General features: G+C 34.9%; 6 protein-coding genes across 10 annotated transcripts; 3 read left to right on the top strand and 3 right to left on the bottom strand.

Moving 5' to 3' along the window:
* Nucleotides 1-913: 913 nt before the first annotated feature.
* Nucleotides 914-2144, bottom strand: LOC115975756 (cytochrome c-type biogenesis protein CcmE homolog, mitochondrial). The gene has a single exon (XM_031096710.1). The coding sequence runs from the start codon at nt 2026-2028 to the stop codon at nt 1267-1269; it is 762 nt and encodes a 253-aa protein (XP_030952570.1). The 5' UTR covers nt 2029-2144; the 3' UTR covers nt 914-1266.
* A 7913-nt stretch (nt 2145-10057) lies between these two features.
* Nucleotides 10058-19213, top strand: LOC115975741 (zinc transporter ZTP29). Of its 5 annotated transcripts, none has more exons than XM_031096656.1 (13): nt 10058-10148; nt 10468-10551; nt 12172-12230; nt 12510-12602; nt 12708-12791; nt 12916-12997; nt 14274-14329; nt 15134-15190; nt 16427-16467; nt 17420-17487; nt 17723-17779; nt 17872-17989; nt 18791-19213. In XM_031096656.1, exons 1-13 carry the CDS (start codon nt 10142-10144, stop codon nt 18834-18836), a joined length of 852 nt encoding a protein of 283 aa, XP_030952516.1. In that variant the 5' UTR covers nt 10058-10141; the 3' UTR covers nt 18837-19213. The 5 variants fall into 5 exon arrangements, with proteins under 5 accessions (XP_030952516.1, XP_030952545.1, XP_030952524.1 ...); XM_031096685.1 differs by having other exon boundaries at nt 10064-10153; XM_031096664.1 differs by having other exon boundaries at nt 10064-10153; nt 10399-10551.
* An 18287-nt stretch (nt 19214-37500) lies between these two features.
* On the bottom strand, nt 37501-40456 carry LOC115975733 (zinc finger protein WIP2-like). Its single transcript, XM_031096643.1, has 2 exons — nt 39661-40456; nt 37501-38127 (listed from the first exon to the last, which is right to left on the bottom strand). The coding sequence occupies exons 1-2, from the start codon at nt 40243-40245 to the stop codon at nt 37690-37692; spliced, it is 1023 nt and encodes a 340-aa protein (XP_030952503.1). The 5' UTR covers nt 40246-40456; the 3' UTR covers nt 37501-37689.
* Nucleotides 40457-58094: 17638 nt separating this feature from the next.
* Nucleotides 58095-70977, bottom strand: LOC115975725 (outer envelope protein 80, chloroplastic). Its single transcript, XM_031096633.1, has 16 exons — nt 70129-70977; nt 68840-68933; nt 68610-68692; nt 68337-68434; nt 68105-68174; nt 67602-67695; nt 65071-65152; nt 64902-64937; nt 62873-63026; nt 62563-62703; nt 62076-62146; nt 61868-61946; nt 61680-61795; nt 61372-61519; nt 59089-59158; nt 58095-58501 (listed from the first exon to the last, which is right to left on the bottom strand). The coding sequence occupies exons 1-16, from the start codon at nt 70816-70818 to the stop codon at nt 58347-58349; spliced, it is 2181 nt and encodes a 726-aa protein (XP_030952493.1). The 5' UTR covers nt 70819-70977; the 3' UTR covers nt 58095-58346.
* A 17136-nt stretch (nt 70978-88113) lies between these two features.
* On the top strand, nt 88114-96780 carry LOC115975718 (copper-transporting ATPase HMA4-like). The gene is made up of 9 exons (XM_031096620.1): nt 88114-88192; nt 89100-89382; nt 90138-90883; nt 91009-91480; nt 91552-91719; nt 92765-93019; nt 93632-93754; nt 93934-94419; nt 95880-96780. The coding sequence occupies exons 2-9, from the start codon at nt 89125-89127 to the stop codon at nt 96270-96272; spliced, it is 2901 nt and encodes a 966-aa protein (XP_030952480.1). The 5' UTR covers nt 88114-88192; nt 89100-89124; the 3' UTR covers nt 96273-96780.
* An 8003-nt stretch (nt 96781-104783) lies between these two features.
* Nucleotides 104784-107230, top strand: LOC115975709. The gene has a single exon (XM_031096610.1). The coding sequence runs from the start codon at nt 105590-105592 to the stop codon at nt 106946-106948; it is 1359 nt and encodes a 452-aa protein (XP_030952470.1). The 5' UTR covers nt 104784-105589; the 3' UTR covers nt 106949-107230.
* The last annotated feature ends 14666 nt before the right edge of the window (nt 107231-121896 follow it).

Here is a 121896-nt window from a genome sequence, read left to right as displayed (position 1 = left end):
CTTGGCCAAGCCAAAAACCAAATCAATATCCAACACTACCACACAGCCGCCGTGAAGTATCTTAGGCCACCACACATGAGCTCAAGGACCATCCAAACCACCAGTCATCAAACCCTCAACCCAATTACGATAACAAATAAACAACTTCGTGCAAAATCCGTACCACCAACAAAATAAATCCCATTGGCCGAACCACAAGCAACCACCCATTACAAATGAAGTCCCTTTGGCTGAATCTCCATTTGCAATCACCCAACCTAATCACTCCAAAAATCCACCCAGTATAATCATCTTCCTCGTTAGGGTTTTCACAAAAAATTGCATGCCTCCATAAAGCCTCAGCACTAGGTGAAGGGTAGACTCCTGAATGTTGTAATCTACCAGGGTACAGCTGTCCTCCAAATGCCTTTCTTGTCCCGGATCTTGGCCTTGATGTTATCAATCTTATGAGTCATTATAGAAAAGTTATGTTCCTTTACTAGTCTAAAAGAATAGGGCAATGATTTCACCACAGCATATACAAAAGGTCATAACACTAGAGAACATTAACGGGGTTTCTCAAGGCAAAGGATAAAATGCTTACATTCATTCTTCTAGAGGTAGATAAACGTATTAGCCATCCACCACTTCAGGGTTATTGCGACTTATTAACCATCCACCACAAATGATGCCATATTAGAAGGCAGTTAGAAGGAGCATAGCAAAGTATTAAAGAACTTTAAACAAACAAACATGGGAATTACTAGCATAAAATGCAAGAAGATGACTTGAATCCAACAATGAATATCCCAATAATAGCTGCACCTGGGATCAAACAATGTCTCACAGGGATCTAAACATTGAAATTGAAATAAAGCAAACCAATTTAAGAATAAAAACAAAGAGTTATATCTGATAGATCTTAAACTGACAATAATAATTAACACTTGAATTTATTCATTAGTCACTGTGGACAGAATTCTTATTTCCTAATTGAATTTATTCATTAGTCAATCAAAGTGCTAATACCTTATCACCGCCAAAGAATGTGGTATTACAACAACAAAATTGAAGTCTTCAAAAGCCTCAATTGATCAAAACCCTCTCTTTTTCTCTCTCTCAACATAAATCAAGTACCCCTTCACCTAAAAATCAACCAAATACAACCTCCACCTATTGAATTAACCAAAACCCATTACCCCATTTCAACTATACTCTAAATATCCAAAACAAAAAAAATATCAAAGACCCATAAAAAAGATCAAATTTTGAACCATACCCATTTCTCTACGACCCTTTAGTTTCCACCTGAGCAGCCACCACAACTTCCTCCCCTCTCTCCAACTTCTTCTTGTTCTTCTCGATCTGCGCCGCCACTTCCTGAGGCATATACTTCTCATCATGCTTAGCCAAAACCTCAGTGGCCGAGAAATAACACTCCCCACTCCTCGCCTTCTTCGCCACACTCCTAACCGAAACGACCTCGTTCTTAATCTCATCCGTAAACGGCTTCACAAACCCTTCAACGACAACAGAGTGACCCTCGCGAAACAAGTCCGGCAAAGAACCTCTGTACTTGACGAGGATGTCGGTGACGAGGTCGGTGATGACGAATTCCATGTCGGGAGACGAAGGTGGGTGAGCCACCGAGCCTTCGAGGACCAAGCCACCGAGTCGGAACTTGGATTTCGATGGGTTCGAGGCGTACTTTTCGAGAGCATCGGTTGGGGTAACGTAGAAGACGAGCTGGTCTTGGAAGCCGTTGAGGACTATTACGATGAAACCGGCGATGCAGCTGAAGGTGAGAGCGTAGGTCCAGAGGCGGCGAGTTTGGAGCTGACGGGCTCGGGCTCCGATGTCGATGGGTTTGGGCTTTGTGGGGTGGCGGCGGGAGGTGGAGAGGAAGCGGAGGAGATTTGGGGTGAGGGGAATGGACGGTGGGGATGGGGATTTGATTGGAGAGAGGAGGAGGAGAGGGGTGGCGCTGCGGAGGAGGTGGTGGTGGTGAAGATGGGATCGGAGGCGGAGAGAGAGACGTGCGGTGGCCATTGTTTTTTTTTTTTGGGGTTTAGAGTTTTGAGGGGTTTTGGAGTTTTTGGGAATTTGGGAAATATTGTGGGACAAGCAATTGACTCGATTGAGATCGAGAGAGAGAGATTTGTCAAGTCAGCTTCGCCCACCGGGGGATAGTTGTCATTCGAGAAAAAACGTGTATTTTGTCATGGTTTGAATTATTTTTGAATTATCAGTGTGTATAAAATTAGCTTTAAAATATATATATATATATATATATAATTGAGATTAAAAAAAAAAAAAAAACAATAACTAGTTTGTGAATGAGATTAATTTTTAAAATTTAAAGTAATCATTTTTAGTCAAGTATATAATGTGGACACCATGAATATGATTAGGGGTTGCGCAGCCCAACAAACTTTGATACTTGAGGTAATATATTTAAATAGGGCATTTTGTTATTATTTAAGTAATATTTAGCTAGATTTTAATATCATCATTTTTTTATAATAAAAATTCATTTTTTTTAATCTTGTAATATGCTTCTATTTTTTGTTGAAGAAATGCTAAAGCTATAAAAAAAAATTTACTAGAAAAAACTTACAAAAGATGTAGCAATGAATGTGATTAGTGACATTTCAAGAAGATAAATAAATAAGTATTTGAATGAATGATGTTAATGATATTATAAATTTTATAACATGAGGCATATAAAAATGTATCACCAACCACAAAAAGTAATTTAAAAATGCATTTAGTAGATTGTTGACTTCCACAAATCATATTAATTGTCACATCAATATATAAAGATTTTAAAGTAAATTTTATAATATTTCTAACATTTTCTTATCTGAATTATTTCTTGTGATTAATGACATATATTTGTAAGCCCTATGTATTTAAAGTTGTATTTTTCTATCATTACTCAATTTTTTTAAAGATTTCTTAAAAATAGAAAAAAATATATAAAACTAATTCTTTTTCCAATATCTCAAAAAAAAAAAAATTCAATTTTTGTCCTAAAATTTGGGACCCTAGGCCTGGCCTAAGTGGCCTAGGCCTAGGGTCGACCCTGAATATAATCATGTTTGACGAGTTAAACATCACGAGAAAAGTGTGGGAATCGGAACCTATGAACTACATGCACAATAATTAATGGCCTAAAAGTGAGATTCTCGTTCACAAATAAAGTGAATCACCAAATCTTGTCCACAAGGATGGAGCTATGTTTGGACCGGGGGGCCTATTGCCCCCTTGGCCCAACAAGAAAAAAAGAGCAATTATATTATACATAAATTTGAATCTGGCCCATGAAAAATTAAATTTGGTCCCCAAAATGCCCTTTAAAACTATGAAAGAGCCCAAAGAACCACACAAATAAGCCCAAACAACATAAAATCAGCCCAAAGCCTGGATTTAAAAATAAAAAAATAAAAACTACTTTTGTATGTCAATCTCACACTCTCACTACTCTCACCGTAATTCCCAACAAAATTTCAAGGGAAAAAAAAAACACTCAAATAACCGTGAGAGGGTTTTAGATGAATAGAGACAAAAAGTCTATAAAAGGTCACACCACCACCATTAGAAGAGAGTGTTTGAGTAAATTGTCGCCACATGCCACCAGATCTACTAGAGAAAGTCAAGGTGGAACTTAACGCTAAGGTGAAAGATCCTTTAAAAGTAAGTTTGGTTTTTATTTTTATATTTTTTATGTTTTGGGGTTATTCAAATTTTGATTTGGGTTGGATTATGATTTTGAGCTCTCTTAGTGAACGTTTGGATAGGGTTGAAATGATTTTTCCGTTGCGTCCAGCATTTTTTAGTGAGTTCTGTGCACTGTTCACGAGACTCGTAAGTACTTTTTTTCAGTAAAAATAACTTTAAAACTAGGTCATACGACACTATTTACATATTTAAAAATTATTTTGTTACAGTATTTTTAATTTTCAGTTTTTAACAATAAATAATATTCAAATAGACTCTTAGTGTGCATGGTGATGATTTTGTTTGAATGTTTAAAGTTTGTGCCTTTTTTTGGAGGGTTGTGCCGAAAGAAGGGAAAAAACTGTATAAATTTTTCTTTGGTAGTTTTTTTTAGAAAACTATTGGTAGTAGTAGAGTAGGTCAGTGGCAGTGTTGTTTTTTATTGAGTCATTGACATGGTTGTGTTGTTTTGTCTTTTAGTTTGTCATTTTTTATTTTTTTATTTTTATAAATAGTTTGACATCTTTATAATTATATCAAAGAGACAACAAAGTATTATTAGGTAAATAATAAATCTTAGCAAAAATCTTACTAACTAATTAGTATTTTGATTAAAAAAAAAAAGTGTTTTAGTTATGAACTTTTTTAGCCCCCCCTCCCTTGATAGTCTGGCTCCGTCCCTGCTTGTCCACAATGGCCACATCAACGCCCATTTAGACCACAATCAAGGTAAGGGCTAGAAATAATGTATGTCGCCATTAAACCTATAAATTCATAGTTTACTATAACAAGGTTTGAGAAATCCATATACTGAAAAGATAATTCCTTTAATGAGGTCACTAATATAAGCATTAAAGAACTTTGGGTTGTTACCACATCAATGATGTCAAGGTTTCCTTTCTTGTGCATTATAGGTGCTCTATCATCCAATTTTTTATTGCCCAGTTAGCAGCGTGACAATTGATTTGTCATCAATTGGCACCATTATGTGGGAATGTGATAAGCTACCATCGCTTCCATAGACAAAAGGTTACATGATTTAGACCCGATTAAATATTTTCAAAGAGTTTCAAACAAGATAATATATCGAAACTTGCCGGGTCTTCCCTACCTAAGTATGGCTCAACAAGCTCATGTCAGACTCTTATCTATAATATGAAAGAGATGGTATACCCACCATATATATGTTGAACGTCAAACACTAGAAAGACAAATCGCTATAATCCTACTTACTACGTAAGATTCAACAAGAAAGTCTTACAAGTTACAAATTGATGATACAAAAAAAGGGAAAGGCCATGCTAGTAGGGACCTTTTACCTTCCAAAATTCTTATTTTCTTAGAGCCTCACCTGCCAATATGTAAGAGTGGTCCGTTTTGAGTATAATAATTCTCTTTCTTTTCTTTTTCTTTTTTTCCTATGAGAGAGTAAGGGGGGCTCTTAGGTCTTGATTAAGTCATTGGCTATCAACTAATGTCAACTCTCAGTTGTCATTATTTTTGCCCTCTTGCAAATTGCAATGAATTTGAAATCAAAATCTACCTATAACTTGGAAGAAAAAAATGAGAGTCACCTTCCCTTTTGTAAGTCATAGCTCACAAGTCTGTTAAACTTCAAATGTTAACGACTAGATTAAAAAATAGGAGAGAGATATTGGGAATTAAATAAATCAAAGTATTCATCGGATAAACATTAATAAATGAAATATAAATAAATCACTCATAGATGGAAGATTAGGTTTTATCTTGATTTTCTTTTATGGGTAGTGCACTGTAACAGCGTCCCATTGGACCGTCAATTTTAGGCCTAGCTCACGCCATGGGCCACGCTCTCTCAGTGCTCTAACCGTCAGCTCCAAATTAGATAACATTTACAATAATTCTTCTTCCAAAAAAAAAAAAAAAAACATTTACAATAAATTTAGTGCCACCAAATTTTTGTAACTTTTTTTTTCACAATTATTAATGTGTAATTTATTATATTTGGTGCATAATAAAAATTAAAAATTGTGTTTATAACTCATGTGAAAGTGATTTCTTTTTTAAACAATTTTTTTTTAATAATTCGATTATAAGAGAGAGAGATTTGAACTATGGAATAATTTGTTAGAAACACCAAAAAATAATAGTTCAGTTACAATACTCTTAGTATTTTATATTCTAAAAAAAAAAAGAATCTTAGTATTTTATATACATTTTTTAAGTGAGAATGAGAGACTTGAATTATGAATATCTCCATTTGAACTAAAAGTCATTGGCATGAAAAAATAATATTACTCCAATCACAATTCATCACCCTTAATAAATTGTGAAAAATGTTATATACAAAATTGTGAATTTTTTATTTTTATTTTTTATCAAAGGCTAACTTTAACCACGTTCAACTTGGTTTTCAAAAATAAAAAATGTTCAAGTTGAATTCTTTAGTCTTTAGTCTTTATCCACCTTTCAGCAAAACAGGTCTAACCATAATTCCAACGGTCCTATTAATATGTGGCATGCTATTTTCCTTTTCTATTGACTAATTGATGTACTAATTAAAATAAAGAGCTTTACGGTGGCCTTGTAGATTTTAGACGAAAAATATCGTCCTAAATTCCTAATAAGTCGTTTTTGGTAACCATATAGCTGGTACTTTTACTAATGGCGTTTGTGAAGACGACCTATGTTGTCAAGGCAATCATGGCTGCTACCATAGATGCCAACAGAAGCTCAAAAGACAACTTTTAGAAGGAAGTGTTGTCCCTCCCTTTTAGGCTTTAGCCAAGTTATTGGTAATCTTACAAACAATAATATGGTGGATAAAATTTGGGACTTACGGTTTTACTATTAGTCATTTAAGTCTATTGAGTCTACAACTCGAGTTTTCTCAAATAGGTAACTTTTTTAGATTGAGAAATCCCTAATTTAATCTAACTTAACCCCAATCACATGGATCGAGTTAGGTAATTTTGTAAGATCTAACATTTAAATTGAATTTTCAGTCAATTTTTTAAAGGAAACTATCCAATAAATACTTGCAATTCACACAATTGATCATAACATTCTAATTTTATCAAAATAGGTAATTTTAAATACCAAAACCAAATCAAATAAATACATCTAAACTTATTTTGCTGAATAAATAAATACATCTAGGGTTCGTTTGGATTGAACTTATTGTTGCTGAAACTGAAAACTGAAAACTGAAAACACTGTAGCAAAATAATTTTTAAATGTGTAAATAGTGTTTTGGGACCCATTTTTAATATTTTTTAATATATAAACAGTACTACTACATTGATGAACAGTGACAAAACAGTACATAAACAGTAAAATCTATCTCTAAACAGTAAAATCTGTCTCTCATGAAAGCCAAAAAAAAAAAAAAAGGAAAAATGTGGACGTGGATTCAACGTTTGCTGAATCCAAACCCATGCCTAAACTAAGTCTCAAAATTAGTATGTGTATATATATATAGACACACACATATACACATAGGCACAAATTTTTGTAAGTTATTTATGGATTGGTCGGATTAGAAAAATGTTTGACTCCAAACTAGTCGAAGAAACCATTAATGTGTAATTTTAGTCACATGATTTTGTTAATAAGTCATGTGACTTGTCTATATATAATATAATAGGTGAAGCAGAGAGATTGTGAAATTGAATTCCAAATTAGAACTCTAATTTTGTGCCATGTGTCTAGAATATGAAATTGAAGTTGAATTTTGCATTATGTGGCTAAATGTATGTGGGCTCATTCTTATTAAAACCACTTCTATATATCGGGTCAAGTGAGTTACTGTGCTAATTAAGTTTTTTCTTGATTTTGTAGTCAAATGTGAAAACCCAAGAGATTAATATCCGTGATAAGAACTTGGTTTGGGTACATTGCATAATTTCTAAAAAGATAGCAAAGCCAGAGTTTGCATTTTTGTTATAAATTGCTTACAAAGTTTGCATCTTTACATTTGCACTGAGTTTCGGATTAAAGTATTTTCTTCTTGGTTCTGACACCGAGTTTTGTTTACTATTCACTTACAAAGTTTGCATATTTACATTTGTTATAAATTACTAATATGTGATTAGATGCACATTATGCCTAAAATTCACTATCCTTATATTTGACTTTTTGTTTAGGTTTGGCACCTATAACAATGAAAAAAGCACTGCTGTGGACCGATAGATGATACTTTTTGTAAGCTGCAAAGGAACTTAGTGATCAATGGAATCTCACGCGAATTGGAGAGAACCTGACTGTAGATGTCTGGATGGCAGATGTGAGTCACTATATTTTTAAAATGTTTAGTGAAGGTAAAGGTTATGAACAATGTAAATTTTCCGAAGAGAGATTTATTATTCTATATTTATGCAAGTTTGGTTGCCTTCTTGGAGTGGATCACTCCACCCTGTCTTTCTACTGGAATTTTTTATTCAAATTGTTACAATTTAATTCAAAATTTTATTTAAATTTTCCTATTGTTGTTACTATCATATATTATCATTCCAATTGTTCAATTAGAATTTGAAATTGGAGTCCAATTTTACTATACACGTGTACAATCTAATTATTTTTAATTTTGCTGTCATGTGTAGAAGAATGAGATGAAATTAATAACACATTAAACACTCATGCTTTGGGAATCGGTAGTACCAATCTAAATCCATTGGACCTGCTTCGTGATAATACAACTATGAAGGATGTATAAAAACACGCACAAACCCCTCTCTCTATAAAAAGAGATTGGAGAGAATTTCTTTTATCAGTCATGGAACTTCAGAAGTTTTTTCTTCACACAAATACCCATCATGTTACAAAACGGCCCATCGTAAAACTACAAAATGAGTACAACTCTGAGGGATTTTTTTTTTTTTTAATTTAAAAATTTTTAAGCTGCGAAAATTTCAATCACCAATAGAGATTGAAGATTCAAAAGCGTGAATGGATCTTTTGGATAAATATTGTCACCAAGGTTCATCTTTCTGTGTAAAATATATATACTGCTAAATTTTGTTAATGAAATTTTCTGGTTAATAATATGAATTTAGACTTAACTAAGACTTTTAAACATGAATAAACTCATGATTAATAATATATCCATTCCCGTGCGGTAGCATGGGGTTACATACTAGTTTAAATAATATACATAGATAATCTAATAAATCAAAATCCGCCAACGGATAACCTCAATTTAACAACATGCTTGTTTGTCAACTTGTGATTAGCTTTTAGCACTTACACACGAGACCACCACAAGTACTTGTTGAAAAAAAAAAAAAAAAAATTAGGCACACCAATCACAAGGTGGCATTTAAGCATATTGTGGATTTGAGTGTTTTCTTAACATTTCTCTTCAAATAGTCACCTAATGAATTTGAAAAGATAGTTGGAAACATGTTTGAAACTAAACTTGATCATATTATAAATCTAAAGTTTTATTTAGTATTTTGTCACTTAAAATTAAATATACAAAGTAAAATATTAATCATTGGTCCAATGTAATCAATTCACAACCATATGAGATCCCCAAACTATTCCACAAACAACTTAGATGAACCCATCATTTTTTTTCACTATTCACACTCTGTCACATCACAGTTATGGCAAAGAAGTTGTGTAATAATTTATGGAACCAGAATTTTTTCATCCCCAAATTGGCAATCGTTAATAAATCATTTCCAAGAAAGTTTTGTCCCTATTTTTATGGAAAACATAAAAATTGTCAAAATAATTTTTGTTTTTTGGTAGAAAGGGGAATGCATTAAAAACTAAGTAGCAGAAACAAACGAGGGTACAAAGTGATCATAGGCCATCCCGGCAAAGTCCAAACTGATTAACAGAGAGACATCCGTTGGAGGGTCTAAGAAAACAACAAAGTCTTGGGGAAGCAACACTCCCCTTCTAACAAGGGCATCGACACATTTATTTGCCTCATGATGACAATGATGGATTTGAACCATAGGAATTTCTCTCAGACCGACTTTGCAGTCACTCATTAAGGCAACTATGCTATTTTGACTACCATCCTCCTTTTGAAGCAAAACCACAACAAGCTTTGCATCAAGTTCAAAAATCACAGCTGAGAGTTTATTCCATCTCTTAATGTCCAAAGTTCTGCAACAACACTGGTTGTGTGACCGACAGCTATGGCATAGCCTCTAATCCACTCCCAAACAAATTGACAATTGTTAATAAATCATTTTCAAAAAAGTTTTGACCCTATTTTTATAGAAAATATAAAAAATTATCTAAATAATTAATTACTTTATCATTTTCCCATAAAAATGTTTCTAAAAATAGTCCAAAAACCACATCCTAACATTTTCTTATATTATAAAGCCCTCATCGACATAATAGGGTTTAGTGGGCAGAATGGAGACGCAATTCTCACGCCTTCACATTGCTCTAACCGTCAGCTCCAGCCTCCAAAGGCACGCTTTCATTGTTTGAGAGAACCATGCAAAGTTAGGTATAGCTTATGGCAAAAGAAAAATACATAAAAATAGTACTATATAATTTTTTTTTGGATAAAAAAATACTATATAATCATACATTATAATACTGCAACTACATTTCTTGGACCGTTTCTCAAACCATCTCTTTCTTCCACAGTAAAAATTCCCTCTCTCCCTCCCAAAACTTCATTTATATAAACCTGCACTGCACACTTACTACTTCATAAACTCACAAAATTCTGTTTCTTGTTGAGTAAAGCTTTCGACTTTTCTGCGAATTCTCTCTGATTTGGTGTTAAAGTTTGAATCTTTTGGGCACCCAATACAGAAAGAAAGGAAAAGCTGCAAATGGGTTCTCAGGTATTGGTGGCTCTTGGGCTCTCACTAATTGGTGGACTGAGTACTTCTATAGGTGAGTGAAGCTTCTAATGTTTCAAATTCAAACTACCCCATTTGATAAATTTAGCATTTTGTGGATGTGATTTGAAGTTTTTGTACTTTTGCTTGCTTATTGTGTATGATTGTTGAAAGTGTTCAATTGGGTACTTGTTAAATTCGAAGTTTGTTTTTTGTTGTTTGACTCTTGTCTTGGACTTGAATGAAACAGACATAAAAAATATCTAATGTTAGCTGAATTCGTTTGATGTTTTTGTTTCTAATTAGCTGGTAATTTCAAAATCTGGGACAATCCCATTTTATTTGAATAGTTGAAAATTGATGTATTTACTTGTCTGTGATTAAGGCTTTGTTGGGTGGAGCTCAGTGGTTGTAATAAGTATTTATGCGCTTGTTTCAGCAGTATCAACAACACTGGCGTCAATTTTGTTTTTGTGGATAAATCAAATGGAATTTAAGAGAGAGAGAGAGAGAGAGAGGTGAATGAAAATTTGATGACAGTCTGATGGGTGCCGAGACATATTAGAGTTAGATATTTTGTGGTGACATGACAAAAGATGATTGGTAATGATTGTTCAGGAATGTAGAATGACTAGGGGGAGGCAGGAAGTAGTTTGAGCTAAGTTCGGATTTGGTGATGACTTTATAATGTCATGTAAATGGACTAGGGAGAGGCAAGAATGAGTCCAGTTTTAGAAGTTCTCTTCCTGTCATTTTGCTTCATTGGGAAGCCCAATATATACTCATGTTATTATTCATATCTTCACATGATTTTTCAAATTGCCTCAACATGGAAGTATGTTGGAATATCTTACTTTATGTGATGATTTGGTTATTGGGATATTGCTTATGGTGAAAGATTTAACTCTTTACTCACTAATCTGGTTACCTTTGTGAGGCGTAACTTGAATCATGAACTTAACAAGCCATTTGGTTCTTCCGTGGGCCAGTTTGCTTTCTGCCAAATATCATAAATAAACTTAATGCATAGACCAGTAGCCAATATAATCCAACTGAGTGACCGAAAACAATGTCTCTCTATGAATTGCCTCCATATGCAGAAAACTTCATATTTGAAGTTTCCAGTCTTATGTTCCAAAATCAACTTGCTGTTATGGTCATTGACACCTTAGTGTGGTAGAATATTTTTTCCTAATACAAGCATTATTCTTTTTGTATTTTATTACATGTTCTTCATCAAGATTTCATGGATCCTAAATGTTATCTAGAAGAGGATTTTTTTTCTTTCTTTTTTCTTCTTCTCTTCCACCCCCCCCCCCCCCCCCCCCACATTTTCTTCTTTAATTTTGTCACATTCATATGCTTACAATTTCATGTTCTGAAATAATGAGTATTAGAAATATTTATTATTTATTATTATCTTGGCATCTTATTACACACACACATACACTTGTATGTGTGTATATCTGAGTCATGCATGTTTTGGTGTTAATATAGGCCTCTTCCTTGATTTATAAAATTCTAGCAAGTTCAAACATCCTAAAAATGTTAGAAGCATTATCATTGGAAACCTTCTGATATGTTCTGGTTACTTTGTGGACTTAGTGAATAATATAAGTAATTCCATATTAGCTTTTGTTCCTAATCTAATTTTAATTTATGGAATGTTGAGCAGGTGCACTCTTTGTAGTTCTCAATCAGGCTCCCAATTTGAAGATGCTTGGGATTTTACAGGTTAGCGCAGTACTCAACCTCTTCATTTCTAATCCAAAAATCTGGATAGCCCTGGGACATGTGATACCACTCATTTCCTTATTGCTGTAATTTCTATTTTTCTAATCTAGTCAATGTTTAATCCAAGTATGTTACTTTTCCAGATAAGCTCCTAATTATATTAACTGATTGTATAATTGTGGAACAACGATCTCTACTTTGATCAAATTTCAACTTTCTTCCCCATTGATGCTTAATGTTGGGAGATTATTTTGCAATATGATCATCTCTTCCTTGCAGGGATTTGCAGCAGGTCTGATGCTGAGCATTTCATTCCTGGATTTGGCTCACAACGCTATTAACTCGATTGGCTTCTTAAAAGGAAACCTTTGGGTTAGCTATAAACTTCAATGTTCATCTAATTCATATGCTTCATTTTTGTGGCTTAATTTTTCATTTTTGTTATGATAATTTAATTCTCCATTTGTGGAAAGTCAGTTTTTTGCAGGTGTCTTATTTTTTGCTATTGTTGCCAATTTTATTCCAGAACCAACACTTGCCCCGGTTTCAGATAGTAAAAAGGTATGAATGATATATTCATCTACCTGATAAATATTTTCTTAATCTACTTGCATATGATTGAATACTTCTTTGATGGTTCAACATAATACAAGTAGTTGACAGTTTTCCACTGACTTGAGCGCAGAAAACTAGAGATGAAGGGGGCAAGGACATTATGAAAAAGCATCGCCGCCAAGTTTTATTCAGTGGGATTGTTACAGCTGTAGGTATGACAATCATATGGACATGGTTAATTCTCCTCCTAGATTCTGATTAAAACTATTCCAAAATTGATTGCATTTAATTTGTGGAACTTTGAAATATAGTTGGTTAATTTATTTAATCTTTAGGTGATATATCTTTGAGTAGAGGCATAGGCTGCTTGATTAATTGATTTATGGTACTCGATCTTAGTGTAAAAAGAGTTATATTTCTTATTTATGTTTTAGAGGAGTCTTCTTTGTGTTTTGATAATCGAAGACTTTACTTTAATTTCTCAAATAGAAAATAATGCCTGGGATAATGTTTGAGCTGAAATGCTGAATCCCATTGTCATGTACATTTTTCTGCCACCTATTAGGCTGACAAGGCCAAACAAAACTTCCCATTTGATTGGGAAACATCAATATTAGCTGCATGAGTAAGCTATTTCCCACTTCTTCTTTGACAAAGGAGCATCTTTTAGCCCATGTTGGGTGCTCTTTTGTATTGTAATTTGCCAATTGGAATTCTGAGTAGTTCATATCAGATGGACCCCATCATTATTGATGTTTCATGCTGCACTTGATGCAGGAAACACAAGGGAAAGTTTATTTTAATTATTCTTATTTGATTTTGGAGTCAGTTGTATTTTTATTTTTGGTCTTAGTAGTTAATTAGGTTTATTATTAGTTTTATTCAAAGTTATTTTTGCAATTCAATAATTGAGATTTCCCAAGTCAATTAGAATTAGTGTCTAGTATTCTATATAAGCCAAATAATGTACTCCTATGGATGGAGGGATTATTTTGATGATGAATGAAAGCTCTCTTGAAATTGTCCCAAAGGTCTGGTGCTAACTCCAGCTAACCATAGGTGCCAACTCCAAAGTCATCTATCTTTTACTTTTTCTTTCAATTTTATCATTCCGTTGTTTTATTTGAGTGATGTTAAAAGATCAAACTAATATATTTGTTTCTTTTGTCAATAATCTTTAGCTATTATATCATCAATTAAAAGTAGGAAATAGTTTCATATGGTCTCTTCTCCAGACCGTATCTCATAGTTTTTTCTTTTGCCTTAATAATATTTCTTTGAATGGCTGCTTCAACAAAGGTGCCAACTAATGCATATTAATCTGCCTGCAAAATTGTATAGCTGATGGTTAATCTAAACTTCTTTGCACTTGGAAGCTTTGCTGAGATTTCAAGAATTCATATTTCATGAATTATTGCTTATTTTCTATGTAAGCTGATGCTTTTATCAGTCCAGTTTAATGAAAAATTTGTCTCCTACGACATGCAGGCATAAGCTTGCATAATTTTCCTGAAGGAATGGCAGTTTTTCTTGGGTCAATGAAGGTACTTTATTATTGTGACTGTTAAGTTAAATATGAGAAGTGTACTAACTTCGAATTAGATGTTCCGGTTTTATTTCACATAGTCCAATTGTGAGTTACCTTCAGGAGAAAATGTTCTTAAACTATTATTATTCTTGAGAGAGAGAGAGAGAGAGAGAGAGAGAGAGAGAGAGAGAATTACTTATGATTCTTAATATTAATGTGTTAAAGATGAGATAACTATGTCTATCACCAATGAATTAATATATAGCACACCAGCTGTTTAGGAATTTATTATCTTATGTTTTATTGTGCATGACCTAAACAGCATTGTTTTCAGAATTACCATCAAGTTTGTGCGCTATAACTATGAATGTCTTTCTTTCATCCTTGTTTTACACTTTTAAACATTTTGGTCTTTCTTTAAACCTATAAGCATCCAATTAAAATGAAACTATGGGGCATTCTGTAGCTGATAAAATTCTGACTTCTGTGGCAATCTTTCTCTTGGTTCTTGATGCTCAATCCTTTGATATTTCTGCATGAGTTGAGTTTAGGTGACTGTTATAAAAACTATGCCCATTTTATGCTCTTAAAATAGTTTGAATTCATTCTACCTGATTTGTGTACAAGGTGAAACTGGTAATGTGTGCTCCTGGAACTCAAATAAATACTGCATTGTTTCACAAGAATTTAGTTTTTATTGGATCCATTCAATGCCATTTCTTAACATAACAAATATATTTTGAACGCTCATATCTTGAGAGAAATAGACACTGATACATGCCACTAAGATTTCTAGTTTGTATCTTTTTTTTAAACATAGGGTCTTCGTGTTGGTGTCAACTTGGCTTTGGCCATTGCTCTGCACAACATTCCAGAGGTATGTGTTCTCTGATTCTGTAATATATCTGATTTTCAAACAGACTTTTGGTTCTTTTGTATGCTTGCACTATGCCATGAATAACGGTAAAATCCAACCTTTTAACTGCCAAAAAATTCTGGACTGTTATATTTGATAATTTAAAGGACAAGTCCTTTACTTCCATTAGATTTATCAAGTCAAATCAAGACCTGCACAACGTTAAGGTAGAAAAACCTGGTAGTAATTAGATTTACTGTGATTGAGAAAAATATTTTTACTTATATTTGATTAAGAAAAATATTTTCTCCAACTTCTCAAACAATTTTACTTATATCAGGAAACTTGGGAACTAGAATTTTGGACAATACTAAGGTAGAAAACTTGAAAACAAAGACAATACAAAGTTAAGAATGTGTTAATGCCTGACACCAATCTAACTCTATCCAAGTTGCTTCGGCAAATCTATCTGCTGTTCAGATTTAGTTGTATGGCTAACTTATTGCAGAGAAACTTGGTAGAAATTAGATTTACTTTGGTTGATTGCGCCAGTTTCATTTAATGGTTCTTCACTGTAGTTGGTAGGAAACATTGTCCAAGACATTAGGTGAATACTGCCCTAATTCTTAAATTCTTCTCACCTGGATATCTCTACGAAAAAGCTGTAGTATTGTTGTATGTTCTGTTAGTACTCTCAATTATGTTATGATATTAGAATCATAATTAAATTGGTCCATGAAAGAATCATCCTTAAATTGTGTTGGACATCTCTATCAAAAAGCATGTATTATTGGTGTTTGGTCTGTTAGTGCTCTCAATTATGTTATGAAATTAGAATCATAATGGATTGGTCCCTGAAAGAAATATCATATTACCTAGTAATATTTTCTGCTGCATTAAATTTTGATTAAAAAAAGAAAAAAAAAAGTCTTTTTGAAAGCTTATCAGGATTATCCTAATATTATTTAAGAGGTTTAAACTATTTTCAATGTTTTAATCTCTTCCTATCTCTGGCAATTCAAAAAACTTCATTTGATCAAGATTTTAGAATTACAAAAAATATAAGGTTGCTATGTAGTTCCAGCTTGAACTAAAGACGTTTCAGGCAGGTAATATTTAGTAATAATAGCAATAACAACAATAATCATGTACTAAAACCTATATGGGATGAGCTAAAAGCAATCTTTCTGATTATGAATGACATTTATATGGTGAGATATGTCATTTTGCATTACTTCTTTCAGTTTTCTTTTACAGGGTGTTGCTGTTGCACTTCCTGTTTATTTTGCAACACAAAGGTGAGATTCTGTGAAGGCACCAATTAGTTAAGCCTTTTGAAAGTATTTATTTTTCGTCAGAAATACACTATATTTGCTTCTTTTTTGAATATCTATTTGTTTGCCTTCTGTTCCAATTCATAAAACAAATCATAGTTGGTCAGCCCATATGCAAATAAGAGAAGCCTTAGATTAATGATAATGGCTGTGGTGATAGTGTTAGGGGTGGTGGTGGTCATTGAAGTGCTGGCAGCTTGGTGTGAAAGAGGATTAAAGTGGTCATGAGCAAATCTCAAGGTGATCAATCTGATGGCTGTTGCTGTAGTGTCTGGTAGTGAAGATTGGGAAGACAGTGCTCAAGGCGTTGGAGGAGATGATGATCTTCATGGTTGTCCACTATTTGGTAGTGGTTTTGATGGAGTATTGCTATTGGCATTAATGTTCACAGTGACGGTGGTGATGGTAGTGTTGGACTTGGAATTTTGTTGCGTGCGCCGGGGGGGGGGGGGGGGGTGGTGGTGTGGGTGGGGGGGATGTGCTTTGGAATGAAAGTTTGTCCTTCAGGAGTAACCCTTGCTTGAAATTTTGAGCCTGGCTTCTGTTCTTTTCCATTAAAAAAGAAAAGGTGCCTCTGAAATCCGAATCCTATTCTGAACACCAGTTTCTTGTTTTTTTTTCTTTGAAAAGCAAAATACAAGCCCAAAATATGCAAACAAATAATCCAAGATATTGATATGGTATTAATGAAATCTTCTTTGGTTTAGAAGTCAGATTTGTGATAGAAAGTTCCCCATGGTCGCACAATGCTAAAAAGCAGCTGACATAGACATCGTATTGATTGATTAAATAATGTCCTAATTTCTTTTGTTTTTTGGGAGGGCATGAACTGTAGAATATATCATGAAAGCTATAATGAAGAAATAAGAATTAGCCATGTGATAAGTCATTAAATGGTTTCTACTACAAATTGCAGCAAATGGCAGGCATTCAAATTGGCTACCCTTTCTGGTTTGGCTGAGCCTCTGGGTGTTATAATTGTAGGTATGTGTCTATTACTGCATAAATGCCAAAGCAGGCTGTTTTTCTTTCTGAAAGAATAGAAATCTTAAATTTGACTGAAAGCCTTATCTTTAATTATCGGAGGTGATGTTTATGAGGTGTAAGCCTTGGTATTGAAGTAGGGTGGGTTGTGAGCCAGATACAATGAGTGTGCATTACAAATTTGCACATCAGGATTGTTTAATGGAAAAATAACCTTTTCGATATCTTATTTCAGCCTATTTATTCCCAAGCAGCTTGAGTCCTGAAATTCTTGAGGGCTTGCTCGGAGCAGGTTCGCAATATAATCATTTCCTCATCATCTCAGTTGATTTAGGAATGATACAGAGTTTTGTAACAAATATGTTTTCCTGAATTATGTTTCAGTTGGTGGAGTGATGGCTTTTCTAACCCTGCATGAAATGCTGCCGCTGGCATTTGATTATGCTGGACAGAAGCAAGCTGTCAAGGCTGTGTTCTTTGGAATGGCTTTCATGTCTGCAAGGTAATAAAATCAATGGCTAAGTAGTAACCCTGTCATTTATTTTTTACTTTTTTTAAAGGTAACCATTTCCGCAGGCAATTGAAAGCCTCTCTTTTGTCTTTACCCAAATGGAAATCACAAGTTTTGTGCTTTCCAATTTCTGCATTTATTTTAGAGGAAAAAAAGAAAAAGAAAAGAAAAAACCTGAGAATGCTAATGGCAGACCTACAGTAACGACTGTTGCTTGCCTCCAATGTAATCTTGCCACTTGTAAGACCAGGGACCCATCCTTTCTACATGTCATGAGGAACATGGAACTGGTGGACCAATGTTAATGTGCTTGATTTAAATGGAAGTGACTGCTAGCGCTAACTGGCTGTATGATGTAAAATATTAATTGGGCACACCCATATGGGGATGTTACATATTAATAGGGGTAGGTGCCAGTGTGTACTGGCTTGGTTGCACTTGGATTTATTATTAACAAGAATCATTAAATCATTCCTACGTTAAATTGTCATGGCAAGGGAAGAGAGATACAAAGTATCAAAACACTGCCTTAAATTGTCATGGCAAGGGTTTGTTGAAAGAGAATGCAAATACGCGTCTTCAACAAGAGTAAAGAAAAAACTATGGTACATTGCAGGAGTGTGTTGTTCTGTCTAAGTTGTTAGTATAGATTTTTGTATGAGGTGGTATCAGAATTAGTTATTAGCTAAGAAACTACCTATTAAAGAGTTTTTATTAGTTTGCTTCCTGCTTCTTTGTCCTAGACTTCTAGTTTTACTCATCTTAATAAGCATCTCTTTGCTTGTTTTGCAGCCTATATTTTCTTGAAATCAGTTTACCTGAGGAGATGAGCTTGTAGTAATGGAACAGTCTGTTGGTATTCCTCTATTGTACATTTCTGGACCGCTATGATGGGTTTTCAAATTGTGCCTGCTCTTGTCAACCGGCATTGAAGACCTATACTAATAGTCGGCTTCATTTGGTCTCAGGCAAAGGGCAGAGAAGTTATACCATTATGTACTGAGCAGTTCTTATCATCAATATAACAGAAATGTATGATGTATCACTATTTGTTTTTTTAATTAAAAATAAAATAAAAGAAGAGAAAGGGGGAAAAAAATCAAGATTTTATGGAACTTGTTTTCTCTTGATAACTTCATGTCATCTATCTTTTTGTGCTTGTTTGAGTATATACACTAAAGAGCAATACTAGGTACACAATTTTTTCCATCACAACTAGTTTGGGTGGTAAGTTGTAATTAGAACGTCACTTTTACATGGATGTACTACTAACACCACCTTTATTAAGCACTAATCATAACATACCATGTCAATAGTTATGAAAAATTTGTGTGTTCAATAGACTTATTGTAAAATCTCTTATCACTTCACTTGTAGCCTTGTAGTAAACCTTTACTTTTTATTTCCTTTGTTCCCCGGAGTTGAAGATTAAATTACTAGTCACCCAAGTTCTGACCTTGGATTATTAAAACACCATCATGGAAGCTGAAAATTATGGGCATTTATTCCAGTGTTGCAACAAAGCGAGATCAGTTTGGGATATATCGGGTTCAGATCTGGGCAGTCCCTCGTTTTCACTCTGCAAAGATTTTAGACCTGGTGTGATGTGTCAAATATGTGCTAAACTGAGATGATGACTTTATGGTGTTGTTGGTTATTGTTGCTTGGAGTTTATGGACTAATTGAATTGAAATTTGGAATGGGGGTTCCCGAAAACAAGCTTCTCATCTTGTCCAGTGGTCTAAGGACTATCTCTTCCCCCCTGAATGCTCCACTGCATCTGTTAGAGGTTGAGGCAAAAGCCATGGGGGAAGGTATCAGGTGTGCTTGGCAGATGGGCAATTGTGATTCAGTTTTTGAGGGTGATTCCCAGAAGATAGTAGTCCATTCCTTGCTGGGTTCATCAATCCCTCCCCTAAGTATTTCTAATAACATTTCAGGTGCCTTGCTTCAGCTTCAGCTCTTTCAAAGCGTGCAGATTTCTCATGTCGCTCGAGAAGGCAACAAAGCAGCTCATGCTCTAGCTCAATAAGTTAGAGGCATTTCATATTTTTTCACTTGGATAAGAGAATCCCCTTGCATCATTGAGCATATTCTTGCTCAAAATGTATTGTTTTTATCCTCGTCTGAATATGATTTCAATCTTTTCATTAAAAATAATAATAAATTAAAGAATTAAAAATAATTAAAAAAAAACCGATCATGGAGCTTTGAATAAGCTCTTCTTTTCATTCTTGGTTAGATATGTAGTGCCATGCAGTACGAGGTACAGCCATGGCTCACATTTTTCATCATGACAATGACTTCAATTGTGGACAAATTTCTGCCCCTAAGGTCCTGTGTGAGCGTGATGCACAATGAATCTCAGTCCTATCAAGTTAGGTTATAGATTGTCCTCAAAAACAAAAAAGGTTAGGTTATAGATCAGCGTAAGCAAAAGGATTCCAGGACCACCGGGTCCAAAAGAACATGTTCTTTGCAATACAGCTACAGAATCAAGTACAGGTTCCGTATCCATATTCTTTTTCTCAACCCAAGCTTCTCAGCAATTTCACACTTCAAGAGTTGAAAATTGTTCCTTTTGCCATCTGGCAATGACAAAGGAGACATGTTAAACAAAGAGAAAATTAAAAGTGGGGGAAAAAAAAAAGCAATGAGTGAAAAAAAATTCACGCTGAGATAAGGTAACGTATTATGATTGGTGCTATTGAAAGTGAAATGTGTGATGAGACTGAAATCGATATTATTCCAATCAAAATTTATCAATTAGTATTACTATTTACTCCACAAGAAAGAGAAAAGAAATGAAAAAAGAAAGAAAGAGCAGCATGGACAATAACTTTCTTGTCCAACATGCCATGGTATGCAATGTAACATTTTCTCATAAATGATTATAATCTTTATAACATGTTGAATTGTCAACTAATATGATGGGCTTCAATCTCATCGTGTACTTGATTTCCATGATTCCATCGATTGAAAGCATTGTGATTTCTGGGAAATGCAAATTTTACTAGCAAAGTCATAGGAGAGACAAAAATCTCACCAAAGAGATACATGGGTTTAAAGCTGTCTGGTGTCTAGTCCTATCTTTTATTCATATAGAAAAAAGTGATTTTGATTGGATTTGTCAAAGTTGAATGAGAGAGCATTGGATATGTAGAGGGGAGATGAAAAGAGACCTACACTAAAAGCAAAACCAAAAAAATAAAAAGAAAGAGAAGAAAAGCGTTTCACTTTCATCAACTATAAGGGATAAAACAAAAGGTAAAAGCCAAGTTTTCTCTTTTCTTTTTCTAGTTTTTTGCCTTGATGCTTTATTGGGAAGAGGTAAATCTTCTAAAAATCAAACCTAATTACAGTCCATAGAGTCATGGATTGCCAATTTCTTATATTTAAAATTGAATTTTGTTAAAACATTATTTTTTAAAGTTTTAAAATTTTTATATCATGTATATAGTTCGAACCCAACCTCTCATTCCCCATACCCCATTATCTTATTTATGATAAATATCTTTTATACACGGTTTCATTAGTTAGTGCCATTAAAAAAAAAAAAAAAAAACAAAACAAAACAAAAACGCATTTGATATATCAATGAAATATACTTGGGGAACTTAGAGGTAAATATAAGGGAGAGATAGGATTTATTTGAAATGAAAAAGTTTAGCTATAAAATTAATTATTGCCTAAGGCTATAACTCTATTCAATATCTTTTTATTAGAGGTGAATTTTGACAAATTCATCATTGGATTATATTTTCTTTTTACATCATCCATGCTTGCAAAATTTCTAGAAAATTAAAGAACAATAGCTATGTCATTAATAAATTGTTTCAATTGCAAGTTTTTATAATTTAAAATTATACATAAAATATAATCTTATAGATCATTATGGGAGGAGTGAGATCCGAGTACAAAATAGAGCTCTGTGGGCCTAGCTCGAGGAGGTGGAAGGGCCCATTCCCTCATTATTTTTGACCTAATACCAGGTGAGAGCTGAAGAATAGAGGCTGAAGAGGCCAATTGCCCAAGGAGTCCAAAGAGCAAGCACTCCTTGGGAGGCATTGAGCAGGCCAATTGCACAAAAAGACAAAATATCGAAAGAAGATGATAGAGATGTGCAAACAAAAAAGAAGGGAAATATCTAGGTAAAATACCAATCACCTCCGCATTCAATACTGATGGGAAATTTAGATCCCGATTGATAGAATTAACAAGTTTTAAATCCAAATTATTAATTAGATTTATTATTAATAAAACTTGTTAAAACAAACAAATATCAATATCATGTCAAAATCATGTAGTGGAAAAATAAATAAGATAAGATATGATGACCCAAAAAAACCAATGAAACAAACTAGTTTTACAGTAAAAACCTGGGGGGAAACCTTCCCGAAAAGCAATCCATTATAGAAAAGAGAAGTTTCAGATCTAGTACAAAATATTTGTCTCTAGACTCTATAATCCCCGTAGATGAACTCACAGCAAAAACCTTCTACCACAACAGAACCCTTCTACCGCTTCAGAACCTCTGAACTCTTCAATATATGAACGCCACCCTTTGATGCACAAATCCCAGTACATGACTAACAAATTGTGCAGATCCCAGTACGCGACTTAATCACCAACTAGAAAAAGATTGTTGGCTGCAAAGTTCTTCACTTCATTAACAATGAAGATCAAGAAGCACTTGGTTACAAAACCTTAAGGCGCAAAGACGCAATAACTTCTTTTAGAGAGAATAAGACATCGGTCACCTTTTTCATATGTTCTCCTTGTATTCTCTTATGTGACGGCCTTTAAAGTAAGTCTTATATAGGTCTAGGGTTGTGAGAAAGGAAACCCTAAACAAATACATAAGCATGGGTCGAAAATCAGATTTGAAAATCTGAAATTCGTAAAGCTCGACAGATAAGGTGTCGAGCAAGTGTCAAGGATTACAATATTAGACACAAGAGATAAGGCTCGATCGATCCACTAGGTGTTGAGAAGTTATGGAGGGGACAAGAACTTTCTCAATCGATCGACCAGCTATCGAGAAGATGTCGAGATTGCGATAAGAAACACCTTAAGAGGCTCGATAGATAGCTTAGCAGTCGAGAGGTGTCGAGCAGCTATCAAGCTTTAAAACTCAACACTTCTTCACTTGTTTTTTGGACAGACATAATGACTTCAACACTTGAACTTGAAACAAGGTTTTTTGAAGAACACATCCTAGAACTACCCAATTACAAGTAAAGTGCGTTTTGTCAAAGGATAAGCCAATTACATAAAACCATGACATATGTTCTTAACATGTGAAACACATATGTCCTAACAATCTCCCCCTTTGGCAATCCGTGACAAAACCACAACAAACAAATGAATATATGAGAAAAGTCATAAATCACTCAACTCATATTCACTTGTTGAATACAATAAAATCTATCCTAACACAAACTCTTAAAAAACTTTGCAAGAAGAAAGTTTATGGTAAGTAGACTTTGACAACCTGTATTTTTGAACCACTTTAAACAAAACTCATCAATGCATCTTTGTGTGAAACAGAAATAATAGATTGCATACAAATAGAAACATGTGTATAAAGATAGAAAATAAACAACATATGTAAGGATAGGTGAAGAAGACATACATCATCATATATAAAGAAGATGAGTACAATGTATGTAAAAAAATGGTCACAAGACTGGTGTACAAGAAAAAGGAGATAAGCACTCTCTCTAACAAGATGAAACACATCTCCCCCTTACAAAGGCATATATTTTTCCCCCTAACATGTAGAATCTTAGAAAGAAACCACATATTCTCCACAATTTCTCCCCCTTTTTGTCATGATTGACAAAGGGTACAAGAAACTATAAAACTTTACCCGAGAGACATAAAGATGATCAAGGATGATCAAGGGGGCACAAGAAATCCATATAAATGCATGAATGTAATGAAACAAGATGCTATGGATGACAAGATAATAGAAAGATGCAAATCATGTGAACAACAAATCTCTCAACAAGAAAAAAAATAAAGCACATAGATCCCAAAAACACACACACTAAACAAGTCTAACCAATTTTATATTTCAAAAATAAGTCAAGACAGTTTATTAAGCATACATTAACACATGTAAAACCTTGTGATGGCCAAATCACATTGTACCTGCACATGTATCAAGAGTAGCAAAGAATATTACGTGTTGTGTGTGAAAAACATCGCAAGATTACATAAGTGTATACATGTTATGACGATTTGAGATATGAGAAAATCACTTTAACTCACACACAATCATAACTACTTGATGGGGACTATCACCTTCGAGGTACATCTTATAACTCCCACATCTCTTAGAATACACGCTTGCAATAATTTTTTAAAGCATTTTTGATCTTTTTGCTTTTTATTTTATTTGCATATTTTTCTTTTTAAGCATATCATGCATGGACATATTAGAGAGAGAAAAGAAATACCCAATGATATTTGATATTCCAATTTTGCTATGCCTAAGCACACAAATGTCATTGACGCTGCACTTTTACTATGCCGAAGCATATAGGTGTTATATTATGATTGGTGGGTAACAGTAGTCAGATGGTTATTAATGCCTTTCTCTTAAGATTTTTTTAGTCCTTCCCATCAAAAAGAGTGATACGAGTGTTAAGTACAAGAGATAACTTAATCTTACTCATCACTAACAAGAGCCACAAATCTCACTTGTTTAGTTGTGCATAGAGATGCTCATCTAAGTTACAAAAGATACAAAGTTTAGAAAACTTTGTTTCAATGGCCATCCAAGGTACACAAGTACCAATGTACACAAACACACACTGTTTTCGTATTTTTCTGATTTTTCATTTTTATTTTTATTTTGAAAACAAAACAAAATAAAAACTAAACAACCAAACAAAAACAGACAAACAACATGAAAGCATGAAAGAAAGATGCAAATGCATGAAGGCATGATAGAAAGGTGCAGATGCATGAAAACATGATTCCAAAAGTAGATAAGAAATCAAGCAAAGAGAGTCCTACTTTAGATCGAAAGAATAAAAGCAGAGGACAAACAGAAAAGACAATTAAGTTTTAGGCTCCTTTCTCATCCATACAGCACGAGTCTTTGGCCGTGAAGATGAAAAGGCATGTGTCTTAGTATGTCTACCAAAGAACATAGAAGAATTAGAATTCTTCTGAAATTGAGTTAAAAAACTCAAAACTTTTAATAACTCTCCAAACAAAGGTGTAGGTACTTGAGAGGAAACTTATGACCGTTTGGATAATTACTTATGAGGATACAACTTAAAGCAATTAGGACGAATGTGTCCAGAAACACCACAATAGTGACAAACATGATGTCTAACAAAGGATTTAGAATTAGCCAAAATAGTTTTGGATTTCATACCTTTATCACCTATCTCAGATTGTGGCACAAAGACAGTCCTTGATCCAGAAGCCGTGGAAGAGGAAGGGCTGGAGGAAACAGCATATCCTAAGCCAGTCTTATCAGAACTAGGCTTTTGAGCACTCAATACCTCATCAAGCTTTGCACTTGACATCTTCTGTATTTGAGTTCTAGCTTGACTAAGCTCAACTTCAAGATTCTTGACATTCTCTTTTAATGAGGTGTTCTCTATAACAAGAGTCTCAACCTTGTAGTCTCATCTTGTTTGACTAACAGATCAGCTTTTTCAGTTTTTACCTCATTAAGCTCTTTTCTACAAAGATGAGAAGTCTTCTCAAATTTTATAAATTCAGTGCATAGCTTATCATAGGCTTCCTGAAGGGTTATCTTCTTGGGTACTTCATCATTAGAAGAATCCTCACTGTCACTAGCACTCTCCACAATCACCTTATCGGTTGAGGCAGCAAAGACCATAACATGACTACATTCACCCACATACTCATCAGAATTGTCATTCTCAGTATCACTCCAAGTAGCAACCAACCCTTTATCTTTTGACTTATTGGTCTTTTCCTTCATGAGGTAGTTTGGACACTCTATCCTCATATGACTAAAGCCTTTGCACTCATGGCATTGAATAAGGGGTTTCTCATTCTTGCCCTTCCTAGAGGATTTAGATTTCCTAGGAGGTTTGCCCTTATTCTTCTTCCTAAATTGAAAAAGCTTGAAAATCTCATCAGTTATGAAAGTTAGATCCTTATCCTCATCTTCATCTTCACTTTCATCTTCATCTTCAGAGTCCTCAATCTCTTCCTCTATATCCTTAAGAGCCAAGTTTTTACTCTTTCCACCTTTTCCAATTAAGCCTAATCCCATCTCATTGGTCTGAAGGTTCCCTACAAGCTCAGTTAAAGGAAGTTGATCAATGTCCTTGACTTCTTCAATGGCAGTGATCTTGGCATGGAATCTTTCAGGTAAGGACCTAAGGATTTTCCTAACAATTTTGGATTCCGCAATAGATTCTCCAAGATTGAAGGCAGAATTCACAACATCCATGAGTTTAGCATAGAACTCATCAAAGGTCTCATCCTTCTCCATCCTTATTTCTTCAAAACTACTAGTGAGTCTTTGAAACTTCACAGTCTTTACTGCCTTGGTACCTTCATAAGTGGTCTCAAGAATGGTCCATGCTTGTTTGGCAACTTCTGTGGATGATACTTTCTTGAATTCTTCATTGGTCACCCCACAAAACAAAGCATTCAAGGCCCTACTGTTGAAATTTGCCGCTATGATCGTTGCATCATCCCAATCCACCGACGCTTCTTTTGGCTTAATCCAGCCAACTTCAACAGCTTGCCATACCTATTCACTCAGAGCCTGTAAAAAAACTTTCATACGAACTTTCCAGTACGCATAATTAGTTCCATCAAATAAAGGAGGAATCAAAAGAGATTGTCCACGTCCATTACAATAGGGGTCAAGGATCATACTCAGGAAATTAATCCAATCAGAGTGTACCTGCTCTGATACCACTTGATGGGAAATTTAGACATCGATTGATAGAATTAACAAGTTTTAAATCTAAGTTGTTAATTAGATTTATTATTAACAAAACTTGTTAAAATAAACAAACATCAATATTATATCAAAATCATGCAGCGGAAAAATAAATAAGACAAGATATGATAACCAAAGAAAAACAATGACACAAACTAGTTTCACAATAAAAACCTAGGGGGAAACCTTCCCGAAAAGCAATCCACTATAGAAAAGAGAAGTTTCAGATCTAGTACAAAACTTTTGTCCCTAGACACTACAATCTCCGTAGATGAACTCACAACAGAAACCTTCTTTCGCTTTAGAACCTCTGAACTCTTCAATATATGAACGCCACCCTTTGATGCACGAATTCCAATACGTGACTAACAAATTGCGCGGATCCCAGTATGCGACTTAATCACCAACTAGAAGAAGATTGTTGGCTGCAAAGTTCTTCACTTCATCAACAATGAAGATCAAGAAGCACTTGGTTACAAAAGCCTAAGGCACAAAGATGCAGTAGTTTCTTTCAGAGAGAATAAGGCATCGGTCACCTTTTTCTTATGTTCTCTTTGTATTCTCTTATGTGACGGCCTCTAAAATAAACCTTATATAAGTCTAGGGTTGTGAGAAAAGAAACCGTAAACAAATACATAAGCATGGGCCGAAAATCATATTTGAAAATCTGAAATTCGTAAAGCTTGACAGATAAGGTTTCGAGCAGGTGTCGAGCTAGGTGTCAAGGATTAAAATATCAGACACAAGAGATAAGACTCGATCGATCCACCAGGTGTTGAGAAGCTATGGAGGGGACATGAACTTTCTCGATCGATCGACCAGCTATCGAGAAGATGTCGAGATTGCGATAAGAAACACCTTAAGAGGCTCGATAGATAGCCTAGCTGTTGAGAGGTGTCGAGCAGCTATCAAGTTTTAAAAACTCAGCACTTCTTCACTTGTTTCTTGGACAGACTTGATGACTTCAACACTTGAACTTGAAATAAGGTTTCTTGAAGTATTGAACACATCCTAGAACTACCCAATTACAAATAAAGTGCATTTTGTCAAAAGATAAACCAATTACATAAAATCATGACATATGTTCTTAACATGTGAAACACATATGTCCTAACAAATACATTGCACCAACTTAGCTGGCCGCATTAATGATAGAATGACCCCTGAACAGTACCCTCACAACTTGCAACATATTCTACTACCTCTAGCAAAACCCTGATGGGACAAGCATCCAAAGGAAGATCAATGGTTGTACAAGTAGAAGGTTAGGATGCAATTCAGTTAGCTATATAAAGAAAGGAAACTCCTCTAGATTGGGGGATGAAAAATTGAAAAGAGAAACATACTCTGCAACGCTATCCTGTAACTGAGATTTGAACATTATATGAAGTATTGCTCCTCGACCTAACTCGAGGAAGAGTTAATATCAAAATCTACTTCTTTCTTATGAGTTACTTTATGTTTTTCCATTAACTTAAAAGCTAAACCATATAGGCACACCAAGGGTGACCTCGGAAACCCATTCTCTACAAAATTAATTGTATTGGGCCATCATATATAAACTCTCTATCTAACTTGAGTTAATTCTGATTTCGCCCACTTACAATCATATAGTAAATAATACCTGATTGACACAAAATTTGACATGTGTATTAAGAGTGTAAAGAACATGCAATCTAATGATTAAAATTTTGAAATATATAGTAATGTTAATGATATTGAATAAGGTTGTAACCTTAAATTATAACCGATTTCGTAGCTAAATTTTGTCTTATTTAGAATAAGTTCAAATAATATTAATAAATATATTACAATAAAATTAAGTGAAGTACTTCAGGGCACCTTTCTTTAGCATCATCAAGACATCTCTTTATGCTTGAAATTAAATTTATTTTCTAAACATTTTGTAATACATTTTTTTTAAGCAATCGAAAACTAAAAACTTATAGTTTTTGAGCAAAGAATGAAAGAATGCATTCTTTCACTATTCACGATAGTCCAAACTTTACATACTAAGCTTAAAAAAGAAAAAGGAAAAGATGCTTGAATTTTCGGGCTGTGACTTGATGCAACCGATAATCTGTTCCTCGGTTCTTTTTTTTTCTTTTTCTTTTTTTTTTTTTTTAACCAAAGATTGTAGTGAGAAATTTTTTATTAATACTGCAGTTTCATTTATTTTTTGAACGTACAACTGTACAAGTAGCTTTTGATGTATTAATGCACCCTTATTTATGAATCTACCGTACAATTTTAGTTCTTGCAAGTTGCAGTATTATTGGTGAAAGTCTTCTCCAAAGCAAATTAAATGATACTCATCACAAATTGCACAATGCTAGGCCTCATAATAAATTACGCAACTTTTGACACAATTCATCACGAGTAGCAGGTTGTGAGTGATGGAGATGTGGACTTATATGAATTTACTATTTTTTCTCCACCACTCACATCTCGTTATTACCATGTGTCAAGTTGTGGGAAAAATTGTGTAATTTGTTATGTTTTTAACATTTTGTATACTCAATCCCTTACTTTCATTGTTGTTCTAAAATCATCTTGCATGTTTAATATGCAATGGATGTCCAAATTTTAATTGATTCCCATATGAATGGCAATTTGATGGGAGATCATGTCCATATGATGCATGGATTGATTATAATTTATATGTAAAAGAATTACCTCAATTCAATGACAAAAGCTTATTTGTGAAAGATCAAATTTTACTTTGTTAAAGCTAAAAAGCATGATAGATAACTAAAATAATTCATAATAATAAAATTTCTTTGAATTCATTTTAAAATTTTTTAAAAATATAATTTTAAACGAAATAATAATTTAAACTTTTTAAGACTTTTGAAATATAAATATTACTTGGATTTTTTTTGAAGTTAATATTACTTGTTAGTTGGATTAGAATAGGTTAATAGTAACTTTAATATACTGATATTTTGGTAAAGGTTCTTTTGTAAATTGGGGAAAAAAAAAGAAAAAAAAATAGAGTAAAAGGACTATCAATATTGTTGTCGGTGGTTGATTGATCAAGCTATTTGAGCAAGTCTTAATAATCCTAGAATCACCACCACGCACCCTTGGTGTGATGATCACTCCACAAGTATAAGCGTTTGTAGGGTGTGAGGGGTAAGGGCCGGAGTTCAAATATCCAGGAGGAAGTTTCACACACATATACACTTAGATTAGGCTAGAGTAGAAATTTTATCTTGTATAAAAAAAAAAAAAAAAAAAAAAAAAATCCTAGAATCTTAACTTAGGACTTTTGGCTATTCAATCGTGTAGAACAAGAACTTGCAAACGAAATTTTACTTGGTTTTGATTTTGTGCCCCATGGCAGCACAGATCTTGCACCATATATATATATATATATATATATGCATGCCACAACTTTGGCCCATAACACGATTAAAGGATTAGAAATTCTTGCGATATGCTCGTATTAGAGAGAGAAAGAACTCCTTGAATCAGGGACAGAGGGAAACCCCCCCCCCCCTTTAATTTTTTTCTTAAAAAATATTAATATATACATAAGTACCAATTTTAGCAATTTTGTTCTATAAAATTACACTTTGCTTCCCTTAACAATATCATTGTTTCTGTTAAGAGTATTACTATAGCTACAAACTTTTCTACAATTTTTTTACAAACTATTGAGGTAGTGAATTCTAATTGGTTTGTATCTGGACCCATCACGTACATTACATTTTTACTTACTAATAATTACCAATTATCACATTAACAATTTGCAAAAAAGTTTGTAGCTTTAGCATTTTCTTCCTTTTAAAGGCCAAATCTAAAATCTAAAACAAAATAAAAAAGCTAAAAAAATTACCCAACAACAAAAATTACCAATAGTAAAGTGAAAAACAATTAAGCCCAATCAACCAATTTTACCCAAAACAAACAACTTGACCCTTTAAAAAAAATTAAAAAAATAATTTTGTTCATACCTAGATGCACACATAAAAAACACAAAAAAATAAATAAATAAACCATTAGCTGTTAAGCAACAGAACCGGAGGCTAGAGTCGTCACACGCAACCAACAGCAAAGCCACCCCCTTAACCTCAAGTCCTGGCTTCGTCTCTGCTTTGAATGTATTTTCGGTACCGGTTTTGTAAGAGTAGCAATTTTGTTATGCCATTGCCATCTTTATAATTTTTCTACTTTCTTAGTGAAATTTCATCGTAAATGTCACCCATGTACATAAGCATACAACTGAATCATATAAATCTATGTGTTCCAATTATTTTGTATCTCAACAAACATATATTTTCGTTTTTTTTTGGAATTTAAAACCTTGTGCCCATAGAGCACAGCAGTGATGCTATATTGGTATTTTTTAGACCCTCAAACACCAAAAAGCATGCTCCAGCAGTAGAGCTAAATCTATTTTTTTTACCTCCACTACTACAATGCACATCTATAGATAGATGTGCACTGTTCATGAGAGCTAAAAAAAAAAAATTATTTTATTAAATTTCTCTCTCTTTCATTTAAAAAATATTTTCTCTTTCTTTCTTTTTCTCTCTCCGGCTTCTCTTCTTTCTTCCTTTTTCCTTCTCATTTTTTTTTTCTCTCCCTCATCTACTCTCTGCTTCACCGATCTGTTCTGGATCTTCATCTTCATCGTTGTCTCACGCCGCCGACCCATCTCGCCCAGTCCTCCATCTCACTGCCGACCCACTCGCTTGGCTTCTTCGGTATCCATCGTGCTTGGCTTCTCTGGTATCCCAGTCCACGCCGACCCACTCGTCAGCATGGCCCTCGATGGGCCCCACGTACTTCACCGTTCCGATTCTTCTTGGATCATTTGCTGAGTGGACTCGTTGGCCCACTTGGAACTCCGTGCTCAACTTGGCCAAGTCGTCCTGCATTTTCTTCTTCTTCTTTCTTCTTCGGTGAAAGCTCTTAACTGAACATTTATTTCATATTCGTTATATTATTTTTTTTTCCCTGCTGTGGACTGGTGGTGGTGGTGGTGAGTGTGGTTGTGATTGTGGCTGATGGTAGAGGTGGTTGTGGTTGGTGGTGTAGATGTTTTTTGGGTAGTGGGATATATTATTTTATTGTAAGGGATATATTATTTTATTGTGATATTTATATTATTTTATTGTGTTGAAAGTTAAAATAGATCCACTGCTGCAACATGTGTATATATAAAATAGATAAAATAACTTTTGGTGGAGTTAAAAAGTTAAATTTTTAACTCCACTACTGTGGATGCTGTAAAACTTTTGGATAGTTTCGAATTTCTCCTAGAAAAAAGAATCTTAGATGTGACTTGTGACGGTGTAAATTATGTAAGAATTTTGAAAAGGAGTAAGACACAAGCTGGGGCCAATTTGACATTTCCAATTGTACAGTACTAATTAATGGGATGGGAATTAATTACTGTACAATACTACATGCGTCCAGAATGGCTCGAAAGAGAGAAATACACACTTTTCATAAGATAAAATAAAAAAAGAGAGAGACAGAATACAAGGACCCTAACGAATGGGCTTTTTGGAATGCTTTTCAATAGTTTCTACCTTAAACTCTTCTGGTCAAAAAGCAAACAGGCAAATAGAATGCTTCAGAGTTTAAATCTCAATAGAGAGATGCAGTCAAATAAATGTACCGCCAGTACAACATCTACAAAAACCTATATATCTAATCATAATTATAAAAAAAAAATTGAAATAATTTCGAAAAACAATTATCACTGAATTTTAAAAATGCACCTTTCATAGCTAATTCCATGAAAATAAAGCAATTAACTGTTAAAAATTATCAGAATAGTTAAGAATTAATATTTTTGGTAATTACGCTCACTTTCTTTTGCTTTCTTTTTTTTATTTTTTGAAGTTATTTATTTATTTATTTCATTTTGAAAAAAAGGTGATTTATTACAATTTACTCCTTGTCAAGATTGGCTTTTCCATTCTGACTTTTCTCGAGTTCCTTAAAAATAAGGTTGCTTTTTTTTTTTTTTTCCTAATCACAAAGATAATTACATTCTTGGTCACCATTTCATTATCACCATCAACGATAAAAACAACAATGATAAATTGATAATAATGTAATAGACATAGCTTTATTGTCCATTCTAATTTTAGAAGTAAAGCTAAACATGGATGGTCAAAATTAGAGGCATGTCAACTTTAAATGTGAGTAGATATCTATGAAGTTTGAATGATCCTGACTTGATTTCTGTTTTTATTAAGTGGTGATTATTGGACATTGGTTTTCCCCCTCCCTTTTCTGCTTTTCATATTATCCTAAAATTAAGTCAAGAGGAGGGTCCAAACAATAAAAAAGGAATTTTGAGAAACAAAACAAATAAACTAGTCAGGGTCAAAAGCATCAACATCTAATTAATCTTTGCATTCAAATTTCAAAGCTAAATGCATTTGTGTGAGGGTAGGATAACACCATAAAATAAGTTTATGAAGACCAGTTAATACTTGCTTTTGTGATTATACTAGTTTATTCAAGAAAAGCCATCATATTATCATATTATGATGCACAAGTAATGTGTGCATATGTTTTCAAAAAGAAAATGGTAAATTGCAAATTGCACCCCTAAAGTTTAGGGGTATTTAGATTTTACACTTTGAAGTTTCAAACTTTAAATTTTACCCCCTGAAGTTTGGGGTGTTTGGATTTTAACGTTTCAAAATTTGGATTTTACCCCCTAAAATTAGTGTGTTTGGATTTTATACCACCAAATTTTGAAACTTTAGGGTGTAAAATCAAAACACTCTCAAACTTTGGGAAGTAAATTCCAATCACCCCTAAAATATAGGTGGTAAAATCCAAATTCTAAAACGCCAGGATGTAAAATCCAAACACGCCAAACGTTAGGGCGTAAAATTCAAATTCTAAAACTTCACGGTGTAAAATCCAATCACCCCTAAACTTTAGGGGTATAATTTGCAATTTACCCAAAAGAAAAAAAAAATTAATGTGTGCATATAGGTTTTAATGGCAGTTTAATTTTGCAATAAATTAAGTTATATAGCTTATTAGTAACGCGGGCAAATTTAATTTATTTTATAGCTTAGGTTTTGGGCCTTTTGGCTCCTAATCCAATTCTATCTATCCAAAATATTAATTTTTTTGGGTGTAAAACATATTGTAGACACTCAATTTTGCACCCATAATTTTTTTTTTTAGTAAACAACAATATTTATTAGAACACACACGAAAATAGTAATATTAGTGTTTTAAACCGGGTTTATAATACATTACACAACCAGAGTATAACTACAAAAGGGCCTAGTGTGTGTGTCTAGTGTTCGCTGTTTATAACCCCAGTTTACAATTACAAATGTTAGGCCATTTTGTAGTTGTACTTTGGTTGTGTAATGTATTATAAACCCGGTTTAAAATACTAATATTACTATTTTCGTATTTGTTCTAATAAGTAATATTGTTTACTAAAAAAAAATAGGGATGTTTATCCCACATTGGTTGTGTGTGTCTAGTGTTCACTATTTATAACTTTAGTCTACAACTACAAAAGTTAGGCCCTTTTGCAATTGTACTATGGTTGTGTAATGTATTATAAACTTGGTTTAAAACACTAGTATTATTATTTTCGTGTGTATTCTAATAAGTATTACTGTTTACACAAAAAAAAAAAAAAATTGCACCCATAATCTATATATTAAGTTTCTTAATTAATTTCAATCATTCAACTATTTTAAATTTAATTCTCATTGGAAAAAATAAAATTGTTGGTTTTGTATTTTTAATTCTCATTAGAAATTTTTTTTTTCCTAGATAAAAAAATCTCAAGTTTTGGTTGAATAAAAATAAAAATATTATTTTTATATGTGAAATTTGAAAAATATCTTAAGGACATTGACCATGTTCTGAGGCACTTAACAACATTATTTGAAAAAAAAAAAAAAAAAAAAAAAACCTAGATGGAATTAAGGACTAAATTAAAAAAAAAAAATTATAAAGAAAACTTTAATGATGAAATTAAGAATAGGCCAAATGCATAAATATCCCTTAAAATTTTTTCTTATAACTCTCTAAAGTTTCATATTTGTAAAATTGATCCACGGGACAAACTAGGGGTCAATTCACAAATATAAAAATTGAATATCTCGGGATACAATTACTAACCCAAACCTAGGGATTTTTATGCATTTTGGCCTTAAAAATAAGTCCAACTTAAAAGAACATAATTTGTAATATACCTTTTTAAGATTAAAGATGATATTTGTATATTGTGAATATATATATATATATATATCATTAGAAAATATTAAGAAAACAATAGTAGTCAACATCTTTACTACTATTATTTTCTTGCATGCGCAGAAGTCAAAAAGGAAAACTAACATATATTTTTCGTTATCCAATGTGGTAATAAACTCTATAGGTGCATGAAAAAAAAAAAGATAAAAGAAAAAAAAAAGGAGCTTTTGTTACATAGAACCACACAACAACACAAGGATCCACCGTGTCTCTATGTTTAGAAGACACCTTAGAGGATAGGGGTCATTAGTGCAGTGACATGACAGTACTGTGTATATAACAAAGATAACAAGAAAAGAATCACATAATTAATTATCGTAATCATCACCCAATTTTCACTGTTGTGTTAAATCTATACGTACTATCATGAAACCCCAAATAACTGTCAAAGGCTGTCACACTCTTACCTCATCATAAAGCGTAAGTCAGAGATAAAGATAGAGATAAAGATGGAGATGGAGAGAGATGGAGGGCTGAACACATCAAATCCGTGGAGCCCTAGTTCTGTTGGTTGGGTTCATCTGGGACACATAATACAGAAGCCTCCCTACAGTACATACTCTGAATGTGTTGTAGTTTGAAATGACGTTTCAAGAACCCCTTTGACTGCTCTCTGCTCTCTCTCTCTCTCTCAAAGCTGCCACCAAGATCCCATATTCTTTTCATTTCAACCTTCGTGGTTTCTAGGATGACAATATAATACCAAGAGTCAAGAGTATTGGAAAAAATTAGAAAAATATATATAAAAGACTTGTCGTGACCGGAACACCATCATATTTCTCTAAATACATTACGTGAAAATTTGTAAATATAATCTTTGTATCACAATTTTAATGTGTTTGATTGTGAGGGTTGTGAAAAAAAATTGATAGATTTATGTAAAAGTGATAATTAATTTACCACATTATAGTTATGACACCGAAATATCAATTATGAAAAAAATGGTAAAAAAATTGTCTCTATATTAATCAATAATAGGAAATATAGCAAGATAATAATTGTCCTCTCATATTTTCTCTCTTTCAAGCTAATCATTTGATTTGAATTTTCATAGTGAATATAGACATGGTATAAGTTCTGTCCATCAATGTCAAACCCTTATTATACATATCCACCACTAACGACCAAAGGGAAATGGCATCAAATGCACTCGAAAAGCTGATGCATTTTTTTTTTTACATGTAAAAAAAAACAAAAAGCCTTTCTCAATCTGCATTTCCACAATATTATGCTTTATCCTGTTTGTCTACATTGGATCCGGCTACTGACATCCTTCACTGACCATTAATATTTAATAATTGGTGTAGACTTTGCAAAAGGAACTATGTATCAAAGACAATTAAAAAGGTTAACATATGGATATTGAACATAAATTGCCTTGCATTAATTAACTATCCTCCCTAGCTAGAAGCTAAACTCATGAAGACATGAACTAAATTCAACTTGATTTCTCAAACTTCAACCTGCCTTTTGTGATAAAGATTCAATGCTTTCATATGTATTGTTGTGTTGCTTTATTAGCTAGCGTACATACTTTGAAATATAGACAGGCAAAAGAGGAAAAAGTTGAACAAACTTAAACCATATAGGTGTATTTTTTTTTTTTTAAACTAAACCATATAGGTATATGTAACGAGATTGGGTCACACATTCTCACCTTTTTCGCTCCCTCTTTCCTACTCTATTTAGCACGGTTAAATATATTCTCAGAAGCTAAATAATGAACTAAATTCAACTTGATATCCCAAACCTCGACCTGCTTTTGAAGCAACAAATTGGTAATTGACTATAAATATAGGAATGCAATGCCTATTTATCTGTATTTTTCTGCAACTTATTTGTTTACGTACTGATATATATATATATATATATATGTATATATATATTGCTACGTACGTTTACGGATGACCAAATTTACACCACATAGGAGCATGAGATTGAGCCACACATTCTCACTTTTTTTTTCTAGTTTATACTAAATTTATAGTGACTATATATGACATCATTTTTCTCTAATCTAATTTATTTAGCACTGTTTAATGGTACTAAACTCAAGGAACCTTTAACTTGCTTAGTGCATGTACAATAAATATATATATATATATATATATATAAAGTAGTGTTATACTAATCACAACTTGTTTGATTAACAAAGAAAGAAAAGATAGACAAAAAGGCAAGGTAAACAGAGAGAGAGAGTACAACTAGGTCTAATATTTAATCTATATATAATTAAGGATTTTGCACTACCAAGCAAGTTCTAGGAATGAAAAGAAAAACAAAAAGAAAGAGGGAAATCAATAATATATAGCAAGAGTTGGAATTAATTAAAGGAAAAAGGTAGCTATCAAATAATGCTAACGTTTAATATGTTCATACATAAGCCAAAGTCATGTGAAACATCGGCTCAAAATATGAGAAATTGATTTCGAAATCACTTTAGCTTGAGATCAATCCCTTAATTTCCAAAGTGTTCTCACTGGGAGGATTCATTATCTTGCTCAATTTCAGAAGCTGCCTCATCTTCCTCTTCAAAACAGTCAATTCCAAAAGCTGCATGGCCATGTCCAAACGCCTTGATGTGATCTTTGAGTGACCTTTTGTGCTTGAAATCAGAGCCACAAGTGCAATACCATAGCTTCCCACAGTTCTTCTCATGGGTTCTCCAATCCCCCCTAACAGCAAAGGCTTTGCCACATTTTCTACACATGAAGGGCTTGATCCCATGCTTTCTCTTGTAATGGGTTTGGAGGGTCCTAAAGTCTTTGAGTGGTTTTGACCTTGGGTGGTCAATGTTGTTCCTGCAACCTGGTGCACAACAATAGCATGGTAGCCTTAGCATGGCTGTTGGTTGTGTTCCCCTTAGAGACTCCGGGCCTTTTCTGTATTGAGATCCATGCCCCCACATATGCATCTATACAAATATACATATAATTAGCACCAATCAAGTATTTGAGAAAGAGAGATAGATAAATTTTTTTTTTATCCAAAAAAAAAAAAAATCAAGTATTTGAGGCCTGAGAGAGAGATAGAAAATTAGCGAAAGCACAACTAATTTGTTTATATATATTTTAATAACTAATTTATTGAAAATTTATAGCTGAGCTCAAAATTTTGAGATTAAAGTTCGTTATTTTTGTTATTTAATTTTTTAAAGCTTCACTTTTTAAATACAATTGTATTTTTGCTCAAATGAAAGAATTATTCACTTTTCTAAGGGTCAAGTCCTAACATTAACTTTAAAATTAATTATTCATAGAAAGTCCTAGAATTAAATTTTCCTTTAAAAAAATTACGACTTACTAGAGAGGGAGGAAGCAATATCTCATTGAATCAAAGAGGAATTTATGCTGCAAGATTCAGGTGTTTTTCCACTTAGTAAGATTCCGACCTATCCAGAAAACATCCATACATTTCTTTTTTCCTATGGATGAGAACATTCATATATGATGGCTTCCAAAAGTACTGAAAGTTCACAGGGTTAGGTAGGGTTTTTATTATATTGTTTTACTTTCCTGCATGTTTACTGCATGCTATTTTGCTGTCGAGTTTGAATTGTTTTTGCTTCACATTTCTCGAATCAAGTTCCAGTATACAATTTAATATCACTAGATTCTAGGAGAGAAAAAAGGTTTGCTTCAGAGAGGTAAATTACACATGGGTTTTCTTTGGTTCTTTCTAACTGGTTTCATCCTTCTTTGCATATTGTGTACACTAACAGAAAATGAACACAAACTGTTGCATGTTTAAGAAAAGGGATGCTTTAATTTATTGACAGATAAAGCAATACTATGTGTGGGGTTTCCATGTACTAGTATGTGAGGTGGTTTTACTCTTCTGTTTGAGTGTTCAGATTGAGAAAATTTTAAATTTTGGGCTTTGATAAAGATCATCTGAGCCCTGGACAACTGGGATATCTTCAGTTTTACACACCTGCAAATGTGCAATACACAAACTTCTAGGCACAAAAAGCATAAGACTGTGTGGTTCAATCACATAAAGAGGGGTAATGATCCCATTCTTATTTTTTTAAATCCCAAATATCATGTTAAAAGATTAAAAATAAAAAAAGGAAGTGCGGATGGAAGAAAATTTAAAGGAGAGGAAAAAAAAAATTATAAATTGTCAAACCAAATTGTGTGTGTGAGTGTGTCTATATATATATATAATTATATAATTATATATAAAATCTAAAGCAACGAGGAGGAAAGGACTCATTTACTCTTTTATCCCATCAGCCCCTTAAAATAAAAGTTAAAGGTTGAAATCAAGCTAGCTAGAAAAGAAGTGTACCAGCAAAGAAAGGAATGGGTTTTCTCTTTTTCATCCCACATTAAAAGGAAAAACAGAAAGGGATGGGAGAGGAAGGAAAAGGAAAAGGGAACCCTCAAATTTTTTCCTTTTTATTTTTATAAAAAAAATTTCAGGAGCATGAAAGTTCACAAACCTGCATGTTGTTGTATCTGTTGAAGGTTTTGAAGCAAAGAGGGCATGAGAACTGGGTTGGACCAATCAAAATCTGAGCAGGGGTAGGGATCCAATACTGTCCCTTGTTGAGCCTATCTGGAAGGTACCCAGAAGCCACAGTAACTTCATCTTTATCTGAGATCTCTGTGGAGGAGAGGGTTGAGATCAAATCAGCAGAACTAGGGCTTGGCAGCCCTAAATGAAGAGCTACTGTCACAGCTGGGTCATCATCATTAGAGGCAGCACTAGTAGAAGAGAATAATAATTCTTCTTTGTCTCTGTCCACCTTGTTCTTATCCACTTCCATGTAGGAGGAGGATGATTCTTGTTCTTCATGTCTTGTGGGGCTTAAACTGAGGAGAGGAAGAGCTTCTCTTAGAGGAGGAGAAGGAGGTGAGGGTTCAAAGTAAGTGAAAGAGTTTGTTGTGTTTACATTGATATTGTTGTTTGAGCAATATTCGTAAGGAGAATAGAAGGATGGGGTGGAGGATGTGGAGGAAGAGTAGTGGTAGAGAGAATTGAGGTTGAACCATCCACTGAAGTGATTGGAGTATGGATCAGTCATGATGGAAGGAGGTCGGAGAGAATGGATGGTAGATGGGCAGGTTAAAATAGAGAGAGAGAGAGAGAGAGATAAAAAGGTTATCAAAAGTTTATATGGTAGAGATTGAACAAAACCACCAAATTAAAAGAAGTGTAACTGTGTAAGGCCTAAGGGGTAGGCTAAAAGAAAAGAAAAAATGTACAAAATCAAGATAGATAAAGTGAACACAATTGAGTAAAAAAGGAGAGACAAGAAATCACTTGTGAGGTGTGACTAAACAATAGACAAATTATGCTAAAGCAGGAGAGAGAGAGAGAGAGAGATGGGAACTGTGGAAGGGGGCGAGTGTAAGATAATCTTGGAACTTGAAAGAACAAGTTATTGTTTGTCATAATGTGAAAAGAGGAAAATATATATATATATATATAAACAACTTTTATGTTATAACTTTTGTCACAATTTTCACAATCATGATATGTACTATCATAAATTATTAAAAAAAAAAATATATATATATATATAAGTAAATAAAAAAATAATGTTTTATCAGTTATAATTACACATGTCAATAAGTTATAATAAAAGTTGTAGTAAACTATTTGGTTGTAAAAGAATAAAACAGAAAATTACAAATTTATCTCACCAACCCAAGAATAGAGATTAAAGAACGCGAAAGTTAAGACCAAAGACAAAGTGGTAATTAGGGTTGGAGGTTGTCTCCTGTAACCATAATAATCACATAACATAAGAGAGAGAATAGCTGGTAGTTTGTACAACAAGAATTGAAGCATTTTACGTACAAAACAAAGCAGCATTACATGATCTAGTATTTTATCTTCATCTCTTGTGATTTTCTCTTCCTTGGGAAACAAATAGTTCCATTCCAACCCGGCATTGGCTTTGGTTGGTGGGCGCGCCCTGGTCGGCTTAGCTACTTACTGCCACAAAGACCGAGTGCTATAACTCTCCCCAACAGGTGATTCATATATATACACTTTGGCTTTCAATCAATTGTATGAGACTGCAGTTTGGCCACAGGTATTTTGGGACGAATGGAAGGAAGGGGAATCCACTTGTTTTAGAGGTTTTTTAAGATAAAGAAGTTGCCATTTTACTTGTGGAAGAATTAAAGAGCCCCTTCTTTAAATAATTGAAATGTTTTGTGTGTGTGTGTGTGTGTGTGTGTGTGTGTGTGTCTATGTGTGTGTTTACATGAGTTTATTTCATTAAGTTAAATAGTGCAAAAGTAAAATTAAGAATCCGTTTGAGAACAACTTATTTAGTTAAAATTAAAAATTTTTTTATTGAAAATACTGTAAATATGGCTAAAAAATAGCTGAAATAGTATAATGAGATCCATGAATAGTACTAAAAAGTATAATAAAACTCATAAATAGTACCAAAAATAAGTTAAATAGTAAAAAAAACTGACTTTTTAATCCAATACCAAAAGCACACTAAATATAGAAAAAAAAAAGAGTGAAAATTAAAATTTGTAAGAGGCCAAACAAACCAAATAAGTTTAGCAAATTGCATATTAAAAACTATAACTAATAAAATATTTTTAAATAAGAAGAAGAGGAAGGATATAATAGTTAAATTATATGATACCAAAAAAGAGGAAAAAAAAGAAGAAGAAGGATATAATAATTAAATGATATAATTTTCTTTTTCATTTCTTTATTTATTTTAAATAATTAAAATATTATGAAAGGGAAACTATCTATTCTTATACCATTCTATTCAATTCTTTTTTTATTGTCTGTATGCTACCCGGCCGTTTTTTCATTTATGTTTTAACTTATTTTGTTTAGCTTTTTCATTTAACTTTTAATTTATTTTATTTTAGTAAAATTTTTTAGAACTTTTCTTCTTCTTTTTTCCTCTTTTTTTAAAGTACAAATATATTTTAACCTACTAAACAAATAGTAAAAAGTCAAATAAATTGATGCCAAATTGATAATTAATAATTTTCTTTGTCTTCCATTCATCTGTCATTTATCAACCCGTAAAGTACACACATTGTAAGAGGGGAAAAATATCACAATCCTTTTTATGTTTTAGTTAATTGAATTATTATCTAAATAAAAAATTCATAATTTCATTAATTGTTAACAAGAAAAAAAAAAAAAAAATCTGAGATCAAATCTCCTCTTTATTTGTATATGGATATTAAGTATGGGAAATGAGAAGGGTAATTACTTGTGAGCTAAAATTTTCCTTTATCTTTTTTGTTTTAATTATCTAATTCAAGGCCTATTAGGTTCATGAATAACACAATGGAAAGTGCTATTATCCTTTCTCTTACTGTCTTCTCTAGTGCAGCAAGATTAATTTAATCCCAAATTTTATTTTTGGATAATAAAAAATTTATTCAATTGGACCAATGGCTTAATAAATGAACCAATAATATTCACTTAATAAGAGATTTTTTACTGTGCTTCTACCTCTTGAAACTAAATAGCAAATAATAATAATAATAATAAGACTTTCGTAATTAATGTGATAATTGCTTTCCCTTTAATGGGTCTTAAAGGATCTGGATCTGACTATCTTTAACGAAAATAATTATGAATGAATTTGGTTGCAGGTTGATTAGAAAGCGTAATTTCTTCCTGCAAGTTTTAGAGCTCAAGGCAGAAGCAAGTAAATGGGAAGAACTAATCGTGCTCAGTGTTCATGCATATATCATAAATGTCAGTATTTGAGTTCATAGAGTCAGTTTCTTTCTTTTGTACTAGTTGCAGCTATGAGGGGGAAACAAGCATACAGATGAGGACCTGGGACTGGAGTGAGAGGTATAGAAGGTACATATATAACAATGTCAATAATGGGAACCAGTCAACCTACTTGCTTTAAACACTAATATATATGTAGACAAAAATTTTTAAGTGTATTATTTTCATTAGCACCAATGATCATAAACCTATGTAAAAGTATTATTACTCTAATCATAATTCATAATTTGTCAGAGTTACTCCAATCATCAAGAAGTGAAATAAAATAATAGGACCATTAATTATATAAAAGGAGTAAAGAGACGAGATTATGGCAACGATAAAAATAATGATACAACAAATTTTACAATATTTTTTATGACGTGATAAGTTGTAAAACTTAATTTAATTGCAGAATTATAAGTATGAAATATGGGCTGTGGGTGTTCATTGATTTCAGGAGCATGGGCACAAGTAGACAATTTGGAAAAATAGCATATATCCTTTAATATATACATTTTGCTAGAGGGAAAATTATTCCATCAAATTAGGTTTTACTCAGCTCTATAAAGAAATTAAGTGAGACATCACCAACAAGAGTAGATAGATACATTCAATGGTATTTTATGGCATATGGATGTATATTAGTCTCTCTATGTGTCCGTCTAACCAAAAGAAAAAGACATCCACTGTTTCTTATCGAAACTGCCATAGTTCATAATTATCTATGCAGGTAATCTTTATTCTTTAGTACTATATGTCTGTTTTGGTAGACAACCCAACAGTGTCTGGTAAATTACGTAAGTACCTTGTAACTTTCTAGTGCATAATAATTCCATTAAACTAAGTGGTTGTTTACAAAGTCAGTCAATGTACATAGTTTCTCCACAAAAAAACAAAAATACAAGTCAGTCAATGTAAAATCACTCAAAACTAACAAAATAAAATCGTTTAAGCAATCACATATGAGAAAAAGTTTAACTTCGAGAGTCTGAGGACTAAGGTCAATGTGTTAAATGATGCTATTAAACATAATAGATTGATAATTCTATTGAATTAGACATCATGATTGTGAAATTTTGTCGATTCTATAGACTGAAGGAATAGTTGTAAAATATGATAATTACTGGTACTGACCATAGATTGTTAGGAATTAGATAGCGGCCTAATATATAGGCTGAACTCACAGTTTAGAGATATCATTAAAGGTTATGTTAAGCTTTTAGTGGGTATGATTTTAATTACATGAAATCACCCAAAATTGCAGGTGTTAGGACCCAAGAATTAATTTATTATAAAAACATGTGTCACGCTGGGGACAAACAATTTGGTTAGGAGAAAATTGCAGTGAAATCTAGTTGGAGTAAGCTAAAGCCAAGGTAAATGCTCACTAGGTATAGGTTGACAAGTGGTGTTAATCTAATGAAACACTCAAAAAGAGAGACACATGCCAAATTAATAGACACAAGCAACGAGTGAATTGTTGCGTCAAGTGGAAAATGTAGTTGGACATAACCACTGAAGCCTCAAGTATAAATAGAGGCATTATACAAGAAAAGACATGGTGAACACGCTAAAGAACTTCTTGAGATCAGTTTGAGTTCATTTGTACTTATATTCTTAGGAAATAAGTTAGTTCTTAGGATTGGCAATGATGTTATAGTAGTAAATGCTTGGATATTAGGACTTTTTTTTATTGTCTTGTTAAATACTTTAGTTTATACCGTTGAGTTGCTTGGTAAAAATTAGTTTGATTTGGTGTGATCTATTTAGTTGCAATTTTAAGTATAATTTTATATTATTCTAATATGTGCAGGGCCGGGTGGGTAGGGATGGAGAACCCATGGTCCAGCCTCGCTCCACTCTATTATCATCCCTACTAATAAAGGTGCAATGTATTTGGTTGGTGATTGTATACGTGAAGTGTGAAGAGGCAAGGTTAGATAGTGAGAACTATGGGGGTATACAAGGGTTTTGTAGGCTGTTAGCAGCCATATTATGTGTCCACTTTAAACATGGACCCAAGAATACGCCACTAACTCAAGTTTAAGACAGTGAAGTGAGTCGCTATTTGATTATAGGTCCACGAACCAACGTAGCCCCCACTAATCATGCATTTACGTGCTAACCCTAGCATCTAAGAAAAGAAACCATACATTAAAGTGATAAGGAAAGAAAGAAGAGTGAAAAAATAAACCATCCAAAAATTATGGTCAACCAATCATGTGAGAGTGATCAATACATTTATTTTAAACTTTAGAAACCAACATCATATTTCAAAAATAAAAATAATTTGAAAGTTGACATGTCATAGAGCTTTTATATCATGTTTTTTTTTTTTGGGTTCATTGTGTGTGTTGGCATGGGGTGGGGGGATTTTCATTGAACCAAACAATTTAAAGTATTTTCAAAGATCAAAAGCAGAATCTAGAATGATTACAAGGGACCTACAGTAATGAACTTCAAAGTAAAATTAATAACAGTGTCACATAACACGATATTCCAGCATAGAATTAATGCCCCAGATTGGCATGGCAGTTGTAATGTCAAATTATCCATAAATTGCTGGAACTATTATAATCCCCATAGGATCTTTAATGTTATTGATCATTATAACCGTATCAACTATCATCTATTAATAATACAATAATATAGCCGATATTCAAATTTACAATCAATATTGATTTTTTTTTTTTTTTGAGAGACTTTTAACCTATGGCATCCGCTCCTGATAGCTCTTTATCATTAAACCAAGACACCAATCGATTTTTAGTGTAGGCGGGAATCAAACCCCAGATATATTATTCAACCATTAAAGACTTTACTAGATTGATTTTTAAAACATCAATGAAAATGGAGTATGAACCCACTAAACAGTATTTGTTAGGTTCTAAGGAATTAGAAACTAATATATTAGAACTTCAATGTATAATGTTGGCAAACCATAATCAAAATATTTAGTCTAAATTTAGGCTGCTCAAAGTGTGTTTTTATGTAAAGTTGGAATCGAGTATACTGCAATATTTATTATGTAAATTTGCAAGGCTCGATCGATCGAAAATTAAACTCGATTAATCGAAGCTTGTGCAGATTATTTTTCTACAGAATTTTCCAACTCAACCCAAGCCCGTATGACGTGTATGGTTTTATATTTTGCCTTAAGTATAAAAGGAAAAACCCTAGCTACGTTTTATAGTTGTTGTTTATACTGTGTGTATGAATCTCTTGTGAGATCTAGAGGTGTTTGCCTTCATGCATACCTAAAGTTATCAAGATCAAGATTGATGTCGAGAACTTGATGATCATTTCAGTTGTTACATAAAGAACTTAAAGAAAAACACAAGTGGGAGAACTTGTGATTGCTGTGAATCTAAGAAAGAAGTAATCCGTGAACTCGGAGCTGTCACGTGGTCGTAATAGTAAGTTTTCTACTCGATGTAGCAATAGGATGTTAGTGGTCTAAGTCGCTATTGTAAAACTTCAATTCTTTCATAGTAGATCTGTTTTACCTTGAGGATAGCTAGGTTAAATCATTTCCAGGTTTTTTACCGGTTTGGTTTTCCTGGATTATCATATCGTTGTGTTCTTTATTTTCCGTATTGTTTCAATGATATGATTTATCTGTGTTAACCTAGATTTGCATAATTTACCTAAGTTAATCACTTAGCTAAATAATTAGGTTAATCTGTTTGCATTTAAGGGGTCTAAAAACGTATAGTATTGTTATTATGATATATTTAATTTCTAGGCCAAAATGGGCATTTGCTCTTTTTGTCCAAAACAAGTAGCAAAATGACTTTATTCTGAAACTATTTAGTCATATGCCTCTGTTTTAAACTCGATTTTCTAAAAATCGAGTTTCAATGAAAAACTCGATTTTTAGAAAATCGAGTTATATGCAAAAAAAAAAATTTTAAAAAGATTACATAGAACTCGAGTTCCATATAACATTTTCGAAGTAACTCAATTTTCATTAAATCGAGTTTCAAAACAGGAGTATTTTGCTACATTATTTCAGAACATTAGTATTTTAGTACTTGTTTTGGGCGAAAGAGATAAATACATTTGACCTTCATTTCTGAATTAGGATTTGAACATTTTTATGTTTTATATTGATTTAGTGCTTGTTTGAAAAGAATATATTTTCATTAACTTATTATATTTAAAAAGTAAATTGTAAGCAACTGAAATTGGTGATCATATGTCTTAAAAAATACACACAATGTCATCTCCAATAGTTTCAAAAACCCCACAATTTTTGGGAAACACCAAAGAATCTGTGCCCAAGGACACAAAACTATTGAGAAAGGTTCCTCATGTCTTTGTTACTGTCTCTTCATTATTGTGGACATGGAAAGGACGCCAACTAAATTTCTGAGAGTTAAAACTTCAATGCTTGGTGGGGCATTTTGTGAAGAAAAATAGAGGGGAGGAAAAAGCATATGTTTGAAAATTATTTTTTAATCCTAGAAAGATAGCACACATTTATTTTGAATTCTCCACTCATCATCTATCAAGAGGAACTTTCCTCTTTTTTTTATTTTTTATTTTTTGGTAATGATGAAACAAAATTAGAGTTCAGAACACTAACAACTTAGAGAATAATTTTTTTTCTAGAAAACTGGTCATAGTTGTGTATTAGTGTCTACATCTACGTGCATTTTTAATCATCATTTGTTTATAAAATTTTTGTCTCAAGAGCAATATTTAATTCAAGTAAGTTCGGTAATACCTTAATTAATCACTCATTTATTTTTCTGTGACAATTATTCAAGGTATGATCTCTGTAGTTAGTTTGTTCTCAAGCTCATGCCATTTGTATGATGTCACACCAAATAAATTTTTAGATTTATAATATTTAATCATAACCATAGAATGGATCCATATATATCAAATGAATTGAAGGGTATATTTTTCTTTACAAGATAGTCTTATAATTGTTAATTATATAGTTCCTATAATTAAGGACAATAATTATCGAGATACCTTCTAGACTACTACTTCATTCTCTACAATTCATCTCCTTAGGATAAAGGCTGGTTGATAATTCGATATTTCGAGAATAAGAAATATGAACCTTAAACATCATTGTTGAAAATATCAAAAAATGTCAATTAAATCATAAGGTTCTTGACAATATTGTAAACATCTGTATTATTCGTTACATATTATGATTTTGTTATGGCATCCCATGTACCATAATGAACCCAGTTCCATGTGAATATGCTTTCCCCTAAACCATGGCTAAGAAAACACCTTTGAGATATATACAAATCTTATAATGATTTTTTTGATAAATAAAAATTTTATAATGATAGCAGATTATGTGAAGCAGAGATTCACTCATTCACATTAGCATCCATATATATTTCTTTTTAAACACTAATTTAGTTTTTCTAAACAAGCATAATGGACAAAATCATTATGGATCCATTTTCCCTGTGATGCCAAATTGCTAATTCAATTATTAGAAAGTCCATATACATCTTCTTGAACGTAGTGAAAATCATTTACCTCTCCAAATTTGCGGCTCCACAGTCCACAGTCCACACCCTTCAAAGCAAGGTAATTCTGACATCTTTTAACCTCAAAATATTATCTCATCTAAACAACTATATATTCTTTTAAGAGTTGGCCAAACAATTGTAGTACCATTTTGGAACAACTGCATAAGTTTTAGCACCCTTGTGACACTTCTGCCTTTTTTCCATTCTAGACTTAGGAACAGTGTATAGTATTTTACTATCTCTCTTTGAGCAATTTTTTTTTAAAAGTTCGTGACCCAATTACATGTCAAACTGAAGACTAAATCTCTTCATTCACATTCAAAATCAGCATCGAAAACACCCTTGGTACGTAGTTATTAAGAAAAACACAACAGATGCAACTTAATTCATGGAAAAAGATTTAGGACATCTAGATTTTTAGTTGACCATATAACCACTAATATTTCATTATTAAGTAATCTTAATACTCAATTTTTCTGTAGGACCAACTTCGCTTGATGATAGGAATATAGTAATTGTAATTTTTTTTCTCCTGATAGAATAATTCCTAATAATTAATGCTCTTCAAAATAATTTCATACATATTATTAATCATAGTATATATGATTAAATCATAGTATTTTATATAATAATTATTATTACTAATATTTTGTTGCAATTATTTAACATGATCTAAAGCTTTGAACTTAGTTATACTTATATCTTCTTTTATTAAATATAGCATTTTACCAAGAACCTTGTAGTTTAACTGATTAACATCTCTTGGTTCAGGACTCAAATCTCTCATCTCCCATCGTAAAATCAAATTATCAAACAAAAAATGTGATTAATGCCACATCAATAACATAATTAATAAATTCTTATTTACTGTTCTGATTTGTGTTTAAAAGTTGACACAATTGTTTGTAAGTCCTATATGGTAAAATTTGTAGTAGTTTTAACTTCACTCTATTGTCATTCTCATTATCTCATATAGCATAGTGAATAAACTAAGTGTTCACTTAATATAACTTATTTTTATTTGTTTATTTTGCTTAAAAAATAAGATTGATAAATATATAATTGTGCCTAAAATAAAGTTGGAGCTTTAAAATAAAAGGCTATACATTCTCTCTTTATGTACGAAGACCTCAGAATTACTTTTGAGTAGAGTCTAACAAATTATTTTGATAAGAATTTGAAAGTAGAAAGGCCCTGAGGGCAAAGCTGCTAGTTATGACAAAAAAGTTGTCAATATACGAGGCCTACATTTATTAGCGTACTTTGATTTAATAAGGGGGGCTTCACCTAGCAGCAAAATGATTTACTCCTGAAACTGCAATGTTTCTTGAAAATGAATGTTTCATAGGTTGAGTTATAAGTTAGGTCCATCGACTGACTGAGATACTGAAATGTCTTTCTCTTTGAAGTACATGGGCTCGGAACCATGTCAAGAGTTTCAGGCTTGGAGTGGACCTATAATTTTACAAGCACATTTTAAATTAGAGTAAAGTCTAGGATACAAAAATTCCCTTGTTTTTGTTTTTTTTTTTTGTTTTTAAATCATAATTGCAAATGTAGTAAATTGTAATTGGAGGAATTACTTCCACATGGGTTTAACTTGAAAATCACTTTTAGCGGGCGCCCTTAGGGCATTTGATAATAGACTATTTTATGAAAGTTTTGATATTACTTTTATGAAAAATATTTTTTTTAAATGGCAACTTTTCCCTAGTTACTACTTTCAACCTTTTAATTTTTTTTTTCTCATAAAAAGTTTTTTTAAATATTTGCTAAATTAATAATTTTAGAGCATCCATTTACTTTTCCCTTTATTAATACCAATTGCATTTTATTTATTTATACAAAGATAGTTAGAGTTGGGAGATTCAAACCCTACAGGCTAGGAAACCAAAAAAAAAAAAAGGGTAACAGTTGAGCTATAATAATATTCTTTAACTATATATTAACGTCAATTACAACATATCCATGTTGAGAAAGATTATGACTTTTCTTTGGCCCTAGAATTATTGATTAAATCAATGCATATATATCCATGTTGCAAGATGATGATCAAGGAATATGAACCCAACAAAGTAACTTTAGGGGGAGTGCTTCGCAGAAATAACCAGAGCAATTGTTTGGATTGTGGAAATTGGGTTCAGTCCTTTATTATGATAATTATTCCTTCTGTTACTTAGTGGAAAGGACGCAAGTTTGGACGGTTCAATTAATGCGTTTTAGAATATCAATGACTGTATTGTGCAAAGGGTTTATTGAGATTTTTTATTTTTATTTTTGGGTAATGCTAATGGATGCCCTTAAGGCAATAATTAATAATTTATTTAAAGAAAGTTTTTATGAAGAAAAAAAAATTAATGTTTTGATAGCTTTTTTTTATTTTTCATAAAAGTAGTATCAAAATTTTCATAAAATAGATTATTAACCATTATCTTAAGGGTATCCGTTAGCATGAACCTTTATTATTTTTTGGATGTTGCTTATATTGATGATTTTGATGCCTATATTTTATACATATACGAGTCCAACTAGTGTGATAAAGGAAAAGTACTCTCCTTTATTATGCATCCGGAATATTGATAATAACAACTCAATTCTCAATATACAGTCAAAATACTTGTTTGTTTTGACATATGATTTTACTCTTCTTTTTTGTTTTTTTAGATGATATGAAAGGTTTACTGGTTGGGGATTCTGGATTGGAGCTAGACTTTAGCTATTATGTGGAAGTTCCTAGATAATGCACATCTTATTAGATGCATGGAGAACATGGACAGGGACCAGACAAGAAAAATTCACATGGATTTGAGAATATATAATGGGTGGGGGCCGTGGGGAACAATGAAATGCATGTATGTTCTTGCAAGGTGATTTATCCAAAACTAGTACAGTACCTTGACATTTTATCATGCAAAGAATACTAAAGACATGGTCACAAAATGAGTTTCTAAACTGTACCATGCATGTTTGGATGTGACTATACAACAGCTATTCACCAAACAAATCAATAATTGAGAGACCTAGGCAAGAGATGGGGGAATGCAACTATACGAGTGCTCCTTTAACAGCCCTTTTGGTTGGGGGTGATTTGGGGGACGATGGAAAATGGGAGAAGAAAATAAGAAGAACATGGGTTTTTTTTTTTATTTGGTTGGGGGAGATTTTAGTAGAGCCTGATTATTTTCTCCCCAGACCTACAAAAAATGAATGTCTTTCTGATTTGGAAAAAAATGGGGAGAAGAAAGATAGTTACAGTCAAATAATTAACTTAACTACCATTCTTCTCAAGTTTTGGTTGTTTGCCTCTATTTTTTTAATTGGGCGTGATTGCTTTTCTTTTTTGGTTGTTTGTTGATTTTCTCCTCAACTAAAAAATGAAGTTTTTCATCGTTCCATTTTTCCATTCTCTCAACCAAACACATATAAGGAAAAATTAAATCTATATTATTTCTCCATTTTTTTTTTAGATTCTCACAATTTTCTATCCCTCTACTTATCCATCTCCAACCAATCAATGCGTAAGTGAGTTCAACACAACTCAACATCAACTCATCACCAAGATCCCAATAGTGTCAATCTTTGAGCATCATGAGAATCAACTTCGTGTCTCTAAGAATTTAGCCTCATTTAGTACGCAAGTTCAAACACATGTTTTCAGTTTTTAAACAACATTACACATATTTTCACACATTTTTTTGCTCATACATATTTTCAAAAAAACTAAAAATTGTTGTTTAAATACCCGTACCAAATAGACTCTAGAACTCAGAACATTAACCTCAATCAAACTACATGGAAATAAGCCTCTGTCAATTGTCATTGTTGTGGGTCCAACTCGCATGTCATCATTTAATGAGCTTGTTGCAGTGTGGGCAGCAAGCTACCCAAGTCAAGTGTCCTAATAAGCTAATAATTCAGTTAGAATCAGGAATTCTAGTGTTCCTAGAGAAAAAAGTAATAGTCGGCAAGGTTATTTTACAAAGACAGTTTAGTGTGGTTTTGCAAGTAGAGCTAGCTTAAAACACAGCCAGGGAGAGCTAAGGGAAAAAGAAAGAGAAGAGAGATTCAGGGTTTGTTGCATATAGGAGAGATAATTTTTGTTTGTGTGAAAGAGAGCAAAGAAAAGCCATGATTTTTTCTTTTCGTAAAACATATATAAAAGAAAAATAAATTTAGAGTTTTCTATAGGAGAAAAGTTTTTAATTAAGTACGTACTACAATTGCCAAGAACTAGTTTATCTAAATTGAGTAAAGATCTCATGTGATATTAATTTCTAAAGAGAAGATATTATTGTATTTGGTAGTTAGGCATAAGTTTAAGAAATTATTGTAATTGATTTTATAAATTATAATTTATTTAGAGTTATAGAACACTAGATTGGGAGTTTGGGACCCTAACAATTGTAAAATGTAAAAAGTGTGTAAGTTGTGAATGCAAAGAGAGAGAGAGAGAGAGAGAGAGAGAGAGAGAGAGAGAGAATGTATCAATTATTGATCATTTTTTTCTTTTTTTTCTTTTTTTATTTCCTTTTCTACGTATAATTCCTTTTTCATGTGCACATCCATGCAATGACATGGTATTAGTGTGAAAATGTATCCAAAATTTAATTTGTACAAGAACTCGAAACAAGGAACTTCCTATTGTTAATCTTCATTCCAAATAAATAAATGAATAAAGAGCAAAAAGGTATAAGAATATAATATAGAATAACCTAGCAAAAAGTCTACATAGAATTTAAATTAAAAACCCATGTATGCTTCCTTAGATGTTTCCAAGAGGGCACGAGTGTGTCATCTGTGATATCTTCGAGCCTCCCTGTCCATGTTTTGTTCTGACATTTCCAAACATCTACCTCTATTTCCGTAAACACAGCATGAATTACTATAAACTCTTCTTATGTTCCACTTTTGTAGCTACATATGCTTTGTGATTGCTAACTGCAGATAAGATTATTTATGAGGATCATATATTGATTGCCACTCCCATTGAATTTCAATTTTCAACAATACAATCAAAGCAGCAGGAAAAAAAAGTTATGGAGCTAGCATGCATGCATGTCCATATTGAGTACTTCATGATAGTCACTTTGTACTCCAAATTAAAGTTTGTTGACCAATTTGAATATATATATATTTTTATATATATATATATTTATATATATATATATATATATTTATATATATATAAAAGCCTGACTTTAGTCAAGTAATCAAGTCTATTCTTTGGGAATGACTAACCTTTACTTTCTAGATTCATGTGATTCAATTTTTGGGTCAACATAAATCATATCAAAGATTTGAAATTCCAATATCGCAATTTGGGATTGAATGCTTCAAATTCATGGTCTTTTTATTTGAAAATTCATGGTCTTTTTCTGAAATTACAGGATTAGGTTTGGATATTTTAAGTTCATAGATTTTAAAATTCTACAGAAAGATCTCTACATTTGAAATTTGAAGATTTACCAATACATGGATACAAATTTGTGTAATATTGGAAAATGTATAATATTGTAGTTCACAGCTTGCGTCATGTTTCTGATCTGAATAGAACACAATGTAATGACAATATAGATTCATATAGCACTGTATACTACTTGTGTAAAGTTTGGATGTAAAGATTGGATCCAATTGAAACACATGTCAGTATGTCACCAGACTCACCACTACACATCACATCCTATTCTTAAAGGAATAAAGAGCTAGAAAAACCTAATTATTGAAATGAAATATCCTATGAAAAGTAAAAATACATTGTCACAATTCATTAGAATGGGGTCCTTTCTCCTTTTCCTATCAAGATTTTCTAAGAGAAAAATACTACAGTTCCTTCTAATAAATCTCCCTTAATATATTATATAAACAATAATAATAATAATAAGGGTGCTCTTTTATTAACACACGTGTAATATTTAATTTTATATTTGTCATCATACAGTTTTGGTCTTTCTAGAATCATTAAAACTATCCACAAAAAAAATCATTAAAATTATTATGTCCGTTTGAGAATATTCTATTTAGCTTTTTCTTAAAATACTATAGATAAAATATAAAAGTTGAATAAAATAAATAGGGAACTCACATAGAACTCACAAATAGTATTAAAAAAAAAAAAAAAAACAAATAATAAGCTAGCTTATAATTGAGACCCAAACGCACATTAAGTATACAATTTTTTTCAATATTTTTCAAAACATTTTTGGAATACCATGTTATGATTCATGCTTGTAAAAAAAATTTCAATAATGACTCAATGTTCCATAGTTTTACTCCAATTATAACTTATTCCCTTAATAGTTTTGAAAATTTTTGTACCTCTAACGTTACTCTTTTAAAAATTAGTGACCTAAAACTACTGGTGGGCTGTTTAAAGGTTTAGAAAGATCACAGGGTAGCAAATCTCTTTAGTAAGACAATGATGGAGCCTGCAAAGGAGAAAGAATCCACTAAGACAAAGAAACAAAAAAGAAAAGCAGGGAAAAAGGGTTAACAATGAGTGAACATCAGAAGATGGATAACGCACATTTACACCAATATCCTACGTTTCATTTGATTATTTTAATTAGTCAATTATCATTTTAAATATAAAAACAATTGGAAAGTATTGTTTAATACTTGTTGAAGTGCACTTTGTATATATAATGTTCATACTTTTACAGTAGGTATATTCAAAATTTTTTAAGAATGTATATATGAATCTGATTATATATGTAGAGAATGTAGTGTGAGATAATCAATGCCCAAATAAAAGTAGGGGACTAGGAGCTGAGGAAAGAAAACACGAAATATTTTTGAAATACTTCAAAAGGGGGAATCTATCTTGTAATGAATTTAGTGATTTTCCTTTTCTCACCCTCGTAATTCAGAAATCTAAAGCTAAAGCAAGAAAAAAGGATACGCAGACAAAGAAAACTGTTAAGAGCAACTTTTTTGGATTCCAAGACATATCTAATTAACTACTTTAACATGCAAGCTCTAAAAAGCAGCCCTACGTCTAAGATCCTCTACGCATCATCTAATTAAATCAAAGTGTGAATACCTCTTTTAGCTAGGTCAAAACAGCTACTATGTTTATGAGCTAGACTAATCAACGAATGGAAGACCAAGTCACCATTCATATCCATCTTTTTAACTTTTAAGAGTGCGTTTGGTTTGGACTTTGGACACTTTGTTAATTGCTTAAATTGTTGGGAAGTATTATAAATACTAAAAATGAAAAATGAATTTTTTTTTATGTGTACCAAAATAAGTTCGTAAAACCTAAAGAAAAAAACTGACCTTTTTTTTTAAAGGCCTGTCAAATGCAATTTTAAATTTTAATAGCTCAATTATAATATTATCCAACCTCAAAGATTTGAATAGTATTTTTTTTTTTACTTTTTATGAGACCCTAAATTTAATGTCTTTTAATTAATAAGTTGACCCTCAACAAAGATTCTTTTCTTTTTTCTTTTTTTTTTCTTTTTCATTTTATTACTTAGTATAAGCAACCAAGAGACTGCACATTCATAAATCATAAGGATATGAATCAACTGTTCAAAAAAGTAAAAACTGTTCTTTCAACCCACAAAAAAAAAAAGAAAAAAAAAGGTGATATATATCAATATGCATGAAAATGTGCACTCATTTACCATACCCAGGACATAAATATCTCCGAGACTCACGGAATACATGAACTAGGCAGTGCACCCATCTAATTGGGAAATCAAATGATGCTCACTCATAAAAAGTACAAGATATGTATGCCACCGGTGTGGTTGGTCTAGTAGTTATGAATTCACTTTTAAGAGTTTGAGAGGTGGAAGTCTCAGATTCAAATCCTATTAGTTCATATTTATTAGCATCCTCAACGAGGCTAGGTCTATAGATGCATAGCTATAACTCATCTAAATTTCCTGTTTCCACGTACCTGGACCCAGCAAATAAGATACCAGTATGATCACCTCTTTTACCCATTTTCGTTCATAAAAAAGAAAAAGTTATAAACAGTGATATTGCACATGCATGCATGACACACGTGGGAATAACAGTGGGGAAAAAAAGCAAGCTTGGTAAAAGCCAGAGAGGCACGAGTTGCAGCCTGTTAGTTCAGTTCAGTGCAATGATTGAATAAGCGTTCACTATTGACATAAAAGCAAAACATCACCCCCAAAAAACTTTCGTAGTCAGTACTACTACAGGATTTGTCGTTTTTTTATCACTGTTGTTTCTTCACAAAGATGTGAAGGTAGCTAGAGAGAGAAAAAAAGAGTACCAAAAACAACTGTATGTCTGCTGTGTTGCTTAAATACTTTTATAAATGAACAACCTGTCTGCTTGTTTATACGAAATCCATCACCTCTTGGCTCTGGGATTTACATGTCAGGCTTTAGGTACCAGCTGCATGAATCGAATGAATTTCCAGGAACTCACATGGCTAGTGCTGCTTCCTTGCTTCGTACATACATAGGAGCCATTTGGTTTTTAATTTTAATATTATAATTTACAAAATAGATAACAGTGTGAAAACATTTTGATAATCAAACAGTGTGAAAACATAATGGTGTACTTTTGTGCTTTTTTTTAATTAAAAAAAAAACAACCAAAAACAAAACTATTCTTAAAAATAGAAAAGAAATAGGCCTTGCGTGTTCTGAAGCTGTTTACTGTTTTCATTTTTGAGGAAAACAAAACACGTTTGTTAGTTTTCTTTATGACTCATTGAACCACGTGAGATGGGTATTTTGATAAAACAGGTTAGACAAAAGCCATGCGTTCTAGTAGCATTATCAAAATTTCCTTTATTGTAATTATCAAATTATAAATAAATAAATAAGCATATTTTATATACTTTGAAAATCTTGTCAAAAATATAAGAAAACCCTTCTTGTTTTCCAAACCGAATAATGGTACCTACCTCACATATGATTTGGATTTTTTTTTTTTCTTTTTTTTGGGGTTCCACTTTACATTTTCTCGAAATTTGTAGCTTCCTTCTTCACTCTTTATTTCTCAGAACTACCTCTACCGTCCTCCACCTTGCCTTAAAATTAATGCTAGCTATAGTTTCCCGGGTGTGATGAACGCCTTTGATTCAGAGGTTGCACACTCATGCTAAAACCCTTTTCAAGTCACTTTTAAAACATTTATGTTTCAAAGGGTTGATTGTACTCAATGAAGATTAGGTATTTGGGTTGTTTCACAACTCATAACGAATTGAATTCCCACATTCATTCCTTTAAGGCACACTCGTACTAAAAGATAAGCAATGTCACTTCAGTCCTATGTCCTTTGGTAAGTTGAAATAAACCATGTTAATAAAGTGGGTGGGGGCAACAATCTATCTTGATTTTCTAAAAGCTGAATCCTTCTTGATAAAGCTTGACAAAATATAGGAAAGCCACATTCTTCAAGTACAATCATACTCCAAGAAGCAGATGAAGCCGATGTTCAATTATATTTGGGTCACAGCTCACAAGTTAAGTGAGAAACCAACTACACATACGGCCACATGCATGCCCATAATTGCTGCTTATGCTTAGTAGTTCTTCAATTGCCTATCTAGGATATATTTTTACTTAAGGCGAAAAATGACTTCTTCAAATGGAAAAACAAAAATGCAAAACTTAAAACTTAGACCAAGTTTTCCAACATAAAAAAAAATGGATAAAATTCAACTTATACAAGAAGAAATGCATCCATGTGATTGCGGGAAAGATGGGAAGCAATCCAAGGAGGCATTCAATGTTGAAAATGATGAGATAACAAAACAAAACAAAAATATACTTGCAACTCTAGGCCTCTACAACAAAAGAATATTATAATTTAGTTATATATTAAAAAAAATTAATAAAAATAAGAGAGAAGAACAATTGCAGGTAGCATCCAACAGAGAATGTATTAGAATACAAAAAGGACCTCAGTTCCGATGACCAACCCCAAAGTGAAATCTCTTGGCATGTTTGTCATTGAATGCATATTCAAGACGTAGAGGGCCCAATGGCGAGTCAACTCGGATGCCAAACCCATATCCATATCCACTTCCAGGCTTCAGCCTTGCTCCAGCAGGATCACCTAACAAAAAAAGAAAAAAAATATTTTGAAATTGTAGCCCAAGCAACAAATTGAGGGGAAAGTATCCTGCAATGTGCAAAAAGGTCGGGGGGACACATTTAAACGATGAAAAATGTTCAAATGAGATGAGAGTTTTAAAATTTTAATTGATCCAGAAGAATATATTCAGCACCTGAAGCTGGTCTAAATTGCTTTGAACAAATATTCTTTTCAAGATAAAAAGGTGCGTGAAGGTCATAAAATTCTACTGCCAACATTATTGTTCAAAGTTTTCATTTCAAAAGACGACATTTGTGCTCTCCTGCTTGCCATTGAGAATTTATGATTATTCAACTCTGCAAACCAACATATCACAGGACATGGTTGATCTATTCAAGCAGACAGTAAAATTGGCAGACTTTGCATATGGTAAGAGGAGCAGAAAAGGCATTCAACTCTCAGAGTTACTGTCCCTTTTTCAAACTTCTCTGTTGGTCATCTCATAATAATTGAAATTATGTATAGCGAAAACAACTGCAATATTGACTTGGTAAATAAAACAAATAACCCAAAGAAGTGTAAATAAAACAAACAAAAAAGCCACTTACCCGGCACAGTTGGGCCTGATCCAAGATCTGTTCCATAGTCAGCAAAAAAAACTCCCTCTACTGGCCCCAACTGCAAAACAATTAGTATGGAAGTCAAAATTTTGAGGGTTTGCAAGTTACAAGTAAAGCTATAATGAGAAGGTGAATGATATAGCATAGCAGAGAGGTGCTGGACAAAGTGAAGAGGTGTTGACTAGGTGGTGATTTTTTTTTTATTCTTTAGATATCTTAACAAATGCAAAATGACATATGCATATAATTGAAACACTTTGAAGTATTCCCAACAACCAAGAAGCCAAGAAATACGAGGGTAATAATTATCGTTGTGTGCATCAAGAAACTCAACAATCATGCATAAAAACAATAACTCATATAAAATGACTAAATTTTACGCTAACCATCAACCTACTGCAATCCTCCTTTTTCTATGCTTGGGACAGATTGTGAACAAAATATATGAAACTAAGCAAAGAAGCAAGCGGGGAATCAAAGATACAAGGGAATTCTATGTGTAACCATTTTTTTATTGGTAAGTTACACAATGGGTATTGAAACCAAGACTTCACCCTCCACCTAGCAATTATAAAGAGAACATTCTAAACGCCAACCCACCCCCTTCCCCAAATTCCCCCCAACAAAACTTTTTTTTTTTTTTGGGATAAATCCCCCAACAGAAAAACTCTTCCAAAAAAATAAATGCTTAAATATTATTCCTTATTTTAGTATATGGGAAAGCTGGAATTAGGATGTTCACCTACTTATGGAAATCATGCAATTTTCTAAATTTTGCATTTTATTTGTTATTATCTTTTGAGATTAAAACAAGTACGATGACTAAGTCATCAATCTAGCTAAAAAATTTCCTGGTTTATTTAATCATTCATTTCAGAGAGTTCAGTAATTAGGCCACTTTCAAAATTTTGACCATTAAAAACCTTCCATACAGGAATGATCTAGTTCTTTGGTTGCTTCATTCTGATGGACTTTAGGATAATCTTCTATTATAAAATTTACATCATTTAAAATATTGCTCAAATTTAACTCAACTAACATAAACAAACAACTTGAGGTCAAGTGATCAAATACACAAATCCTTTTTCTATTATCAAGCTCTATCAAGGGCCATATCATTTACAATCATTGGCCTTCAATATAATACTCACTGCCAAGAGATATCCTTAATTAACTTCCACTGCAAAGCAAGTGCCTCTAATTTATAACAAATCACTACTAAACTGAAGAGTAATGATTTTACACAACCCTCAAATTCATAATTGTTGACCTCACCACACCTCAATCCACAAAGTATGGCTAGTCTTCAGGACAACTCATGAAAACATGATAGTTATGTGTGAAACTCTTGAAACCGTTTCTCCAGTTCATCCATTCCACTTTAATCTTTCCCTTCAATTTTTACATATAATCTGCAACACTTCAATATACACCATCCCTTCTTTGCTCCTAGCTTTACAAACAATTTATTCTTATACATATCTTGTCATATGTCTGCAAATCTAAAACTTTTCAGGGTTTGAAGAATCAATTGCACACAACCTAGTGGTTGGAGGATTAGGATGGGTTATAGACCCAAACATCCTTGGTTCTGTCCCCAATCGGAGTTCCCCTAGATTACTTGATACACAATTCTAGTGTGTGGGATTGTGTATCTGTGGTTTTCTCCTTACGAGTGGGTCCAAAGGGCCCTACCTTGGTGAGGTTCCACGTCATCAAAATAAAAAATAAAAAATTGCACATCTAAGATTTATTTTATTTGGTTGTTTACTATTCTGCTCTTTTCCTCAACTTGCTGCTCTTTGCTTTGAACCACTATTTGAAATCCATCAGGTAGTCTTGCATTTATTTAACTCTAATCAAGCAAATCTAACCAGAGTTATATGTTAAAAACAATATGACAATGTAGCTAAGCTGAAAGCTCTTGACTTGGAATGCCAATACTATTTTTTTTTTATTGGTAAATTACACAATAAGTAGCACAGACAACCATAATCCCCAACATGTCCATGTCAGACATGGACACTCCTGCATGCATGTCCTTAGAGTGTCAGGAGAAAAATTTTAAAAACAAAAAACTCCAGTTTTTTCATTTGAATGAAAAAACTCAGATTTTTTTATATGCTTTTATAAATTTTGAGAGTTATTATATATTTTGAAAACTTAAAGTAAACATAAATTATGCCTAAAATGCCAAAGACCAATACTAATATGCCAATGACAAGATGCTTAAAAGCCCAACCCCATGTGGGGGGAAATAGGACCACTTACCATGGGGAAAGACATTTCTCCAGAACCAACAGCATAGGATCGACCAGAGCCCACATCACCTTCTTCATAACCTCGAACACTGTTTGTTCCACCAATGGCAAAGGCTTCATGCGGAGGGAAATTACCCACCACATGACCACCAGACAAACTAGCAATGAAAAATGCAAGCAAATTAGCAAACTAACCAGATCATCATTTGCTTCACTTACAATGAATAACAAAAATAACAGGGAATTAAGATAAAGAAGATCCCCCAGCCTTATTTTTATAGGAAAAAAGCGTTTCAAATTATTCGTTAGTCACCATACCTTAAAAGAAGGCGAGCAGGACCGATTTCTACACCCTTCCTGGCACGAGCATTTACTCTATTGAAAGACAACCACTCGGACAAAACAGGAAGTCCCTGTTCCATGCTGACTGCAAACTACAAGACAAACGGACATGAGGGTCACAGATATAGTGAGAATTATAACTTTCAAAAGACTAAATGTCTAACCATTGAAGAACCATGATCACCAGATCCAGTGTAAACACTCTCAAATTTAGCAAGCAGCATATCATCATGGATTTTGCCACTGCAAAACCAAATAGGAAAATGAACCAACATCGGATCAGAAGTATATTGGAGCTCTTCTGTATAATTCCACTAACACTTGGCAATCAAATTTGTAAAAGTTCAGAGTATCAACATTTAAACTAAATACCTTGCAGTAAGTGGACTGCTGAGATGATCCTTGATAACAGGAAATCCATTTTCATCATAAACACCAGCATGCTGGAACAATGAAGATTTTAATTAGAAGTGATACAAATAACAAATATTTTTAGTGTATGTAATACAAAGAACATATAATTATACAGACAAAATTTGGGTAAGGATCTCGTCCAACGTCCGATGTGCACAGGACAGAAGCTGGGGGTCTGGTGCCACATGATCAACATAACCAAAGCCAATTTACTATAAACTACAATCTTTTCACTTTCTGATTTTCCAAATACACCATAAAAACTGCAATCCCAGTACAATATCAACATATATAATTTCTACATATGGCCCAGTGGAAATACATTCCACCTGAACTGTAGTTTGCTCTATAAAGGTATTCAACAACTTAGCAGTACTGCTCAGTTTAGAAATCATTCTATTTTCATCAAAACCAGTGATGGAAATGGTTATTTTTGTAAAAGTACCTGAAAAAAAAGTCCTGATGTTCCACTCCACTTTGGCCTGATTGGTTGACTGAACTCTATACCAGCTGTGACACGGCCAATGGTCAGGCTTCTACCAGCAGGTTGGTCACCATGAACAAGAGTTCCAGGGGTCCTTGAATTCTGGAAAGAAAAATATTGAAGTGAAAAAAAATAAAAGAAAATAAAATAAATATAAAGAGGAAAAAGAAGGTTGCGTGATATTCAGCTTCCTACCATAAAGAAATTCATAGTAATCAGACAATCCCCAACCCCCCCCCCCCCCCCAAAAAAAAAAAAAAAAAAAGATTACCTGAACCATTATTGTTCTGGATGTCCGCTTGTCATCTCCTTCAATCCATGGGTCTGTGTAGTTTATACGGAATATTGAGTCAATCTGGCCCCTCTCTAAAGAAATATTGAGTTTCTGGCTTCTTCCAAAAACATTTCTATGAGAGTATGCAAAACTGCAATTGAAATAGAAATTGAAATAAGCTAAACAGCTTAAATGCAAAGTCGCAAGAATCTAGACTATCTACTGTAACACTAGATGTTATGACCAGAAATTTTGTTTTTTTGTTTTTTTCTTTTTTCCAAATATGCATTATCATTGTTGATTGGATGTGGGAGACTATTAACAATTTTCTCCTACACTGCGCTCCAGCTAAAGGAACCTTTGGTCTATGGTTTTCTCATTATTTGGTGCTTTGGGGCCATGCTTTCCTGGTGAAAGATATTCTTACATTTCAGAGAGATGGTTGCAGGGGCCATCAAAGCCCAATTATGTGCATGGTAGTCAAAGGCAAGCCAAGCACTCACCTAGGCACCTGGGCATGTTAAGGCACCACTAAGGTGCCTCTAAGGCTCTAAGGTGAGAAAGCCATTAGTGAGGTGCTCATCTTTAGAGCCTAGGTGAGCAAGGCAACCACCTTAAGCAATGAAAATGGCACTAAGGCGAGAGACTCGGTGTGTGTGTGTGTGTGTGTTTTTTTTTTTAATTAAACCATTTTTTAAATTGTAATACCTATTATGAGATTATTAATTTACAGAAACTTGTTAAAAAACCTATTTTTAGATTAAATAACTTCTAGAAGCTTGTTGTAAAACTTATTGTTAGATTAATCAATTTATTATTAATTATTAGAGCCGAAATCATGTTAAGCCTATTTTGAAATGTAATAATAGACCTAAATTCTTCATGCAACACATTTAAAACACACTTGATTATGAGATTCCTATTTTTCGATACATTAGGTACATATGATTTAAGTTTTACATGTATAATAATTATATTTAGAATTTAATGCCTCTAATCAGGCTAGCACTTTTTTGTCACCTCATGCCTCAAGTAATACAAGGCCTTGGCGCCTTAAGGTGGCCTTTTGCCTTTGGCTACCTTGGTTATGTGGGACACCATTCCTTTACATTTAATGAGGTTTATTTGGCATGAACATAACATTGGATCGGCTGAAGGAATTGAAGCACCTTCAATTCAATTCAAGCTCATATTTCATTGGTAAAGGAACATGATGATTTTAATTGTTCTTCTTTGGAGTTTCTTGATTTTTGTAATTTTAATTTTTAAATTGTTGCTTGGCTCTTATATTCTACCAGTGATTTCAGGCTTCACCCTTTTTTCTTTCAAAAAAAATTATATTACTTATGAAAGAAAAAATATTAGGGAATATGGAACTAAACAACAATAGCAATATAAGTCCATATAGCAGTTAAAATGTGTAGCAGAAAGGCAAACAGAGCTCCCACAGAAGATTGAAACCAATCCTCTTATAAAAAATTGTAACAATCAGTATTAACACAAGTAGTGCAGTGGTGCTGGTAACCCTGACAAATCTGTGACGAAAAGCCAAACATGCTACAATTTGTATGATATGCAATATAACCAACCAAGACTAACAAATTGATGAGTTAGACCAAGGAGACATAACCCACCAAACTTCAACTTATGTTGGTTACTATTTAATATTAACTCACATACAGGTGTCACTGTGGGTACAAATTTAAGAATTGCATTCACCATGTAATGTTGCATTGAGATAAACACTTCAATGTGAGGCAAATGTGCAAGTAAGGTAACACACTTTTGCTCAGATCAATTTGTAAACCTATGGCTTACCTCTAGATTAAAAAATAGACCATTTAAACTGGTCATTTCTGTCGCGAGTTATAAGTGCATCAAAACAACTGCATTTATTCCTATAGATATAGAAGGTTCCTTTGAGATAAAATACACATAACAATGCACAAATGTCATGTAATGAAGCAGAAAGAAGATATAAAATTGGAAAAATGTACCAATCAGATAATATGGTCAGTAAGCTTACCTTCCAATGAGTCCTGATAGAGGGCCACTCGTAATCCTATAAATTGAAATATCACCAGGTAAATATTATACAGCACAAAAATTAAAAATTAAATTTAGAAATTTAGAAATAAAAGAAAGCTAGGTCAGATTATATGCATGAAAGTGCCCTTTAAACTAACATCACTTACCCACTTGATATTCCACCTCCAGCAGAAAAACCTCCATTTGGACGCTCAACAACATTCATTACCATATCAACCTTACCGGTATCTGTCATGTTGGGGAAAAAAATTTGACAATTAAAAATAAGACTAGAGTACATTTTTGGCTCCTTTACAATCAAAGTTTTCACTTTGGCCCTTCATGTTTGATTTCATTTTCATATTGGCCTTGCCACCCATTTCCATCAGTAATCTGGTCACCTAGCATTATATGGGTGACATTGCTTAATGGACACTACTTATCTGGCACTTAAAAATCAGATTACTAACAAGAGTCAACTACAGGACCAATATGAAAACAGAATCAAATATTAAGGGTCAAAAGTGCAGTTTAGTCAAAGTAAATAAATAAGATTCGAAAAGGCAAATAGTAAGAAAAAACAAATTGAAGCACATATTAACACATAGAAGCATCTCCACTTAAGAATGCACACATAAGATCATTATATTGGCATTTATCATGGTTTCAAAAACTGGGCAGAATAAAGAACCCGAAAAAGAAGTGGTTTTCAGTTTTATAGTCCAACTGGGGTTCTTTTGGTGGTAGTAGATGATGGCTTATTGTTGTTAATGTATTCACTATGACTAACAGATTTTTTTTTTTTTTTTCTCATCCTTTGACCTCAAAATTTTTTTTTTTTTTTTTTTGATAAGTATCCTCTAAAAAAAAAAAAAAAAAAAACGCATAAACATGAACAATCCAGGATGTTCCAAAAGACAAATGTTTCATATTACCAAATAGGTGGATTAACCATGAAATCCAGACTAGTCTTGAAATAGAGAGGACATAGGATTCCAGTATCACAAACACAAATTGACTCAAAAGCAGTATGTCTTAGTGATGAATGAGAATTTAAGACCAAAGAAAAAAAAGGAAGGGGGGGAATAGTCCATTGTCTTTTGTTTCACAATTTTATATTTTATTATTAAGTCGATAGAATTTCAACCTACAGTGTCCGCTCCATAATAATTGTTGCTCTTTATTATCAGGCCAAGATACCAATTGGTTTTTGGTATAGGCGGGGTTAAACCTCAAGTCTCTTTTATTAATATGCCTTAGTATTTTAAAAGGTCATGTCACTGGCATGTGACTTTTAATGAAGTTGGATGGTTACAATTTAATTGTTATATGTAAGATGAAGGGCTAAGATTCTAGAGTTACTAAGGGCTATTATTAATAGCCACATTTTAGTCATTGTAGGGCAGTTTACTCTTTTCTTATATATTTCACGAAATTTCAGGTTTGAAAATTTCTTGAGCTCTTTGAGCCTTGAAATTGATATTTGATTGTTCCAACTTCAATCCTATTATCTTTTTATTTGCCTTGATGTTGTTTGTTGTATGGAATTTCTTCTTAAATCCTTCTCAAACAGTAGATCTAAGTTCTCTTCACCACATCACCCAATTTCTCTCCACCATGGCTGAAAAGAACAACAACAACAACAAATGAAGCCTTAGTCCCAAAATTTGGGGTGAGCTATGGATCCTCAATATATTAGTTAGAGTCCGCCATATGTATTCTTTGCCCCCATTCCACGCTATCTAGAGTCATATTCTCTGTTAATCCCTTAATTGACATTGTCCTTTTTCATTACTTCTGCCATGGCTGAAAACTAAGATATATAATGGATAAAAATGGAAACAGGAATAAAATTAGGCAACTGTTCTTCTATAAATGAAATGAAGCAACTGTTTATAAACAATGGTTGGACAAACTATCACTTAAAATTTACTAAGCCTGTCTAGTAGAAATGAAACTTTATAGGGCATACTTGGTAAGATATTTTTCTGACCTTCAACCTGGCACCTAAGGATTTAACTATACAATTCAGACCAAGCAGGCTTAGCTAAACAATTCAAATCTAGGTCTGTGTATGCAATGAAGAATCTAGGTCCTCTAGATTTCTTTCTCATGGTTAAAGGCTTATCACATTAATTTTATTCTTACCATACCAAGCACACCCCATTTCATAGTGATACTCTTGCAAAGTTTGTCCAAATGCTGCTGCAACCATATGGCTCTCCTTGCTAGCAATCTTATTTTCCAAAGTTACTAATGTCAAGATATCATGTCTTCAGGAATCAGACCACACACAAATTTGGACATCACTCCTCTCCATCTAAATAACAAATTGTCAAGGCTTTCACCAAAGGGCTTCTCATTCCAAATCTCAGTTGAAAGTCACTGAAAACTCTCTAATCCACTTTAGGGACAGTGTATGTCATATAATAGATTTGCAATTAGAGTTTATTATAATGATCGTCATAATTTCAACAAAGTTGGATTGAAATGGTTTCCTCAGATTTGCATTATGCCTCTATGTTTCAGCTCAAATCAGATAAGTTTCTTTATAAAAATAATTTTTCAAGATTTAGAATTGTAATAGAACTATTTAATATATCAAAGAATAAGTTAGCTTACCATGCTGTATAGTATCTTAATTGCAAAACAAATATACCTCGACAGGGAATGATTAAGAAAGAAAGATTTAACTCACCACCTGCAGGCTGGGGAATAATGCTAACATCTTCCATGATTCCCATAGTTAATACAGTGTCTACATCTCTTTTTGCTTGAAGAATACTGTAGACCTGAAGAAGGATCATTCAAGATGCAAAACACATTATCAATCAGCGAGTACCAAATATATCTCATGCATTCCACAAGGAAGACCCATTCATCGCAAAAAAGGGAAAGCAATTTGCTTCAGATTATAATTTAGTCAAAGTTACAATTAACATAATAAAGTACAATATTGTGATCATGAATAACAAGCAAGAATATCTATTCCTTCAAAGAAATGATAATGATAAAAAAAAAATGAAAGAAAAGAGCTAGAAGCAAGAGAAACTCTTGAATGCACAAAAAAAGCAAAGCCTCTTTCCTTGGCAGATACTCATGTCATCGCAGGTTCTTCCCAAAGTAAGAACACCCATTCCTCAAGAATTACTCTAAGTAACATTATCTATATACGTACTGAAAACAAGACAGATGAAGTACCTGTCCCTTCTTGGTTGTAAGTTGCCGAAGTATTGTTTCGGGCTTTGTCTTCCCCGTAGTTGGCTCACCACTGAAGTCATAGCAATGACACAAATTAATCACAAATTCCTTCAACTACTGCTGTTGCTAGGTAATGTATGGTACCAATAGTGTGTAGGAATGAATGGATGCATGCATGTAAATTTTGTTTTGATAAATATGCATGCATGTAAATCAAATAGGCAACTCTTACGTCTTTCTATCAAGGAAACGTATGGAGATATTATTGACCTCAGCTTCAGAAACTTGCAACCTAAGAATACCTCCAGAGAAAATCTCAACATCTGAAACCTTTGAGAACGATAAAAAACAATTATCCATTAATATGAGCAGTTGTCTTCACAAACCAAGGTAAATATCATGTCTCCAGAAAATCAATTCATCATTCCTACCAGCACAAAGAAAAATTAACTCTACATTCCTAAAGAGAGTAAACATAATAAATTTTCACAAACCAAGCACTCACCAAGGCAAAAAAGCCCCGCTCTGAGTACCAATTATTAATGGAAGTTATTGCTTCATCCAAACGCCTGAGATTAATCACTTTTCCTGCACAACTTGACACCAAAATTCAAAAACAATAAAGGTCTCTGATGAGCACATTTCAAGACCAGCGGACCTAAGAAGCAAATATTATCATATACATGCACGCATATCCACACAGATACACATATAAGAAGATATAAGAAAACCTACCATATCCATCACGGAAAGCATCCTCTAGAAACTTGGCTGGAAGAACATTAGCTCCATCACATACCAACCCTTGGAACTCCTGGTTTGGTTCTACCTTATGCGACAATAAAACCAATATTAAATTTTATACCATGCTGAACCAAATTAAGAACATGTTTCTTAAAATGGTTAGGATACGTATGTACATTTTTCACAGAAGATTACTCACAAAATGTCACAATATTTTTTTTGATAGATACAAAATGTCACAATATAAACAAAAAGGCAGATATGGTGAAAAAATCAGGATGTGCATGAGAAACAGACGTCAATTCACAATCTTCAAAAGGAGGAGAAAGGGGAAACTCAAACTAGTGACCCCTGCTTCCTAAAGCGTTGTCTCCAATCGATTGGTCTAAACCCTTGGGGGTGACAATTCTATTAACAGAGGAATCACTTTGATACATTGGTGTTGAATGTGTAGAAGTAACAGTGAGATAATAGAACAATTATTGTTGCATTGGGACATTGCTTATGAAATTGAGAACTTTTATTTTCTTTGTGTTCGGGGTTCACTAGGTAATTGTACCTTCTTTTTATATTGTAATTTTCCTTCTTTGTAATTCATTAGGAGTCCCCTATATATATACTTCCTATATACATAAGGTAACTCCTCTTCAATAAAATTTATTACTTCAAAGAAAACATTCACTACACAATGTGGGATTTACTTTTCTTCTTTCATGAAACAAGGAGCCACGCTAGATTAAAAGAATGGCTCATAGCCTCATACTCCAGTGCAAAGTCGAGGTCCTACTCCTATCTCTTTGGTAGAAATGACTTCCCCGTACCATAAATTCTCTTTTAACATTCTCTATTATCTTTCCCATAAATGCTGCTCAAACTAACACCTTGTAACGCAAACTCATTCTCATCAATATCTTCGCCTTCTCTCCTATCAATTTGAACACAAACTCACAACCATTACACTCACATGTGACATAAAAACCCAAGTTTTAAATAAATAAATAACTCTTGCTAACAAAATCATTTCAAATTCTTCCACTTCTTCCCATAATCCAATTCCAACATGTCATCTAAATACAAATACCAAGGGCCAAATCATTATATGTCAATTCCTAGAGACAAACAAACTCTTTCTAACAAAACCATTTCAAATTCTTTCATTTCATCCCAAAATCAAACATACATATTGCCACAAACATCATTTAATATCAATTCCAAATAACAAAAACATTTCAAAATTCTATATTTCTCATGCTGATTGATGAAACCAATAGAAATGATACCTGAAACACCAATCTGATGCCATCACGCGTGTCCATCGCCACTGGAATACACGACTGGAAGTATCCACTGTATATGATCCTATGCACATCCTCTTGAACCTCGCGCACAGTGAGTGCCGAGTTGTCTCGGCTCGCCTTCAGCGCCTGCAATGCCTCCATTTCCAAGTCCTTCCTCTCGAGCTCCTCCCCATCCTTGTTCCTCACCAGCACTTCACTGATCAACACCCTCTCCTCATCGCCCCGGCTAGGATTCAGCCCCTTCTGAGAAGAAGAAGAAGACTCGTCGGCGGCTCGAGTCAGAGCCAACGAAGCCGAACAGAGAAGCGCCGACTTCGGTATAAACAACAATCTCTCATTCTTCTTGTCCTCGGACTGAGCCGACTCGGCGGACCGAGTTAAAGACAGCGACGCGGAGCAGAGGAGAGACGATCGCCCTATCGACGACGCCGTTCGCCGATCCCGAGACGGAAACGCGAAGTGAGTCGACTCGGCCAGGCGGTTCCAGAAACGAGAGAAATTGAATTGCTTGAACTCGGGGCGAGTCTTGACCGAATCGACGAGCTGAGCGACCGAGTTTCGGGTCTTCGCGATATGGGAGCCGAACGGGAAATTGAAAGGCGAGGGTTTTGGAGGATTGAGAGGGATTTTCAGAGACGACGATGTGAACCGAACGTCGTCGTTTCGAGGCATTTGTTGTTTGGGGATTTTGAGGGCTAGGGTTTTTCAGGGAGCTCCTGAAGAAGAAGAAGAATGAGATAAACCCTAGCTAGAGTGTCAGTCAGACTGTGAGAGTGATTGAATTTGATTTTGTCTGAAATAACGGTATCGACCCGAATTGGATCCGTATTCGGTGTGTGATCCGAAATGAAAGCGATTCGAGATGTATTCGGGTTTCGGATTCGGTTTTGTGAAAGTAGATGAATTGTTTGGAATCTTAGATGGTGGTGGGTGAACTTGAGCCCAAACAAAGCCCAATGCACAAATCACCTTTTTCTAATTGATGATGTCCAACACTCATTGTTGTCAACTTGTCATTAGTTACTCTCAATATGGTAGAATTTGAGATATGCCTATTCATGGGTTGGGTTTTTATTGGATCAAATGCAATTTTTTATCAATTTTTTTTGAAAATATCATTTTATATATATATATATATTTTTTTTTTTTGTATAGTTGTATTTTTGCTCCAAATAGATATCTTACTTAATTGACATTTTTCATTTTTAATAACAGCTTTCTATTAACTTTTTTTTATTAATAGTTGTTTAATGTATAGACTCTTTTGTTCTTATCATCTTTTTAATAACAATTTCTCTCTATTTGTCAAATAATATTTGTAATTATATTGTGTATCGCACAGCCATGATACTCATTAATTATAAAAAATGTGTTTAAAAAAATTATTCAATCTCCATTAACACGTTTAAAAATATAATGCAACACAATTAAAAAAAAAAAAAAAAAACAAGTAAGTCAATTGCATATTTGATTTGATTGGTAGGAAGAAGTATCAATTTGGAGACCAATAAAATAAGTTGATGAAGCAACGTCTTTGAAATCAATTGAATTACTGTGTTGGACAATAACTTGATTCTCTTTTAACATAGCATGGCTTATGCATCAAATAGGTAACAATTAAAGCCAATATAAGTCTGACATTATTAGACTTCATCACAAGACTAAATGTCAACTTGGAATGGAAGTATAAGATGCAGGAGATAGTGAGCACTGAGCAAGATTTATTATTTAGCTCAATCTTAAAGACTGATTATGCCAAATGTTATCCATTGATATTGTCAGATAGTTTCAAAACACATTACATAATTACAACAAAATAACAGCTCAACTAATTAATTTTCTTCCAATAAAATAAGTTGATGAAGCAACGTTTCTTAAATCAATTGAATTACTGAGTTGGGCAATAACTTGATTCTCTTTTAACATAGCATGGCTTATGCATCAAATAGGTAACAACTAAAGCCAATATAAATTTGACATTATTAGACTTCATCATAAGACTAAATGTCAACTTGGAATGGAAGTATAAGATGCAGGAGATAGTGAGCACTGAGCACTTGGGAGATTTATTATTTAGTTCAATCTTAAAGACTGTTTATGCCCAATGCTATCCATTGATATTGACAGATAGTTTCAAAACACATTACATAATCACCACAAGAGCAAAATAATAGCTCAACTAATTAATTTTCTTCCAATATCTTAAAACAATTAGGGCTTTTTTTTTTCATCAACTTCATAATCTAATACACAACGATATACATTTTTTTTTCCTATGGATAAATTATGAGGATGTATAAAGTATAGTAGAACTATTTGTATTCATTTATAGAGAAGAAGTATAGACATTAATTGAAGAAGACAACAAGAATCATATGATGTTATTGACAAGGTCAAAATATTATTTTAGTCATGAATTATGCATTAGATTACAATTTTGTCCATGAATTATTAATGTAGGGGTAAAGTCCCCAGATCAAATAATGGGCCTTGGGCCCTCTATAGAGTTCAACCCAGTCCGAGGAGAGAGTGTGGGCTCCAAAAAGGGCCCCCGACCCAATTCTTATGGGCCCAAACTTATTTAAAAGATGGTCCAAGGAGGAATGTCTCCTCGGACGTGCCAGATATGGCTCAGACATGCATCCTACCAACAATAAAGAATCGCTCCAACGAGTATTAGTAACAGGGACAAGTCCCACAAGCCCGGGGAAGAGAGGAGAGTCTTGAATGTCAAGGGAGAGACTACAGCTGCCACATTAAATGCAGGGCAGCTACTTTTCTGGCCACATTAATGTGGAGAAGATAGGCGAATAGTGTTACTTTGACCACTACAACTCACAGAAAAACAGGGGAGATGTCCGATTGGACGGGCACTCAAGTGAAGGCCCAGATAATCAACAAATGTAAGATCCTGATAAATTAACGGGGGCTATATAAGAGAAAGGAGTCCTCATGAAGAAGGAGGGAAGAAAAAGTGGAAGAAAGAACAGAAGAGAGAGAGAAAGACCATAGCCTTCGATCCGGAACAGAAGTGCATCACATTAAATGCAGGGCAGTTACTTTTCTGGCCACATTAATGTGGAGAAGACAGGCGAACAGTGTTACCTTGGCCACTACAACTCACAGAAAGACAGGGGAGATGTCCGATGGGACGGGCACTCAAGTGAAAGCCCAGATAATCAACAAGTGTAAGATCCTGATGACTTAACGGGGGCTATATAAGAGAAAGGAGTCCTCATGAAGAAGGAAGGAAGAAAAAGTGGAAGAAAGAACAGAAGAGAGAGAGAAAGACCATAGCCTTCGATCCGGAACAGAAGTGCATCCACACGTCTCCTCAGACCGGGTATCCAGTGGACATGAAGGAGATATTCTTACATTCAATCGTTGCATGGCCCAAAGTTAACTAACACTCTCTTCGTTAAGGCCTAGTTCTATAACCCGCTCTCTACAAATTCATTGTCTAGGGCTCCTTGGGCTAGAATCACCTACCTGTTGGGTCTGGGCCCCAAAGAGAGACCCTACAATTAATATCTTATATGTCAATGTTTTACCTAAAATTGAAGGACTTGAAATTATATTTACCTAAAAACCGTAAAACAAAAGATATGACTCAAATTCATTCAAATATTGGCCTTTGAGTAGTTGAGTTGCGATGTAGACCTAATTTGTGTTAGTACCTTAAAGCATTCCAATTTAATTAACTTTCTCTCAAAAAAAAAAAATTTGAATTAACTTAAATAACATTGCATACCAATATATCTACTAAATCCCAAAAAACACCTATATATTGGATTATCCATCAATTAACCAAAATTCTATTTAGCTACAATACTTATTAACAAGACTAGTATACACTAAAGAAATATGACTATAAATGGGCCAAAATGGGCATTTGCCCATTTTGCCAAAACTTTCAGCAAAATGTCACCTGTCTGAAACTATTTAGAAAAATGTTCATATTTTGAAACTTGATTTTCTAAAAATCGAGTTTCAATTTAAAACTCGATTTTTGGACAATTGAGTTATAGCGAACTGAAATTTAAAAAAAAAAAAAAATTGTGGAACTCAAGACGTTCCATGAATTATTATTATTTTTTTTTATAAGTCTCATTTCGCTATAACTTGATTGTCCAAAAATCGAGTTTACATTGAAACTCAATTTTTAGAAAATCGAGTTTCAAAATAAAGACATTTCCCTAAATAGTTTCAAACATTGGACATTTTGCTGGAAAATTTAGCTGAAATGGGTAAAACCTATTTTTGGCACTATAAATGTTGTTACATCTATATCCTTCTTTTTTGCTTTTGTTTTTTTAGTATCTATATCCATCTCTTCATTCATCCACGATTATCATTCAATTACTTTCTCAATCCATCATGATTAATTCAACATCATCATAGACTGCATGGTATAATGAGGATAACACTAGTGAAGAAGTGATAAATGACACTTGTTTGATTTTGTTGCAAAATTTATTTCACGTGCTTATTTGATTATATGTGATACGTCGTTTCAAGTAAATCCCATCCATAACAAATTGATTCCTTGTTTTGTTATCTTAAAAATTGATCAAGAAAATTTAAACTAGGGGTGTGCATGGGTCAGGTTGAGGGGATTTTTTGACCCAACCCACCATGGTGGGTCAAAAAAAATTCAACCCAACGCATCACATAAGTTCAACCCAACCCAACCCAATCCACATGGGTCGGGTTGAACCCATGAATTTGACAATTTTTATTTATTTATTATTATTAAATTGAGTAGAAAAAAATATAAATATTAATATTGTAAGGACACGATTTTGTAACGAACCGTAACAATATTGGGTTCGCACGTAAAAAGGCCCAGACAATATGATTTGTAGAGCGTGGGTTTGAAAGGCTAGGCCTTGGTCACCAGGCGGTGGGTTTTTCGTGGTGTTCACACATGGTTAAGTTGTCTTCACCCCTGGAGTCTTTCTCCTGGAGGCGGGCTGGGAGGCTCTGGTTTTTGGCCATTTTTCCCAGCCTCTTGCTTGGTGCACCTACTTTTTTATTATATAGTCCGTCTTGGTTGATCCTAGCCCTCCACTTGTTGGTCAGGCAGGTGCTTATTTCTGCATCCATCCCATCAACCGTCCCCTCTTACTTTCTACTAGTTGCGAAGATCGAAATTTACACCGTCCAAACGTCTTTTCTCATTAATCGGATCTGGACGTTGGCAGGTGCATTTAATGCGGAGGGGACGCATTTTCCTTGATCCAATTTTACACCCTGCTTCCCTGTAGGCCCCATTCCACTCACGTCCCCTTCAGGGGGCTGTTTGGGGATAGCCTTCACCAAGACGTTGGTTTTCCCATTAAAGTTCTGGAGTGCCGAGGACAGGGTAGTTTCTCAGCCGTTCCCCTTGACACCCCGACCATCGATTATTCGTCCTCGGCAAAAGACCTCCTCGGCACGGGCCCTGGGCCCAGATAGAGTTTGGGCCGGATTGTAGACTTCCCGGACCCACAGTATTTATTTATTTATTTATTTTTATTTTTTGTTTAGAAGTTTGATGAATTCTTTCAACGACAAAAAGAAAAAATGTTTGGTGATATTGCAATGGTTTTACGTGTTTAAATTAGGGGTGTGTAGGAAACCTACCGACCCGTCAAACCCGATCCGACCCGCCGGGTTGGGTCGGTTTTTAAGGCTTGGTGGGTTGGGTTGGGTTACAAAAAAAAAATTTATAATAGGTCGGGTTGGGTTTGGGTCATAAAATTACAAATCCACCAAACCTGACCCGACCCACCATATTTAATATATATTTAAAATATATTATATATTTAATAATTTTTTTATAAATCAGTTGTAGGGCACTTATATATATATATATTTAAATATATATTATATATTTAATAATTTTTTTTAAAAAAAAAAACCAATTGTAGAGTAGCATTTACTCGGTTCCTCCTACTAATACTAATTTAATATATATATATATATATATATAATATAATTAATAATTTTATTAAAATAACCAATTCTTCTTATCCTATATAAAAGACAATTAGTTCACACAAATTCTAATAAATTACTATTATTGTTTAGTCATTAGTGTTGTTTGCCTTTAAGAAGTTATATTGATACTAATTTTTAGGTTTTTTTAATATATTTGTGGGTCCGGGAAGTCTACAATCCGGCCCAAACTCTATCTGGGCCCAGGGCCCGTGCCGAGGAGGTCTTTTGCCGAGGACGAATAATCGATGGCAGGAGTGTCAAGGGGAACGGCTGAGAAACTACCCTGTCCTCAGCATTCCAGAACTTCAATGGGAAGACCAACGTCTTGGTGAAGGCTATCCCCAAACAGCCCCGTGAAGGGGACGTGGGTGGAATAGGGCCCACAGGGAAGCAGGGTGTAAAATTGGATCAAGGAAAATGCGTCCCCTCCGCATTAAATGCACCTGCCAACGTCCAGATCCGATTAATGAGAAAAGACGTTTGGACGGTGTAAATTTCGATCTTCGCAACTAGTAGAAAGAAAGAGGGGACGGTTGATGGGATGGATGCAGAAATAAGTACCTGCCTGACCAACAAGTGGAGGGCTAGGATCAACCAAGATGGACTATATAATAAAAAGGTAGGTGCACCAAGCAAGAGGCTGGGAAAAATGGCCAAAAACCAGAGCCTCCCAGCCCACCTCCAGGAGAAAGACTCCAGAGGTGAAGACAACTTAACCATGTATGAACACCACGAAAAATCCATCGCCTGGTGACCAAAGCCTAGCTTTTCAAACCCACGCTCTACAAATCATATTGTCTGGGCCTTTTTACGTGCGAACCCAATACTGTTACGGTTCGTTACAAAATCGTGTCCTTACAATTGGCGCCGTCTGTGGGGAAGGCTTGTGTGTTGGCATAAGCGGTAGGTCGAGAGAGTTCCTTTGTCATTTCTAACAACTGGTTATAGAGTTTTAGTGTAAAGTTCCGCTAAGGGCTACGCTTCTTGACTAGGGGCTACGCTTGGTAGCGTTAATCGCACGGATAATTCTAGGGGCTTGGCCGAGGAGTTAACTCCCCTAAAGCCAAGGTCCCACGCAAAAAGAAAACTGAGTTTTGGACAGAACCAAGGTCTTGTATGGTCTTCGGACTCAAACCTATGGGGAAACCAACTACTTGAATGAGAAAACTGAGTTTTGGACAGAACCAAGGTATTGTATGGTCCTCGGACTCAAACCTATTGGGAAACCAACTACTTGGATGAGAAAACTGAGTTTTGGACATAACCAAGGTATTGTATGGTCCTCGGACTCAAACCTATGGGGAAACCAACTACTTGGATGAGAAAACTGAGTTTTGGACAGAACCAAGGTATTGTATGGTCCTCGGACTCAAACCTATGGGGAAACCAACTACTTGGATGAGAAAACTGAGTTTTGGACAGAACCAAAGTATTATATGGTCCTCGGACTCAAACCTATGGGGAAACCGACCACTTTCATGAAACCTAGGTGCTAAGCAGGACTTGGCAGTTACACGCGATATCTAAAATGATGCCTATATTTTAGTTGAACGAGGGTTAGAAATGAGTCTAAAGGCTCTGCGGGTGTAAGTAAGCTAGGGTTTTGAAACATGATGTTAAATGTATTGCATGCACAAATATTCGTACATGTTAAAATGAATCAGCACAGAATTCATAAACAATATTACGTATCAACGAGGGTAGCTAACAAGTAACCAGAAGGAGAAAGGAAAAACAAGATTTCATATATACATGTTCAAACGCTTGCAAATTATCAACAGATTAGAAAGTTTTCGAAATAAAAAAGAAACAAGTTAATCGTTAAATTAGAAACGGATACAAAAGCCTAGCCAGGATTTCTACTTTTTTACTTTTGCGTCGGTCACGTCTTGAGAGGAAGGAACGGGATCAGTTTCGACGCCCTGGAGGATGGTCCCTTCTCGGGAAGGCTGAACAGGGTCAGCATTGGTACTCTGGGGGACCACAGCAAGGGGAATTGCCTGTGGCGGCTGGGCAAGTGTGGCTGGCTCCTCCGTACTAGACACCTGAATGCCAACCACGAACTCAGTAACCTCTTTAGGTGCCTCAGGATCCATATGCTGGGATATCACTATCACATCCTGAAGTTCTCCCTCTTTGAGCGCCTTGCCAGAAGAACCGCTGACCTGTAAGTCTTCCGACGGGGTGACCCCTTCCTCGGGTTGGTCATCCATAGCCACAGAGCTGGTGGAAGTGGCCTCGCGGATGGCCGTAGGGTAGAATATGTTCTCCGCCTTCCACAAATCAGATGAAGCATCCACCCCAGCTCGCTTCAATGCATCTTCCCAAACCTAGGAGCAATAAAACCTGCACACTCCAGGAATCTGGGCCTTAAGGGTGGCTTGGGTTTCAGCCACTCCCATATTATAACCGTCATCCTCGGCCGTTTCCTTGACAGCCTCTGCATCATTCCTGGCAAACTCGGCCTCCTGTTTTGCCCTTAGGGCTTCATCACGGGCATATTCTGCCACCCCTTTTTCATGCACAGCTGCGGCCAGCTGCTTATTTAAACCCTCGATCAGGTTTTTGGCTATTCGCAACTGGTCCTCGGCTTCAAGTACGCACTTTGTTTGGTCCTCGGCCTGTTTTTGGGCGCTAGCTAGGCCCGCCGAGACGTTATCCCTCTCACGGATAGTTATTGTTAAGTCAGCCTTGACTTTGGCAAGTTCATCCTCAGAGGCTTCGAAAGTCTTTCGAGACCGTTATGCGCTTCTTGCGTTCGTTCTCGGCCGCCTTACTCCTATTATTCACCTCTTCCTCCATCCTATAGGTTGCCTGGAGAGCTTGGCAAGAGAGATGAGCGTGTAGTTAGTGACAAACCAGTGGCAAGAGTTAATAAAGTGTTAGGTTTCAAGAAATCTTACCATGCCCAAGTACCTCTTAGTACTGAGAAAGACCTCCTGCATCCTCATTCTCCTCAATTCATCCATGTTATTAGGGAGTAACATGGTTCTCCCTAATGCGTCCGCCACGTAGCCACCCTCGCCATCTCCAAGGTCCCTCAGAGATGCCGTTTCCAGTAGTGGACCCCCGTGAAGTATTAGGGCAGGAAGCCAGGCACTCGGTAGGGACTGGGACTCAATCCCCTTTCCCTTGCCTTGAGAAGTTTGGACTTCAGTTTCTTTGCCCTTGCCCTAGTGTCCAATCTTTAGTTGTTTTGTGCGCGAAGCCTCATCCTTCTCCTTAGAAGGTTGGGATTTTCCCTCATCCGTGACTTCCTTGCCCTTGGGACTCCTCTTTCTCTTGGAATCAGTGCCTTCAGGTTGAGGAGGCCGAGCTAGTTGGGAGGAAGTAGGAAGTTCCGAACGGGTGGATTGTGGCTGTGACTTGGTGGAGGATGACCTGGTCTAGATAGCAGGGGGTCGAGGTGGTAGAGAAGGAGCATCGGGTTGTGGCGTTTCCTGTGTATCCTTCCTAGGTTGGCCCTCGAGGAGTTGGAGAAGGGGGGTCAAAGGTTTTCTCTTGAGTCCCATTTCGGCTTGAGAAGAGGTGCCTATTGACGACAATTCCGCCTCGGACAAGGCTGGGTCACCTATGTCACCAGAAGGATCCTCGGATTGGTAGACTAGGTCAAATACCCCAAAACTTTCTTCGGGCCGATCTGGCTCGCCTTCGTCCTCTGCTACTTGATGAGACAAGGAGGGGCCCACCTGTGGGATGTTCTCGGGGACAGCTGGCTCTTGGGAGATTAAAAATCCCGTTTCAACTACGGTAATTTTTGGAAGCCAAGGACGGCGGGCGCTGATCACGTGCCTTGCGTCCGCAAATGACTTCTGAACAGGAGGGTACCCTAGTATTTTGTGAGCTGCTCGGACTTGACCATCTCTGTCATTCACGAAAACTGCCGCTTGTAAAACGGTCTCCAAGTCCGCCCGGTTGACTAAGTGAAAATGTCGCGTATGGGCGTGTAGATCTACAAAAAAAACAAACATGTATGCATGGTTAGTTACCGACCAACATTAGATTAGAATGGCGTAAAGGGTCATCCCCCTTCCATTCCCAGTACCCCACCTGGTTCTCCTTCTACTATGGGATACGGATCGCCATCGTGCCATTCCCCAGAGACGATAAGGAAATCCTTGTTCAGTCCCTTGTTGGAGTCAGGGAGGCACTGGATTAACCGAACCCTTTCGTCCCTTGACTTCATGTAGTAGGTTTTCTCCTTCAATTTTTGGAGGTTATAGCACCAGTTCACGTCATGATGGGTCAGTCTTAACCCCATATTCTCATTTAAAGCGTCCACGCAACCTAGAATCCTAAAAACGTTGTCGGCGCACTGGGTGGGGGCTAAACGGAAATGTCTGAGGTAACCCCTCGTCACTGGCCCCATGGGGATTCTCATACCTCCCTCTACAAAGGCGAGGATGGGAATTACAACCGCGCCCGTTTCCCTCTTATAGTGCCATTCCCCCATCTTACAGTGCTTTAGACTTACGTTAGGGGGAATCCTATAATCAACGATGAACTTATTCATCGCCTCTTCAGTATCGACTAATTTCCTCAGTCTCAATTTAATCATCTTTGTGATTTACTAAACAAACCCGACCCGCGACGGGAAAGGAAAGGGAGCCAAAGAGAAATAAACCCAGAAAAGAAAAAGCACGAGTTAACGAAGGTAGGGAACTTACATAAGAGAATAATTACGCTTCGGACAGGCTTTATGTGCTTGAGATAGACTTGAATTTGGGCGGAAGTTCAGATGGACCCATAATACACGCACTAAAACTCTTAAGTGCAGAACTGAAGAGACGGATCCATCCCCAAAATTTTTTTTTTATACTTTCTAGGGTAACTGCACACCTTTTCCGCCCAAAAAGACCAGAAGATCACCACCGTTCGATTTCCATCATACCGTAGAACGTGGGAAGCACAAAGCCGCCCGTATTTAATGAGGCCACGTTTCGCCTTCCAAGGGCTCTAGGAACGTGCGTTGGGCAGATGAAAAACCTCGGGAACCGATAGGTGACAAGGATTGGCAGGCATTGGCAGATCTCTGATGTCATCAAACCCTCCTATCCGTCCGAGGAGATGGATAGCAGGATTTTGAGGGGCTATTGTGGGTCCGGGAAGTCTACAATCCGGCCTAAACTCTATCTGAGCCCAGGGCCCGTGCCGAGGAGGTCTTTTGCCGATGACGAATAATCGATGCCCGGGGTGTCAAGGGGAACGGCTGAGAAACTACCCTGTCCTCGGCACTCCAGAACTTCAATGGGAAGACCAACGTCTTGGTGAAGGCTATCCCCAAACAGCCCCCTGAAGGGGACGTGAGTGGAATGGGGCCTACAGGGAAGCAGGGTGTAAAATTGGATCAAGGAAAATGCGTCCCCTCCACATTAAATGCACCTGTCAACGTCCAAATCCGATTAATGAGAAAAGACGTTTGTACGGTGTAAATTTCGATCTTCGCAACTAGTAGAAAGTATGAGGGGACGGTTGATGGGATGGATGCAGAAATAAGCACTTGCCTGACCAACAAGTGGAGGGTTAGGATCAACCAAGACGGACTATATAATAAAAAGGTAGGTGCACCAAGCAAGAGGCTGGGAAAAATGGCCAAAAACCAGAGCCTCCTAGCCCACCTCCAGGAGAAAGACTCCAGGGGTGAAGACAACTTAACCATGTGTGAACACCACGAAAAACCCACCGCCTGGTGACCAAGGCCTAACTTTTCAAACCCACGCTCTACAAATCATATTGTCTGGGCCTTTTTACGTGCGAACCCAATATTGTTACGGTTCGTTACAAAATCGTGTCCTTACAAATACAAACACATTTTTGTCCATGACTCCAAATAAAACCCTTAAACGTCACCCTTTTTTGCTTGGATGGAACTTGGAAGTGCTTTACTGCTTTATTGAAGAAATGAATATTATGGGACCGGGTGTGCCATATGATTGACAACAAAACTAGTAAGCTTTGCAGTGAATAATTGCAGGCCTAGATACCCAAGATATTTAAAATTTTGACATTAATATTTTTAGTGTGGAACTGGACAAAAAACACAAATGCAGTGGGGACAAAAAATGCAAAAAGCAATATAAAGGAGGCTTTTAACCTAAAAGATGGGAGTGAAGGTGACCAGGCCTATAAAATAAAGGAAAATGTTAACCAGCACTGAGCGGTGCTGGTTAAGGGCAGAAAAGATTAAAAAAAAAAATTGTCTAAAAAAGTAAAAAAAAAAAAATCTCAAATAGTACTTACGAAACTGAAAGCTTGACATAATTAAACGGAAAAAAAGACAAAACTTTGTCAGAAAAAAATAAAAATTTTTGTGCTTAACGGGCACCGCACGATGCCCGTTAACACAACCCATATAAATGAGTGACACCTTTACAATAACATTTACCGACTTGGATTGGGTCAATGTTTAGTTGTATTTGACTCATCCGGATGATGATGCATGACATCATCCTGACCTAGATACCCAAGATAGTTAAAATTTTGACATTAATATTTTTAGTGTGGAGCTGGACAAAAAACACAAATGCAGTGGGGACAAAAAATGAAAAAAGCAATCTAAAAGAGGCTTTTAACCTAAAAGATGGGAATGAAGGTGACCAGGCCTATAAAATAAATGAGTGACAGCTTTACAATAACATTTATTGACTTGCATTGGGTCAATGTTTAGTTGCAGTTGACTCATTCGAATGATGATACATGACATCATCTTGACAGATCCAATGCAATTGGACATTCACCTAATCTTTACCTATATTTTTTGTGGCAAGCTCACCCATAACTAGGGATGGAGGCATAGTTTGAATGGCCCCCCAATTATTTTTTAAAAAAAATATTAGTATTGGCGCAAAAATTAGGAATTCCTTTGTCTCTAAAAAAGTTACTAACTAGCTAGTGAGCCAAAAGAATGTTTTCATTGAAGCTCCTCTACCTTCAATGAAAGCCGACTAATGGGGACCCACCAACTCATCAAGCACTTCCCTAAGCCAATGCCAAAAAAATTTCCAAGATTTTCTTTAGCGAGCATATTGCACAATGAAATAGGTCTAAACTCCTCAAAGACCTTCAAGTTATCCACCTTAGGGATCAGCTCAAGGAAAGTTGATTATTTTTACAACATTTATACAAACTGATGAGATGGCAAATTCTTATTGGTTTGCATCTAGGCCTACCACTAACGCCATTTTTTTACTTACCAATAACCACTCATCACATAAATGATTTGTAAAAAAGTTTAAAGTTCTAACATTTTCCTCATTTTAAAGACCATAAAAAAAAAATTATAAATCTAAAATGTAAAACAAAATATACAAGCCTAAAAAATTAGCGCAACAACAAAAACTCTTGACAGTAAAGCTAAAATATTTAAGCTTAATCAATTAATTTTACCCAAAACAAATAACTTGCTCTTTTGAAAATTTTAAACAAAATATTATTGTTCTTATCCAGTAGCACATGCACGCATTAAAAAATAATAAATAAATAAAATTTAGTGTCTATGTAGCAATAGAGCAGAGGCTGAAGCTGCCGCACAAAGCCAGCTACAGAGCTGCCCCCATGACCCATTATTGAGATGTTGAAAGCAAAGTCTACATGCTGAATGGAAATGATAAAGGGATTATGGGACACTATAATCTAGAAGTGATGGTAGCGTACCTTATTCTATAGATCAGAGAAGAGTGAGAGTCTGTGAGGCTATTTGATAGTATTGTTTCAAATTCTTAAGATCGTTAAACCCAAACAGACAATGAAAAGAAGAAAAAAAAAAATCCCAAACAAATAGATAAAGGATCTTTTTTGCCCATGAAACCAAAACGGGCCCTTGGAATCTCACCCATATGCTTTTTCAGTTTTCACTATTGATTCAGAGAACTTTAAGAATTCGAATGCCCTCTAGAGGAAATGGTCCACGTTTGCATGCATGAACCTAGTGGATCCAAATAATAGATTAATTTTTTTTCCTAAAGGGTGGGAATGATATCAATGATTGATTGCTCTTTGGATGTAAGGACATCATCACCATCTTTGAGATGGAATCATATTTTTCTGCCACCGGCATGTAACTAAAACCTACACAAATTAATTAGAATCATTGATTTTAAGATTAATTTCACATAAACAAGTCATTATCCCACCTATTAAGCTACATGCTTTAATCCATACATTTTATTTATGTTCATAATTTGAATAAATGACATTTTAATACTATTAGACTTGAAAAGCAAAGTGCAAGCATGGCTTCTTAAGCATGTGGAAGCCAAATTGGAGTTTGCTTTAACTATAAAGTATTTGGTATATGGTGTTTCGGGTGCGTATAAGCTAGACACCCACACATATGTGGTTGTCTAGCTTCTTACACATGAAACACTATATATTTTTTCTTTCTAACAAGTTGAACTCGATCAAGTTTATAAATGTGAGTGTCGAGCTTTATATAGCCGAAACACCATATACTTTTTCTTTCTAACGAGTTGAGCTTTAAAGTTACTACTTTGTAAAGTGATCAGAATCAAATTCAACTAAGTGCTCATGAATCTCCTAAAGGATAGGAAGTTAGGAAGTTAGGAACCCCACGTACACCTTTGAGATGCCAAAGTCATACCACCTTTTTTATGACACAATGTGTTGGGCAAGTGCTAAACAGATCAACTTCGAGCGGAATAGTGGTATAGTGGTGGTACTAATTAAGCACGCCTGACTTGCAAGAAAAAAACAGCTAGGACCACATTTTTCAGTAGTCTTATCTGAAATCATTGAAAGGATGGGAATTGAAAAGACTTTATCGTGTGCTTAAAGAGTCATCTGATTATTTATGGATGACACTTCTATATTGGTCCTGATTAATGATCAGAGATTGACAATTTATGTTATGATTAGGTGTTCATAAGAGTACAAATGTGCCTAAAGAAAAAGATAGTGAAAAAGCTTACTTGCCATGGCCATTATTTGACAGAAAGGGTCTTCTTTTTCTTTTTAAATTTTCTATATATATATATATATATATATATGTGTGTGTGTCAAAGTTTCATTTAAAAATAAATTTTAGATATTCATTTAAATTTAACATGACAACATGGGTTCCAATTAACTCAATTAGTAAAATTTATGATGGTTGAATAAGAGATAAACTCTCTCTCAAAAAAAATTTAACATGGCAATTATCTAAGAATAATGTCAAAAAGTCAATGAAAATAACAAAGGAACAAAAGAGGCCTGATGAAGGCACATAATGATTATTTTTATAATTGGTATGAAGAGTTACCAATGAAAATATACCTTTAAAAAGTGACTAATATTGAGACAAACACTTTAAAATTCTGTCATGGTTGTGACATAGCAAGGCTCACTGAATTTTAGAAATTATATCCCAAACTCATCCCTATTTATATTTGAAAAACCCAAACCCATCTCAAACTTGCCTATTATATTATACTATGAGTTCAATCAAACGAGTCAAATTAAGTCGGGGCTTACCTAAGGTTGAAACATTTAAATTTTAAACTACTATTAATGAAATTTAAGTAGTATTAGTAAGCTGATTAATACTAAATAAAATAATGATCAAATAAAAACGAAGTTGCACTTATATTTATTATAGAAGCCCTAATTTTTTTTATTATATAAAAAATAACTTTAATAATTTAATTGAGTATTAAACTATATATCATTTAAAAAGAAAACAAGAGAAAATCAAAAAATAAATATAATAACTTTTTTTTATAACATCATTTTCCCCCTCTAATCAGGCGAAAATTATATGCTGTACCTGGCATATATGCCGGGTACACCATATAACTGCTCCTAATCAGGGACAAAACCATGTACAAGTAGAGGTATATATTTTTAAAAAATATTAAATAATATGTATATATTTAAGATTTTAGAAAATAAGTCCATGAAAAATTATATTTGCCCCTCTCAAGAAAATTATATTTGCTCCTCTCGACTTTGAATCTTAATTCTATCCTTGCCTCTAATATATAGTGAGTTTAATTATTTGGTTACGTGCTTAAAAATAAACAAGTAATTATTTTGTTCTGAGTCTTCTGACAAAGAAAAAGGAAATATGAATTACATAATGCAACCAAATTGAAACGAATATTTGTGTTGTTTTTATTTATTTTTAGTTCGATTTTTGTTTTGAAGCAAAAGATAGATGTTTTCATGTAATAAAAACGACACAAATATTACAATTGCCTATTTCACATTTCCGCTACAATTTGTGCCTTTTTTTTTCTTCATATTTTGAAGTAGTTTGGTTCACATGGGATTGTAAGACAATTGACAAAGAAAGAAAATTGGATTATTTTTATTTTTAGAGTTTAACAGCTGCAATTGAAAGTGAAAATACTGGGACTTCTGTCTCTCCACTTTGCCTATGCTTTTCATATGGACCATGTCCTTCCATGTGCAAGACTGCAAGGATTCAAAGGTGCAAAAGGTCAGAAAATTTACCCATTCTTTGCTAAGCTACAAAAGTTATGGGAAAATATACTCTATATTGGGTATATGTTTTTCCTCTCTTATTCTGGGTGATGTATCTTCTCCAAATGTTATAAATATCCCAATTATTATAAAAAATAAAATGTCAATAAGTGTGATGCAGCTTTAAAGAATACAACATATTTAATAACATATATAAATTTTGAGTACTACTATAATTATAAACTATTTTACAATATTTTTATAAATTATTGTTGTGACATTTTTATTGGTTGTTATTTTTTGGGCTCACCATTCCAAAATAGTTGTTTGTTTCTCTCAATACAAACATCGTCGCCTCTCCTCATTCTCTCTCATCTTTTTTTATTATAATATAAGCACTTATGGCACCTCGTTAGGGATGACAAAGTATTTGTCCCATTTTGAGAAGGTATCCATAATTCGGTTCTATCCCACCATTTTCTCATTGGAAAAGGATCCTCTCATTTTTAAATCGATTAATTGCATGATTCATATTATTATTACAATAAAGAGAAATATAGATTGTCACATTATTTTAAAATTTAAAATGATATGATAATTCGTATACTGTTAAATCTTGAAAATATATATTGGCAATTATATGGGGATAATTGTGTTTGGTTGAGATCCTTATCACCAACAAAAGCAAGACAAAACCCATAACTTATGCTTTTTAAAAGTTTGGATATTCTCTTATAGAAAGAAAGTTTGGGGATTCCCAAAGTGACCAAGACCATTTTAACCAAAAGAGGTTGCCCAAAAGGTCATGCAATGATTTGGTCAATTATCACATAGATCACCCATTGCCCATAAACGATAGGACAGTGGACACAACTTTTCCCATAATAATTTTACAATTATTGAATATAGTTTACCATAAATGATGAGCACAGCTAACACTTTTATGGGACTAATCTTTTTCCTTACCTCTCACAATTGATCACTTTAATAATTTCAACACCAGTAATTTGTATATGTAGCATACATTACCGAATAAGTAATGAACATTCTTAATATTTTCACAACAAATATTAAAGACCATTTTGTTAGCATACATTACCAAATAAGTAATAAATATTCTCAATATTTTCACAACAAATATTAAATAGCAAAGTAAAAAAATGAAGTTAGTGATGAACCCAAATTAAAACCAATAATAATTTGTTGTTTAGAATTTTTTTGACAATTTTTTATATTTCCCGTGAATATAATGTCAAAACTTTCCTAAAATGATTTAGGCCTGTTTGATAACGGTATTTAAACAACAAAAATTATTATTTAAACACTACAGCATGTATTTCCACACTTTTTCACCACACATATTTTTATAAAACTTAAACAATATTATTAAAAATCTCCTTGCTCTTATTTATCATTACCCTTAATACAAAAAAATCTGAGTTGCCAGGGGTTATAATTATGTACCGGGAATGTAACCTAAGCCGTTAAGATTTTCAAATATTTAAAAAGCAGAGAGAGAAAGAGAGGAGTATATAAAGACAAAGCCCTCCAAAAACCCCCCCCAAAAAAAAAAAAAAAAGGTCTTACAAACGCAGAACTCTCTCTCGCCGACTTTACCACTCAAACCATCCCTCTGCCTCTGGTATTTTTCTCTCAAACCCTAATCCCTCTTTTCTTAGCCCTTACACATGTATTTTCGCCAAAAACCTTAATTCTCAAAAACCCTAGTCATCATCGTCATAACATCGTAATCATAATCAAAATTTTTTAATAATAGGTTGAGTCTGGTTCTGATTTGTGGAATTTTAACTGGTAATTTTTTTTTTGAATTATTCTGGGACTTTGATTTGATTTTAGTTGTTGTTTTTGAATATTGTTATTATTGTTTGTGGTTTGAGAGATTATTAGAAGGTTATAAGATTTTTCTTTTTTGATTATTTGTTTGATATTGTGTTTTGCGATTTGAGCTGATGAATTTGGTGAAATTGTAACTCTAATCAATCATTGAATTAATACCGATTCATACAAGGTAAATCACTTAATCGATAATTGGGCCAAAGAAAGAACTATAAATTAATTAGTTTATTTTTATCTCTATCAAGATTTTTTTTTTTAAAAAAAAAAAAATTCAAAACTTGACTGCAATCGCAATTTTCTAACAATTATTTCCATTGTAAAATAGTGTATTTCTACGTATACTGTTTCTATTCCTCAATTTAAACAAAATTAGAATTCTCTACGATGCCTTGGGATAAAAATTTTCAGGAACAAGCACTGGGACTTTGATTTGCTTGTTGAATTAGTCAACCGTTTATTTATTTATTTGTTGTTGAGCTGAGAAGAATATCAATGTGTAAATTAATGGGATCTATTTTTCTTTATATAGAAAAAAAATGAATTTTTTAGGCTTTGGGAGTTATTTGGAATGTTTGTGGATCAATGTTGTTGTCTAATATCCTGCAATTTGATGATCATGACCTTGTGTGTTGGGACAGTGTAGTATTTGGTATTGTATATTGAGTATATTTTCTTTTTCATTTGTTGTTTAGGATTGAGTGACTTGAGTCGAGAATTATGGAGGTTAACGGGAAGGATGATCTTAATGTGCCACTATTGAAGTCTTCGGATGATTTTGTGGTTGATATCCCTCAACCAACTAACAACAAAGAAAGGAAAATTAGGACGGTTAAGTTTAAAATAGGGGAGATCAAGTGTGCATCATGTTCAACAACTGTAGAATCTTTGCTGCAAAAGCTTGATGGGATTGAGAATGCTGTTGTTTCACCACTTCAAGGCCTTGCTGCCATCAATTATATTCCAGAGCTCATCAAGGTAAGTGATCTTTGTGAACTTACTGAAGAATTTATGTTCCAAAGCTCTGTTAAGTGTTTATCGTCTCATAATGATTTTAAAATAATTGAGTTTCACAACCTTGCTACATGTGCACAGACTCCTTCCATATATTTGTGTTTTTTGACAGCTGTAGTTAAATGTTTCAAGGTTTTTTTTTTTTTATTTTTTTATTAATTTTTTTTATTTTCTATTAATATCATTCTGATGTAGAGAATAGTATATGAATATATGAACTTGATTTTGATGCTTAACTTATTATTTTAAGGGAATTTGAGATACCAAGTTCAGATTTCATTCCTCTTTTCTTCTACCAAAACATAAATCTGTTTTTAAACCAATTGGATGCTAAGGAGACTGGAGGAAAAGAAGAGGATACTTGAAATCTTAAAATGTAACAGCGTGAAATATACATCACTGTGTGCGTGTGGAGATATGTGACCTTGATTTTGCCTCTCTGTGATTGTATGTGTGTGTATGTGCATGCCTACAAATTGCCATTGAAGAAAATGTTAAACAAAAGGTGACCCTCCCCAAGATTTTAATTTTTTCTGAAAGAAACTGGTTCTTTGCTGAAGTGAATTTACTTGCAATTTTCAGGATGATGCAGAATTTATATTTATTTCACACAAGGAATGATTTTCTTCTGGTCCATATCTGGTTGCTTTAATCCTAATTTGTAACTCCTATATTTATTCTTAGAGGCTGGAAAACTTAATAATGTGATTTTTATTTAGGTAAAAAAAATCAAGGAAGCCATAGAAGAAGCAGGTTTTCCAGTTGATGAGTTTCCAGAACAAGACATATCAGTATGCAGACTTAGGATTAAAGGAATGGCATGCACTAGCTGCTCTGAGTCTATTGAACGTGCCCTTCAAATGATTGATGGAGTGAAAACAGCAGTGGTTGGTCTGGCCCTTGAAGAAGCAAAGGTCCACTTTGATCCTAACCTCACTGATACTGATTGCATCATTGAAGCAATTGAAGATGCAGGGTTTGGAGCTGAACTCATTAGCTCGGAAAATGATGCAAACAAAGTGCATTTGACAGTTGAAGGAGTTAATTCTCCAGAAGATTTGACCATTATTCGTTCCTCGCTTGAGTCAGTTGTAGGTGTGACTCATGTTGAAATGAACTTGGAAGAAAATAAGATTACTGTTGCCTATGACCCAGACCTCAATGGTCCAAGGTCTCTTATTAATTGCATTAAAGAAGCTGGAAATGGCTCCAAATCATATAATGCAAGCTTGTTTGTTGCTCCAATTCGAAGAGAAGCTGAGCAGCAGCAGGAAATTCGGATTTATAGGGACCAGTTTTTCTTGAGCTGCATATTTTCAGTTCCAGTATTTGTCTTCTCCATGTTACTCCCGATGCTTCCTCCTTACGGGAACTGGTTGGATTACAAGATTCACAACATGCTCACCATTGGGATACTTCTAAGGTGGATTCTTTGTACACCTGTGCAGTTCATCATTGGTCGAAGGTACACAACTAGTAGTTTTTACTAATAATATAGCCACAACTTGAGTATATCTGTTTCTAAGAATTATAAATAAGCAAATACCTTTCTGAGCCCAATAATTGTTTGGCTTTGGTTATCCTTGTCAGGTTTTATGTGGGATCATATTATGCTTTGAGACGAAAATCAGCTAACATGGATGTTCTAGTTGCTCTAGGCACCAATGCCGCATATTTTTACTCCATGTATATACTGATAAAAGCATTGACTTCAGACAAATTTGAGGGGCAGGATTTCTTTGAAACAAGTGCCATGTTGATATCCTTCATTCTCTTAGGGAAATATCTGGAAGTTCTGGCTAAAGGAAAGACATCAGATGCTTTATCAAAGTTGACTGACCTTGCTCCTGATACAGCTCATCTGTTGACATTGGACAATGATGGAAATGTTGTCTCTGAGGAAGAAATTAGCACTCAGTTATTACAAAAAAATGACATAATTAAGATTGTTCCAGGTGCAAAAGTTCCTGTTGATGGCATTGTTATCGATGGGCAAAGCCATGTTAATGAAAGCATGATTACAGGAGAGGCAATACCCATAGCTAAAGGACCTGGTGACAAGGTACTGTGTCTTCTTCTTTGTTGATGTGTAACATTTGAATGTATTCTAAATTGTACTAATGCCTTGACCAGGTTATTGGTGGCACTATGAATGAGAATGGATGCTTACTGGTTAAGGCCACTCATGTTGGGTCAGAGACTGCACTTTCCCAAATTGTTCAACTTGTTGAAGCAGCACAGCTTGCCAGAGCTCCTGTTCAGAAACTAGCAGACAAGATATCGAGGTTTTTTGTTCCTACAGTGAGTTTTTCTCCCTTGGATTTCTGATATGTAATATGCTATTTTAAAGAGTTTTTCTGTTGAAAGTCACAGTTTTCATGTCTTTACTCCTCTCCACCCCCCCCCTTCTGCCCCCCACCCAAAAACCTTGTTAGGGCCAAGAAAATTAAAATTTGTACCTTGAAGCTTTAAAAAATATAGATATAGATATTAAATTACATTTATCGTTAATAAAAACGAGCAGGCTTTTTGCTTGATTCCCGCTTACTTAAGGGTGGAAGACGTCAGTTGTCCTAGACTGGACAAGCATGTAGAGATCTTTGTGGGACTGAAGAGGGGACCATCATTGTGGGGAGGGTAAAGAGCTTCCACACTGGTACTTGCACCTGGTTGTACCAAAAACAATGAATACTGACTACTTTGTCATCGACTACTAAATACCCTTGAGGACTGAAAAGATTATTTCATCTTATTTTTGTTAAAGGACCTTGTATAACTTCTAACTTCCTGTGGAGACTGATTTTTAAAGAAAGTTACCAACTCCATTTTTCCAAAGCATCTGTGAGTGGTGTGTGCCAGAAAAACATGACAGACCTAGTGTTTCTGCAAAATACTGTCAGTGAGAAACTGTGTTTTAGGAACTAAGATGTAATTGGAATTGGATGGCAAGAAAGTACCCTGACTTAGCAACAAATGAAGGGGAGCTTTTCGAGCTTTCTCTGCCAGTGGCTTATGTAGTGGTTGGCCTTAGAAAACTAGCTAAGCTTTGCTTTCCTCCATGTTCCCCTATTAAATGAAGTGGAGAGTCTTCACTTAGTAGGCATTCTATAAGCGACTCTTCAAGTCTACTTCTCTCTAGAAGACTGAGTTTATGGATGCATATTATGGAAAGTGAACCAGTTTTCCATAAGACATAGAAATTGGATACACACACAGCTTGGTAAATTGACTAATTTCACTGCTTGATTTGCTTTTGAAACCTTCTGGAGACACTGGTTCCCTTGGTTTCCTGTAAATTGACTACTGTTCATTGGAAAAGTAATTTATTTTTTTCACCCCATATCAGGTCGTTGCTGCAGCATTTTTAACATGGCTGGGATGGTTTATCACCGGACAAGCTGGTGTTTATCCTGAATATTGGATACCAGAAGCAACTAATAAATTTGAGCTCGCCCTGCAGTTTGGTATTTCAGTGCTAGTGGTTGCCTGCCCGTGTGCTCTGGGACTAGCAACCCCTACAGCGGTCATGGTTGCCACAGGGAAGGGTGCTTCACAAGGTGTGCTTATTAAGGGAGGAAATGCACTTGAAAAGGCTCATAAGGTAAATCCACTTTTGTCTAGTAGACAACTAAATCTGTTTAACAGTATTGGTTTTATTTTACAGGTTGTTTTTGCTAATGTGTGAAATCCCTTAACTTAGTCTTGTTCCTGCTAGCCTGGCTATCCACAAAGTATGCCGTTCCAATTTTTAGTAGTAAAAGCTATGTTTGACAAATCGTACCTGAAAATTCAGAGTACCATCAGTTTTGCATCATGAGATCAGTGCTTGATGCCAAATTCTGTAAATCTCCCAAGGCTGGGAGCTGTTTCTCGCTCATTTGTATTAATGGAGGTTGCTTGCCTAGAGTTTGTCTGGTTATCATATCACCAAATGTTCCACTAACATAGCCTATTGATATTCAAGTGTTTGATAAATTATATCCTTCATCTAGTGATATTTTTAACCTCCCCTCCTTTGGCAAATGGTCATTTCCTTCTGTTCTTTTTTAAAATTTTATTTATTTTAAACTTTGTTACAATTTGAGCCATAGTCTTGCAAGTTGAATTTCAATTTATGTCACTTTTTGCTTTGTAGTAGAAAAGATTTTTTAACACTTAAAAAAAAAAAGAATTTTTTAACCTGCCATTTGTGTTTCCTTGGTTGATAATGCAGGTGAAAACAGTTGTTTTTGATAAAACAGGGACACTGACAGTTGGAAAACCAGAAGTAGTCAGTGCAGTGCCCTTTTCCGGTTACTCCATGGAGGAGTTTTGTGATTTGGCTACCGCTGCAGAGGTTGGTGTCTAAATTTTGATATGAAATTCAGATTGTCATATGCATTTTTTGAAAGATTTTTTGTAGTAAAACAGCAAGGCCTGTATTGTATGCATAGAACTTGGCCTGATTTCTATTTGATAAGTAAATTAGACATATAAATAGAATGATTTCTTGAACTTATTTTCCACATTTGTTAGGTAAACAGTGAGCATCCTTTGGCAAAAGCTGTGGTGGAACATGCTAAGAGATACCGTCAAAAGATTGGGTCCCACACAAAGCATTTCACAGAGGTGAAGGACTTTGAGGTGCACACAGGAGCGGGCATTAGTGGCAAAGTCGGTGATGCAACAGTTTTGGTAGGGAACAAGAGGCTGATGCGAGCTTGTAAAGTCCCAATTGGTCCTGAGGTTGATGATTATATTTCAAAAAATGAGCAACTCGCTCGAACATGCATGTTAGTGGCCATTGATGGGAAGGTTGCTGGAGCTTTTGCTGTAACTGATCCAGTGAAGCCAGAGGCTAAGCTTGTCATCTCTTTCCTCCGCTCAATGAGCATCTCAAGTGTCATGGTGACTGGTGATAACTTGGCTACTGCAACTGCCATTGCTAATGAGGTTGGCATTGACAAGGTGTTTGCTGAGACTGATCCACTGGGAAAAGCTGACAAGATCAAAGAATTGCAGGTAAGCTAATTTGGCCTATTTACCATGTTGACACAGTGCAGTATGGTATATAAATCTCTTTTGAAAGGTACTTGTCAATGAGTAATTGGTAAGGTGACAGTATAATTGGGAAATGATTATGGTGGCTGAATAAGTATTGAAAAAAGGGAAAAAAGATTCATCAATTCATCAACAAAAAAAAAAGGGGAAAAAGAAAAGACAGCTGCTCCTGAAAGAAAAATATATTAAGTTTTTAATTCCTCAGCATGCCATGCGTGCAATTGGACCTTTATAATCTTTGAACAAAGAGTCCTGTTACCTCATCATGTTATTTTCACCATTTTGGATTGTGTACAAGTATTATTTCAATATATATATATATATATATATATAGAGAGAGAGAGAGAGAGAGAGGAAACACACCAATAATCACTGTCCAAAATTCTAATAATTTGGTTACTTGGTTCTAGGAACCCGAGTGGAAATCTGACCCCCAGGGTACCAAAAAGGCATCTTTCCATTTCTTTTTGCATATAGTATCATTTGAGCTGGTTAGTGGAAGGTTATATAGAGGGGAATTTTCTTGTGGATTGGGAAATTACACAGGCATTCAATAGCCTTGAACCTATGATCTTACTCTCTATCCCCTTTTTTATTGGTGGAGGGAGTGCTTTCCAGTTAGAGATCTTTGCTAATACAACTAACTGGAATTAAAAATTATTACAAATTTCTAGATGTGGCTTTTAAGCTTTCCATGATAATTAATGTGATTCATTGCATTTTGCATAATATTTGAACTCCATCAGTTTTGTTTTCAGCATTTTGTGAGCCTGCTCTGTTTTGTTTTTCTCACTTGCACATTATCTTACTCAGCTTTAGATAAATATGACTAGCTGCTCTACAGATGTAGCTTTGTGCAGCCTTCCCAAGCTTTATATTCATCGGCAATAGTTCTGTAGCCATACAAACCAATAAGTTTTGGATCCATATATCATAATTTAACTTTGATGATAATTATGTTTAAATTTTATTCTGATAATTGTGGTAGCATTTATTGTTCATTTAGAAAAAGATCTTGATGACACTTAGTGGGGCATGCAAAATTTAAACGCCTTACTTCTATTGCTTGTGCTTGGAGCCCCCATCTTCTAAAGCACAGTTCGAAAACTTATTAATAGGTTCCAGCAAATTTATCAGTTTAAAATTACAAAATTTGTACATAGGTTTTAAAAGTATTACAAATCAAAAGAATTATAATATTTGGGACCGATTTTCAGATTAGTGGACTACCAACCAAAGTTAGTTCTTCTGGTGTCCAAGTGGTTCATAGACTTTTAATACAATTTTTTTTTGAACTGATTGAATGGTGATGAATTGGATGTGATCTGATTGCTATTGAACTGTGATCTCATTAATCTATTTACTTGCGTCCTATTTTAATTTTGGTCTTATTTGACTTGTTCAACTGATGTTGGATGCAGATGAAAGGAATGGCTGTGGCAATGGTTGGAGATGGAATAAATGACTCACCAGCTTTAGCTGCAGCAGATGTTGGCATGGCAATTGGTGCTGGCACTGATGTAGCTATAGAAGCAGCCGATATAGTTCTTATCAAGAGTAACTTGGAAGATGTGGTTACAGCCATTGATCTCTCTAGAAAGACTATGTCCCGAATTCGGCTTAACTACGTTTGGGCCCTTGGCTACAACATCCTTGGCATGCCAATTGCTGCTGGAATTTTGTTCCCCTTCACTGGAATTCGCTTACCACCTTGGCTTGCAGGTGCTTGCATGGCTGCTTCATCCATTAGTGTGGTTTGTTCTTCCCTCTTATTGCAGTCTTATAAGAAGCCTCTGCATGCTAGAATGCCATAGGAGCCATGCCTATCGTTGCTTGGTTGAAGCTGGTGTAGACGTGTAGTACTACAAAGCCATGCCTAATAGTTTCATTGATTGACTTACAATAAAAAATCAATTCTTAACTAAAGATAGATTGCTGCAGTGGGGTTGTAATCGTGATGTATAATGTAATTTCTGGGATCATTAGAGGGTAAATATCATCTGTAATATTAGCACAGCTTTTTCTAATTGAATTGGGTAGAGCTTATAATTTTTATGCTCAATAATCGGGCAGATTGATTCATAGGATTCAGAACTAGTAGACTGTGGTCCAGGGCAATGTCATGTGGGAGGTCCCCTCCTCTTCCCCCCAACCCCCCTAAAAGAGAAAGAATTGGCCTCTCTGAAAAAGAATGAGGTGGTCTTCACTTCTCTCCTTCTGATGGCATATCAATTTGGGGTTGTTCCTGTGTTCCCATTCTCTTTCTAGTTTTTCAGTCTGGCTGAAAATTCTCTCTCTTTTATAATCTCTTTTCATCCCCCTCTTTGACCATCAAAAAGTTACCTCTCACCCTCTTTGGTTGTTTATATGCAACTGAAATGCATAAAATTGTAGAAGTTGTAATTTGGTGGACTTGTAGTATAAATAATGAAATGCTTTTCGAGGAGCTTTGGGTTTTACTGTGCAGTATGAATAATGAATCTAACATTTGGTTGACTGGTTATGTGTCACAGTCTGTAGTCTCTCCACCAACAATGGATATGCAAATTTCTCCACAGATCATACCTAATTTCTTCACATCACACATTTTTTAAAAGAAGACTTTGCATATCTTGCAATTGTAGTGTGGGTATGATCTGTGAAGAAACTAGGGTCACAAAAATCTTGCATTATCATTGATGAAGCTTGGGATGAGTTGAAAGCAAGGAAATGGAAATTATGTTGAGGAATGTTGATAAACGTGGTTTCAATAGAGAGGTTTTTTAATTTTTTTATGTCAAAGATACTACTGCATTAACTATAAAAGAGTATGCATTTAGAATAAGGATACGATGGAGCTAGTAAGATGTGGAGTGAATACAATGGACTACAACTTTACAAGCTTTATTTCTTAAAGATTTCCAATATGCATATTATGTGCAATACTTGGCTTACAGATTATACTTAGATGTAGTTACAGTAATGCAATTCAAAATATAACTGCTTTTTAATGAAATAGAGATTGAAAAAAGAGCAAAATAGATTGGTATTTTGCATCAAGCTTGAGATGTTTGGCGGGAATCTCATTATCAATATGTTTGTCATGTGATATGAATGTTTGATGCAACTCTATTAGTTTTTAACATTGTCTCAAATGAGAAATCCAATTATTCTTAATGTGGTGATGCTGACACAGTTTGCCATTATCATTATTTTTGGTTCTTGTAAATGTAACTCAAAATATAATTGCTTTTAATGAAATTGAGATTAGAAAATGAGCAAACTAGTTTTGTAGCTGGAGATGCTCGGTGGGAATCTTATTTTTCAATATGTTTGCTTTTGATAATTGATAAAAATGTTTGATGCAATTTTTTTTGTTATTAACACTCTCAAATGAGAGTCAATTGTTCTCAGCCTGGTGATGTTGAAGCAGCTTACCTAGAATTAACATCATTTAATTCTGTTTTGATATATTTAATGAAAAAAGATTATGGCAATTACTAATATTCTTTGCCAAGATTTGCATGAACATTCTTAAGACATTAGAGCTGTGCGTTTCTATACTGAGTAGAAATTACCCTGAAGGTATAGCTTGTAGTTGTAGGGAAGAGCAGCAAGACATGCCATGAGAGTGTCTCTTTTGTCATGTTCTCTTCTTAGATTATGGGTCTGTTTAGATACCGTTTATTTTGCTGAAATAAAAAAACTTATTGTTAAAAGTACTGTAGATAAAGGTAAAAGTTAATTAAAATAGTATAATGGGGTCTATAAATAATACCAAAAAGTGCAATGGGGCCCATAAATAGTAGCAAAAATAAGCTGAATAGTAAAATAATTTTAATTTTTCATTGGTATCCAAACACATACATATAAATCAGCTAATTGTTAGTATACACATTATTGCAAACACAGTAAGCACAAATTATTTTTTGAACTGAAATCTTAGGCCATGTTTGGTAAACTATCTAAATAACATATTTTCAGTTTTTAAACAACATTATACACATTTTCATATATTTTTTTAGCCACACGAATTTCAAAAAACTACAAACAATATTATTCAAACTTCTCTACCTATCAAACAGGCCTTAGACTTTTTTTTTTTCTTTTTTTATAATTATTTATGCAATGATTAGAACCCCTAAATTAAAGGTCACTTGACTTGACCGGATACCACTCGGAGCAGCAGGCCGGTGTAGTTCGTAATGTGTGTGACACACACTACTCATATGTAATAATGTGTTTTTTTTTTTTTTTTTTTTATGGGAGTAATAATGTGTTGTTTTTGTTTTTTTGGGTTAAATGCGTAGCTAGCCACTGTTCTTGGAATGTCCCCTTTTGTCATCTTCTGTTCTTGGAATGTATGTAGGCACTGTTGTAAGGCATGTGTAAGGCCATGCATTGGTCAAATACCATCCCCTCTATTGGGGGAACTGTCCCTATCCCCTATCCCCCACCCTAATACCATCCCCTCTATTGCTCCTGCGTTGTCCTCCCAGGGGATGATGGGACAGTTCCTTGCCTGTTTTCATTCGTTTAATTGTGTTGTCAGAGAAAGAGGTTGTACCCTTCACACTTATTTTATGATTTTCTTTAGAATTTGAAAATGTGTTATTTTGAGTATGTAAAATGCTAAATACATTACATGATAGTATTTTATAAATTTTGTTTACTATAGCACTTTCTATCCATTAAATGACAATAAAAACTTTTTAAAATGGTAAGGCAAATTAGTGTTGGCATAGTCCATTATTGTAAGGACATGATTCGTGACGAACCGTAATAGTATTGGGTTCGTACGAGAAATGACCCAAATAATATCATTTGTAGAGCGTGGGTTTGAAAGGTTAGGTTTTGGTCACCAGGCGATGGGTTTCTCGTGGTGTTCATGCATGGCTAAGTTTTCTTCACCCCTGGAGTCTTTCTCCTGGAGGTAGGCTGGGAGGCTCTGGTTTTTGGCCATTTTTCCCAGCCCCTTTTTTAGATTGCTTATTTTTCCTTTTATACTAGCCTGCGTTCACTGTCCTTTGTCCACGTATAGAGTCAACCTTTCCAAAACTGATACTTGTCTCATCAGCCCATACCCAAAGTCGTTGGGGGTGGTTGTAAAAGTCGAAGAATACGGCTCTGTCAGGTTCAGAGTATTGAATGGCAGTAAGGGCAGCTTTCCCTGGATATTTTAGATTTTTCTTTCAAGTTTTGGTCCTATACCGTTTTTACCCCTCTTCTTGGCGGGACTTTGGGTCTGCTGAAGACTGAACTGTCCTCGGCTGTATCCCAAGGCTATCTTGTACTTTATATCATCAAGTTTGGGCCATAGTCCTCCTCGGCTTGGGCCTTTGGACTCCCCACAGGTAAATGGGCCTGGCCCATAAATTATTTGGGCCCCACAATAGCCCCTCAAAACCCTGCTGTCTAACCTCTTGGTTGGAAAGGGGGGTTTTGGTAACACCGAGCATTTATTATAGCTCATTTAATTCGGCCTTTCACTAATGCTGGCGGTTCTCTATCTGCCCAGGAAATGCACCGGTCTACGAGACATTCTTTTGATTTTACTCCTGATGCGTTCTCGCCGTTTGGTTATCCAAAACGCGTTTTTAATGGCTTATATTTACGAGACCTATTTAAATTCGACGGTTTGTTTGATGAGGTGGGGAAGTGGAACGGATACATCCTTTTTTACAGATTCTTTTGGAAACCTGGACGAATTTAATACCTTTCGTTTTGTCCTTCCTATAAGAAGATAAGTAGGAGGCTACCGCTCTCGTACAGAGACCCTTTTTATCTTTCTGAGATCTGAAATTCTTAGCCTCCCTTAGCGTTTACTTTACCCACTAGTTATACACTAAATCATAATACGTTCACCATAACAACGAGTAATGAAGGAACCATACCCCCCCTACCCGTGAACACCACGTTCCAATAAAGTTCGTAATGGCTCGATCAGGGCAGAGATGACGAAGACTCAAGATTTATCTCACCTTCCTTTCAGCCAAAATCCGAAGCAGGGACTCGTCACGTCAAACTTTCGGCGTGACTGAGTTGAGGACACCCATCATTAGTACCAACCGCTCTCTCATGAGCATACCTAACATGGCACCAGTGTGTTAGGAGTCAGGACTGAGGCAGGGACCAAGTGCCTCTGCTTCTTCCTCTCTTCGTTCACTGGTGTCTCCTTTTACCTCTCTTTCTTCTTCTTTCCACCACCAGATCCATCCTGGTGCTTTTCCTTCTCCCTTTTTTGCTCATTTTTCTTTCTTTTCATCTCTTCTCTCTTTTTCTCCTCCTTCATTTCATTCATCTCCTCCATCTTCTTCATTTATCTCCTCCATCTTCTTCATTCATCTCCTCCATCCTCTTCTGAAGAAGGTCCTTTTCTCAATATGGGCGCTACTGAGGCAGAGTTTGGAAGGACTTCGGAGGCGAGTTTAAAAAGAGACCTGACTGTTTACTTAATGTATTGTTTTTTTTTTTTTTTAATTTTTTTTTGTTTTGGCAATCCACATTTTGTATAGGCTTGTTTAAACCTCTCTTTGTACGTTGTAATACACCTTTATATTAATGAAAATTGTTATCACTTTATTTCACATACTCTATCTCTATATTTCCGAAATGATAACGCAATGAATAGACATACAATCTTGTGAAACTTTTTTTTTTTATTTTTAAACTGTGGCCGACGTCTAGGACCAAAGTCCCAGTTAATAGAAAGACCTTGCTCTGTGTTTATAAAAACAATCCGGCTTAATAATGTTGAATCAAACAAATGATACTTAGGGCTGAAACTTCCATTAGGCAGGAAAAGAAAGGACATTATGATGGGTCTACTGAGTCGGCCTGGCACCATACCGCCGACCTTAGAGTACAATACTTGGGGCCATAATCCCTTATCTAAGAGAAAGACGCTATTATGTATTTACAAGTGCTGTTCGGCATAGTAATATAGCATTTGAATCAATGACACTTAGGGCCAAAATGCTTACTAAGAAAAAGATATCACCATAACCTTAATAGAGTTGTTTGGCACAACAATGCCGACCTGTGAAAAATGATACTTACCCCAAAACTAGCCGAGATGATAGGTCAATGCTCGATGCGGTGTAGGAAGTAACCAGCCAAGGACATATCACCCACAAAAAGAACAGCCCCCCTAGGCTACTGAATAGTGACGAGTTTCAACATCTTCTTAACACTCCTATTGGCATTAACCTGTTACAGTTTTTGAGCCGAGGATTGAGTAACTTAGAATTTTTATTAAGTAGCCAACCTTACAAAACTCAATCTTTTTCTCATCCAAGTAGTTGGTTTCCCCATAGGCTTGAGTCCGAGGACCATGCAATGCCTTGGTTCTGTCCAAAACCCAGTTTTCTCATCCAAGTAGTTGGTTTCCCCACAGGTTTGAGTCCGAGGACCATGCAATGCCTTGATTCTGTCCAAAACCCAGTTTTCTCATCCAAGTAGTTGATTTCCCCATAGGCTTGAGTCCGAGGACCATGCAATGCCTTGGTTCTGTCCAAAACCCAGTTCTCTCATCCAAGTAGTTGGTTTCCCCATAGGCTTGAGTCCGAGGACCATGCAATGCCTTGGTTCTGTCCAAAACCCAGTTCTCTCATCCAAGTAGTTGGTTTCCTCATAGGCTTGAGTCCGAGGACCATGCAATGCCTTGGTTCTGTCCAAAACCCAGTTTTCTCATCCAAGTAGTTGGTTTCCCCATAGGCTTGAGTCCGAGGACCATGCAATGCCTTGGTTCTGTCCAAAACCGAGTTTTCTCATCCAAGTAGTTGGTTTCCCCATAGGCTTGAGTCCGAGGACCATGCAATGCCTTGATTCTGTCCAAAACCCAGTTTTCTCATCCAAGTAGTTGGTTTCCCCATAGGCTTGAGTCCGAGGACCATGCAATGCCTTGGTTCTGTCCAAAACCCAGTTTTCTCATCCAAGTAGTTGGTTTCCCCATAGGCTTGAGTCCGAGGACCATGCAATGCCTTGGTTCTGTCCAAAACCCAGTTTTCTCATCCAAGTAGTTGGTTTCCCCATAGGCTTGAGTCCGAGGACCATGCAATGCCTTGGTTCTGTCCAAAACCCAGTTTTCTCATCCAAGTAGTTGGTTTCCCCATAGGCTTGAGTCCGAGGACCATGCAATGCCTTGGTTCTGTCCAAAACCCAATTTTCTCATCCAAGTAGTTGGTTTCCCCATAGGCTTGAGTCCGAGGACCATGCAATGCCTTGGTTCTGTCCAAAACCCAGTTTTCTCATCCAAGTAGTTGGTTTCCCCATAGGCTTGAGTCCGAGGACCATGCAATGCCTTGGTTCTGTCTAAAACCTAGTTTTCTCATCCAAGTAGTTGGTTTCCCCATAGGCTTGAGTTCGAGGACCATGCAATGCCTTGGTTCTATCCAAAACCTAGTTTTCTTTTTGCGTTGGACCTTGGCTTTAGGGGAGTTAGCTCCTCGGCCAAGCCCCTAGAATTATCCGTGCGATTAACGCTTCCAAGCGTAGCCCCTAGTCAAGAAGCATAGCCCCTAGTGGAACTTTACTCTAAAACTCTATAACCAGTTGTTAGAAATGACAAAGGAACTCTCTCGACCTACCGCCTATGCCAACACACAAGCCTTTCCCACAGACGGCGCCAATTGTAAGGACACGATTCGTGACGAACCGTAACAGTGTTGGGTTCGTACGAGAAATTGCCCAAACAATATCATTTGTAGAGCGTGGATTTGAAAGGCTAGGCCTTGGTCACCAGGCGATGGGTTTCTCGTGGTGTTCATGCATGGCTAAGTTTTCTTCACCCCTGGAGTCTTTCTCCTAGAGGTGGGCTGGGAGGTTCTGGTTTTTTGCCATTTTTCCCAGCCCCTTCTTTAGATTGCTTATTTTTCCTTTTATACTAGCCTGCGTTCATTGTCCTTCGTCCACGTATAGAGTCAATCTTTCTAAGACTGATACTTGTCCCATCAGCCCATACCCAAAGTCGTTGGGGGTGGTTGTAAAAGTCGAAGAATACGGCTCTGTCAGGTTCAGAATATAGAATGGCAGTAAGGGCAGCTTTCCCTGGATATTTTAGATTTTTCTTCCAAGTTTTGGTCCTATACCGTTTTTACCCCTCTTCCCGACGGGACTTTAGGTCTGCTGAGGACTGAACTGTCCTCGGCTGTATCCCAAGGCTATCTTGTGCTTTATATCATCAAGTTTGGGCCATAGTCCTCCTCAGCTTGGGCCTTTGGACTCCCCACAGGTAAATGGGCCTGGCCCATAAATTATTTGGGCCCCACAATTATAAAAGTGTTTTAAATTTGGGTTATCTGCTTTGTATTTTTATAAAGGGTGTAAAAAGGATTTAAGGGTGAAGTTATTGTTTAATGTGCAAGATTGTAGAGCTGGCTCACATGAAACATAAATTCATGCAAAGTGTTTTGTCAGTCCTTCACCTGTCCCTTGCTCGGGCAAAACCATTTACGAAAGGTTACAAATTAATTCCTTTTAGGGTAGATTTTGCGGCTACCTCAACCCTAATCTTTTTCACATATAAAAGTGAAATTTTAACCCTAACTTTCAAAGAGAAATATGATGGCAAAATAGAGAGAAAACATAGAGAGAGATTCCAATTGTCTTTCCAACGTCTCCATTAAATATTTGATCATCCACATATGAGTAAGTTCGACTGTTATTATTGAAGACACAAAGATGTCCTCAACTATGTGAATTGACATAAATAATGTCATATGAGTATAAGCTGTATCACAACAACCTTTTATAATGAACCACCCCATTAAATATTTGATCATCCACATATGAGTAAGTTCGACTATTATTATTGAAGACACAAAGATGTCCTCAACTATGTGAATTGACAAAAATAATGTCATATGAGTATAAGCTGTATCACAATAACCTTTTATAATGTACCACCTTTGTAAACAAAATAGGTATATAAATTATAAATAGTTATAGACATAGGCCATTGTTCACTATCTATTATAAATGATAAAATTATTTCCAAAGACCAATAAAGATCAAACACGTTGTCTTTAATCCTTATGTGAGGTAAGTGTGTTACCGGAAAAACTAATAAGTAACACCTTGTTTTTTTATCCTTAATTAAGAAAAAGCCTAATAATACATTTTTGTTTTGTTTTGTTTTGAGAGATTACTAATAATATACATAATAATAATAATAATTTCTCCTAAATAATGGAGATAAATAAATAGTTTTGGAGACAGGTTATTATTCAATATTCCTTATAGGGGACAATATTCTTCCCAATAGAGATAGAACACCTTGCTTGACACATACAGTCTCTATAGTCTATAGCCTATTGGGTAAAACTAAGGAAAAAAATGTAAGGCCGTAATATTATCAACTTTTCAGTGTCGAGGAATCTGAATTAGTGCACAGTGTTTGTGACAAAGACACCTATCACCGACGAACAGTGCCTCAACACGTTGCATAACACCGTGTTCCACACTTCCATCAAACCAAGTTTCGACGCAGCCACAAACTCCCAAAGCTTCCAACTCTCTCTCTCTCTCTCTAAACTCATTTCACTGTTCAGTCAAAACCCTCTCTCTCTCTGTGATTAAACTGCCCTTTGTGGATCATCAAAAGGTATGCTTTAAAAAGCCCAAGCTGTTATTTATTTTTTTGTTTTAAATTTTTTTGTTATCTGGGAAATTCTAGGTTCAATAACTTGGTATTTCCTTGTGTAAATATGCTTAAATAAATGTAGTATTTTGGAGAGAGAGAAAAGTTTGAATCTTGTTTGGTGTATATATATGGTTTCCAGAGTTTTTTAGCTTATGACTAATATGAAATATAGATGGAGGAGGCATGGAGTTGTTGTAAGAGAGTCTAATCTTTTCTGGATTTTGTGGAATTTTTGTCACTCTTTCTGATGACCCTTTTGTTTGATTGGTAATATAATGGAAGGAAAATAGGATTTGGGTTTGTAATTTTTTTTTAATGATATTTTGGTTGCTTTGTTGCTGATGATGGAAAAGTAAACTCATTCAAGTTAAGTAGTTGGGTACGGCTTGGTGCAGTTTGGTTCTTTGTTTTCTTGATTGTAAAAATTCAAAATTTTAGTTTGTTTTCTATTCCTACTTTCTGTGAGCATTGAGAAAGAGGTTTAAGGTTTTGGGGTTAAGTTTGGGAAAAATGGACAGTTCAGGTTTGGGAGGTGGGTTTTTGTCTGGTCCGAATGGGGCAATATTAGACCTTGAATCGTCAATTCATAGACATCCACAGACCCAATTGGGTCATCCTTTGTTAAGACATCAAAATCACGTGAATGTGATGAGTGGCCTTGAATGTGACCACCACCCCATTGGACTTATGGAAGAGAAAAGCTCGATTTTGAAAGGTATTTCGATGAATTTTAGCAAAGGGAAGGCAGTTGCCCCCATTAATATCTCCAGTTGTAACAATATGAGTGAAGAAGATGAGCCGAGTTTTGCGGAAGATGGGAATGGTGACAATGATGGGGGGAAACGGGGGTCACCATGGCAGCGGATGAAATGGACAGATAATGTGGTTAGGCTTCTTATAGCTGTGGTTGCTTGTGTGGGTGATGATGGTACACTTGAGGGTGGTGAGGGGCATAAGAGGAAATCAGGGAGTTTACAGAAGAAGGGTAAGTGGAAAACAGTATCAAAGATAATGATAAGCAAGGGTTGTCATGTTTCCCCACAGCAGTGTGAGGACAAGTTTAATGACTTGAACAAGAGATACAAGAGGTTGAATGATATTCTTGGTAGGGGAACTAGCTGTAGAGTGGTGGAGAACCCTGCTCTTATGGATTCAATGCCTCATCTCACAGCAAAGGCGAAGGAAGATGTTAGAAAGATATTGAGCTCAAAGCACTTGTTTTATAAAGAAATGTGTGCATACCATAATGGGCAGAGGATTCCAAATTGCCAGGATCTTGATCTACAAGGCCATTCCCTGCCTCTAGGGAGTTGCTCAAAAGACAATAATGGGTCAGACAAGGAAGAAGCTGAGGAAAATAATGACAGTGATGATGATGAAATGGATAATGAAGATGATATTAATGCTGAAGGAGATGGGGAGAGGATGGGAGAATTCAGTGGGAGGGCAAAGGTGAGTGAAGAGGAGGGCCATTTCTGGTCACAATCTGTTGAGCTTGATAGTTTTGAAGCTGAAATGGCTGGGATTTTCCAAGACCCTACAAAGTCATTATGGGAGCGAAGAGAGTGGATTAAGAGACAGATGTTGCAACTTCAAGAACAAAAAGTCAGCTTCCAGGCTCAAGCTCTTGAGCTTGAGAAACAGCATTTTAAGTGGCTTAGATACTGCAGCAAGAAAGACTGGGAGTTGGAAAGGATGAGGCTGGAGAATGATAGAATGAAACTAGAGAATGAGCGCATGGTATTGCTACTGAGGGAGAAGGAGCTGGAGATAGATTTCAGGAGATCAGAAGCATCCATAGACCCTACTTCTGTTGGCATTGACAGACTGCAAGGAAGAGATCAGATTGACTTGGGCAGGCATGAATAGCTTTTTGCAAAAGGGCTACAAATCATAAATGACTTCCTTCTAAAGCCTTCTGCAACAGAACTTTCACAACTTAAAGCATCATAAGCAAACTAACCTTATGAGCCACTTGTATTGCTTTAGATAAATTTTAGAAATTATTGATATTATCTTTTATTTTGGCCTTTATGATGTAAAGTTGAAATGCAAGTCAGGTAGCCTTTTTTCACAAAAATTTCTCTTGTTATTCAGAACATGTAATTGCATGTGATTTAAAGTGATAATATTATTTAGTCTTCTGGCTTATGATTTTCTGTGACGCTTTATTTACATCATAACAAAGGACACTTTGATTCTGTTGTTGAATGTGAATGAAGCAGCGCCACCCCTCCCCTTCTTCTCAAAAATTAGAAATTAAGCTTCTATAGTTCCCGTTCCCCCTGACACTGGAGCTCCTTGTTTTATCTTCAAGTAGTTCCCCTGTTTATTGTTCATCTTAGTATTTGGCATGCTCTAGATCTACTACTATTGCATTCTCTGTATCAAGTTAGTTTGAGTTTTTGTTGATAGTAGAAGTTGCAATTTTTGTTGATAGTAGAAGTTTCCTGTAATGAGCATGTATCTAATACATTAATTCTTGGACTAATTATTGTCATGACAAATTAGCTATTTATGTAATCTACTGTTGATTTTGCATTTAAAATTTTCACACTTTTCTCCTATAATTCATCGGCAATTATATTTTCTATTACATTTGTTCTTGTGTTTCTTTCCTCTTTCTTTAATTTAACATTTTCATTTTCCTACCACATTTTTCAGCTGTATGCATTTTTTTAATTCAAACTGTTTTTGCATGGGCAGCGTGTGACATCTTTTGAGTTTTTTGCATTACCATGAAGGATGTTATTGAACTGTAGTTTTTCATGCCAAATTGTTGCGTGAAGGATGTGACAATTTTGAGTTTAAATTGTAGTTTGTGTTGCTAATTAGATGCTTTGCATCTGCTTCTCGATATAAATGTAATAAACTTAGTTCATTTTTTGTTGGCCTCCTTTGTCTCATTGTGGGGGTAGTGTCAAAATATGTCACTTCATCTCCATTCTCCAAGACTCCAACCTCCTTTCTTATGTGGCTGTATGAATTATATTGTTTTTTTCTTCAGTGTCGCTGCCCAGGATGTGGATTTGAAAGTATCTGCTCTAAAAAGATTCCTCTTGATCCTGTTGACCTATTTATATTTTTCACACTGCTGCATACTTACATGCTTTAGTTTCTGTAAGTCTATGAAGGATCTCCCCAAACTTGGTCTTCCTAGTTAGGTTATCAGCCGTTTGTGATTTTTTAAAGTAAATTATAAGTCTGAGATGATGCCATAGATTTTATTTATAAACATGTTGGAGTTAAACATTGCACGTTTAATTAAGAAGCATGAGTTCCTCTTTAGTCATGTAAGCCCTAAATCCTTACTGTCCAAATTGATCTCACAAGCATTAAGGGGTGTTTGGTTCGCTGTGATGTGCCATTAATGTGATACACATTATGATGATGTGACGTTAAAGTTTTTTGTTTATTTTATTTTTTCTAACATTACCATAATTTAAAATTACAAAATATATTAAATCATCTTCAATTCATCACCTTCCTAAATAATGTAATGTTGTATTCTTGTATGGACAAAGTTTAGTTACGAAACATTTTTTTTTTTTTTTTAGAATACTAAGTATTTTTAACACACACACATGGGGAGAGGGGGAGAAAGTTTTTTAAAGAAACTTACAGTAGTGTATATCCAAAATAGTCTAATTCTTAAATACACAATACAGGCTTTAAACCTCTTTAACTCACACTCATTTTTCAATGTGGGATTAACTCACTGTTTTTTCTTTTGAGAATACTAAATATTTTTAACACACACACAGGAGGAGAGAGGGAGAAGGTTTTTTAAAGAAACTTACAGTGGTGTATATTCAAAAGGACCTAACTCTTGGATACATATTACTATATATTTTGAAAATCTAACTGTTGGATTACATGTTCTTTAGACTTTTAATATACATGTCAAATTTTGTACTAATCGGATATCATTTACTATATGATTTATAAGATTATATTTTATGCATAATTTTAAACTACATAAACTTGCAATTTTAACAATTTATCGATGACATGGCTATTGATTCTTAATTTTCTATAAATTTTGTAAGTATAAAAGATATAGGAAGAAAATGTAATCTATTGGTAGATTTGTTAAAATTTATCTCCAATAAAAAGAAATTAAGGTTGTAACCTTATGTTACAATTAATTTTGTAGTTAAATTTTGTCCTTATTGTATTGAGATTACATTAATTTAAGATTATAATAACGTAATATTATGGCGTAATATAATATCATGGAGAACCAAACACCCCCCTTGAAGGTGTAGTTCACACTTCATACACGTTTCATATAGATATATAAGGTTTTGCTGGGGATTTGGCATGGGGCATGCTTACTATTTGTCTCCAACTCAGCTTGTGAAACCAAAAATGATTTTTTGTTGGTTGAATTTTGTAATCAATATATCTATATGTATAATAATAAGTGAAATTGAGAGAAACTCAAATTAGAATCCCAAATTAGAGTTCTAATTTTGCGTCATGTGTCATAAATTATTTATTATTAAAAAGTTTTATTTTTTAATTTTAGAATCAAATGTGGGACCACATAATAAATATTCATCCAAATGAGTTATTAAATACAAAAATCAAAGAGTCTAGAATAAATGAATCGTAAAAAAAAAATGTTTCACAATAATTTTAAAAAATATGGACAATTTACATTTTATACCTAATAATATCCTTACAACTTTTTTTAAAGAGTTAAAAAAATATTAAAAAAAAATAACTGTCAATAGTATTTAAATTAAATATATAGGAATTATATTATGTATCTTATTGTATATCTTTAAGTGTATCCATGCATATGCATGAGGTTACAAGTTAGTCTATATCTATAATAATAGGTAAAATAGAGAGAAAATTCAATTAGATTTCAAATTGGAATTCCATTATAGTATAATTTTGGGCAACGTGTCCCATCTAATCTAAATTTTTAAATTTTTGTGCCAGGTGAGTTAATTCAATGTAAAAATTGGATTTTAATTAGAGTTTAATTTTGCGATATATGTCCCACCTAATCTAAGTTTTGTAATTTTTGTACCAAATGAGTTAAGTTAGTGTAAAAAACGAGAAGTCCAATATAAGTAAATTATAAAAAACATCATTTTTGAATGATTTTATATTTATGAGTCTTTTTTTTGTAGAACTAAAACAATTCAAGTTTATGAGTCATATAAATATATATATATATATATTAATAAATAAAACTGAGAGAAAATCCAATTAGATTTTAAATTGGAATTTAATTAGAGTCTAATTTTGCGTCACGAGTTCCATCTAATCAAAAATTTAAAATTTTTGAACCAAGTTAGTTAGTTTAGCATAAAAATTAGATTTCAATTAGAGTTTAATTTTACGACATGTGTTCCATCTAATCGAATTTTTTTAATTTTTGTGCCAAATGAGTTCATTTAGAGTAGAAAACAAGGAGTCCAATATAAATAAATCATAAAAAACATAATCATATATCTAACACTATATATAAAACACTATATATAAAATTAGGGGAAGAGTGAGTTTGAATGATTTTATATTTATGAGTCTTTTTTTTTTATAACTAAAAACAATCCATTCGGAACAAAATTTATATATATATTGTGGGGCCTGAAATTTGAAACCCCGGCCCACTTCATAGTAAGGGCCCAAAGCCCAAGCCGAGGAGCCCTACTGCCGAGGAGGTATGATGAGAACCCCTTAATGGCCCAAAAATGTAGCCGAGGACAACCTCACGCTCAACGCCTCACAAAACGCCTGAAGAAAATGACAAACTCAGTACAAGAGCAGTGCAAACGAGAAAGCTGCCAACACCATAACGTGGAGCCCATCACCTGACAAGCCCATACCCCATACCATGCTATCCAGCTTTTCCCAACTATTCTGACGTGAGGATTGATAGGACGAGTAATTGCCCTAAACAAGGAAAGACTGACGCGTGGGAGAAGAACGGGAAGCGAATGCTAGTATAAAAGGGAAAGAGAGCTAAAAAGCGAAGGGGGGAGGAACAAAAGAAAAAAAAGGAGGAAGAATGGTGAGAATGTAATGCTCATCGGATTAATTCCGAGGAGCCAAACCTCTCAAACCATATCGATGTAAGGCTCAGTCATACTGTCCAAACCTGCCTTTGTATTAGCTCTCGTGAAACCAGGACCAGACCGCTGCCCAGCGCTCAAGGGCAGGCCTTTCCAAACCCACTCTCTACAAATCATATTGTTCGGGCCCTTTACATGCGAGCCCAACGTTACCCTTGGGTCGTTAAAAATCGTGTCCCTATAATTGGCACCGTCTGTGGGAAGGCTTGCGCGTTGGTGCAGGTGGCGGTGGAGTCAACTCTCTAGCAAGCAGAGGTTCGCGGGGTTTCCTCCATCTCCGGCGACATGCAGTTGTTGCTCCGACATAAACTTCTGCTAGGGGCTACGCCTTGCAGTGCCAATGGCGCAAGCAGCTCTAGGGGCTTCTGGCCTCAAGCCAGCTCTCCCCGCCCTGGTCTAGGGGCTTACCTTTGAAAAATAAATAAATACAGAGAAAAAACTACAAGTTTTGGACAGAATTAAGGCCTTGCATTGTCCTCGGACTCAAGCTTATGGGGAAACCAAGTACTCAAAAGAAAAAATTACAAGTTTTGGACAGAATCAAGGCCTTGCATGGTCCTCGGACTCAAGCCTATGGGGAAACCAAGTACTCGAAAGAAAAAATTACAAGTTTTGGACAGAACCAAGGCCTTGCATGGTCCTTGGACCCAAGCCTATGGGGAAACCAAGTACTTAAAAGAAAAACTTACAAGTTTTGGACAGAACCAAGGCCTTGCATGGTCCTCGGACTCAAGCCTATGGGGAAACCAAGTACTCAGAAAGAAAAACTTACAAGTTTTGGACAGAACCAAGGCCTTGCATGGTCCTCGGACTCAAGCCTATGGGGAAACCAAGTACTCAGAAGAAAAACTTACAAGTTTTGGACAGAACCAAGGCCTTGCATGGTCCTCGGACCCAAGCCTATGGGGAAACCAAGTACTCAGAAGAAAAACTTACAAGTTTTGGACAGAACCAAGGCCTTGCATGGTCCTCGGACCCAAGCCTATGGGGAAACCAAGTACTCAGAAGAAAAACTTACAAGTTTTGGACAGAACTAAGGCCTTGCATGGTCCTCGGACTCAAGCCTATGGGGAAACCAAGTACTTAAAAGAAAAACTGCAAGTTTTGGACAGAACCAAAGCTTTGCATGGTCCTCGGACTCAAGCCTATGGGGAAACCAAGTACTCAAAAGAAAAACTTACAAGTTTTGGACAGAACCAAGGCCTTGCATGGTCCTCGGACTCAAGCCTATGGGGAAACCAAGTACTCAAAGAAAAACTTACAAGTTTTGGACAGAACCAAGGCCTTGCATGGTCCTCGGACCCAAGCCTATGGGGAAACCAAGTACTCAGAAGAAAAACTTACAAGTTTTGGACAGAACCAAGGCCTTGCATGGTCCTCGGACTCAAGCCTATGGGGAAACCAAGTACTTAAAAGAAAAACTGCAAGTTTTGGACAGAACCAAGGCCTTGCATGGTCCTCGGACTCAAGCCTATGGGGAAACCAAGTACTCAGAAGAAAAACTTACAAGTTTTGGACAGAACCAAGGCCTTGCTTGGTCCTCGGACTCAAGCCTATGGGGAAACCAAGTACTCAGAAGAAAAACTTACAAGTTTTGGAAAAACTACGTTACATGGACCTTAGACTCTATCCGAGGAGAACTCCCCACTAACAGTCGGGTTAATCCCTAAACTGCATGGATTCCCCAGTCTACTCTAGGATCCTCAATACCAAAGGGATTGATGTAATATAGAGCAATATGTTGCCAAAAATACAATCGAAGTCCCTTACTGCTCGGCTACCCTCTCGGGTGAATTATTTAGAGTTTATCATTTGTCTTGTATGCATCGCACATTGCTCGGCCGTTATCTCGGTTAGTTCCAAGAGTTTAATTTATTGAGGATTACCATTGTTATACTTGATAATGTCAGTAACTTTAAACTAGTAGGAATTTGTTTTAAGGTTTTTTCCTGCTCTATCATTAAAGGAAAGTGTATATTTAATATTCATGCACAAAGTAGTTATTGCAGAAAAGAAAAGTATTTGAGATTAAGCAAATTCATTTCTTATTAAGACAAAAGAATAGTACAGTGTACAATGAAGGAGCTTAAATAAGCTCATATTAAAACTAACTACACAAGCGAAAAGTAAAGATACAAAGGAATGAAGGAAAAGCCGAAGAGGAGGTGCAGAGAAGAGCCGCGCTGTCGCTTCAAAATTTCGTCTAAGGAAGCCATTCCTCAATACTTTTACATGCCTATAACTCAGGCAGCAAAAGAGCCCGACTTCGAGTCGGCACCGTTGAAGAAAAGGTGCCGGGAGTCCAACTCGAGGCTAGCCCTGCTGAAGAAAAGGTGCAGGGAATCGGAAGTTAATGAGCCTCCACGGAACCACGCCTGCAGTATCGCAGACGGCGCTGATGGCGGAAAACTTTTCTTCTGACACACCAAAAGTCTGGTATGACCAGAACCTGCTTCGGATTTTGACTAAAAGAGGTGGGGGTACCGTTCCCACCATATCCAAGCGGGAGGATACCTTAAATCTGTGCCTCCCCTGCCTAGACCACATCACCTTAAGTCTTGGAAGGGTCCGGTGCCTTTGTGGCGGGTGAAGTTCCTCCACCCCCACCCAAGCCTCAGACATATTGCGCTAAGGGAAGACGACACTGGAGGTGGGAACTGGTTATGGACAAAGGGTTATGATTTTGAAGAGAGTAAAAGGGTTTGTATGCCAGGAGAATAACCACCTATCCTATTTATATAAAGGGTAAGGAGGTGTCATTTAATTTAATTCGAGCAGGTTCCCAAGAAACGCTGCAGACAAGGCAGCTCTGGCACAATTTCCGATGCTACCCGCCACCACAAGATTTAAAGATCCTCGTGAAGGCACGCCTCGAGTACTGAAACATCAAAGGACACTGCGCGGATGAAGAATAAAGTAATGCCTCTTAATTAGGCACATCTCCCATGCAAATGGAAGAACGCAAGTAGCAGTAAGGCACAGGACTTGAGCAAGTCACGAGGTGGGCTCAGCATCACCAAAACCCTCCTTCCCAACTAAAAAGTCGGGAAGCGGGATTTTGAGGGGCTATTGTGGGGCCTGAAATTTGAAACTCCGGCCCACTTCATAGTAAGGGCCCAAAGCCCAAGCCGAGGAGCCCTACTGCCGAGGAGGTATGATGAGAACCCCTTAATGGCCCAAAAATGTAGCCGAGGACAACCTCACGCTCAACGCCTCACAAAACGCCTGAAGAAAAGGACAAACTCAGTACAAGAGCAGTGCAAACGAGAAAGCTGCCAACACCATAACGTGGAGTCCATCACTTGACAAGCCCATACCCCATACCATGCTATCCAACTTTTCCCAACCACTCTGACGTGAGGATTGATAGGACGAGTAATTGCCCCAAACAAGGAAAGACTGACGCGTGGGAGAAGAACGGGAAGCGAATGCTAGTATAAAAGGGAAAGAGAGCTAAAAAGCGAGGGGGGGGGGGAGGAACAAAAGAAAAAAAAGGAGGAAGAATGGTGAGAATGTAATGCTCCTCGGACTAATTCCGAGGAGCCAAACCTCTCAAACCATATTGATGTAAGGCTCAGTCATACTGTCCAAACCTGCCTTTGTATTAGCTCTCGTGAAACCAGGACCAGCCCGCTGCCCAGCGCTCAAGGGCAGGCCTTTCCAAACCCACTCTCTACAAATCATATTGTTCGGGCCCTTTACATGCGAGCCTAGCGTTACCCTTGGGTCGTTAAAAATCGTGTCCCTACACACACACACACACACACACACACACACACATATATATATATATTGTGGGGCCCAGCAATTCGTGGACCAGGCCCATTTGCCCTTAGAAAGTCCGAGGGCCCAATCCGAGGAGAACTGTGGCCCAAGCTCCATGACGCCGAGCACGGACCAATTTTTGGGAGGCAGCCGAGGACAGTCTAGTCCTCGCAGGCCCATAATCCGCCCAGAATAAAGGGATAAATTCGTAAGGAATCCAAAATACCTTGGGGCGATTACCCTAAATACCCTTCTGGATAAGGCCCAATGCCTGGCAGAACCGTACTCTACAGCTTTATCAAGTCATCCCCAACAATTCCGGGATTAGACTGATGGGACCAATGTCAGTATTTGTAAAGACTGACCCTACACGTGGACGAAGGACATCGAACGCACACTAGTATAAAAGAAGAAGTAAGTGGATCTAGCAAAGGGGAGGGAGAAAAAAAAAAGGAGACTTCATGAGGAAGATCGCCGGAACGATCCATGCACAGAACAGAGAAAGTCCTCCGTTGGACAGCCGGAAAGGACCACAAGGGTCCTCGGATCAAGTCCGAGGATCCCATTCTCAGAGGTGGCAGTATGGCGGGGCTTTAAACGTTTAGGCCCAGTCCATTTTCCACAGGGATCTTTCTGAAATCCAGACCGGACCATCCCCCCGTGACCAAGCCCAAGCTTTTCAAACCCACTCTCTACAAATCGTATTGTGAGGGATCTCTCCCGCGTGAACCCGAAAATGTCACTGGGCCGCGCAGGAATCGTGTCCTTACATATATATATATATATATAATAGGTGAAGCTGAGAGAATCTCAAATTAGAATTCCTAATTAGTGTTCCATTTTTGCGCTATGTTTCTTAAATTATTTATTTTTAAAGAGTTTTATTTCTTAATTTTAGAATCAAATGTGGGACCACATTATAAATATTCGTCCAAGTGAGTTATTAAATATAAAAACCAAAGAGTCTAGAATAAATAAATCGTAATTTTTTTTTTAAAGTGCTTCATAATAATTTTAAAAAATGGACAATTTATATTTTATACCTAATAATATCCTTACAATTTTTTTTAAAGAGTTAACAAAATATAAAAATGACTATCAATAGTATTTAAATTATATATATAGGCATTTTATTGTATATTTTTAAGTATATTCATGCATATGCATGAGGTTATAAGTTAGTTATATATAAAAGCAGAGACCTCATATTCGTGCATGAAGTCTTGCCATGTAACGCTCTAATTTTGCATTTGGTTTTTTTAACCTCTTTTTATTAAGTCTTTTTTACTTGTTATACAATAAATAATAGTAACTTCTTTTTACAGATATATAAAATATGGGCTACCTTTTAAAAATAAACTAAACCTTATGAAAAACCCAAGCTCAATTATTACTTTACATATTATGACCCAGGTCTAATTCTTTCTACATGTAGATCAAAGTCAAAACTCTTACCCACTTACAAACTCTCTTCCACCTTTCCTATGTGCAAATAATACTTCTAGAAAATCTCATACTCAGAAAGCATGTCTATGCAATTTATGTAGGCAAATTCTTTTTGTCATCGACAAATGCAACAAAAATATATATAAATTTTGAGATTCTTGAGGTTGATGAAATAATTGACAGATGCATATTTTTAAAATTTTTAATATCAAAGAAATTTGATAAATAACATATACTATCTCACAAAATACCATTTACATAATATTTTCTTTAAAAAAAATTCAACGACAAGAATGGTAAAAACATGAGTCTTTACAAGAAAGATAAAAAAATACATGCAAAAAAATTTCATAGGAGGATTTATCTTTAAAGAATATGGAGACAATAGAAGAGAACAAATGCATTGAATGAGGTCCTATGAAACAGGTTTATTAATCATTTCAAATTATACTCATCATTTACATGTAAAAATAATAAGACACCATTCTATTTACATTAAAAAAAATTCATATTGACTTCAAAGTTCATTGCAGGATGAGAATTGCTATGGTATTACAACAAAAAACATTGATACAACGATGTTTTGGTATTACATTTCATGCGTTCTTTATGGAAGGGATGTCAAACCACAATCAAGATTATTTTGGTGTGCAAAATCTTTTTTTTTTTAAATATATATATATATATATATACACACACACACACACCTATCCCAAGGTTAAAGGCACTCACATTAACTACATACTCTCTAAATATTTATAACATATTCATCTTACTATAAGTACTATATATACAATTGCAAACTACTTTAGATACATGATTCAAGTTGAAGTTTTCAATATAACTAACAAAACAACTTTTGTAATATTTGATCGAGATGCTGAGAAAATTCTAAATAAACCTGCAAGAAATCTTATTGAAAAACAAAATGAGATACAATTTATTTAAATTATTGCAAAACTTTTGATAATAATATATATTAAATATATTTCCTCATATGTAGATTGATATTGGAGAAGGAATCCCACATGATCTGAAGAAAATTTTAGGAAGAAAATACATTTTACTACTTCATTTGAATGAATTCAATCTAAAAGATAGTTTTGAAAATTACACAGTTGCTAAGATTTTTGATGTTCCTTCAAATGACCCAAAGGTATGGAAGAGAAAAAAAACTCAATTTATTATGCTATATTAACACTTTTGCTACACTATTCCTTATAAAGTAACAAAAAAGAAATATAATTATTTACAAAAAAATGTCACATCACTGAAATTTAATATGAATGCAGATACCTACGCAAAATCTTAGTGACAATAAATCCACAAGTTCAAACTTTGTAAGATCTAGTCACAAATCTTCCAATACCAATTCATTAGTGATTAACACAAATGATGCAACAAAAGGAAAAAGTGATGAAATCTCAAAATTGAACAAATGGGGATGGACCAAACTTCAAACGTTGAAGATGAAGAAACATGTGATGATAATATACCCCTCAACAAGATTTACAAGCATCATCATACTACAAAAGCAAAGCATTGAAGAAAAAAAAAAAGATTTCGCAATGAAGTTCTTTTTTACATCACATAATAAAGATTAATAATATGGAATGAATTAACATGCCTTTATCAACTTTTATTATACAATATTACTCCAAAGTTGTTTTTTTTTTATTGTACATTACTTGAACAAAATATTTATAATGAATTTGTGTGTGCAATTTATAATTATTACTTCTTATGATGAACTCATCACTAACAAAATTTTGTAACAAATATGCTATAATATATGTAAATCATTCTCCAAAATTTTTTTACATAAAATATTACAATATTATTCGTGCATCACACAGGTAACATACTAGTTGTAATTAAAGAACTTGGCTGTGGACATGGACGGAGCCATTCATGGACTAGGGGGGGCCATTGTCCCCCCTAATTTTTTTTAAAAATAATATAATTATATATATTTAGGTACTAATTTTAGCAACTTTGTTCAATAAAATTACATTTTGTCCCCCTTATTGTTCATTATAAGAGAAATGTTACAGTTATAAACTTTTATACAATATTTTTACAAATTATTGAGGTAGCAAATTCTTACTGGTTTGCATTTAGGTCCATCACTTACATCACTTTTTTACTTACTTAAAACCACTAATCACAACAAAAATTTGTAAAAAAAAATTGTAGATCTAGTATTTTTTTTTTCCTTTTAAAGTCCATAATATTTTATAGATCTAAAATCTTTAAAAAAAAAAATACAAACCCAAAATATTAGCCCAACAACAAAAATTACCAATAGGCAATAGCAAAGGTAAAAATAAATAAAAAATAAATAAAATGAGACTAATCAACCAATTTTACCAAAAACAAACAACTTAGCCCTTTAAAAAAATTCAAACAAAATAATTGTCATTACCAACAAAAGACATGCTCTATACACAAAAAAAAAAAAAAATAAATAAATAAATGAAAACTTTTGCTAGCTAAACAATAGAGCTGAAAACCAAAGTCATTGTATATAGCTAACAATAAAACCGCCCTCCCTAACTCCAAGTCCTGGCTCCGTCCCTGACTGTGGATGTGCTATTTGTTAAAAGAAAGTTTCTACCAGATACCTTATGAATTTGATTTTGTTGACAACCATGGTAATAGCCACAAATTGTTTCAATTATCTCTAACTTCGTTGTATATCATTACAATATTGCCCACTTCATGTTTAAGGCTTGTTTAAGTATTTGTCATGCTTAGTAGAAGATTCCGTGCGCCAATGACTTTTAAGTTGATATTTTTATTTTTTTTTGTATTTTCAACAAAAATATTCAAGATATGAATCTCCCTTCTACACTAAAGATCCAAAAAAAAAAAAGACTCTATGTGTAATTGCACATGAATTTATCCCTTTATTTATATATGTAGGGACACGTTTTCTCAGGCTAGGTCCAAGATGCTCGGAACCTTAGACCAGTGAGCCCAATACAATGAATTTGTAGAGAATGGGCCAAAGAGCTGGGCTTAGGTGTTTGAGTGACGACCATCAAGGTGTTCCTTAGGGGCCGAGTTTAACAGAGAAAATTTGGTCCTCGGCAAGATTTGAAGAGCTTTTTCTGGTGCCTCTCCTATCCTGGGGCCTCCTTCGTTTCTCTTTACTCCCCTTTTTATAGTCGTTTTCCTCCTCCTGACAGGGGTCCCTAGGGTAGGTACTTGTCCCATCAGCCCCTACCTTCAGTTGTTGGGAGTGGTTGTAAGGACAGAGAAGTATGGCTGTGTCAGGCGCAGGGCACTGAATGCAATAACGGCAGCCTTCCCTTAGACGCTTTTGTTCTCTCTGTTATCTCTCTCTACTTTAATGCTTTCCCTGCCCTATGGAATGATTCGTAGTCTCGCTACTGGTGATCTGTTACCTTCTTTACCCTTGGCTATATCCATTTGAGGAGGATTTCCTTATGGCCAAGGAGGGGTTTTTTCATGGGCTGGACCCCTGGCCCAGTATAAATATTGAAATTGGCCTATTAGTCTTTTACCCCCCACAATATATATATATATATATATATATTTATATATATATATTCTTTTTATACCAAATAAAAAACATGCATTAATCATAAAGAGTATTACAAAATAGGCCAGTAGGCTTATAAGGTATTCGAATATAGTTTGTGATAATAGCTTAATTTTGCATATTTATATTATTATTAGAAAGCATTATCATACTTAGAGGTGTTTGCGGTGTGGTGCGGTGCGGTTTTAGGCCATTTTTAACACCGCACTTTGTGGTGCGGTTTAGCTAAAACTATAACAGCATTGCACCTCATTTTTGCGGTCACATGTATGGTGTGGTGGGGTGTATAGTTTAGTCAAAACCATAACTGTACCGCATTGCACCTCATTTTTGCGGTCACATGTGCAGTGCGGTGCGGTGTAAATTGAAATAGAATATCACATTCTATCATTGCTAGCTTCCTAATCTGCCTTTTCCTCTCATTCCTTCTAAGCAAAAAGCAAAGTTTATATATATCTATGTACCCAGATTCAATATCAAACATAAACAAAGAAAACCCACAAAAATTAAACTTAAATATCTAACATAGGACCCATCAATAAACGAATAATATCTAACTTAAATATCTAACATAGGAAGTTCCAAGTGCCAGTATACCAACGGCAACACAACAATCAATAAAAAAAAAATTTATAATTAACAACTGGTGCAATGACAATGAATTGAATAAAGCAAAACTTTAAAAATAGATTAACTTTAACAATTTGTCCTGAGTGAATAGTATAATAGGCCAATAGATTAACTTTAACAAAGAAAAACTTGAATTAAACACATGAATATCTTAATAGTAGAAGCAACTGGTGCAACAATAGTGAGTAGTTTGGGTGGAAGTGTGATGGCTAGGATAACTTCTGAGGGCTGAGAGAGTGATAAGATTTTTATTTTTTATTGTATTTTTTACTAACAGAAGTTACATAACAATGAGATACGACTAGGGACTAGGGTATTAAATTATTAATGTATTGATCTTTTGTCCTTTTATATATATATATATATATTTAATATTAAATTAATAAATATAAAAGGTGCGGTGCGGTGCGGTTTTCATACTATAAAACTGCAAACTACATTACATCATGCGGTGTGGTGCACTGTTACTTGCAATGCGGTGCGGTTATGCAATTTTGCAGGCGATTTTGATGCGGTTTTTGCGGTTTATGCGATTTGGTGAACACTCCTAATCATACTTATTTTGAGTTAATTCATGCATTTTATAGTTGGTTTTGGAATAATGCTAAATAATCAATTTTGTGCTTAATTGAATTTTAATGCATGGATTTGTCTTTTGTAGGATAATGAAATTAAATAAGTGGATTTGTGCAAAGAAGAAAACTAATGGACTTTACTTTTACAAGGGCCATGATGAAGTCAAATAAGGCCAACCTAATTAAATTCGAGTTCAATCGGAGTAAGGAATCAAAGGAAATTTGCACCAAATCCAAGTCCAATTTAGGTTAGGATTCTAGCCTGCGCAGCAGTTAGTATTTGGAGCATAACTTTTAGCTCAAATGTCCAATCGAGATGATTCAAGTTGGGTTGGAAATCTAACTTAAAGGGCTACAAATTTTTAGTTTACCAAAGGCCAAATTATGAAGTTAAATGGGCCTAAAATGTTGGTTGAGTGAAGCCTAAAAACCTGGGAATTTTTCAAAATGAGAATTCAACTTGTAGTAGGATTCCTTGACTTATTTAAAGGCTCTTTAGGGCGATATTTAGGAGAGAGCTACCGTAGAACATAATTTAGGTTTCTTTACAGTTTTTAGAGTTTTATTTGTGATATGGCTTGCTAGAAGCATTGCTAAGGCAAGGGGTGAAACCTAACTGTTTATTGGTATGTTTTTAACAATTATTTTATGGTTTTAATGCTTATATTATTATGTTTTTGATTGATTTACTCATTTAGAAAAGTGTTTAGTTCTGTATAATTCTTTGATTTATCGTAGAAT

Source organism: Quercus lobata, chromosome 1 (genome assembly GCF_001633185.2).
Source record: "Quercus lobata isolate SW786 chromosome 1, ValleyOak3.0 Primary Assembly, whole genome shotgun sequence".
Taxonomy (NCBI): Eukaryota; Viridiplantae; Streptophyta; class Magnoliopsida; order Fagales; family Fagaceae; genus Quercus; species Quercus lobata.
The sequence above is the reverse complement of the archived record's forward strand: the minus strand, read 5'-3'. Positions and strand labels throughout refer to the sequence as shown.

Coding starts and splice junctions, on each gene's coding strand:
- LOC115975709 (XM_031096610.1), top strand. CDS start 105,590: ATGGACAGTTCAGGTTTGGGAGGTGGGTTTTTGTCTGGTCCGAATGGG.
- LOC115975756 (XM_031096710.1), bottom strand. CDS start 2,028: ATGGCCACCGCACGTCTCTCTCTCCGCCTCCGATCCCATCTTCACCAC.
- LOC115975718 (XM_031096620.1), top strand. CDS start 89,125: ATGGAGGTTAACGGGAAGGATGATCTTAATGTGCCACTATTGAAGTCT. Junction 91,720..92,764: donor CGAGGTTTTTTGTTCCTACA/GTGAGTTTTTCT, acceptor ACCCCATATCAG/GTCGTTGCTGCAGCATTTTT. Junction 94,420..95,879: donor ACAAGATCAAAGAATTGCAG/GTAAGCTAATTT, acceptor TGTTGGATGCAG/ATGAAAGGAATGGCTGTGGC.
- LOC115975741 (XM_031096656.1), top strand. Junction 10,552..12,171: donor TGGACTGAGTACTTCTATAG/GTGAGTGAAGCT, acceptor AATGTTGAGCAG/GTGCACTCTTTGTAGTTCTC. Junction 14,330..15,133: donor TTTTTCTTGGGTCAATGAAG/GTACTTTATTAT, acceptor TTTTAAACATAG/GGTCTTCGTGTTGGTGTCAA.
- LOC115975725 (XM_031096633.1), bottom strand. CDS start 70,818: ATGCCTCGAAACGACGACGTTCGGTTCACATCGTCGTCTCTGAAAATC. Junction 68,934..70,128: donor GCATCAGATTGGTGTTTCAG/GTATCATTTCTA, acceptor TTGTCGCATAAG/GTAGAACCAAACCAGGAGTT. Junction 63,027..64,901: donor CTATCAGGACTCATTGGAAG/GTAAGCTTACTG, acceptor TTTCAATTGCAG/TTTTGCATACTCTCATAGAA.
- LOC115975733 (XM_031096643.1), bottom strand. CDS start 40,245: ATGACTGATCCATACTCCAATCACTTCAGTGGATGGTTCAACCTCAAT. Junction 38,128..39,660: donor ACAGATACAACAACATGCAG/GTTTGTGAACTT, acceptor ATATTTGTATAG/ATGCATATGTGGGGGCATGG.